Source organism: Chaetodon auriga, chromosome 4, assembly GCF_051107435.1.
Source record: "Chaetodon auriga isolate fChaAug3 chromosome 4, fChaAug3.hap1, whole genome shotgun sequence".
Taxonomy (NCBI): Eukaryota; Metazoa; Chordata; class Actinopteri; order Chaetodontiformes; family Chaetodontidae; genus Chaetodon; species Chaetodon auriga.
In genome coordinates, this window is record NC_135077.1 from 3,958,711 (window position 1) to 4,100,112 (window position 141,402).

Here is a 141,402-nt window from a genome sequence, read left to right on the forward strand (position 1 = left end):
TGCCACTTATGTTACCAATCATACATATTTTTGTAAATAACTATAATTTATCTGTTTACTATAATGTGATTTGTAGCTTAGGCCAACCTTTTTTGTGCCTGGTTTCACGTGAGGTAATAATTTGCCAGACTGGCATAGGAAGGAATAAAAACAAATTATTAAAACTACAAGTCACCATTAGGCTGTAGTTGTAATTAGTGGGAGCCCTGCGCTTGTTTCTCTCCATCGAGAAGGCTTCATTGCCTCATTTGCACACATGTCGCCACATATTACACTGAGCAGGCTTGGAGAATCACCTGAAGCGATAAACCCGTATTTTAGTTTATTCTTTAGTTTTTTCTAATAATTCTAGGAGTTTATTCTTTGGCCTGCAGACTGTTCCTCTTTGCGGCGAGACGGCTAAAAGTGAGCCCAGAACAGGGAAAGTTGTCAGGTTATGTGCATTATCTTGTAAGTATGATGATATTACCATCAGAACAGTGTCAGCGTAATAGGCACGTCACAATGTGTTGTTCAGTCAGGACAATGATCAGCAGCGATGATCCTGCAGGATGTTCCCTTAATCAGTAGATGAGTACAGTGTTATGGTCAGCAGATTAACACATACATACACCTAATCAAATAGTTAATCATTTGGCTTTAAGGTAGTGAATGCTTACGACTGAGTAAAGAGAAGATGAAATCATTTGGTTCACGATTTTGTGTGTGTGTGTGTGTGTGTGTGTGTGTGTGTGTGTGTGTGTGTGGTCTGGGTCTGATCCAGGGTCGGATCCCAGGTAAATTCCTGGACTTTGACTTCGACCCGGAACTTTATGGGTTGGATTCGTGTAGGTACCGGGTCGGGTCCCGGGTCGGATACTGAAGAACTGATTCATGCCTTTAATTCAAGCTGACAGCTGTTATCGTTATTATTATCATTAGTGTGTTTCGGATCCCGGGTACTGATCCGGCCCGGGTTGTTGTTGTTGTTGTTAATTATTATTAGTGTGTGTGTGTGTGTGTGTGTGTGTGTGTGTGTGTGTGTGTGTGTGTCAGCCCCGGGCACTGACCTCCAGAAGAAAAACCACTGATAGACTGATAGACTCTGCAGCTCGAGTATGAACCAGAACCTGGAGCAGAGAGTACATTAGTCTAGTTTAAGCTGCTCTGCACTGACTTCCTGTAACTGTTACTATTATTAATGTGTGCGTGTTTGACATGCGTACAGAGGCACAGGCGGATGTGCATGATAATCAAAATAAAACTTCTTTCAGACACTGATGATCGATAAAACATTTTTTGTTCAGTCTCTCTGTGCGGCCCGGTAACAAGTGGCCCACGGACCCGGTGTATTGGGACCGCTGGCGTAGGCTACAGATTACATAACTCAAGAGTTAATTACCCAATAGCACGCTGCTAAAGTCTATTATTCGAGTATTATCCAATCGGCTTTCGCTGTGTTATCAATTCAACCAATGGCATCGCGTCAGGAAAGGACAACAGGAAGTAAACACCCTCTGCTGTTAAAGGGAGATGCTAAAGCGGTGGCTGGTCAGGGAAGCAAAACCCGCTATGTGTTGGATTATCTTCGCAACAGTATGTACAAATTAGCTCGTTTGTTGAATGAATGGAGAAACGCTTACCGTCCTGACATCAGCTCTGTTTACTGAAAGGTGATTGAAATATTTCGTCCTTGGTCCGAGTCCGGCTTGAATGCTAGGTAGTACAGCTAAGCCGGGGACTAGCGTCTAAAAATGCTAACGTTAGCTAGCTTTAGCAAGCTAGTACACTGAATTTATCCGTGAAGACTCCAGTCGTGAGTGAAGCGAGACGAAACCAGTGAAATGATTCAACCCACTACAAAATACCGACCAGCTTAACCGGCTTTTACAGCAGGTACGTAGTTGTTAGCTAGTGACTCTTCACTTGTAGGTGAATTAAATACGTTTGAAAGGGGCACGGCTACGGCGGTCGCTTGATTATCAGGCTTGGATTTTATGTTACACGAAAAAATATCTGGTTTATTTAGCGACATTGACTTCGTGAGAACAGACGAATGCATAGAAATGCCTTTGGGGATGTTAGTAAAAAAGTATGGCTTTTATTTCACCGTACGAAGTGTTTAACAGCTTGACAACTGCTGAATAATAACAGCCACCATAATCAGATGACTTTCACAGACGCTGAAAAAGCTCGACATGCCGGTTGTCAAATGTTAATCACATGATGGCTTTTTTTTCCCCACACACAGCAATGTTCCCATCAGTGCAGCCGGTGGCTTCACCCCGAGCTGCTGTTCCCTGTTGAAAGTGCAGACCATCAGTTTCAGGGCAGGGTGGAAAAGTCATTGGTACTTTCCTTTGTGATGTGTGTGTGTGTGGTGAAGGCAGATGATTTAAGTTTACACTGACGTTGTTGTAGTTATTTATACTATTTCAGGAAGTGAGACTGGTTATAGTGCTGGACTCCTTTACAGTATAATAGAACCGTGTGATTTTAAGAGTGTGAAACTTCATTCATGGCCTTGGAAATGCACTTTGACGAAATAATCTTGACTTAAGGTCTACTTATAAGCTTTTTTGTGGGCTTCCAGCCAGGGCTGCAAGTAAGAATTGCCGCCTACGAATAAATTGATCATGTAGTCTCTGCAATATCAGAAAATTGTGAAAAATGCAATTCACAAAAGGGATTTTGCATTGTTTTTTGTCTGGCCAATAGTCCAGTAAAATCAGTTTAATGTGACAAACTACTATTTCCAAGGGCCAGGATCAACATTTCATACTCATTACAATCTGGTTCGTCTCAAAGAAAGCATGAAAAAGTGGCAAATCTTTTCAGATTCATCAGCAGATGGAGCGTGCTCAGTTGTCATGAGATTTGATGGTTTTGTGCAGCATGCACATCAGCATTTTAGCAGCTTCTACTAAAACCACACAGCCAAGAAACCAGCTTCTCTGCAAGTTAATCTGTAACGTCAGTCTTTAACTTGGTCAGTCACCATCTTCATAACAACTAAAAAATGAATGAAAAGGTGCAAGCATGAATGCTAGTGAACTGGATCAACCTTATATTTTATTAATTAAATGTTCTTTGCCTTCTGGAGAGCATGAGATTAAACGATATACACAGAATTGCCCCAAAACAACATCATCTAACACAAAATTTGCTGGAGAAGCCACTTGATCGTAGCCAGTCATGTGAAGTCAGACCTTGGTTCAGATAAGCAGTGACTCCACAAAAAACCTTTTAACGGGAAAAACGCTTTAGGAAGAGCAACAGAGGAGGATAATGCTTCCAGCAACGCAATATATGTCCTATACAGGAGACAGAAGTACAAATAGTAAAATAATGATATGGAGAAGCAGAAATGTTAGCAAATATTTGACAAGAAAGTACACACATATGGTATTGAGTAAATAGTAAGTGAAATGCGGAAAGTTAAAGAGTTTCAAACAGTGTCAAAAGTGTTTAGAGTGAAGGATGTCAATAATTGACCTTGTCTCTGCTGTCTCTTCTTTCCTCCGTCAGTTCTGTGTTGCAATGAGGAGCGGCAGAGTCCAGCTCTGAGGCCTCAGAGGCATGAACTCTGTTTCCCCCAGCGCAGCGCAGTACGTGGGGGGAGTGATGCAGGATGAGCTGGGGGAGAGCCGGAGGCAGCAGCCCCTGGAGCGGCAGGCCAGCTTTGGCCTCAGGCTGCCGCAGACAGCAGATCCCAGCAGAGACACGACCGGGGAGCCTGATGAGATGGACAAGCTGAAAGCCAAACTGATGTCAGCGTGGAACAACGTCAAATATGGTTTGTGCTCAGTCTGAAGGAAGAGTGTGCGGGCGCCTCTGTGTTGAATATATGTTTTAGAAAGTCTGGCAAGATTCAGTTTTTCATGATCAACGTGCTGCAAAACTGTGTGACAAACGTCTGACAAAGCATCAGTTATTCTTCTGTAGCTGCTACTATGCCAACTTCCATTCTCCCGGCTCCTCTTTCTGTAGGTTGGACTGTCAAATCGAAAACCTCCTTCAACAAGACATCGCCGGTCACCGTCATGGGCCACTCGTATCTGCTCAACAGTGAAGGTAACCTCTGAATACATGCGCGTATCTTAAAAATGAAACATGCATATCAGTTGTTTGTGTGTTTCCGTTCTTGAAAGCGAGATCCCATGAGAAGCAGGCTGCAGGTGTTGTAGTGATGTGTGTTTTGGTGAACCACAGCGGTGTGAACCCTCATCCTTTTTGACATCAGAGAACAAAACTCCCCCCTCTTTCATTTCACAGACACATAAAGAGATCTTTCTCATGTCTGATAAACGTGTGGTGAAATTCAGAGACGGTTGTTTATTTGAATGAACAGAGTGGGAAAACTCTCCCTCATGTTCTCTTTCTTTCTCATCTGTCTTGTCCTGCACCCCTTCGCCTCCCCTCAGATGAGGTCGAGCGTTTCCGTCTGGCTTTCATGTCCAGGATTTGGCTGACGTACAGGAGGGAGTTCCCTCAGCTGGAGGGCTCCACCTGGACCACAGACTGCGGCTGGGGCTGCATGCTGCGCAGTGGGCAGATGCTGCTGGCACAGGGGCTGCTCGTCCATCTGATGCCCAGAGGTTTGTCTCTCTGCCAGTCACACATACAGTTTTACTTTCACCAGCAGAAAATCTAGGTCAGTTTTCACTGAAGTAGCCCTGTGTGTCAGCCAATCTGGGCTTTTTTTCAACGATGAATCGATCTTGTCTTTCTTAATTAATGAAACACTAACACTCAGTTATCTCTCAGTAGTGTGATGCATATTTCAGTCTCTTCATAAAGCAAGTACTGTTTTAAATTGAACAGATTTAAGTGAATAAGTTGTCTCATGATGGATATTTGGACCGATCTGATCTCTTTTCATTCATCTCTCTGCCTAATTCCTGTTTTCTTCCCACTTTTTATATCTCACTCCAAGTTTTTAATTACTCTGTTTAGCTCAGATCGTTTCTGCTCTTCATCTCTTTCCTTTTGTCTTCCTTTTTTTTTGTAACTGTTTTTTATGCCTTCCTAATCCTCTTTTATCCTGTCCCAGTTTCATTTCACTGCAGATAGTGTTTATCTCAAGGCTCCTCATGTGCTGCTTCCTCTTCTACTGTCTCATTCGGTCTTTTTGTAACATTTTTGTCATTGTGTGTTCATGCTGATTAGTCTGGTATTCAGAAGATGTCAACTCTCTGATTGTTTAAAGCTTAAGACTAAACACTTTCTATAGTAAATTCCTCAGATATTTAGCCTCGCTGTACTTAAGTGCTGAGTCCGGCTCATTTTGTATTCTGTAGACTGGGCTTGGCCAGATGCTCAGCAGCTCACCGATGTGGACTTTGAGGTGTTCAGACCACGCTCCCCAGCCCGGGCTGGAGGGGTCCCCATCCCATCCTTTGGCTCTCCACGAGGATCCAACACCCCTGAAAAGCCCCTGCCACGTGATCAGGCACCCAAATGCAGCCAGAAAAAGAGACCCGAGTGTGCGAGGGACAGGCAGGCAGAGCCCATCCACCGCAGGCTGGTCACCTGGTTCGGGGATCAGCCCTCAGCACCTTTTGGGATTCACCAGCTGGTGGAAATCAGTAAAAGTTCAGGGAAGAAGGCTGGCGACTGGTATGGCCCCTCGATAGTGGCACACATACTACGGTAAGCACACCTGAAGAGGCAAGGCGCTACCATTTCCTTAAATGCTTCCCATAGTTGCCACCCTTCAGCATTGACTGGAGTTATGAATACGTTTCTTTCAGGAAAGCAGTTGCCAAAACATCTGCAGTCCACAACCTGGTTGTGTATGTGGCCCAGGATTGTACAGGTGAGATTCATAGACATAGATACTCTTTCAATTTAATGTACTCTTTGGAAATACCTCCCCTGTCGAGGTTCTGGCATGTGTTTCTATGCGTGCATGTTTTGTCTCATCATGTTTCTGTGCACTGCAGTGTACAAGGAGGATGTGGTGCATCTGTGTGACCTGTCGCTGAGCCAGACTGCCCCTGATCCGTCCAGCCAAGCCTGGAAGTCTGTCATCATTCTGGTGCCTGTGCGGCTGGGAGGGGAGGCTCTCAACCCATCCTACATCGAATGTGTCAAGGTCTGAATATTCTGCTCACATCCATAGACCCTTCTGTGTTTCCTAAACAATTGTGGTGCCTAACTTAAGCTCGCTCTCATATTTCCAGAACATCCTAAAGCTGGATTGTTGTATTGGAATCATCGGAGGCAAACCGAAGCATTCACTTTACTTCATTGGCTTCCAAGGTGAGAACCAGATGCAAGCGAATGAGAAACTTGTTGATTCAGAACAAGGTGGTCGTAGTAGCCACTTTTTTGGGCCTATCTGCCTGACACAGGAACTTGTAGTATTATTAAGACAGATTATTAGATTATTAGCCCACGGCAGAACATGTTGCACTCCTACTGCCTCTCTTTTAATCTTGTTGCTCCTGTTTGTGTCATGCATGATTCACCTGTCAAGGGTCGGTTAACTGAAAACTTAGGCTAGGTAAACATCATCAGAGAGACGCTGCTGTGCTTACAGCTGGGTGATAATCAGGAGTCTGCTGCTGCGGGGCTGAGTCAAGCCGAGGTGGAGCAACCTGAAACCACCACAAATAGCAGCAGCTCTGTTTATCATGTAGAGTCTTTTTAGTCACAATAATGGCTAATGATAACAGGCAGATTAAACCCTTAACAATCCTTTCAACAGATAATGAGTCCTGTATGGTTTTTCAGATGTAAGTTTTTGTTTCTGTGAGTGATCCCCCACTTGATTGTAGACAAATAGAAATGCACCCTCCTTCTCCTGATACATGGAACGAGAAGTAAGACACCTGATTATTGTATATGGGTGATGTGTGTAAAGCTGTCCTCTTCAAAGCTGTGTAAATTGTAGTGTGACAGAAAATACACTTGACCCTTTAACTTGTCATCCAAGCAATCAACAGCCAGCACTTCCAAAATATACTTGCTGCTAATCATTGATTTCCCTTTACTGGAACAATGTTCATCAACAAAACCCAGAAGTGAAATTTGTTTTGGAAACCAAACCTTGTTACACAAAAACACTTTTTCTTTGGTGCCAGAATCTGGTGATTGTTACAGGAAGCTGCAGTTTATGGCACTTGGCACGAGCATCAGTACTCAGCGGTGCCAGCTGCTGCTGGGTCAGTGGGAGTAAGATCTAAGAAGAGGAAGGCAGCAAATATACGACATTCATCTGCCACCTGAGGTTGGCAGGTGGTGATTTTATGCTTTAATGCTGAGTTTTAATTCCTCTTTCTGACTTTTCCTTCTTGTGCCTTAGACGAGCAGCTGCTGTATCTGGACCCTCACTACTGCCAGCCTGTGGTGGATGTGTCCCAAGTCAACTTCTCACTGGAGGTTGGTTTCTCTCTCTCTCTCTCTCTCTCTCTCTCTCTCTCTCTCTCTCTCTCTCTCTCTCACTGCAGTCTTTTTTATCTCTTTTCCTCAGATCACATTGGAGTTTCACCATGTGACGTTCATGCTCGATAGTGTTTTGGCTATACAGACCATTAAAGATAACAGATGTCCTGTCATTACCTTTTATTGACCTCCGTCTCCTTCTGTCACAGTCGTTCCACTGTAGCTCTCCCAAAAAGATGCCCTTCAGCCGCATGGATCCCAGCTGTACCATCGGCTTTTATGCCAAGAACAAGAAGGACTTTGAGTCTCTGTGTTCTGCTGTTAGTGAGGTGAGTTTTTACAACCTCAGCCTACTATCAAACTTTAAAAAACCAGTGAAAAAATGCATTCTGCAGTTGATCTGTAGCTTATGAGACTTGAGTTCCACAGATCAAGTGGGTATCTTCCAAAGTTGCAGTGTTTTCAGTCCAAATCGGCTCAGTAAATACTGTCTAATACTGTAATGTAAAGGAGGTATTTTGTGCTAAAAGCACTCACTTTGAAAGATATCCACTTCATTTCATTATCTCCGTCTGCTGAAGCTTCATATTGAGCTCAGATAAACTTTTGAATGCATTTTTGCACAAACTGTGGATTTTGTCCTCATCACTTCAACCTCACGTAATGCTCAGCATGAACAAGAGGAATAATTAAAGGAAGCTAACGTCATTACACCGCAGCCTCAGAGAAGCAAAGGCATAACATGAAAATGAGACTCTCCTCTTCCCAGCTCGAACGGCCACCAGCAACAAAGTTTACAGCCCTCAAAGTGGTGGGCCAAAAGAACAATAACAGTAACAATAATGATAAATTTCTGAGCTCATGTTCCAAAGTGATTCACACAAAGCAACAACTTGGTAACATGTTGATCATAAAAACAATGTCAGTAGAGTAGTAAACAGATAAAACAAAAGCAGCAAAAGGACAGTCAATAAAAATCAAGTGAAAGCAGGATACTTTCTGATAAAAGTATGTTTTAAGAGGAGATTTAAAAGAGGTCAATGAGTCTGATTTCCTCAGGCAGCTCATCCATAGCTTCAGAGCTCTGACTGCGGACGCTCTGTCGCCTCTAGTTTTCAGCTGCGCCTCACAAACAGATAAGAGACGCCTGCCCGAGGATCTCAGGCTGCATTCTCGCTCGTGGAGGTCAGATATGTGGCGTGGAGAGAGGCCACAGAGAGCTTTAAAAGTCAACAGTAAGATCTTCACATCTGCTCTAAAACATACTGGGAGCCAGTGCAGGGAGGCTAAAATAGGCATGAAGTGGTCATTTCTCTGAACAGCCTAGAGATGAGTAATAGATTTTCATTTGAAGGAGAAGAAACTGTTGCAGAAGTGGAGGCATGAGGAAATGAAAAGCTTAAATTACCATCAAACCACAGCTTCTTTGCAGCAGGGCTGATGTGTTCCAACAGGGAACCAGCAGATGGCATGATTTGTTCTGCCATGTGCTGGAAGCCAGTTATAACGATCCCTGATTTGCTTGAGTTAAGCTAATTTTAAAGTACAGCTTAATTAAACAACAGACAGTTAGCTATCCAAAAAGGAGGTAAGAAGGCAGCTTTCTTAAGCAGGCTTCTAAGAACAAGAGAAAAAGGAGAAGACAAGACAAGAACATAAACGGGTCACCTGATTATTGTTTTAAGATGTGAACTCTTACTTCTTTAAGTTGTATTTGCTGTTTTTCTTTCCCTTTCCATCTTATAAATTGAATATCTTTGTTGCACTGAGGGTTGAACTTAAAACAAGAAATTTGAAGACTAATTGTGAAAATAGCAGACAGATTCATTAATAATGGAAATAATTATTGGTTACAGATCTGTTTTAATTTTGGCTCACAAACTGTGCAAAAAGATATTATTGAGTGTTGTAGGTCAGTTTGTGTTGACCGGGTGTGTTTATGTCCTCTCAGGCCCTTGCATCATCGAAGGAGAAGTACCCCATCTTTACCTTCGTAGATGGCCAGGGTCAGGATTATGGACTTGAGGGTCACAGCAGTAATAACAGTGGACCCGCAGCCCACATCCTTCCCCCGGGCCGACTGGGCAGGAGTAACAACAGAAGAAACAGTGACGAGTTTGTCTTCTTGTAGGCAGGATGCTCTCTCAGTTGTCAGCTGCAGGGGGCAGGAGAGGACATCTCATTTCCTGTCAAAGGGAAGGACTTTGATTCTGTTGTTGGTGCAGCTGTAAGGTGAACACGACGCTTCTGTGTTTCAGTGCGTGCACAGGTCAAGGGAAATAAAAGCTGCGCGGCTTCTGTCATCACCTTTGTGTGGCTGGGGATTGTAAGCTACCAGGCGTGAATGGGTTCTGGCCGGAGTGTTGTTTTACTGGACAAAGACGTGATTTCAAAATGCATCATGATCAAGAATGTTTCAAGCACTTGAAGTATTCTTGATTCTCTTTATCGTACACCTAAAAAGCCTCAAAGTCAAACATGTATGAGTAAAATCGAGTACTGCGATTACACTGAAGTACTGTGTCTTTGTCCTGGTGTCAGCTGGACACGCTGAAAGTGATGTGTGGTTGACATGATATTTAATTAGCTCACTGGTCAGGTGGGGGGTTTGCCTGATGTTGTTCTTGACTTGTATTCTGTACCATCTGCTGTATATCTTATTTTTCATTCTTAACATTTATTTATCAGGTTTACGAACGTGTGTTTGTGTGCGAGCGAGTGTGGCGGTCAGTGTAGTTTTTTGTTTGTCTTTGATGAGTGTGATGATGTCTTTTAGACTCTGTGTTTCACTGAGATTTCAGATTCTTCCAGGAGCATCTGGAACAGCTGTAAATTCACTCTTGTGTTGCAGTCTGGCCCAAATATCACACAGATGACTGAGGCCTTGATCTCCAACATTCTTTGTCTCTGTATTACAGAAAGGTAAGAATGTGAAACAGTCCCAAACATCTGTGGTTTCACTGCTCCTTTAAAGCTACCAAAGCTCCACAGTTGGGCTTGAAGACAAATGTCTCATTCAGTTTGTGTGTATCTTTACATGGTAAAATGTGGTTTGCCCCATAAAGCAGAATTAGGAAGTTATGTCATGTTGGTCTACTTTTCTTAAGTAACACCCAGAACAGCTCTTTTTGCTGAAGTTCAGGTTCTGGGTTTTGCTTGATAAAGTCATACAGTCGATGCAACCATCCCAAGCTGAATGGAGTTTTTGCCTGAATCTTCATGAGTTTTTGTTTGTTTGTACATGAAGGCTACTACTGCAAGTTGCACTACTACTGTTAGGTTTATTGTCCTGATTAAACTTCAAACACTGGAATCACATGTTACTCGTGTCTCATGCTTATTAGATTTGTATTTTTTGAAGGGATGTCTTTTCTTGTCTGCTCACTGTAAACTGCAGAAGAGGGACAGTCTGTCTCATGTCACTGCATAATCAGGCAATGCAATATTCTTTGGAATGTAGCTCCCACAGAAGGAGGAGTGTCTTTACCATTTCATTTTGGCATTCATGCCAATAGTAAATTACATAGTATGTCATGTTTGATTACTTTGACCTGGACGATGAACCCTTTCTCTCTCCTTCCAGTCAGATTAAAAGTGTTGTTCTTCAGAATTCACTGCAAATGACTTCTGAAAAGGCTTCCAAACTTCCCCAAGTGCACCAGACTTCAAAAGGGCTTGATTGTCATCATGTTGTGATGTTACAGGATGAGTCAAATCAGCGGCGTACGGTAAATGTTAGTAGTTTAGCTTCAGTTTATAAGATGTTTTACAAGTCTAAAGAGGATGAAGTACTGCAGCTGAACATTGCAGTGCAGAACTCTGAGATAGATGCAGATCTTTAGGGCAACATGTTTATGTGTCTATTTCATAAAAATCGTCCTGCACAGAAAAGGCCTCATTGTATAAGAAGTTTTGAGAAATCTTAAATACTTAATAATCTTAAATAATGAAATGCTTAAATTGCGAAAACAAACCTTCAAACAAAAAAGCCAGTTAACTGTAAAAATGTTTTGTCTTGATTCTTTTGCTCAAAATGAGCTGATGATTTGATTAATGATTTTATTTTATTGATGATTTTAGTCATTTAGTGTTATTACTTTTTTTCTGGATTTTTTTTTTTTTTTTTTGTGCTTACATCAATTTAGCACCATTATTACCATTTCTCAGTTCCTAAACCCCAGTTCATCGTGATCTATCAGCCACACGCATTTCAATTAATGACACAAATTATGGGATAAAACGGGAAAAGATAACGATTTGATCATGTTAGCATTTAAAGGTTTTCTTAAAAAAAAAAAAAAAAAATCTTGCATACTCGTTTTCTTCTATTCCTTCAGGTGTGTAATGAAGGTAACCTTTGAGAATACCTCTAAAGGACTGTTTACAAACTCTGTATAAGTCAAACAATCCACAGTTGATGTACAGTGTGAGTGGAGCCTGGCTGGCGCTGCGCACGCATGCGCACTGCCGGCCAGCCGTGACTAGACATTCGGTCATAGGAGCGGTGGAGGGGGCGCGCGAGCCACGTCGGTGAAACAAATCAACGCTTGAAGGCAGATTACAAAGAGGGTGAGTGGACTAATTGCGACAACTGCTGCGGTTGCTTTTATCTCCCACATATACAAACACGGGAGCGCAGAAATTGAGCCAGGACTGCCTGTCCTGTTGATGCGGGTAGGTCAGTCGCACAAGCAGTCCGCCATTCCCCTTTTTATATTTAACGAGACACCCTTTCATGGTCTGAGTGAGGAAATTCTCAGTAGCATGGGCTCATGTGCATAATTGACAGTGTTCGCCTGTGTCCAGTGCAATTGCATTGATAGACCCTGCAGCTGTGATTGCATATGCGTGCAACGGGTGATTTGGTGCAGCGCAGCAGGAGAATGTCTTCATCCGAAAGGCGTTTGACAAAATTCACTCATGTCCTGCAAAGATTGTGCACCCACTTTGCTTAGCAGAAATGCAGAGTTGAAGGAAGATGTGCACCTTCACTATCAAAACATTTTTATAAGCTTTGTGTACTGAAACCACTAAATTCATGCGTATTTACATCAGTAACCTTTGCATAGTGCATTGCCACACTTTTGCAAATTTCCTCCTGGCTGTCACTCCCTCCCACCTTCTCTCTGTCATGTCTCCGTTCTGTCAGGTCCCTGCTGCTCATTTGGGAGCAGGAGATCCAGGGCGATGTCAACACCTGATCCCCCAATGGGAGGCACCCCTCGCCCAGGTCCTTCCCCTGGCCCGGGTCCCTCCCCTGGGGCCATGCTGGGCCCCAGCCCGGGGCCCTCCCCTGGCTCCTCTCACAGTATGATGGGCCCCAGCCCTGGCCCTCCCTCCTCTGGGCACTCCCAGCCAGGGCCCTCTGGATACGGCCAGGACAGCATGCACCCTCTGCACAAAGTAAGGGCGTCCAAACACCCAGCTTCCCACTGAGACACACCACCACTCTTAATTCTACTCCTTTAGGAAACAGAGTTGCTGTTGCTTTTGAATCCATATCCCACAATTGGTGTGTTATTTATGCATATCAAGGAATTTAAACATCACATTCATACAGAAAGGGGGTGATCTGTAGACTGCACCATGCAGCTGGAGGGCATGGAGTAAAATATAAAACTTCATCAACTGTGGACTTTCAAGGCAGATTTGCATATTATATCTATATTTATGACTGCACATTCACTTTAATCTGTTTTCAATTCATTATTAGTTTATTCTGAGTACAGGAAAGTTAAGGACATTTTCTTTATGGCTTCACTTTTTCGTAATCAGGACATGCTTCCACTAGCATTGTAACATGTGCACATTTTAATAAATGCAGCTGCTTATTAATCCACACATGATGAGAAGTGTAACTGACATGTGCTTAAACTGTCACTGTCATCTCTATCAACTCCTGATGTTTTCTATGATATTATTAAGTTATGTATTTTCTCTTTTTTTTCCCTCGCTGCTTTACATTTGCCACACGGGGGTTGACAGTTTAATTTTAACACATGTGAATTCCTCCCGCAGCCCTTGGAGAGCATGCATGAGAAGGGCATGAGCGAGGAGAGCCGCTTCAGTCAGATGAAGGGACTGCCTATGAGACAGGGCGGGCACAGTGGAATGGGCCCCCCACCCAGTCCTCTAGACCAGCACTCGCAAGGTAGGCATCCTACATAGAGGTCTCTTACACAATTTCATCCTTTCTAGCATTGTGCAACATAAGTTGTGTTCTTATTAGTGTGACACGCCTGCAGTGGTGTAGTCATGTGGTGTAGTCATGCGATGGAATGAGCTGGAATGAAACTCTTTCTTTTAAATCCGAAAATCCTGAAAATCATACGGCACAGCAGCTCAGTCACAAAGGCAGTGTTAACAGTCAGGTACCAACTTTGTAGCGTGGCCTCTGCATGCAGCCAGTTGTAAGGAGGGGACAGAGGGAATAACACGAGACAGTCAGACAGGCTTAGTATTGTGAATCAGAGATAAAAACAAATGATGCAATAACGGTCTGGTGGGATTTGAATAGTGTAAGAGAATAACTCATTGTTTATCTGGCTATGCTGTAGGCTTTTGTTAAAGGAACAGTTTTGAAGGAAGTCAGCTTATTTGTGTTCTTGCTATGAGTAAGATGAGAAGATCCAAACTACTTTCATGCCTGTATGGTAAATACGAAGCTACAGCCAGTTAGTTTAGCTTAGCATAAAGACTGGAAACGGGGGGAACAGCTAGTGAGGGTCTGTCCAAAGGGAGCAAAATCCACCTGCTAGCATCTGCAAAGCTCACGTATTTTGTTTGCTTAAATGAATTGACTTGAAGCGTAATAAGTGTTTTTACGGGAGTTAGTGTGTTGGAATATTTCTTGGTCACGTGCAGTATAACCTTCTGGAGTCTGGCCAGTTGTCTGGCAACTTCACAGTGACGACAGAACTCCTGGAAGACAACTGTGCCAGCCATGAAAGCAAACGCATATTTCGCAAAATGTCAAATTACTCACCCAGGTGAGTAAGCGTCTGCTGTATCCACCCAGTGCCCTGTCATCGACCTGTCTGTCTTTCTCTCTGTGTCCTCCAGGTTACCATTCTCCCTTAGGGGGCTCTGACCACTCCAGCCCTGTCCCTTCAAATGGTCCTCCGTCTGGGCCTCTCATGCCATCATCCTCTTCTTCCTCCTCCTCTGGTGGTCCCGGTTCTGCCTCTGCATCTTTAGATGGCCCCAGTGGAGATCAACACACTCTAGGTTCCAATAACCGGTCTGGCCCTCCAGTTAGCTCCGGCCCAGGCCCCAGCCCTGGACCCAGTCTTGGCTCCAGTGTCCCCACCCTCGCATCTGGTCTTGAATCTGGAGGTCCGACAGGCCCTACTCCCTTCAATCAGAACCAGCTACATCAACTCAGAGCCCAGATCATGGCTTATAAGATGCTGGCCCGGGGGCAACCCCTGCCGGACCACCTACAGATGGCTGTCCAGGGGAAGAGGCCAATGCCTGGGATGCAGCAGCAGCAGCCCATGCCCAGCCTGGCTCCTGTAGCTGGAGGTGGACCAGGGGGTGGACCAGTAGGACCAGGGCCTGGACCACTGGGCTCAGGCTACAGTCGAGCTCATGGTGAGCATGCATGGGGAATGTCTGGAATTCCAATCTATATCCTACGCTCTGATGGGGAATTGATAGGAGACTCATTTATACCTGTATGTTACATTGAACCTTCATAGTGTAGTTAACTGCAGATTTTAGACATAAGAGAACTTGTACCTATTGTTTCAGTAGGAATGATGGGTCCCAACATGCCTCCTCCAGGGCCATCTGGTACTCCAGCTGGGATGCAGGGACAAAACCCAAATGGACCTCCCAAGTCCTGGCCTGAAGGTATGTGGTGCTGCTGAAGGCCTTGTGAACCTGTCAGCCTCTTTTGCTGTTGAACTATTCCTTGGTTCCTTGGTGGAGACCCAGCATTGTTATTAGAAAATTCCAGTTATTGTCCCTCGTTCAGGAAAGAAAAGTAATAGTTTGAGAGGATTAGAACAGCATATGCTGATATATGAAGCTGATTCTGACCTTTTATTACATCTTTAATTTAAGAATTTAAGAGTTAACAGCTTTCATATGATGTTCACACCGTAGGCCCTGGCCCAATACACTGTAATAACAAAGACACTCATTGCCAACTGATTCTTACATTCATCCTGTGGTCCATTACTTATCCTGTAATTAATTCCAAGCAAACTATTAAAGGTGCCCTGTGGAGTTTTCTTGGAAACAAGTTGTTTCATACACAATGCGTTCATTTCTCACCAAAATGTGTTGGGTTTCTCCTTGACGACTAACAAACTTGCAGACTACATTTCCTTTCTTATAAAACTTTCGAAAGATTTTTCATATTTTTAAAATACATTGTTTACATCCGTGTTTATTTGCTAGCAGTCTTCTTCTTCTTCCCTCCCTCTCTCCCTTGCCGGTGCTTGGCGTCTTTCTACCATCGATTGTTGATAAACAGAAAAGCACGAAACCAACATCATGTGTATCTCAGTGCCTGCGTGTGCGTCCACACAGGTGTGCACCATACAAACAATTTGAGGATCCACTTTTAATAGCATCGCTCCATAGCGCTGTTAGCGGTCATAAACTCCACAGGTTACCTTCAAACATAAAATGTCTAACTTCCTGCACAACAGAAGATTTTAAGTTTTAGTGTCCCGTGGTTTCAAAGTAGCTTGAGAAGCCTTGAGAGGAGAAACATTTACATATAAACATTTACAGATTTTTGATGACATTCAACATATTCTGCCACTTCACTTCCCTCCAGGCCCCATGGTGAATGCAGCAGCCCCCTCCAATGCACCCCAAAAGCTCATTCCCCCTCAGCCCACCGGCAGGCCCTCTCCTGCCCCCCCTTCAGTGCCCCCCGCTGCCTCCCCAGTAATGCCTCCACAGACCCAGTCCCCCGGACAGCCGGCACAGCCTACTCCCATGATGCCTTACCACGCCAAGCAGAACCGCATTACCCCCATCCAGAAACCCTGCGGCCTCGATCCTGTGGAGATACTGCAGGAGAGGGAGTACAGGTGTGCCTGGGATGCACGCTTTCCACCATCTCATGTACTTTTTTTGAATTTAACTTAAGCTATGAATCTGCAGGATTAAGGTTACCATACATTGTGCTGGAGACTGTTCATTGTGTTCAAAAAGTAGATAATTACCACAAACCTTTCCTTGTATACATAGAAAGAATAATACATAAAGAAATGACTGCAGCTCAGTACTGTTCGCTCCCTCAGGTTACAGGCTCGTATCACTCATCGTATCGCTGAACTGGAGAACCTGCCGGGCTCTCTGGCCGGTGATCTTCGTACCAAAGCTACAATAGAGCTCAAAGCCCTCCGCCTGCTTAACTTCCAGAGACAGGTATGTAATTCACATTTTCACCTTCATGTGTAAGCCTCACAACTTTGATGGTGTTAATGATGAGTCCATGTTTCCATATTTGTCTCTTCTCTCCGCTGTCCACAGCTGCGTCAGGAGGTGGTGGTGTGTATGCGCCGTGACACAGCTCTAGAGACGGCCCTTGATGCCAAGGCCTACAAGCGAAGCAAGCGTCAGTCTCTGCGAGAGGCCCGCATCACAGAGAAACTGGAGAAACAGCAGAAGATTGAGCAAGAGCGCAAACGCAGGCAGAAACATCAGGTAGAGGACAGTTGTTACCTGCCATAACATTAAAAGTTGTGTTTTCTGCTCTGTTTTGTCTTATCTGTCCTTCACCTGCACTGCACTCTAATCTTAGGAGTACCTCAACAGCATCCTGCAGCACGCCAAAGACTTCAAAGAGTACCACCGCTCCATCACAGGCAAAATGCAGAAACTGACCAAAGCCGTGGCGACTTACCACGCTAACACTGAACGGGAGCAGAAGAAAGAGAATGAGCGTATCGAGAAAGAGAGGATGAGGAGGCTTATGGTATGAAGACACAGTTACACCAACATACACAAGCACACTTACCAGTATACCCACTCCTCTACACACTGTGTATGTGTCCGTCCTCCCAGGCTGAGGATGAGGAGGGCTATCGTAAACTGATTGACCAGAAGAAGGATAAGCGTCTGGCTTACCTGCTGCAGCAAACTGACGAGTATGTCGCCAACCTCACTGAGCTGGTCAGAGCTCACAAAGCGGCACAGGCTCTCAAGGAGAAGAAGAAGAAGAAGAAGAAAAAGAAGAAGGTATGGAAAACAGCCGGAGAGGGATACGCACGCACAGTCTGCACCGCCGATATTAGGAAGTGTAATCATTGTCACTCGTATGCGATCTGCGTTTGCATTAGTCAACATCTTCTTGTCTTGCAGTTGGAGATTGCTGAGGGTCAGACTCCGTCCATGGGCCCTGATGGAGAGGTGAGCAGATGTAGCAGCTGCAGCGATGGCAGAACTTTAAAGACATTAAAAAGTGTTGTTTACATTGCTGTATATTTTCCAGTAAGGAGGAAGTAGTTAAAACAGATATTGAAGGTCACTGATTCTGCTTATTAAAATACACACGCGTCTGTTGACAATGGAAACCTGATTCTTTGTTTTGCAGCTCTCTGTGGTCTCTATAGAGACCTTCTTTAAAACACAGCATAGATCAAATTTCACACAAAGCTTCAGGGGGTTATGTTTTGCTTTTTAGTGCAGTCATGGCAAAAAGCAAAATCTGCATCTGCTCTTTGTTTCCACGATGATTTTCTGTTCACAGTTACTGTACAACATTTTCATTAAACATCATATTATATACACACACGTTTCAAAGCCTATTGATGCAACAGGTGTGAATCTGTCACAGGTGACGACCTTTGGGATGACAAACTTAACAGTCAAACAAAACCCCTGAGAGAGAATTAAATGTGCGTAAAAGGTGTTGTAGAAGTAATATCCGTGCAGCATGCTCTGTGCTAAATCATAATTCAACATTTGCTTGATACTTATTGGTTGATAAATTGGCCAGAAGGCAGCAACATTATCATCACTGATGTGAATTGCACTTAAACACACGGCCTCACCATCTGATCCTTTGTCTCATTTAATTTAAACCCAGTCAAACAAAACCAGTCTCACTTACTAACTAACTAAGCAACCATCTGTCCTACCCTGCAGCCTCTGGATGAGACGAGTCAGATGAGTGACCTGCCTGTGAAGGTCATCCATGTAGACAGTGGGAACATCCTGACAGGAGTGGATGCTCCTAAAGCTGGACAGCTGGAGACCTGGCTGGAGATGAACCCTGGGTGAGACTGACTGGAGAGAGGAGGAGTGAATTGTGTCTATGAACATGTGTGGAAAAGAGGTGTATCTTTAGCCATGGAAGATCTTTTATTGAAGTAAAAGCAACAGTACAGCAAAGTAGAAACACTCTCTTAAAAGTCCTGCATTCAAAATCCTGCTCGAATAAAGGTAGAGAAGTATTAGCTATCAAATACAGATACGGGGGCTGTTCATTTAATTTCAGCATGTATTTTGTGCAGTTATGAGGTGGCTCCCCGCTCAGACAGTGAAGACAGCGAGGAGGAGGAAGAGGAGGAGGTGGGTTGTTTTAAAAGACATGTTTGAAGCCAGTTTCACATTCACTGCTCTGATCACTGACCAGTCTGTTTGGCAGGAGGAAGAAGACGAGCCTCAACCATCTTCTACTCCGGTGGAAGAAAAGAAGAAGATTACAGACCCTGACAGCGAAGACGTGTCAGAGGTGGACGTCCGACACATCATCGAGTGAGTACATATATCGAATACTCTGCTTGAATATAGTTCTAGTATCATTTATGTTCACAGGACCACCCAAACAAAAATGCATGTGCTCATAAGGTATTAAAAAAGGTGCCCAACAAATTATTTCACACCATTTTTAAGATAACACTTTTAGCATCATGCTCTAACCAGCTGAGCTAACCGGCCATTTTGAATGATTCTCTTGTGTCTTTGCTCTGCAGAAATGCTAAACAGGATGTGGATGATGAATATAGTGGTGCAGCATTCGCCCGAGGGCTGCAGTCTTATTATTCTGTGGCTCACGCTGTCACAGAGAAGGTGGAGAAACAGTCCAGTTTGTTAATAAATGGACAACTCAAACAGTATCAGGTGAACAAGCACAATCAGATCAATCACATGATACTGTCTTGCCATGCACGAAGACACGTTTGACATGGGATGTAAATACTTTGTCATGTTCGACAGACTTGCTTGCTTCTCCTGTCTTCATCTGTCAGATTAAAGGTCTGGAGTGGCTGGTTTCCCTCTACAACAATAACCTGAATGGGATCCTGGCGGACGAGATGGGTCTGGGAAAAACCATCCAGACTATCGCCCTCATCACGTACCTCATGGAGCACAAACGGCTCAATGGACCCTACCTCATTATTGTACCCCTCTCGTGAGTTAATGCTCATTGTTTGTTTATGTTTGAATCCTCGTTCAACAGTGAAGCCGTTTACACAAACATGACTAAATTGTTCAAAGCCAACTGAGCTGTCTGTCATTGACAGAACTCTCTCTAACTGGGTGTATGAGTTTGACAAGTGGGCACCGACAGTCGTCAAAGTGTCCTACAAGGTGAGTTTTTTGCAGCTGCACGACCCAAATCCACTTGTTAATTGTCTTGTTTTCTCGCTTGTATCATATAATGTTGTGTTAAGGAAGATGATTTTTATGTTTAAGATGTTCACGTTGCTTTACCTTTATGTTTTCGTTTTGTCTTATATTCATAACTTCATTTTTTTTTTGTCTGTCAGGGGTCTCCTGCTGCCAGAAGAGCCTTCGTCCCTCAGCTGCGCAGTGGAAAGTTTAACGTTTTACTCACCACTTACGAGTACATCATCAAGGATAAACAAGTGCTGGCCAAGGTGAGACGGGATGGACAAGTAAACACAAGCAGAAGGACACACAGCAGCACACCCAGGCAGCCACAGTGTAATGCTTCCCCTCTGAACATGCACACAACAACATTCTGTTTCTTTTTATGTGTTGTTTGTTAATCATTTGATTTTGCTTGCGGTTTCAGTGTGTTTTTGTGTGTCGGCTTCCACTTCCCGAATCCCCAAAGTCCTTTAAAAGTATCTGATCCTAGCCAATCTGACCTCCCCCTGTGCTGCGTCTCAGTGCTTTCTCCTAGGTGCTGCTGCACACTGACACTGCCTGTATACCGAGTCTCCCACTGTCCTCTGTGGCCGTCATGCTGCTATGCACTCATGTAGTCATGTAGGCTTCCTGACTGTGCTGACAGGTGGGTGTTGTAGTTCAAGTTCTTTCTCCATGTGGAGGCTCAAGGCTTCGGCTTGGGACTGAGCCAGCGTGAGTCGTGAGGACAAATTGGACAAGAGATCCTCCTTATGACCACTTCCTGTCTTTCGTTGGGTTGGATGCAGTGAGACAGCATAGCGGTAGCCTTGTCCAAAAGTACTCCCCTCCTCTCTTCTCTCCAGATTCGTTGGAAGTACATGATTGTGGACGAAGGCCACCGTATGAAGAATCATCACTGTAAGCTGACCCAGGTCCTGAACACCCACTACCTGGCCCCACGGCGAGTCCTGCTGACAGGAACGCCGCTGCAGAACAAACTACCTGAGCTCTGGGCGCTCCTAAACTTCCTCCTGCCCACCATCTTCAAGAGCTGCAGCACCTTCGAGCAGTGGTTCAACGCTCCTTTTGCCATGACTGGAGAGAAGGTGGAGAGAAGGCTCGGGTTGTAGCCACATCACAAAGAAGTGCTGGCATCAATCAGGACGTCCACTGCCTTTTTTGAAGTTTCTCTTTCTTTTACACGGCAGGTGGACCTTAACGAAGAGGAGACCATCCTCATCATCCGTCGTCTCCACAAAGTGCTTCGCCCCTTCCTGTTACGCAGATTAAAGAAGGAAGTGGAGGCACAGCTTCCAGAGAAGGTACGTTTCACTGCTTTCAGCACACACAGCAGATGAACTGACACACACACACACAAACACACTCACACACACACACACACAGCACAGAACAATCCAGACGAACTGACGCGTTGCATCTGTTTCCAGCCTTGAATCAGCTGATGTCTTTGAACCTTTGTTCGTCTCCGTCTGTCCACTTCTTTCATTCCTTCAGGTGGAATACGTGATCAAGTGTGACATGTCGTCTCTTCAGAGGGTGCTGTACAGGCACATGCAGGCCAAGGGGGTCCTGCTCACTGATGGATCAGAGAAAGACAAGAAGGTGGGAGGATGAACACTGGAACGCTGGGGGGTTTTAGGTTTCAGTGTCATTTTAGGTCGACAACACCGAAATACAATAATCCGTCTGTCTGGTTTATGTTTTAGGAAATGCATGTGCTCCCCTTCTGTCTCTTTTCTTTCCAACGCTCTCAAAGAAGTCACAGTTATCTGAAAAGAAGTGTGATCAGACTACACTAGTGCACGTGTCTGCATACAAAAAAACTATGACAAAACAGTTTTATACTTCGATCAAACAGATTTACAGTTCTGGAAGCTCCAGTTTCAAGCATTACGTTACTCAGACTCAGTAAAAAATGCTTGAAACAAGTGAAATGCTCCATAAAAACTCCCTGGTGAGAAGATATAATTTGGCAGACAAAAGAGCATATATCAAGCATATATTGGTTTGATGTAAGATGTTTCATCGTTTGCACTGTAGATGTTTTAGAACAGATGGCAGGTCTAGAATATAAACTGTGATCTGTGCCAGAAGTTTTGCTTTCAGTGTCAGAAGAGATTTGAACTGCTAATTTGACGTTCATGAGGCACTTTTGGGGAAATGTTGTGTATACTGTAATTAACACAGTTTCACAGAACAGGAAAACAAGCTGCCTCACAAGATGACAGGCATGAAATACGAGCATGAAATTGGATCTTGTGAGGTCCTCGGCTCTCATTAAATCCTTATTGCTTTAATTGATGTCGAGTCTAGAGAGTGACTGTCCTTGAATGGCGCTTTATGAATAAATGTTGACTGAAAGAATAAAACTGTGCTAATTGTGTTTATCAGGGTAAAGGAGGCACAAAGACGTTGATGAACACCATCATGCAGCTGAGGAAGATCTGCAACCACCCTTATATGTTCCAGCAAATAGAGGTACTCAATGTGAGGTTCTGTGTTTCACTGTGTGGCAGATAGCATTGTGTTGTTAGCATTATTCATTCATTCATTCATCTTCTTTACCCGCGCATCCCATTTCGGGGCTGGAGCCTATCCCAGCTAGCAATGGGCGAGAGGCAGGGTACACCCTGAACCGGTCGCCAGCCGATCGCAGGGCAACATACACAGACACACAGACAGACAACTCACACACTCACACTCACACCTACGGACAATTTAGAGACCAATTAACCTAACGAGCATGTTTTTGGTCTGTGGGAGGAAGCCGGAGTGCCCGGAGAGAACCCACGCATGCACGGGAAGAACATGCAAACTTCACAGAAAGGCCCTGCCCGACCCAGGGTTCGAACCAGCAACCTTCTTGCTGTGAGGCACGCGCACTACCTGCTGCGCCACCGTGCCGCCCTTGTTAGCATTACAGACAAGTTAAAATCTTAAAAGCAAATAGACTTTGAAGCAGAAAATCTCTCCTTTTTTTCTCTTTTCAGATGAGGTTGACTTAGACTTAATGCCACAGATGTGTTTGACTGTATGTGACTAAATTACAGAAGAGATTTTTGATCATTTTCACAGGAATCATTCTCTGAACATTTAGGATTCTCTGGTGGGATAGTCCAGGGGTAAGTGCTAATTCTACGTTAGGTCAAGATGATGACACGCACACATTCACACAAACTTGTACCCTTTGTCACCCGATCCATCTTTCTTGCTGTTAGCCCTGACCTGTATCGGGCATCAGGAAAGTTTGAGGTGTTGGATCGAATCCTTCCAAAGCTCAGAGCCACAAACCACAAAGTGCTGCTCTTCTGTCAGATGACTTCACTCATGACAATCATGGAGGACTACTTTGCCTATCGCAGCTTCAAGTATCTGCGTCTGGATGGTGAGACCGTTTACTTCTGCAAGTGTCTGTGAATTTGTCCTTTATTCTTGTATTTCATTCATTCTTTTGTCTCTTTAACAACACTTCTGTTGCTTACCTTCTGTCTGTCTTGCTTTGTTTTTTTCCTTTATTTCCATCCTCTTCTTCTTTTTTCCCACCTGTCTTACATCTCAGGCACTACGAAGGCTGAGGATAGAGGGATGTTACTGAAGACATTCAATGACCCAGAGTCGGAGTACTTTATCTTCCTCCTGAGCACAAGAGCCGGAGGCCTCGGTCTCAACTTGCAGTCTGCTGACACTGTGGTTATTTTTGACTCTGACTGGAACCCACATCAGGTGTGATTTGTTTTAATTTACAATAGACACCACCAGTGTCTGCAGAACACTTAACCATACACATAACAATAGGCATAAACACAGTGTACACACCCAGCAGCCCAGCCATCAGAATGAAATGACCTGAGAATGCAAAGTTTAGGCCAAGACAGTAATTCACTATTAGTAGTCGTTTTGTTGAGTTCAGCCAGAGACTGTTTGAGAATGATGTTTGGATGAAAATGAATGTCTCACAGAATTATACAACGCATAAACAAATGCAGCGGTCAGTGTGTCATTCTCATTAGCTGGACCCGTTCACACTATCAGTGAAAGCAGAAAACAAATGAATGTGGCCTGTGTGAACGTGGAAATGAGTTATTCTCAATGACGTGTCTGAAATTAATAATGACGCATTAATCTGCCGCTCCTGTCCGACATCCACAGTGTGGATGTGAAGGTGCTGTAGCTAATTAAACCTTTGTTAGCTTGTGATTTCAATCGCAAAACTCCATTATTTTTTGCATTGTACTTAAAAGAAATGCATGATTTCATAAAAAGTTCAAGCAGACGATACTGAATGCCATACATGCACATTTGCATCTTTTTGACTTCTGCCTCCTTGTGTGAAAGCAACAGGAAACTCACTCTACTAACATTTGAACCTGATGCTAATTCTCCTCCCCTTCCCGACCTTACAGGACCTGCAGGCTCAGGACCGAGCCCACCGTATCGGTCAGCAGAATGAGGTGCGTGTATTGCGTCTCTGTACTGTCAACAGTGTGGAAGAGAAAATCTTGGCCGCTGCCAAGTACAAACTAAACGTGGACCAGAAGGTCATCCAGGCCGGCATGTTTGACCAGAAGTCTTCCAGCCACGAGCGCCGAGCCTTCCTGCAGGCCATCCTGGAACACGAGGAGCAAGACGAGGTCTGGGGTCAGGAAGTGTGTCTACGCATGAATGTGTGTGCGAGCACCAGCAACACACAGTTTTAAAGAGTGAACTGTCTTATGCGCTGCTTGCCAATGTATGTTTGCTGTATTCAGGAGGAGGACGAGGTGCCAGATGATGAGACGGTCAACCAGATGATTGCCAGGAGTGAGGAGGAGTTCGACCAGTTCATGGTCAGTGTTTCGAAGATCATTTATAGCTTATACAAGTCCTCCCCGACAGCCTAACTCAGCCAAAATCCTCTCCGGACATGCTTGTCTCTTCGCCCTTTGTTCTTCCTCTCCCTCCCTCAGCGAATGGATCTAGACCGGCGTCGTGAGGAGGCCCGCAACCCGCGGCGAAAACCTCGTCTGATGGAGGAGGATGAGCTGCCCACCTGGATCATGAAGGACGACGCTGAGGTTGAACGTCTGACCTGCGAGGAAGAGGAGGAGAAAATGTTTGGACGAGGCTCTCGGCAGCGAAAGGAGGTGGACTACAGCGATTCACTGACAGAGAAGCAGTGGCTCAAGGTCGTTCACCTCATGGGGAAAGGGCAGGGCTGAGACGCAGATGTCAAATTGAAATACAAAATAAGACTTCTTTGCTTTCTGGAAAGAAGTGTTGATTCTTGTTTTGTGATTTAAATACCTTCATTTAATGTCACAGTCTGTCTTTCCCGCGCAGGCGATAGAGGAGGGCACACTGGAGGAGGTGGAGGAAGAGGTAAGGCACAAAAAAACAACCCGCAAGAGGAAGCGGGACCGCGACCTGGATCTCCCCGGTCCCTCCTCTTCCTCGGGGGGACGAGGGCGGGGGGACAAAGATGAAGATGGGAAGCGGCAGAGGAAGAGGGGACGACCGCCCGCTGAGAAACTCTCCCCCAACCCCCCGGCCCTCACGAAGAAGATGAAGAAGATTGTAGACGCTGTCATCAAGTATAAAGACAGGTAGCAGAAACGAGCTTTGGCTGTGACTCGTACCGTCCTTACCAGATTTCTCTGTGGGGTCTCTGCACTAACCCTGTATCATCCAGCCAACAACAAACAGGAGACACGCCACCACTGACAGGACTGTAATGCTGTTTGAGAGCTTTAACTCCTACGAAATTTTAATTGTAGTATGAATATGAGATATTGGCTGACAGTTTTATATCTGAAAGCATGAGCCTGTGATTAGAGGGTAGAGGGTCTGAACTCCGAGGCTGATTATTCATAGGTAAGAGTGATTAGCTTTCAGCTATAGTGTTTAAATACAATCAAATAACACAGAATTTTCAAACGATGAAGTCGGTCACTAATGGGGAGCTTTCAGATGTTTTTCTCTCCTGATGATGTCACTTCCTGCAGCACCAGCGGGCGTCAGCTGAGCGAGGTGTTCATCCAGCTGCCATCTCGGAAAGAGCTGCCAGAGTACTACGAACTGATCCGCAAGCCTGTGGACTTCAGGAAGATCAAGGCGAGATCAGAGAGATGGTCACTTCAACGATTATTGACAGATTTAAAGGTTAACAGGCGCATAACTTGTTACTGTGTCTTCACTGTAGGAGAGGATTCGAGGCCATCGTTACCGCAGTCTGGGTGACCTGGAGAGAGACGTCATGCTGCTCTTCCAGAACGCTCAGACCTTCAACCTGGAGGGGTCACTGGTGAGACTCACTGTGTGCAGTATTCACTCATGAACACAGGAAACACCTGCTGTCCTCGTCTCTACCAGAGGCTGTTCAGTCAAAGTCGTGGACACGCCATTTCTGATTTTTAGAAATTAAAACTGGGTCTGTCTTTTTTCATTGCAAAAAATGATGAACACGGTTGGGACGTGCTAAGTACAACTTAGTTCATTTTCCAACACTTTGGGATAGCCGACCTCAGTAACTTTGAGTCAGAGACCATGGCAACAACTTTGAGTCACAAACCATGGCAACGACAAGCATGACCCAGCTGTGTGCACCACTTTTTAGTGTCCTCTGGAAACAGCCTCTGTTGATGTCTGTGCTGCTCGCAGCATTTCTCTGTTTGCTTGTATTTTCTCACGCTGCAGCATCTTTCTAAATGCTCTGCATGTTTGTCAAATTAGAAGACAAAGATGTTTCTCCGTGTTGAGCTCTCAGGGCCACCATACCTATATCATGCATGGCAGACGACTTTTCACTGAAACATCTCGAATCATGCATGAAGTGTGGAGCGTTACCTGCATGTACACAGTTTGATAATAATGGTTTGTTTTCTCCCGTGTTTCTCTCATGTGAGCAGATATATGAAGACTCCATCGTCCTCCAGTCAGTGTTTACCAGTTTGAGGCAAAAGATCGAGAAGGAGGAGGAAAGTGAAGGAGAGGAGAGTGAGGAAGAGGAGGAGGAGCTGGAGGAAGGATCAGAGTCTGAAAGTATGCATGTCTGCAGCAGAGGAGCAACTGTTTAGTCATTTTTTATTTCTGTGTTTGGTTTGAAATAGTTTTGAGTGTTAATTTGTTGTTTTTTGTTAAGTTACTTTTAGTTAATCGGTGTTTTACTGTGTTGGTGGTAAGAAAGCAGAGTGATGTCTTATTTCTCTCTGAGAAAAACACTTAAGTTACACTGTCTTAATAATACTAAAAGGTCTGTTCATGCTTTAGATTAATCTTAGGTTTTTTTAAAGCCATAAACGTGTGTGTGTGTGTGTGTGTGTGTGTGTGTGTGTGTGTGTGTGTGTGTGTGTGCGCGCGCTTGTCTCCAGCTCGCTCAGTGAAAGTGAAAATCCGACTTGGAAGGAAGGATAAAGGTGGAGATCGAGGGAAGGGACGCAGCAGACGAACAGGACGCACCAGAGCAAAGCCTGTGGTCAGTGATGATGACTCTGAGGACGAGCAGGAAGAGGTAACTACGCAAACACCCAGACAACATGCCCTCCATGTCCATGTACACGCTTTGTACTGACATGTGGGCTGTATTTTGTATTTTTGCTATTAAAAGAAGCGTTTTAAGGCTGTGATGCTTGGCTGAATTAAAAAATGTTCTGTTCTTTCAGAGACGGAGGATTTTTTTTTTTTACACCTTTTAAAAATGTGTTTTAGAGGAGGGAAGGGATGATGGATACAGACAGCTGAACTCACTTTGTTTCTACCTGCTTGATCTTAGCAGACAGCATGCCGAGATTCAGACGTGCAGAACGTTTTAAAATCACAGCCCGTTTTCTCTTCATTATATTCGCCGAGGAGGTTTTGGTTTGCTTGTTTCTTTGATTGTTTGTTGGTTTGCAGGATTGCTTAAAAACCTTTTGACAGCTGGTGGAAAGTAACTAAGTACATTTACGCAAGTACTTAAGTATAATGTTGAGGTATTTCACTTCATTATTTCAATTTTATGTTATTTTGTTCTTCTACTACACATTTCAGAGAGAATTCTGATTATGATTTCAGTTAAACGTTGTGGAAAGTGAGAACAAATGACTAGTTTTTGTTGTCTATCAGGAATTTTAAAGCGGCTTCTTCACATTTTGAGATTTTTAAATGTTTTCATAATTTTCTCATTCTCCAGCACTTGCTTGAATAAGAATGAGACACGCCGACGCTAAAAATATTGCAGACATGTTCTACTTTTCTCTTTGATCTCTTTTCCAGGAGCGCTCCCCCAGTGCCACTGATGAGGAGTCCTGAGCTGTGCTGTAACGTTGGAGAGAAGAGGGCAAAGAGCACTGAAACATGCCACCTGTCAACTCCATCCACCCTCAGTCAGATGTCAGAGGACTGAAATAGAAGGGAGGTTTGCAATACTGTAAATACAGGAACAGATACATAATATTATTTGACACATGCAATATAAAATACACACATTAATTGGATCGTGCACATTGACGCTTTAAACCTTTTCTGTTTGTCTGCTGAGGCTCAGTTTGGAAAAGTCTCGACACATCAGGATCAGATGAGCTTTTTCTCTTTGTTTGCAGCTTTAGGAGAGTTTTTGAAAAGTGTTCCCGAGAGTGTCGTCTGACTTCAGTTAACCTCAGTTAACCACACTGCAGTTAAGTTTCATTTTGGTACTTTTCAGTGCTGTTTGAAGAGATTTCTAATCCCATTTCAGTAATTAGCTAAATATATTAAGATAATTTCAACCAAGAGATTAAATCTGAATTAAAGCCTTTAGTTTTTCAGTCTTCTTCAGTTCAACTTGCAAACAACACTGCAAACACGTCTAAAGTAACTGCAACACCTGCAACAATAATGCTTTACTTCAAGTCCCAATATTTAGCATTTATAATCTATATGTAGTAATACACAGCTGTAAGGACTTTTTTCTTATTTATTAATGTAAATTAATAATGTTCTCCTGTGAGGACGTGTTTTATATTATTAGGCCTTTAGCACATTGTCACTTGTTATCTGTTTATGGACCAGCCAACAGGAGGACAAACACACTAATACATGCTCATATTTGCTTACAACTACATTGTAGTGTGTGATAAGTAATTTATTAAATGCTTATATACTGCTAATAAATGCTAAATAGTTGGACTAAAAGTGAAGTTTTGCCATTACAACTAACGTAGTCTTTAAGAAGTGCTGTTGAAACAAGTCACAAGATTTCCTGTGAAGCCTGTTTTTATCCAGATTTTCTGTTTTTGTTTTTTTTTGATCAGTCATAATCAAAAATGAGCCCTGAGCTAGCCTGAGGAGGCAGAACTGGCTGTGAATCGAAGTAAACATTGAATGTAAACAGAAAATGTTTTCGGACAGAGCTGTGCTTTCACCCAGCGTGAAGCTTCTGCCGTACCTTCGCCTGCCTTCCCTCTGGACATACATGTAAACAAACCTGATGTTTCACCTCTGCTTCACCGTGGCGACGTGTTGCAACAGCAGTCAGCCACTTTGGAGCCTCTGTGATTACCGAGGTGTGTGTACATCACATATTTGTGAGCGGGGCTTGCTGTTTGAGTTGGAAACCCCGGCTGCTGTGGCTGCTGGGTGTTTCCAGACTTCTCAGAAGCTCTTTAGCCTCTCACCGCGGGTATTTGACTGAGGTTTAATGGAGTTGAGTCCGGGTCACTCTCCAAATATTGTATATATGGTACGGCATACAAACAACCTGCTCCACCTTGCTGCTGCTTTCCCATCACACTTCTAATATAAGCACTTCTAACTGTTGATTGTAGACTTAAAGAATTATGAGCTGGTAATTCATCGACAAGTACTGTAACTTTAATTGCTTCTCCTTCAGTTGTTGTGTAGTGATTTTAGGATTTCAGAACATGTTCAATGTACTTTGCACTTTTTATGTTTTTGATTTCAAGACAAAGGACCAGAGGGACAGTGGCTCCTCTCTGCTTGTGAATGCCTCATGGCTGTATGGTGTTGGATATACTGTATAGGGTATTTTTTAGAGTATAATGTCAGTGCACGTGTGTACAGCTCGCAAAGTTCAGTGCTGTGGTGGGTAACTAGAGTGAAGAACATACAACCAAAGCATCGACGTTTTCTCCACTAAATTATTGGGATCTGTCTGTGTTGTTGCTGTTGTGTCATTGTTGCTGGAACTCAAAACGTAAAAATAAATCACAGCGAAAGTGGATGTTGTCATTTGTGTGATGGAATGCTGAAACGAGATTGATCGCTCAGTCGACAGGTAATTAAGTGGCAGCGATTTTGATAAATGATTTGAGTCACTTTTTCCATAAAAACGCCATAAATGTTGGAGTTTGCCGCTTTTCTTTGTCTTATATGATAGTAAACTGAATATATTTGAGTTTTAGACACTTAAACTAAAAGCTCTTTTCTGACAATCATAAGCCAGTTAATCAATAATGAAAATAACTGTCAGTTACAGCCCTCATGTGACGTATTTTATTAGTACAGATGAATTTACATGCATTTGTTATAATCCTAGTTGCTGGAGGTGACTGAGGAAGAATCCAAACCTGGTAGTTCAGGTCAAAGGTCATATAAAGTTCTACTGCAGTGACTTTCACTTTACTCTCATCAGATTTGATCTGAATTTTTTACGGACAATAAAAGCCTTTAAGCTTTGTTTTAAAATTTCTTCTATCATTAAATCTGTGAGATGTAATGCCTCTGTTTGACCAATAGGAGGAGGTCTCATACAAACAGGTCAGTCAGTCTTGACACTGCTGCCCATGCAGCAGGACAACCTTTAAACATCTCATAATTATAAACAGTATTCCTCAAAAGTGAATTAAAAACTCAATTTGACCTAATTCCCACCTTCCCAATGCCTCCAACATAACACGAAATATAAAATCAACATCTCCTTCGACTCGCGTCTCAGTTAGTTCATATGAATAAACAAATACAGAAACTCTTCATCCAGATGATATGAACAACCTCACTGTACTATTTGTGTTTATTTTGTAAGGAGGTTGGCTGGCACAGAGAGAGATACGTTGAATGGACAGTGTTTTGGAGGAGCGAACGTGTTTGGATATGTGACTGTGTGTGGTTTTCAACAGAACCTCGACAGAGAGGTCTGTGTTGAGGGTAGAAGTGTTTGCTCCTTACAGGGAAGTCGGGAAAGAAGGGAAGCGGACTCGACTTCTAGGAACTCCTGCATCTTTTCAGTAACTGAAAACCAGATGTTAACATGTGTCGGGTGGGCAATGCAGCTGCTCCCGACGTCCCTAAAACTGCACACACTGAGGTAGCAGCACCAGCAGAAGACTCAGGCTTTGTGGAAGAAGGTCCGGCTGTAGTTTTTCATTCACAGCTACTACAAATAAAAAGAGAAAATACAGCAAGCACATGTCCCGTTCACATGATGGATCACTGTTCACTGAAGTGCATCTGAAGTCAGTGTGGTTATTTTCAGGCTTTGTTCGGACAACCGATTTTTTCTTAACCGAAACTGAATGTAAAGGAGTAACAACGACCTTGACCTGTGAAAGTAACAGACAACATACGCCATTAAAAAGTGCATTTTTTTTTGGTGTGTGTGTCAATACACAATACAGTTCTGATGTTTTGACTTTAATCTATGCCTGTTAGAATGTAGGTACCATTATCATTACTATCATCACAACTGTCCTTCAGGCTCGTGTGATTCATGTTGTACAGGGACATAAATCTGTTTATACAGTCACAGTGTGAGGACTCGCCTTCCTCATGGGAAAAAAAACACACGTCCCCATAATGCAAGTCATACTATTTTAGGACGAAGACTTGGGTTAAGAGTTTGGTAAGAGTTAGGTTGACTTTCACATGGCTGAGCACATGTTGTGAAGGGCAGAAAACACACACAGACTGCAGGCACACAGTCAGTATTAGATAAAGCAGTATACGCAGTGACGCTTGTTCTCTGTTTGACATAAAGAGAGAGAAGTGGTGAGATGAAGTGAACGATAAGGACGCAACGCTCTGAAGGTCTGCCTTTGTAACGGGATGAATGTGTGTAAAATGACTGATCGGTTAATCTCCGCTCATAAAACCCCAACATATTCTTTTCTTCAGCAGCTGAAAGTGTAATAGTGATGTATAAGAATGAGGTGAAACTAAATTCAACTCCGTGTGATTACCAGGCCACTGCTTTATTAGGAGAGAATGTTGGTGGATAAGCATAAGCTGTCCCACATGCTTTAAATGGTACCACGTGCGTCAAAGAGTAAGATTAAGATTACTATGATTTTTGCAAAGCCATTGTTAATGTCATTAGTAACACACGCTTTTCCTACTACAAGCTGCTGTAAGTGTGAAAAAGTCATGATGTCTCTTTTCATGAGTCTCAAAGTGAGATGATTCCCATCAATTTATTTGAAAGTGTCAAATTTACAAAACGTATAGGTACGTGATTCTCAGGCCTTCGATCATTAACAGAATGTAAAAGAGGATCTGAGTCACATACGACTCAGATCCTCTTCGGCGACTGCCCTCTTCAAAAGTCACTGAAGTTGAGATTTAACTCATGGATGGTAAGTGTAGTTAAAACACGCACACGCACGCACACACACAGCACTTTCTGCATGCCTCTTTGTGCATGTGTTCACAGTGTGTGTAGTGATGGTGGGTGTAGCAGAATATGTAATCCAGCCGCTATTTCAACATTCCAGGAATACCTCCCACAGCTCCTTCAATGCTTCCAACAAGAGCCAGGCAAGGTCCTCCCCCTCTTTACACACACTCACACACACACACACACACACACACACACACACACACACGCACACACACACAAACAGGATCCTCTTGTGGAAACAGCTCCTCTATCTGACTCACCTCTTAAATATTACCGTGGCCATCAACCAAAACTCTTTCCGCTTCACAGTCACTGTAACTCCATCACTCTTCCCATCTATGAAGTCATAACATCCGAATGTTTTCATCGTGGTCCAAACAGAACAGAAAAGCAGTCTGATTGTTTAGGAAAGTTAGGAAATCTCTGAATCGCTTTCCTGAGATAAAATACTGAGGAACTGGATTCTCCAATTATCTTACTGGAACTTTGTAACTCCGGGATAAGAAGAACACTTCTCTTCCTACTGATGATGATATTTTGTTTTGCAAATTTTTTTGCTTTCTACTGCAGCGATTTTACAGCCTGGCTGCAGGGAGTTGTTCCCATCTGTTTGCTTTTGTGGACTGTGGGCACAGATTAACCTAATGTTTTACATTTGAATACTCTGGTTCAGTGATAGTGTGTGACGCTGGAGCAGCAGCTCTCTGACTGTCAGATATCCAGACTTGTTAAAAGTAATTCGGATTCAGCATCAGTAAATTCTGCTGTGTCACAGTCCAGTGAAAAGAGCCGAGGACATTTTGACTGGTTTTAATTAGGAAGGAGTCATCCTTGTCAGTACCCGCAAGTGTAAGCGCTGTGTTTGGCTTTTCCTTTGAAAGGGTTGATTCGTCTGAGTCTGAGTCAGTCAAATTAAATAATTCAATACACACTCTTACTGTTGCCTCTTTTGGTGTCCCTGGATGTGTTACGATTACTGGCTACACTACAACTTTACCATCAACTAAAGAGGGACACAGAGAGAGAGGTGCAACCTGAGTTATACATGCCATCATAAAAAATATATTTGTGTGTCATTTTGGCCGGAATTGATGTGTTAATAGCTGTTCAAATATTAATGATAGTAATACCTCGGTTGTTACCAGGCCAGGTTTTGTCTTCAGGCTAAGATAGCATTAATTAAATTATGTGTGTATTCTTCCCACAGAGCTTTTCTATTTGTACATTGCACACATACTTTTCATTGAAATTTTACCACACAGGCTCTATTAACCGAAATCAAAAGTGCTCCATCTCTCCATCCAAGAGGCGTACAAACAAATCTAGTAGAAGTGATCTGTGCATGTGAGTCTGGCAGCTGTTGGGAAGGATTTGCTTCCACCTCACCCTTGTGGGAAACAAAGCTAGAGTATGCATCACCCTTTGGTTTACCCACAAACCCCTGCTGCTGCAGAGGGCCTTCCATGTGTGAGCACATGCTCACGCATGGTTTTATGTTCACAAAGGGTTTCTCCCTTTGCCCTCTGCAGTGTAAAATTGTGACGTTGATTCTGACTGTAAGGCGTGACTGGGGTTTTTGAAGACGTGATCCAGCTGTGGCATCAATACCAAAGCTACTCCTTCCTACACAGACTGCATCAGCAGTAGTCATGTAAGGAATGAAGTGCCTTTGTTAATTGTGTTCAGTTTTTCCACACACACACACACACACACACACACACAGGAAAACACACCGGTTTGGGAGGAAGAACTGGGTGGATGGAGGGATGATGAAAGGACGACACACACACACACACACACACACACACACACACACACACTCTCTCTCTCTCTCTCTCTCTCTCTCTCTCTCTCTCTCTCTCTCTCTCTCTCTTAGTGATACAGCAACACTGTGGCTCCTCCCTTCACGTCCACTTTCAAACATCACACCACTGCTCTAGCACCGCCCCGCTGTCATCCTCTTTGAAAATCGTCAGATGCGACTCGGACCCGATAATATTTTGCCGGGCGCTCGCCTATTACGCACAGCCGCAGCGTGACTCTGCTGTCTGCCTCCTCCGTCTCATCCACAGGCTGTTAGGCGCGGATCCTGCGGTGAACTCCCTCCATACCTGCGCTCATAGCTGACTTTTCTTTGGCTGTCAAAAAGGAGGGCAGGACATGCTTTGTACGTGGAGGGGATTCGCCGGACTGTCCACATGTTGGTGTCTGCTGATGCTGATTCATCTTTCGCCCCAAGCAGGTAAGAAATGTGATTTCCCCCGTTTCTCATATGTCCTCACAGAGGGATGCTCCAGTGTTTAGAAGTTTACGAGGTTGATGAGCCACACATACAGATATCAAGGATATTGCCTGTGTCAATATTTAAGCCTCACATTAAATGAGAGTAGCACGTTTGTTTTGGCAGCATTTGGGTTTTTTCGCTTTTTTGCAGGGAGGGTTGTCTGTACATTATAAATGTAAAGGTTTCCATGAGCGGTGAAAATGACCAGTGAATCATGAGAGTCACTTTGAGAGGAGAAACATTTGGTTAATTCTCAATTTTACTTCATGTTCTGCTGTAAATTCAATAATTACAGTAACTACGATAAGGAAATAAATAATAAAGTAACAAAAGCGATAACGCGACACAGTTTCCATATATAATAAATGAGGTTTTCGCACCGCGCTTTGATTGGTTCATTTCGCTGTATAATATAGCCGAACAGCCAATCACGTTTGGTCGAGCAGGCCGTTTCAAGTATCAGGTGGGCGGGACAATCGCGGAAACGGGCCGTTGTCAGCGAGGAAGGGTGCGGCTAAAACATCAACGATTTCTCATACCCCTCTGTGCGGCGCGCCGGAGGAAATGAGATGCAGGGATGACTGCATCTGGAAGAAGTAAAGGAAAGGGGAAAGAGTGAGATGAAAGACACATAGAAGACACTGTAAAAACAACCGTACAAGGCTGTTGGAGAGAGAAAACACAAGATACAGAGTCAAGAGAAAACCGAATCAAAAAAGGGTTTCACGATGCTTTTTTTAAAGATGTGTACTTTTTGACTTCTCTGAGATAAATACAGTAAGTTGTGGTTAGTTATACATATTCAGTGTTTATGCTTCATAGAGAGGCACTAACTATGAAACAGATAATAATATCCATTGACTTTCACACGACTAACACGACTGGTGAAGGAGTGAACCTCGTGCCCTGTAAGGCCAACAGTGTGCTGAGAATTAGGCTTCAGCCCCTGCCAGCTGCTCCACTAATCCCCCACGCTCTCCTACAAGAGCTTTCCAGATTAAAACTTCAGTGTTTTTTTTGTTTTTTTTTTCCAAGTTCTTGGCACTCGCTGCCACTCATCAGATCTGCTGGTGTGTGTGTTAAAATAGTCATGTGCGCTTTCTCACTTTTTTTTTTAAAGGTCTGGCTCTGGTTTGTTTTACGGTAACAAAACAAAAAAAAAAAGCCACAGGTGTTTTTAGTATACCGTAGACTAAACTTTTAGACTGTGGTGACTCAAAGGCATCAGTCATCTTGAAATACCTCTGAACAGTGGTGCAAGAAGTATTCAGATCCTTTACTTCAGTAAAAGTACCAGTACAATGGTGTGAAAATAGTCCCTTACAAATAAAAAGTTCTGCAAGTACGAAGGTATCAACAGGTAACTATCACCCCTGTGATATAATATTGTATATTATATTATCAGATGATTACTGATGCATTCCTGTATACTGTGTGTATACTTTTGCTGTTAGCTGGTTGTGGCAGAGATAATTTCAATGACATCAAAATGGTTATGTTTTTTTTTAAGAATAAAGAGAAATTGCGTATGATTTTGGTACATGAGCTATTTTTTTCTCATTTATTGTTTCCCCAAATGCAAAGTAAATAACCAAAACAACACTCCGAACAAAGTCGTGAGACAAAAAGAAAGAAAGAGATTTACCGTCAGGAGCTGACAAATTCAGGCCCATTTCTACTGTCAAAGAAAGAAACTCATTTAAATCAGCATACTTCAACTGGCTCAGAACAGACAGGCTGACAAACATCAAGATGTTTGTACTGATCACAGATCAGCAGCAGTCTTTCCATTAAAAAATGATTCAGTCACTCTTGTTTTAAGACAGAAAGAATAAAACAAAATGCTATGCACGTCTTTTGCATGTCAAATCTTAACTTGTAAAGTAACTAGTAACTAAAAGTAAAGTATAAGTGCCTCAAACTTGTACTTAAGTACAGTATTGGAGTATGTGTACATGGTTATTTGGTGTCACTCATAATTCTGTTACACACTTCACTCGACATGCCTGCAGAGGTTAAGATACTGACATGGAGTAAGAGGAAATGTGCAGCAGTTAGACTCATCTTTATTTATCCACATTGCTGTACAGAAGTATGAAGGTATGACCCAGTGCCCCCAGGGAACTCATCTAAAATAAATAAATGAATAAATACAGCTACAGGAGATGACTGAACCGGCACAAACCCAGATCCAAAGCAGAAGTGAGCTGCTGTTGGTCCTTGAGATGCACATGCATGCCGGTTATTTATTAACTGCTGGATCTATGTTTGAGTCAATAAACACACCTCTTTGTGAAGGTTGTTGGTGTGTTTGCACGGCATGCGTGTGCCACGAAAAGACAGCAATGCATTGTTACCGAACAAAGTCACATGTGGTGACAAAGGAGAATTGTTGTAACATCTCAAGAGCGTCTGCCGTTCATTCCCCTCGCTGCTGTCACAATCAGTTTCCATGCATTCTGAAGGGAATCAGCAGTGTATGTGTTTTAGGTAGTACTCAAACTGTCTGGTGGTTTTATGGCTGGATGGTTTGTTGGTTGTCAGTTTCATACTGTGGCTATAAATAGCATCAGAATGATGCATTTCTTTGATAGAGGTACTGCTCAAAGCTTTCATCTGAAGTTTGCAGGCTTGTGTCTGGAGGTGTAAATGTCTGCAGCATGTAGATTGTTCCACTGTTCAAATTAGGATGCAGTACTACCAGTTTTTGAGTTCTGCTTTCACATCTGTGCCTGAAAGGTTTGCATGTTTTTTGATATGAGAAGAAACTGTGGCATGGGTGACCCAATTGAATTTTAGGAGTAGCTTTAGGGACAAAAAACATGCTCAACAAGACTTCTGAAGTGCTACAAGGGATTACAAAGCAGCCTGTTTGGTTTTGCTTGTTTCCAGTGAAGATTTGAAGTAGATCTTAAATATTGAGGATTTTGAAATACTTATGGCTAATGCTCAGGACAAAACTGAGAATATCTTCTTCAGTAGGCTAACTAAACCTGAACTTTCCACCACAGAGAAGACTTACTGTAAAGAAAGAAATGAAAACTCTTTTTGCCGAACAATATTCTTGGGAGGCCCGTGACCCATATATGGAAGAGGCATGGAAGATTAGCAGTGGAAAATGGAAACATTGGAGGGTCAGGAAGTGCTCATGTTTGACCTACTTTTGCTTCTTCTTCTGCAGATGGAATGAATGAACGGTTCTCAAAAAGGGAAAGTGAGTGAGAGTCGAAGGGAAACTCCAGTTCCTGAGTTGCGTTGTAAATTTGTCTTTGCGTATCATCAGGGGCAGTTGGAGTGTGCTTTGGAAACTTTATTCCTGGAATCTGCGCCGGCCTCCCACGTCATGCGCATGTTTGTGGTTTCCCTAAAAGCACGAGCGTATGGGGTACGCAGGATGATCCTCTCTTGATCAGCCAAAGCTTCTCCCTAATCAGTGAAACCCAGACTTGAATGAGAATAACTGAGGGTGAGATTGAGTCAACCTCTCACTTGTTTCTGGTTCTACATTTTCAGAGCAGGAGGGAGGTGACTCTCGGTGGCAAGCCCAGTATTGAGAAAGCATCCTGTCCTTCTTTTTCATAATCGGTTGGACCTGCACTGCTCATTTTTCAGCTGTCATCACTCCTTGACAGACTACTGTTGACAGACTTCCTTGTGTTTAGAGTCTCCGCCTCGGCCTGTGGGTCACTGTGGTGATGCTGTTATGAGGAATGGCACTCTGGGGCCAATCAGCTCCGGGTGGTGTGATTGTTCAACTCCTCCCATGCTATTGTCTTAAAGGCATAGTCTGTCATGTCCCCAGCCTCCTGGTCACAGGAGGGACCGACAGTGCAGAAGGTGACGGAGGATGACACACACACACCCACACACACACACACACACACACACACACACACACACACACACACACACACACTTGCTCTGCAGTGTGAATGGCCTGTGTTGGTTTCACATGTGCCTTGATGTTGATCCTCTGAATGGCATGTTCACTGAGGTGTGATCATCTCTGGGCGAGACCCCCGGCCTCAAAGTAACCCAGGGTCAATCTCAGGTCGTACCTCTTCATACTTTTAAAGCTCAAGCTGAGTGGTGAAGCTGTTGACACTTATTTGACAGAGAAATGTGTGTGAGTCCTGTTCCGTACCTGAAATGTGTCAAACCAGTGAGAAACAGGTGTGTGTGGTTGGGTTAAACCTGCGTCTTTTCATTTAATGTTAATGGCGGCTACTCTTCATCTTACAACCTTACATGTAATGATGAATGAGAAATAAAGAGAGGTTTGATTGATTTGTGGTTTTGGGTGTAACTGCATGTTTGTGCCATGAGGAGAAAGACAGGACTTTTTATTATGTGTTCTCACAAAGGAAGACTTTTGTCTGCATACTTCACAAGACACACAAGTCTTTTATTACACCATGTCTCATTTTAACAGGAGTTCGGGAACCCCACAGTGTTGTTATCTTAATTTGGTAATCTCCCCTGAGTTAGGCAACGAGTAAAAGGTGTGGTATTCACACTGCCAGTTATCTGAATGTCAGTGGCCTTCGATTGTGATTCTTTGTGTAATTTTGAGTTGAATATTAACCTCACAAGGATATCAGTTCTTTGTGTTGACACAAGCTCGCGTCACTACATGGTGATCACGAGCCGCAAAGCGTATATTGTGCTGTAAATGTCAGCAGTTTGTCCTCATATCACGCTGAACTCTGTAATTTTCATTGTTTGCAGATGCAGCCTTCACATGCAGCTCCACTCAGTTTAAGTGTGGAAATGGGCGGTGCATCACCCGCAAGTGGGTCTGTGATGGAACAGTGGACTGTGGCGACGGAACTGATGAACTGCCTGCAACCTGCGGTATGGTATTTTATCACTGAGCACCTATGATTTTGATCAACCTTGATAATAAAAAAAATGACACAGAAAAGTGTCATATCTTCAAATTTGAGAAGCTGGAACCAGGAAAAAATTGGAAATTTATGCTTCAGAAATCAAGTATACGATTAATCAACTATCAGCATAGCTAATATTTAGAAAATATATTATCTCAATTTACTATTAATCAACTCATTGCCACAGATCTACAGGTGAATGTACATAAATATTAACTGCAATCATAATAATGCAAGATACGAAAGTAATTAAGCCCATCATCATTACCTGAATGTTTAACCTGCAGACCTGCTCATAACATAAAATCAACAACAGCAGTTACAACAGGAACTCAGTGACGCCACTGTTCAACAGTAGTTTCCACAAGTGAATGATTGTAGTGCAGTGTAAGGTAGTCACAGGACTTATCTCTCTGTTAATACATGAAATAATTTGAGTCATCCTTCCTGCTTCTGTCCTTAGCAACCAAAACCTGCCTGCCATCAGAGTACAGCTGCGGCCCTCCCATGAACCAGTGTATACCAGAAGGCTGGCACTGTGACGGCAAAGCTCACTGTACCAACGGGGCAGATGAGAAAAACTGCAGTAAGTACTACAGTTTGACACGTGTCTCGACATGCTGAAACATCACAAACAATGAAAGATCAATTAAGAAAAAACAGTCAGGGTTATACAGGAAGACACAGTATCCTATATTTTGTTTAAGATAAGACAAACTTAATTGGTGCCATACAGGGACATGGGTGCAGATGCATGGTGTAGATAAGAAACATGACAAAACATATAGCTAATGAACATTTACTATGCAATATGCATGTTGATCAGTCATACACTTGACCCAAAGTAGCATTTTAAGGACTGGAATCAGGTGTTGTGTGCATATAATTATTATTTCACTTGTAGCAGCAAAAAACAAGAAAGTGAAAAAATACAGATCCTGATTCCCCGAGAGTAAATACTATGCTTTTATTAGAACCATAAATAACTCCACTGTTGTGTTGTCTCGGCGTGAAATCCACATTTGAACAATTTCCAGCCTTAACATCACATTAACTGTCCTCTTTTCCCTCTCCTGCCTCACCACAGCGGCCAAACAATGCAAGCCTGATGAATTTAAGTGCGCCAATGGCCAGTGTATATCCACCACCTTCGTTTGCGACAAGGACAACGACTGCTCAGACGGCTCAGATGAGGTTTCCTGCCCCAAACCCACCTGCAGCTCTCGTTCCTTCCAGTGCAACAACTTGGTGTGTGTTCCAGCAGTGTGGCGCTGCGATGGAGACAAGGACTGTGCAGATGGGTCTGACGAGTGGCCGGAGAACTGTGTGGGCCAGAAGCCGGACAGGCCAGCAGCGCGTTGTGGCATCCATGAGTTCCAGTGTGCAAATGGGGAGTGCATCCCCAGCAGCTGGAAGTGTGATGGAGGCATGGACTGCAGGGATCAATCTGACGAGGTCAACTGCAGTAAGTTGGCTTTCTTGGAGTGTTTATTCCTTGGTGTTTCATTGCATCCTCTTCTGCAAACCTATTTCTCTCTGACAAATCTCTGACTCTTCTTCAGTGCTCACTCAATAGAAAACTGAACCTAACAGATATAGCCCATTCACGCTTGAGCATATACATAATATACTGTTGCTATCCAGGGCTGCCTGCACATACTCAGTATCATCAATAGTGACACAAGATGCACAGCAAATCATATCAGCGGAGATTTTCTCCTCCGTCTGTGCCATCTCATTCCTCTTCCCATTTCTCACTGTCTCCTTTTCTTCTTTTCAACCATTTGTCTTATTTTCTAGGTCGTCCTACTTGCCGCCCAGACGAGTTCCGGTGTAATGACGGCACCTGTATCCATGGCAGCCGCCAGTGCAACAAAGCGTTTGACTGCAGGGATCTCAGTGATGAGATTGGCTGCCACATAGGTAACTCTCACAGACATCCAATCATGTTTCACCGACACTTAACTGTCTACAGATGTTGATAATGTCTTTCCTAAACCAGTGGAAAAGTCTTAAGGTCTTAAAAAAGTAGTCTTATAGTCTTATTAGATCACAATTCATACTCGCCTGTTCCTCTCCACAGAAAATGCATGTGAAGGCCCGACCATGTTCAAGTGTAGCAGCGGAGAGTGTATCAGCATGGAGAAAGTGTGCAACAAACAGTCAGACTGCAGGGACGGGTCTGATGAGCCTCCCAAAGAGTGTGGTGAGTGAAGTTTTATTTAACTGTCAGTCCAACAGCCAAAAATCATCAGACAAGGAAGTGTATAGGTTTATACTCATATATAGAAAAAGGAAAAATGAAACCGCATCAGGGCCAGGAAAATATGATCAGAGCAGCGGGTCGTGCAGCCTCGGCTGATTGGCCTGGATAGTCTGTGGTTTGAATGAGTGAGTTCACCAATGATTTGAGCTACCATTAGGAAAAATGGTTGCCATGAACACTGTGTGAAAGCTCTGCGTATCTGTGTCTCCACAGACAACAACGAGTGTTTGACTGAAAACGGCGGCTGCTCCCATGACTGCAATGATCTGAAGGTTGGCTTCAACTGCTCCTGCCCTGCTGGATACAGCCTGAAGATGGACAAGAAAACCTGTGAAGGTGAGAGAGGAGGGAGTCTGGCATTTGAAATGTATTTATTAAAATCGAATTGGGTAATGGACACGCACTTTAAGAAACTCAGCTTTGCAAGAAAAGTTCCCAATTTGCCAGCCCTTAGTTTGTCCCTCTACCCTCTGTTCCTCCACCTGCAGACATCGATGAATGTGTTGAGCCGGACACTTGCGGTCAGATCTGCATCAACCTGCCTGGCACCTACAAGTGTGTTTGTGAGGAGGGCTATGAGATCGACCCTGTGAGCAAGACATGCAAGGCTGAATCAGGTAATGCTGAGAGAGGCTGTCCTTACTCAGGACTTCTTCTCAAGAGACACTGCCTCATCTGACAATTGATGGATTGCTTATGGACTTGTAGGTTGGTAGTGCTGTCTGAAAAATGGTTTCTTCTATTCTCTTCTGCCTCGTCCAGGAACTATACCCACCCTCTACTTCACCAATAGACACGAGGTGAGGAAGTTGACAGTGGACCGCAGAGAGTACGTCCGTCTGATCTCCCAGCTGAAGAATGCGGTGGGTCTGGACATGGACATGCCTAACAAGATGATCTTCTGGTCTGACCTGTCTCTGAAGAAAATCTACAGGTTAGAAAGACTCTGAAACTTTATCTGTCTACGTCCAGTCAAGGATGATTTAGTAGAGGTGTTTAAGTGCAATCTTACCATTAGGTATGTGCTGCACCAGAAAGCTTTTATCTACAACTCTGTTTTGACTAGATACCAGTCAAGAAAAATAAGGTTACGCTGTCATGTGTGAGAGACTACAGCAAAGGCTGGATTGCAGATGAAGTGATAGTTGTCTCTTACGTGAACATCTCCACCCTCTTATACCTCCCGATAGCTCCAAGATAGATGTGGCCGGTAACTCCTCTCACCACACTGTGGTGATTGGCAGTGGGATTGACTCCCCTGAGGGCATCGCGGTGGATTGGATCCACGGCAACATCTACTGGACTGACAGCACTTTTAAGACTATCTCTGTGGCAACGACAGATGGCAGCAAGAGGAAGACCCTGATCACAGAAAACCTGGGGAAGCCACGAGCCATTGCAGTGGACCCCATAAACAAGTAAGGGGACACTTCAGACAGGTTGCAAATGTGGGACAGACTTGTGAAAATTGCTGAAATATATTTTTTCCGTTTGGGATCAGTTGGAGCTTTTTGTTGACTGTCCTCAGGCTTGTGATTTGCGTTTTTAAAAGTTTGTCTGTGTCGTCTTTAGTTTCATGTACTGGACAGACTGGGGTGAGGAGGCCAAGATCGAGAAGAGTGGGTTGAATGGAGTGGATCGTGTTGCCTTGGTAACAGATAACATCATGTGGCCCAATGGCATCACGCTGGGTAAGCAAAACATCATGAATGCACTAAATGCCAATAAATAACTTCCGTTCAAAGTGTGTAATGAGCACACAATTATGACCAGTCATTTACTTCTGCTTTATGTGCCTTTCCGGACAGACATGGTTAACCATCGTCTCTACTGGGTGGACTCCAAGATGCACACTCTGTCCAGCATTGACGTGAACGGAGGGACACGACACACTGTCATTTTCAGCGAGGAATTCCTCTCCCACCCACTTTCCCTGACTGTGTTTGAGGTTAGTGATGAAGACAGTGTATCCGCAGATGAAAATGAAGTCACTGTCACAGTTGTGCAGTTTTAGAATTATAATCAATGTGTTTCAAGTTGGTTAGTAATCCAGTTCATGCATGGTGGGCCTCATCTGGCTGAAATGGTTTAGAGGCATTAAGTCAGAGCTGAGCATGCACTTTATCCGCAATAAGTTTGGATCAGTGGTGCTAATTCTTAATCAGCCTTTGTAATTAACCCATTTGTGTTTGAGGAAACGTCAACAAATAATTAATTAATTAAGCAAAGTAATCATGTTATTCAAGCAGCGTTTCTCTTTTGAACAGGAGAAAGTGTTCTGGACAGACATGAACAACAACGCTGTTTTTAGTGCCAACCGCTTGACAGGAAAAGACATCACCAAGCTGGCAATGGACCTGGACCAGCCAGAGGACATCATAGTGTATCACAACCTCAAGCAGTCAATCGGTACAGAGACATCTCTCGATCTGGCATAGCTTAAAAAACAATCAGCTATTATGGCCACATCATGATTTCTAATGCTCACTGTGCCCACTTTTTTGTGTCGTAGGTACAAACTGGTGCAGAGAGAGTGTCGATGTGAATGGAGGTTGCGAGTTTCTGTGCCTCCCTGCCCCCGTGATCAACCAGCAGTCTCCTAAATTCACCTGTGCCTGCCCTGACAACATGATCATGGCACCTGACATGAGGAAATGTGTGACAGGTAAGTGTCCCCTTCAAGTGGCACCACAAAGAAACTGAAATTTAACGTTGAATCATGACAGTTAGTAACCATAATTTACTTTCCCTGCAGCCTCAGTTGCCCCTTCTGCCGAAAACAAAACTGATGCACCGCTCCTGCCCAAAGCTCCCACCAAGCCTACCACACCCAGGCAGCCTGTCCCTACCACAACTACAACCACCACTAGAGCTACCGAAACAACCACAACTACCTCAGCTAACCAGCCCATACAGGGTACACAGCAGCCTGCCGCCACTGCTCAAGGTACAGGGAGAGGTTCTGGATAACTGCTGGAAAATTAAGTGTTTGATGAAGTGATAACCTGCACCAGTAAAGACACAGCTGACAGAGCTATTTGTTGTCTTTAGTGCTAATTAGCAAATATTAGCATGCTGACAAGCTAGATTATGATGGTAAAGGAGGTAAAGATTGTGATGTTAGCATTGTGAACATGTTAGTATGCTTTCTTGCAGAGATATTTGAAGATCGATGTCACTCTCATGTCTCCACAGTAAATATTAAGCTATAGCCAAGCGCTGGTTATCTTAGCTTAGCATAAAGACGACGCTGGAAAATAACAAAATCAGGCACCTCTAAAGTTCACAAATTAACATGTAATACCTCATTTGTTTAATCCAAACAAGAGTGTAAAAATGACAAGTTGTGGCTTTACAGAGGTTATGTGTGTTTCTTGACTAGTGCTCCACTTGTTACTAAGCTAAGCTAACCACAGCTTTGCTGTAGCTTCACACAGTACTTACCATATAGACAAGAGTGGAATTGATCTCGTCATCTTGTATTTTCTGTGTTTGCAGGAAACAGATTGGCTGCCATGCCTGAAGAAGCTCCCTCGTCCCACCCTGTCGCTCTCTACATCGTGCTGCCAATAAGTAAGTGCCTCATTTTAGCTCTGACCCACTCAGACATACAGTTTAAAGGGCTGTTTAATCTGCACTCGTTCTCACTACTTTGCCTGATCTCACCAAATGACACTCACTTGTCTGGTGCTCTGCAGTGGTCATGGCCCTGCTGGTCTTTGGAGCAGCCCTGCTATGGAGACACTGGCGCCTCAAGAACACCAACACCATCCACTTTGACAATCCCGTGTACCAGAAAACTACCGAAGATGAGCTCCACATCTGCAGGAACAGCTCTGAAGGCTATGTTTATCCAGAGGTATCTTCACTTTGACACCAAGTTACTTTATCATGAATTAAATAAAAATGGTCTCCATCAAAAATGGTCTGTAACGTGCAACTTTGCTTATTCAGTGTTACCTTTTCTTTTTCAGAGACAAATGCTGAGCATGGAGGACATGGATATTGCATGACCCAAAGATGAAGACTAGGCCATTTTTTTCTTCTGCTGCTGTTTAACATCCCTTTCCCTCTCCCCGGTGAGCTCATTTTGTGGCGTATGTTTCTGACCACAGCACTGTGCCGTCCAAGTCTGAAGTAAGAACTGAAAAAAGAAAAAAAAAAAAGATCTTTCAAACTTTACTATGACAAAATAGAGCATGATTGCAGGAAGCCATTTAGTCAGACCACAAAATGGTTTCAAAATGAAGGACTAATGCACGGTTTCAGAAGATGATGTTCTTAATCCCAGAGCCTTTAGTTTTTGGAAGCAATGTGAAAACTGTCTATCTCAACATTTTGTTATTTAACGTGATGCAGATGCTTATTTACTTTGCCACCAATGCATCCTGTCTTGTTGATTGCCTAAATGCATTTAACACAAGTCACAAGTTCTGCAAGTTTGACCTGAAAAGTCTGACATGTACTGTCTTAAGAGTCATGGGAGCCTCGCATCCACACTCTGGCTATTTAGTAAAGTTTATTGGATGTACATAAATGCCTTACTGACCCCTCTACTCTCCAAAGCAGTTTCTGGTACGTAATGCCATCGTGCTTTAGCCTGGGCAGCGACGGCCTTCGTGATTATACTGTGGCCTTCTCTTCTCCTGCACACAGACTTGCACATTTGTTGGCTCCCATATCAGAAGCATTGTCTTTACTGTCCATCATGGTCTGGAAATCACATTTCCATCATGCTTTTGTTTTTTTTTCCTTTTGTGATACATGTTCAAACAAGGTCATCTGAGTGTGGAGAGTCACAGATGGTTTACATTGTAAAAGGAAAAGCTGCTGAGTTCTCTGAAGTCAACCAAAATGAAGAATTTTTTTTTTTTTAATGAAGAAAGTGAAGCAAAAGTGATTGTAGGTGATTACTTATCATAAGAATGTAAATAGTTCCTGTAAATACTTTGTAAAACACTCTTAAGTTTACTCTGATGCTGCCTTTTTACATTTGTAAATTTTAATCAAGAAATATTGTAAATATGTAAGAGATTCTTTTATTTATTTATGAAATTATATAAGAGAAGGTTTTTGATTGTTGGCATGTGGCTGTAAATGCAGTAACACTATATGGTGGCGCCTACAATGGTGAATTGTTTTTGTTCCAGCAAAGCCAGTCTAACCATTACATGGTACAGCTTTTATTTAACCTTTGGACACCTCTGCAGTTTTGCATGTGCAACGTCCTGTATGAAACACTGCTGCAGGTAGCGCTTTCCATTTCCGACAGTGTGCTACATGTTACAGAGAAATACTGAAGAGGCTTTCCTCCACCACTGTTCGTTTCCTTTTCAGTGGTAAACCACATAATTTATTTTTCTTCCGCCTTTCTGTTACTTCGACTTTTTGTTTTCACTGTGAGATTAAGGCACATAGTGTAGTGTGCAAAGCCAGAAGTTCTCCTTCACAGCAACATGTATGTATGGACCAGGATTGAGGCACGATGGCCTGCTTGTTAGTGCACATTGTTTTGTTCATTTTTTTGGTTGTGTTGGTCTTTTTTAAATAAAAGAATAATTCTTAACCTGTCTTTCACTTGAGTGAGGGTCTGTTCTACAACTTGAAAAAGTGGTGTTAAGACCCAGATCATAATAGAACATGAGATATGGCCTTGATGTCCATCTTCCACACACTTCCAACACTGAACAAATGATTGCATTCTGTTTTTGTATATGTTTCACATGGTGTCCCAACTTTTATGGACCAGGGTTGTATGAACTGATCTCAGCACTAGATGTTTTTCAGAGCTCTCCACTGACAAATCTAATTATTTTAAGACTTGCCGCAATGGATGTCCGTGAAACCTGTTCATGTTGGAAACATGAGAACGTTGCCATCGCATCTACACCACAATACAAACATGCACACAGAGTGAATGAGTGCTTTAACTGATCACCATCAGATTCTTGTCCTTCCTCTGTACTTTTGCCTAAGGAGCAGATTTGTTATCACTTCACCTGATGGGGAACTGCATGTTCTTGTGCTGAAGGCATCAAAAACAAATGTGTTTCATCTCATGCGTTGAATAGTCCTAAGTTTCATAATATAAGAGTCTTGACTTTTACATGAACTCTAACTGAATAGACTCCCCATTCTCCTCCATTCATTACATACACACTATAATGTTCACTAACCCTATCCCTAACCCTAACTGGAGAAGTGGTGTTTTCACCCAAACCTAACCCTGTAGGTAAAATGGTAAATATTTTACTTTTACTAACATTTACTAATATTAACATGAGTCGGTGGTTTGATTCTAGCCATCCCCCATTTTAAATGACTAAAACTGATTTGGCATTGGAAAGGATGTCACGAAGAGTTCCCTTTATATCTCACAATTCCCATAGCAGAAGGAGACATGAAACAGTAACATATTATTCAGCGCAAGTAATTTAAAAAGGAGAGATATCAGCTCATAAAAGGGTCCTGTTTGAATAGGCCAAAGTGGCCGCCAATAAAAGCAAACAAGCAGCAGACATCCTCTCACTAATCTAATAAACCTCCTCCATAAACCATGCCTCTTAATAGTTCCTCTCTGTAATATAAAAGCCGCAGCAGCGCTCTGTCTGCCACGGTGCGTCATGATGCTCAGTGAGGAAGCAGTGTTGCAGCATCAGTGTCAAACTGGGAAGTGATTTATCAACAAGATACAGCCCCACTAACAGAAAGGGAAGGTGTTTTGGTTTTATGGGGTTCAAAATGTAGCAACCAGTAACATCACAAAGAGTTGTAGAGAAATGATCATATAAAACAGGACGTGCATGGGGGAGTACGTGCAGGACCCAGACTAGACAAATGGGATTTTCATGCCAGAGGTCAGTAAGTTGCAAATGTGTCACCTCAAAGCTGGTTGACCTCTTTCTCAAAGCTCCACTCTGATGACCGAAAGGAGTAATATTTATGTTTTTCAGTTAGGTCCACATTGGATTTTATTGCTGTGTTGCAGCAATAAATCTGTAGATGAGATCTTACAGAATAAAAAGATAAAAGAAGGTACAGAAAGAAAATGTTTCATTGATGACAGTTTAAAAATAACCCCTGTAATTCAAAATATCTCATGACGCACACTTGAGTTTGAAAACGCTTTAGAGGAATAAAAAGGCCTGAAATACACTTGTGTGTGTGCGTGTGTGTGAGTGTGTGTGTGATGTGAGAGAAAGCAAGGGACAGGCTGCGTTCAGGAACACGCTGCACTACCTTCAGCTTATTTCACCCTGTGGTATGTTGTCTGTCAGGAACTGGGATCCACATTCCAGCGTTAAGGTCTCCATGTCCAACAGCATCTCATCAGATGAGCGCTGAATGGTATCTGCAGTGTCGTGATCACTTTTCATCTGATCGTGTTTGGCTTTGTTAACAAAATGGTCATTTCAGCCACTGATGGGGATAATTGCATCAAAGCATCACCAGCAACATCACTGCTGATGGTTTGCTATTCTTAACAAATTAGAGTATCATAGTGTTTTACACCCAGGAGGCATTACAGGAGGCAGATACACCTGAGGCTCAGGTGACAAATGACACTAGCTTGCTGTCTTCCTGTTGGCAAGCTGCTGGTTAAAGGGTGGAGCTGCATGTCACACCACTGCCTCGTAAGTGAAGGGGAGTGTCCTCAAAAATTGACACCGGATAGTCGAGTGGGGGTGGGTTGATATTCCCCTGTCAGGTTACCAGTGAGGATGCCAACTGTCCTGATGATAAGGTAACAACAAGCTCTCTGCCTGACAACCTGAGGGCCAAACAAGCTGAGCCACAGCATCCCTGCCTGCCGCAGGCAAGAGGATGCAACTGATACTTGTACTGGAAAAAAATTAAGCTGTTTGTTTTAATCCGCTGTACACTGAGGGTGCATCTACTGTATCAGAGAAAGGTGGTGAAAGTCATGAGCATCTCTGCTGGGTATCATGTCTCAGTTCCACCACAAGCACTCGCAGCGTTTATCAAGGCACGTTTCATAGAGAAGTCTCACCAGTATCTCTTTCACTCCGAGCCACCATGCTGAGCTCTGACCCACACGAGGCTACAGGATACAGTTCAAAGTCTTTCCCATGATGTCACAATCTTGGTCTATGATGAATTTAATGGGATCTTTGTGTTAAGATGTTTAAGAAACCCAGTTCAGCAGAGTCACTGAGGGATATAATGGAGTAGACATGTTGAGTGGGTTGTGAAAATTTGTGTTAGCTTTTGTACCCTTTTAGCAGTTTTCACTAATGAAACTTAGCTGTGTTTCGATGAATCAGTTGTTGTTTTGCTAATACAAGAGTAGCAATATTTTCTCTAGCAAGCGGTTGAATTAGCCTGGATATGGATGAACTTCCGTCAGCCTAATATCAGATTACAATCAACCATTCGACAGGGTTAGAAAGATGAGAGAAAGGGCCATAGATACACTTGGCAGCCTTTATTATTATTGAATTCAACTTCCAAAGGGATGCATGTTAAAATAATGATGTTGCCTAACCCTCTTTACAGTAAGGAAACAATAGGTCTAACATTAGAGTAGGTCAAATACAGTGCACGTTTTTTGGAGCTGCAGCAGTAAAGGAAAGAAAAGTCACGTTTTTTTCATCTTGACCTCACCGTTAATTGTTACCATATGTATGTAATGGACCTCAGCCACTATAGGGGGATTCTGCATAATCCAGATCACATGAACCAATGAGGGAGAGTAAAACACATACTGCACATAGTCAAAGCTGAAGAGAATACGATGTTGATGATGGTAAACATCATCAAAAATATACTTTTCCTTTCACTTCAGACTGATTTGGACCATGAGGTTGACATAACTCAAATATTTGTAGATACTAAGCTTGAGTGGAAAAAGTGAGAAAATGCTGACAAACTGGGAAGTGGGTCAGATGTCCTGGATTCTATAAAATGGCTTAAATTAAGTGACTGATCTGATTTCATGCTGAACAAGCGCATTTCGACTAATCCTTTAACAAACTCTTTATGATAGTCTTCCCGTAGCTCCTGTCCCGTGTGAAGACAGCATGTTTAAGGTGTGGTTATCTCATTTATCGCTCAGATATGGTCATGTCTCATTAGATCAACAGACTGAACCAACCCTATGTGGACAAAAGGAGTGGGATACTGGAAAAGATCTCCATCTGGCCTTTAAAGGCACACATTCACATGTCTCTGTTATGGCTGTGTTATTCTTAGTCACTGCCTTCCTGCACAGGAAGCAGACATAGGAATACGAATCGGGATCTGGGGCATAATACCACACAAAGAGGCCTGGAGGGTGGTGGGGGGAGGGCGGCGGGGGGCTTGGAGATCTTGTAGAACAAGCTTTATGGCTTAAGAAGCTCCCCGAGCATGTGATCGCTTAGTGTTTCTGCAACCCTGAGGCCAGAGGCTGCAGGTCACACAGTCTCAGATATAAGTAGAGCCGACCTTTCAGAGCATAAAAACCCTTCACAAACACACGAAGACACCCTTTCGTCCTTACATGTCAGTTTTTGTTGCTCTACTGTTTGAGGCTACAGAAACACAACTATGCACCCTACTTTAAGACTGGTGTACTTCTAAAAAAATGGCTTAATTCATATTCAGAAAAACTTTATTGATCCCTGCAGGGAAATTGCCTTGTTACAGCACAAGTTGCTCAAAAAAAAAAAAAAGTTACAAGCTACTATACTACTACTACAACTACTACTACTACTACTACTACTACTACTAATAATAATAATAATAATAAGAAGAAGAAGAAGAAGAAGAAGAAGAAGAAGGAAAATATAGTAAAAAGTGCAAATGCAAATGTGTATGTGCTAAGAGTAATGTACAATCAGTAAGTAATACTGAAAGGACACTGAAGTTTTCATTAATGCAACATTTTGACCTACAAGGTTTTTGTCAGACAAACATTCATGTCAACAAAGAACAAACGACAACATCATATGATACAAAACACCCCAATCAATTTGCTGTATAAAGAGAAATACATAATACATATATATAATACCATAAAAGTAGTACTACACTTTTTTTTACTTTTTTTTTGGTGCACAATGTTTATCTTTTGGATATTGTTTGTTAAATTGCGGTCACATGGCTTTCATATCACCATGGTGTCACCAGACTCATCAGTGTGGTTGAAAGTTGCTTTTGTTCTGATTTCTGAACTCATTTTCTATACAGCCACACATCCATGACCTGTGAAAGACACATTTCATCCTGAGGTCCCCACTTTTTGCTGTTCCATGCAGTTGAAAAATTAACGTGTTGAGATGAAGAATTACAGAAGCATCCAGTGTTCTTCTGTTGGAGAGAAGCTGTGCGACATGATGTGACATGATTTTATTTTGATTGACCCTGAATCCGAGGCAGCGGAGTGGAGTTAACCAGTTTCAGTATTTCCAGCTGTGCTTTTCCCTTTGTGACATAACAAATGTCTGCGGTGAAAACAGTCTGTTGCAGTGTCCTGTATTCTGACAGAAACCCCATATTACCATGGCAACATGATGACAAAAACTGTGCCTAATTTTTCTACAGAGCTCTTTAAAAAACATTTCATTCTTTTCTTTTTTGTCAAATCAAGTCTACAAACACATGCGAGAAACAACAAAACACAGGTCAAACCCTCCACCCACAGAGAGAAAGAACAGGATCATCACTTTCAGTCAAACCTCCTACATCTTGTTTATGAGCACAGATCAAGCACACAGGAGTGCACAACAATAAACAGAAAGTAAAGCCAGGGGAAGGGTGACACAGCATGAATAAAAATAAATAAATAAATAAATAAAATAAATAAAATAAATAAAATAAATAAATGAATAAAAAGAAACATTGCTGGACATACTGGTACCACGCTTTTTGACAGCTGTTCTGTTTGCAGATGTGTTTTTTACTTTTATTGACCACAGCAGGGACAAACGATCTGCTGGAGGATGATAAGATTTGTCAGCTAAAATGTCTGCTTATTATTCCTGCTGTGAGCCAAAAACCCAAACCAAACATCTTCCCATGGAAGAGACAATGGATCAACTCAAAGGTCATGCAGTCGCTCGTTGGCCCGGCTCTGATTTATGGGCCTGCAGCGCCCTCTGGTGTATAAAGCGAGCAGCACGCCGTCCTTCACCCCCCTCTCTCCTCAGGTGAGCTGGTGAATGTTTCACCTGCGTGCGGTGACGTCACGGCACCTTCAGGAAAAAGACACGGTGGAATCCATGATCACCTCAGGCCGATGAAAGTGTCCACTTTGGATGAAATGAAACCAAACTGAAGCCCGTGAAGACTCGAGTTGGACTTTGAACTTTGTCTGCTTTGTTGAGTCGCATGTTGCGCTCCTGTGGCTCCAAACACGATGTCTGCCTCCGCTGTGTTTGTGCTGGATCTGAAGGGGAAGGTAAGATTAATCCTGGAACTCACCGTGGACACCCCACGATTGCTTATTTTGCTTTGCGCGACAGGTGTAAAATGACGAACACCCACGCTTACTCATCATTTTTGCTGTTTTTAACTACGTTTTTAAACAGTTGCTTTAACTGTTAAACATTAATGCGTCGTTAAAAATTAATGTAGAGCTTGCGACACACTCATTCATTGGCCTTTTTCCTCTTTACTTCCGGATACATGTCTGCCAGTGGAAAATGCACGCTTCAGCCTGAAATAACGTCAGTGGAAGTAACCAATTGTGCTGCAACACCTGTCCTCCAGCAGCTTTCAGCCATGACATTTTTGTCACCTGGTTTTTGTTGTCACAGTGCCTGGCTCAAACATCCCTCTCCCTCCAGACAGGAAGTGTAACCTGACACACAGACCAGTGTAACAGAGAAACGGGGATGGATGCACACATGGTTTCAGATGTTCACTGTGTGATACTCCCACAACAACATGTGTGACGTTTCATTTGATCTGATCCCAGCAAGCTGCTGCTTTTCTGACCTGCACTGATCCGTGACCTGCATTGACCCATAACCTGCACTGGTCTGTAGCCTGCAGTGGTCTGTGACCTTATGTTGTTACATCTTGAGCAGGTTTGACCTGTTTTGCGTCCATCTAATCTTAAATCATTACTCTACTTACAGTTGAAAGTGTCTGCAGACTTACAGCAGGCACTGACAGAACTGGTCTGTACTGGTATGTAGCAGTTTGCTGTACTAATGTCATGTATGTAGAGCTGCAACCAGTGGTGGAGGATGTATTCAGATCCTTTACTTAAGTAAAAGTGCTAATACCTTACAGTAAAAAAAGTCCTGCTTTGAAAATGTTGCTCAAGTAAAAGTATGCAATTATAATAAGGAAAATGTACTTCACGTATTAGAAGTAAAAGTATTCAAAGCTACTTTTTTTGTTGTAAAAATTCTGAAAATAGAGAGAAATACCTTCACAATTACTCAGAGCCCAAAGTGACAGAGTTTGTTTTGTCCAACCAAAGATACAAACCCCCAAATGAATAAAAACAAATGAAAATAATTAAAAGGAAATGCAACAAATCCTCACTTTTATGAGGCTGGAGCCCAACTTTTTAAATTAAAAACTTGCAAAAGTCTTAAATTACAAAGTTACTGAGGCTGTCAAATAATTGTAGCAAATTAAAAAGTACAATGTTTCCCTGTGAATTGTAGTGGAGTAGAGGGAAGAAAAAGTGGCATGTAGTATTAAAGTACAGTACTAGCAGTAAATGTACTTAGTTGCCACCATGGCTGCAGCTAATGATATTTTTAATTTTTGAGTGATCTGCTGATTGTTTCCTCAATTAATCATTTGGTCTATTGAATGTCAGAAAATAGTAAAAAACCAAGGTGATGTCATCAAATTACTTGTTTTGTCCCACAAACAGACAGACACCCAAATATATTTAATTTACTGTCACATTAGAGAAAGAAAAGCAGCAAATGCTCATAACTGAGAAGCTAAAACTAGGAAACTTTTACTGTTACTGGGTAATAAAATTAGATTGACAATTGTTCCGTCTTCACTGGTAACGGCTTTTCCCTTTAGATCTGCGGTTCTGGTCCAGCAGCAGGTCACACGTCAAACTGTTTGTTGTGACAGAGTTAATTCTACATTTGCCACATCGTTTCTTGTCATTTCTGGAGGAAGCGGAACATTTCTTAGTTTCTTATTTCTCAGCTCTAATAATGAGTAAAACTTTCTATTCTGTAACTACTAACTGCCATATTCAGTTGAACATGCAGGTGTCTGATAACCATGTCATTTACTTCCCCGCACAGGTGTTGATTTGTCGGAACTACAAAGGCGATGTGGACATGGCCGAGATCGACCACTTCATGCCTTTACTCATGCAGCATGAAGAGGAGGGCCTTCTCTGCCCTGTGCTGTCACACGGCAGCGTTCACTTCATGTGGATCAAACACAGCAACCTCTACCGTATCCTTGTCCTAGATGTTACCACCGTTTCATTCATAGTATCACTTACTTTGACTGTAACAAAACATTCTTGTGTGAAATAGTCCTTGACCTGGTCTCTGTGCAGTGGTGGCTACTACAAACAAGAACTCCAATGCCTCCCTCGTGTACTCATTTCTATACAAACTAGTCGAGGTGAGTCCCACATGCAGATTTATACTTGAAATGTTCGTTGTGAACATTTGTTGAACGTTTTCCGAGGATCTAATTGTATTTTATGTGAAGAACCAGTGGAAGAGTGGCAGTCAAAGACAGTAATAGTGAAAGTAACTCGGAGCATCACAGAAAAAAAAATTCTGCATACTATACAGGTGTTCACAGAGTACTTCAAAGAGCTGGAGGAGGAGAGCATTCAGGACAATTTTGTTGTTGTCTACGAGCTGCTGGATGAGCTGATGGACTTTGGGTTCCCTCAGACTACTGACAGCAAGATCCTACAGGAGTGAGACCCTGCAAGACACACACAGACATGGCACATGTAGACATGGGAATATGCTGTGTATTTGGTAAAGAGTGTGTTTAATCACAGCTGGTAATCTCTTCTCATCTACGGCAGATACATCACTCAGGAAGGTGCCAAGCTCGAGGTGGCGAAGTCCAAGGTGCCGACCACCGTCACCAATGCTGTGTCCTGGAGATCAGAGGGGATCAAATACAAGAAGAACGAGGTCTTCATCGATGTCATCGAGTCCATCAATGTCCTGGTAAGAAGGAGTGTAGGGCTGATTTGTTATCACTCAGAGCTGTGAGTACCATGTTAAAAATCTGATGATTCATTTAATTGATTTATTACCAAAGTGTATTGTTTGTTCAGGTGAATGCCAATGGCAGTGTGATGAGCAGTGACATCGTGGGCAGCATCAAGCTGAAGACCATGCTCTCTGGGATGCCCGAACTGCGGCTGGGCCTGAACGATCGAGTGCTTTTTGCTCTCACTGGACGTATGTATACAGCCTCCGTCCAGCCACATCCATCCGTCATATGTAGCTCATCTATCTGCTTCAGTTATGTTTAAGTGATAGCACTGATTGTATGGTTTTGTGTTCAGGTGACAAGGGAAAGACGGTGGTGATGGAAGATGTGAAGTTCCACCAATGCGTCCGTCTCTCTCGCTTTGAGAGCGATCGAACGATCTCTTTCATTCCTCCGGACGGGGAGTCTGAGCTCATGTCCTACCGCATCAACACCCACGTTAGTCCAGTCCAGTACCTTTACAACTTACACCATGTGCCATATTTATGGCTGGCACAGTGCATTAGTTACATGCTTTAAACCTAAAGTCCTGTAAATACATGTATGTTTAGAAGGTCAGAGTTCAAAAATTGGTGTTCTGATGCTGCTAATATCATGTTCTACCTGTTAGACATGGCAGGATATAAAGAGAGATAAAGAAACATGGCTTCATTGATCCCTGGAAGGGGAATTCAAGACACACAAACACAAACTTATTGAAATTACTTTCAAAAGCACTTGCAGTACTTAAGGCCATATACAGTACATGAATTGTTCACTGTGCAAATGTAATACAGAATGTGGAGAAATAATGAGTCTAGTAGTGCAACTTGAATAGCACTATGCATGATAATCATTAATTGATATGTCTGTTGAATAATGTGCATATTAAGAAAAGCATTTTTATGTTCTTTTAATTGTAAAAAATGTTTGTATGATGACACCCTCTCCTTCATTTTTTTTTTTACAGGTGAAGCCTCTGATATGGATCGAGTCCGTCATAGAGAAGTTCTCTCACAGTAGAGTGGAAATCATGGTGAAGGTACTGAACATCTGTGTTTTTGACTTGACTGGCAACAAGAAAGCTTTTTATTATGATCATTTTGTGCCACTGGAGATGTGTCTGCCAAGAAAAGCCTTAAAGCACAAGAATCAGTCTGATACTTGTGTCTCCAATTGTTGTTCACTGTTTACACAATACCATGAACTACATTTAAAATAACAGCCGACGGTGCATTTGAGCACCAGCAAGAAAGAGGCTTACACATTATAACATCCTGTTATATGGTGTTGTGTTTTTAGGCAAAGGGACAATTTAAAAAACAGTCTGTGGCAAATAATGTGGAAGTGAGGGTCCCTGTCCCCAGTGATGCTGACTCCCCCAAGTTCAAAACCAGCACAGGCAGTGCCAAATATGTGCCTGAGAAGAACCTGGTGGTGTGGACCATCAAGTCTTTCCCTGTAAGTAATTCACAGCTGCATTTACGTCAGATTATATGACTTTCTTTAATGTATACTGCATTATGTCTTACATTTTCATCCAAAATTTGAATATATATATATATATATATATATATATGTGTGTTCTGTTATGTCCTTCTGCTTATTTGTCTAATCCTTTCGTCTGTGTGTGTGTGTGTGTGTGTGTGTGTGTGTGTGTGTCCATCCATCCAGGGAGGCAAAGAGTTTCTAATGAGAGCTCATTTTGGTCTGCCCAGTGTGGAGAACGATGAGCTCGAGGGCAAACCTCCCATCACTGTCAAATTTGAAATCCCATACTTCACAGTCTCAGGAATACAGGTGTGTGTGCTTGCAGGTCTGTGTGTTTATGCTGAGGCGCCCCTTTAATGCCAAAGAACTGAAGAATATGGCCTGTGGTGGTATGAGTCAAGTCCACATGAGAGAAAAACATATGATTCTGGATCTGAAGCGTGTGATGTCTTATTTATATCAATATGGACATTTTTAAAGCTCTGAACATCACCTGAGAAGCTCCCTGCTTTGCAGAGGGCGTTTCCAGCCCGTGGATAGTCATGTCAGGTCCTGTGAGAGCTGATACTGTGTGCTCAGACTGGCAAGATAGATTTAATTTTAATTGGCGATGCGCATTAATGGTTCTTGCCTCAACACGCTGTGCTTCTCTGTCTCACTCACTCTTTTTCACCAGGTGCGATATATGAAGATCATTGAAAAAAGTGGTTACCAGGCGTTACCGTGGGTCCGGTACATTACACAGAGTGGAGGTACACTGACATTGTTCCACTAGACTTCCATATAATGTGACACACTGTTGTCAGAACATATTGTACTATTTAAGCAAGTGATCAGATACACATGGATGTAGAAATGTATCCTCACATTTGTTCTCTTTTTATTTAGACTACCAGCTGAGGACCAATGTGTAAAGCCTGAGGGATCACCGTTACTTAATCACCTCCAGAGGAGCATCAATGATCACTCTGACTGGACTCAAAGAATGTCTTTAAATTTCACCTCCTCTGTTTAATGTCACTAATCTTGTTTTATCAAATGTGTGTGCGACTTGATTTTAATGTGTTTAAGGTTTCCATAGTTGGGCCACTGCAAATAATTTAAATGCTTAATGACATTTTTCCTGTAAAACAATTTGTCATTAATAACCTTTGTATTTTTGTTGTGCCCCTTTGTTTTTCTAATGAGTTTGCAACACGACATAGGGCAGATTTTGTCCTCATATTGTAGAAATGCATTGTGCAATCACAGTCACTAAATTCCGCCTAAAATTAAAAAGTTACACCCGCCTTTTTTCAACACTTGATTCTGGAGAAATTCAACCAAAGATCAGAAATGTGAATGAACTGCCTTTGAAGACCTCAACGTATACAAATCGCCCGCTTTCTTCGATGCGGGCTCTGATTGGTCGATTGTCGCTGTTACCACAGTGATAGTGTAGTAACGGAGTTGTAACCCCGCCTCTTTTACCATCTATGGAAGAGCAACACCCTATGGGCGAGCTGTGATTGGCCAGCGCGTGTTCTCTCCAATGTTTGTAAATTGTAGTCAGGAGACACCGCTGTGTGGATCTCAGCGCGCAAATGTATTATCTAATGTTGATAAATCTTCCTTGTTTGGATTGTATTTAAAATTTACTGGTCTTTAGAAACAGCGGGATTTGACTCTTGGCGACGTTGTGGACCTTAAGGAAACGAACACGGTATGCAATGCAGCTCCTCGGTTTGCTCTCTTTTTTATGCTAGCGGTTAGCCGGATGCTAATTGTTTGTAAGATTCAGTTGACGTGACGCGTCCCTGTCGACAGACCGTTTTCACTCAGCTTTGTTTTTCAGTGTGGTTAAACGACCTGGTTCAACATTACATGTAACACTACGCTAGCGCAGTCCGATAACATGGCGTCAACAGGGAACTGAAGCTTACGTTAGCCCGACGTTGTAGTAGCTAGCTGTAGCCGTCTTCCTGAATCCTGGTGTTACCGTTGTGCTGTTCATTACGCTGTTATCACCATCACAAAGAGCCCGTGGCTGAGTTTCGGTATAACTGTGGTTGTACATCTCTCACTGACCAGGCAGAGAGAGACTATAATGGTCCTTAGTCAGATGGATGCCGGTAAAGCTTTGACGGGGGCAGCAGCCAGAGGGAATACAAGCGAGGTGCGGAGGATCCTGGAGGAATGCAGAGTGCATCCTGATACTCTCAATGAATTTGGCAGGACTGCGCTTCAGGTGAGCAGCGATCTCCAGGAATGTGGATAAATGATCACATTGACCCATGTGTTGACTGCAGACATGCACTAGCGGTAGACTCATCACTTTTCCTCTTGACGTAACAGGACATAAGGCTGTGTTGAATTTCCTCTCGAACAGTTTCCTGTTATGAATATGTCACAGCACCGTGTATGAAGACCTAGTGGTTTTTTTGTTTGTTTTTTTTCCATGTTAGAATCTAGTAGTACCAGATCACAGTACCTGAGATGGCCTGGATACCAGGTCAACTCCAGTAAGATGTGGAGTATTTGATGATTTGTTTAAAATAGAGGATACACACTCACTTGCCAATTTAAGCGATATAAATAAAGTTCTGATGTTTTCTAGTCAGCCTTCTGGTCATTTTGGAGGCTGTACTCTTTACTCTGGTGCTGTGGAGCAGTGTTTTTATGCTGAGAGGTGTTTCTGATATTTTGTCCGCACTATTTATACAAATGAGGGAAGACTAAATGGCGAGCCTGCACTTAACATTTGTTTTCTCTGTCAATTAAGCAGCTGATTGTCTTTTAAAAGTCTGAAATGTCAGAAATGGAGAAAAATTCCCTCAGACCTCAAAAAGTGTTCATTTTGTGCAACTAACAGCCCAAAAACCAAAGATATTTCATTAACTGGTAAATAACAACAATAGAGACACACATTTGAAAGGCTTGATCCGGTGAATGTTTGGAAGTTTTGCCTGATAATTGATTTTATACTTAAAGTTTATTATCCTGTCTGTCACCAGTTAATTTTGCTAGGTAGTTACTTGACGAGTCGTTTCAGCTCCACCAAACAGAGACACCTCTCACTGTGTTAAAATAGACCAGCTTCTCTCATAATCACCTTAATGAAGACACTGTCTGCTAAACTGCATTTGTTTCACTTTGATGTGATAAATGAAAACTAACTGATAACCTGTGGAGGCTGTTAAAGTCTCGTTATTTGAGAGAATCTAGAGTCACACAGGTATTGAGCTCTCTTCCACCCTCCTCTAATATCCTCCAGGTGATGATGATGGGGAACTCCAAGATCGCCAGGTTGCTGTTGGAAAAAGGAGCAGACCCCAACGTGCAGGACAAATATGGGATAGCGCCTGTGCATGACGCAGCCCGGACAGGGTTCCTGGACACGCTGCGGGTTCTGGTGGAGTACGGCGCCTCAGTAAACGTCCCAGACAAGAGCGGCGCCCTGCCTATCCACATCGCCATCCGGCAAGGCCACCGGGATGTGGTGGAGTTCTTGGCACCGCAGTCCGACCTGAAGCATGCCAACGTCAGCGGTCAGACAGCGATAGACGTGGCCCGAGCTTCATGTGTGCCTGATATGATTGACTTGCTTTTCGCTCACATTCATATTTAGTCAGATGTCTGGGTGCTGTTTTTTTGTTTTTTTTTGTTTTTTTTTTGGCTTCAAACCTGGTGACTTGAATTCATTGCTGTGTAAAGGATTCTATTTTTTGTTAACAGTGGCTCAGCATTAATATGTGTCACAGGACATGTTGTCTTGGCAGCTTATTTTCAGTTGATGGGTGGCTACATACACTAGACACCCCTTTTGCACAGTGCAATTTAGGCACCTTATATATCTGTTTTCCCTATTAATTGGGAGTGCACATTTGTAGATAGTTTCCCCAGTGTTTTCTAATTATTGCATTATTTACATTGTGTAAGAATTTTAACAGTTGTATGTGTTTTTAAACATTTTTACAAAAACTTGATATGGTGCACCCTGATTGCTTTTCATAGTTTTGTTTCTCTTAATTAGATGTCCTTAGGCTTTGAATTTACTCTTATTTATTGTTGGAATTGGACTGAATATTCCTGTGACTCTGTAAATAGCAACATTTATTGTGATTTGTTGAAATGTTATTTATATAAATACTTTTAAAACAAAAGTGAGATTATTCACTTTAATATTTGAAGAAGAAAGCACAAAATAAAGTGTTGAACTTGAAGCGTTGAAGTCATGGTCCTTATTTTAGACTCTAAAATGATTTAGCTCTCATAAAGCTCACAGACTTCTGGGCTGTAGGGACAGTTCAAGTCATACTTGGTTCATCTGTGTATTTTTCTGGGATTTGGGGGCTTTAATAACCTGAATTTACACAAGAGTACATATTATTTTTTATTATTGGAACCTTTAGCCTGTTAAAAAGTATTTCATTAGGCTAAAATAAAGTGATAGTTTGTGCTTTTTTTTTTTTTTTTTTTTTCAAGAAATACTGGAATTTGTTTTACCTCTTCTGGTCTATAAGAATGATCTAAATGTGGATAATCACCAATGAAACAAGGGGTCCCGAGTAGACATTGCTTAATTTTTTGAGGGGTCATAAGGTCATTTGGAACATTTTTTCATTTTTCAGATTTTAAAGTCTTTATAAACTCTGTGGTTGTCCTATAAGAACTTGCAATGAGAACCAAACAGACAAAAATAGTACAGTTGAAGCATAAATTACATCAATTCATGATAGTTTGGTTTGTGCAAGCTCAGCTGAAGCTGAAGGGGCGTTTGCTTAACCACATCACTGTCATTTCCTTTCCATTCATAACTATCGATGCATTCTGCCTTGGGACACAAAACAGCGTGCTTCATGTGCTTCGTTAACTGTGCCACATGTATCCTCAAGTGTTCAGCGCTTCCTCAAGGTGATTCATCAAGGGCATTTATAATAACTCCACTCTGGAATGTGGAAACCCTCTCAAAGGTCGCACAGATAGCTGGATTGCAACTGAAAATGAATGAGGGCCCTGTTTTGTTGAGGCTAGGTAAGGGTGGCACAGTTTGCTGATGTTTGTGCTCAGGGCTCTTACAGTACAATGGGTATTTTGTTTTGCTTGTGTGCCATGGGCAGCGGCCGAGAAAGCAGATACAGCTCAACTGCTATGCTGCTGGGCGGCTGTGCACAGAGCCTCATCATGTCGCAGAAAGACCACACATTGTTTACATGTGCTTTATGTGCATTTCTCACTATATTAGCACATCTAGCCTGAAATATTTAAACTGAAACTCAGTTTTCTAAATTGATTGGACAGCAAAGTCGCAGAAACTTGCAGTGAACTTTCTTTGTTCATCAGTGGCAGAAAGTAACCTAAAAGTACAAATTTGAGGTAAATCTACTGGAGTATTTCCATTTTCTGCCACTTAACACTTCAGTTTCAGAAGGAAATATTGTACTTTGTACTCCACTACATTTATCTGTGAGCTAAAGTCACTAATTACTTTACTGATAGAGTTTACACATAAACTATATTATAAAATCTGATTTGTTTTTATACATTTTTTACAGTGTCCTACAAAATATAATTAGCTTAAATTAGCCCCACCTGGACCAGCACTGAACAATAAAATGCCACTTGTATGATTACAAAAAAACATAGCATTCACAGTTCTATGAGTACATATTGCTGATAATACTTCTGTACTTTTACTCAAATAAATTTTTTAATGCAGGACTTCTACTTCTGTAAGAGCTTCAAATACTTCCTCTACCCCTGGAGTTAATATCCTGAAGCCTGCTTTCACCTTCCTGACTCGGTTTTCCATAGTCTCACGCACAGACACCTGCTGGGAGCTGCACAGGCCAAGCACAGCATTCGACTTCTGAACAGCTCTATTGCAGCAGCCTGAGGCTAAACGCCTCCCTTGAGGGTTCTTCAGCAGTAGTTGCTGGAGGAACAAAAAAAAAAAAGGAGTCACTTGTTATCCCCACCCATATTTCAGTTAGTTTTGGATTTTGAAACAGCAACCTTCCGGTCAGACGTCCCTCTTTTGTGCTACCACTCCCTCATTCTTGTGTAACAAAGACACCCTACTACCAATAATATTTGCATATGTTTTCACACCCAATCAACTCAACCTGTTTACAAGACAGACCTGCCTCCAGCCACTAGGTAGAGCCCCCTGACTTCGTTGAGCACAAGTGTGGGTGTGTTGTTGGATGTGCAAATACCCCCTGTGCACTATAAACACTGCTGTGGTTTGTTTGTTCTGCAGGCTGAGGGAGGTACAGTTACACTGAGTCGAAGGAGTAGGAGTGGACAAGAAAAACCAGTATCAGCTTACTCCCTCACTCACGAGTGCAAACATACACAGACAGACGTGTAGGAATACATGATGATAAGGCTGAGGGAGCGCCTGATAGGAGAACTTTTGTTCCTATTAGAGATGAGAGAATATGAGCAAAGGATGAAACACACATGTCTGACTGAGTGCACACAAGTAGTGACAGTTTCTGGCAGCATGGCGAATCAGTGTAAACCTTCAACACATCAGAACCAAAACATGCTATGCAACCCTACAAACTGTCTATACTTCACCTCCCTTCATCAAGCTGCAGGGAATCACAGCCAGCAGGAACTGCATGCTGACATTTTAGATGTCGGAACAACAGAAACTCACAGGCCAGGAAGAAGCTTCCCAATCTGATTTTCCTACTCAAATGTAAATGCTGCATGCAGGCCTGAGGCCACACCCCACAGGTATGCAGTTGTAGCATTCTCACTCAAGATAGCATACCACCTCTAACTGAAGGTATTGCCCCTAACAACTCAAACAACAATGCTCTTGGAGACATAACATGATGTCATTTCCAGCTGAGACACACTTGACTGCCATCCTCAGAGCTGAAAAGATATGGGTAAAAGACTAACAAAGCATTATGCTATTTGATATTCACTGTCTACTGTGCAGCTGTACAACCATCAGTACCAAAATCTGCTCAAATTCATTGAAATGATAAAATATGAAAGAAAACAGCCTTGGAGGTGTGTGGCAGTGTGGGCAGATCAATGTGTGCTCCAGTATTACTGAGGTATGTCCCAAACTTGTAGCCATGCAGGCCAGGACATGACTGTGCTGCAGTTCTGGCTGGAAAGTGGAAGCCCTAGCTTAGACATAAAAATGTGCTCATGTGTGTCTTGACTCAGTGAGGGAGCGCTGGGGGAAGAAAGAACGAAAGAATTCAGCAAGATAGAAAGTGTGTGTTTGTTTGTATGAGACCCAGCCGAAGAATTTAAAATAAAAATGTATTCAATTTACACTGACTGTAACCTTCATGCTAAAACCAAGCACGGGCAACTGCAATGACCTCCCCTTTAACAACAGAGGCTTTTAACTCATTTATTTCCTTGTTTCAGTGTGTTCAAAAGGCACTCAAAATGTATCTGCACCAGCATATGATGCGCAACATTTGCAAACTAACAAACATTTTTAGGTCATTTCGCAATTTACTACTCAAATTCCACTCGCTTGACAGTGTTGTCTGAAAATCACATCCTGCTTTCTCCATATTTTACTGTAAAAGTTCAATTGCGGTACAGAAATTGTAAACAAATAAACCAGAGAAGCAAAATTTCCACTCTGGGGAAGCCATCACGTTACACATAATGTGGTGAAAGAATGTGTACATGTACAATGTATCACTCATTCCCAACGACATCACTACACTCAATATGTTAATCATCCCCAAGGTATCTTGAAGAAAGTAGTTCTCTCTGTAAATGATTAATTCTTGTACCCTGTGCACACTGAATATCAGTCTGAGGACTTTCATCTGATTCATAACCTCATGTATGATTTCAGCCTGTTCTCCGTTTCACTTGGTACGTAAACAGAGAGATGAATACCTTTTATTGTGCCCCTGAAAGGCTTTCTCTCCCTCCACTTGTTTAGTGTCTGAAAGGGAGCAACATGAGTCACCACAGTGTGGGAAACACTTCTTCATGCTGGCCAAACCTGTCCAACAGGACAGAGAGCAGTTAGAAATCCCTTGACTTGTGCTCTGAATAATCCACAAAATAATCAGCAATCAAAACTTGTTGGTCCAAAGCAATTTGAGGGTCAAGCCTTGTTTCATCTACGCAACATGTCTGGCTGTTATTTCTGTTCACCTTCAAATTACTGAGTGTTCAACACCAGTAAAACCAGCTACCAAAAAATCCAGTTGTTTAAAATAAATGCATTTCCAGGACACCTATAAACTTAGTACAATTTTTATTTAAAAAAGTTATTTTTAAGAAAATGTAAAAAAAATTCAAAAACACGTGCAAGTTGATTTTTCACTCATTGACACAGATTTGAACCCACATTTCATGATGACTGATTTTATAAATAAGTTTTTTTAGTGTTTAGTCATCTTTTTGTGGTCAGTTATGTTTCGCTTGTTGTCCTGTTTTATATGAAAGATCCCACCTGGTTCCATGGGTTCATTCTCCGTCGATACTCAGATTGCTTCATGCAAATCAGACCTCCGTCGACCACCATGCTACACTGTGAAGAGATGAGTCAGTGACAGCACTTTCTTCTAAAACCTCAGCCATTAGTCAACCTGCTTCGTACATCTGACGGCAACAGATCCAGCAGGTTGTCCTCGACCACCAGTCCACTGACAGTGAGCAGGGGACAGTCCCCTATCTCCAGAGGTAGAGACTCCAGACGGTTTCCTTTAATCTCCAGCCGGACCAGCTGTGCCAGGTTGGCCACTCTGGAACTAAGAGAGGGCAGGCAGTTATTTCCAAGAACCAACATCTTGAGCCTTTTACAGGAGAACAGCTCCTCTGGCACTGTCTCTAAAGAGTTGAAAGCAGCAGAGAAGAACTGGAGGCCCTGCAGGATGCCCACCTCAGGAGGAAGAGAGGTGAGCTGGTTGTGGGAGACATCTAGGTGTCTGAGTTTGGTGCAATAAAACAGCCTAGAGGGAAGCTTTCGTAGCTTGTTCCAGCTGACGTCCAGCGTCTCCAGGGAGTGCAGCTTACTGATATGATCGGGAATGTAAGAGATTTTGTTGTGCCACAGTCGGAGGGTCACTAAACGCCGGCAGTGCTGTAAACTCATAATCTCCTCCACAGTGGTAAGTTTGTTTTCCTTCAGGTCCAACTCCTGCAGATTGTTCAGGCTGAAGACAGCACTTGGGATGCGCTCCAACTCGCAGCCCACTAACTCCAGTGAAACTATGTTGGTTAATTTCTTCAAGCTGCTAAAAGCCTGGAGCTTGACACCTTCATTATAGATGCACAACCGCTGCAGTTGCAGTGCAACATCCACTATGCTGGGTGGGATCTTACTAAGGTTGGAGTGGAGAGAGAGTTCTCTCAGGGCTCTAAGCTCTCGAAGGGAGTCCAGAGTGGCACCTCTGGACACCTCATTGGTTAAAGGACCATTCAGCTGTAGCTCCTCCAGGCCATGCAGAGTGTACATCCACATAGGTACCTCTTCTAAACTTTCAAAAGCTAGATGTAGGACCTTTAAATTTGCCTTGAAGTGGTTCAGGGCAGGCAGCTGGAGCTTGGCGGGGCAGTAGATCAGTGATAACTCCTGAAGAGAGTCTAGCTTTGCCACACCAGCTGGGATGGTGACGTTTTTAACTTGCTCCAGTTTGAGTGATTCCAGTTCAGGAATCTCAAAAACTGTGTCAGGGAGCCCCGGCAACATTAACAGGTGCAGCTCCAACCGGTTACTGGTGTTTCTGGCGAGACGGGTTCGCAGCTTTTTGGCTGTCCACTCATAGTTGAGATTGAGCTGATGGAGGTGGCTCTCACTGACCTCAGAGAGAAAGACAGCAAATCTTTTAGAGTAAAGAGCATCATATTGGTCCACAAGGTGCAGCAGGAACGCAAAGTCATTCTTCACATCCGGGATATCATTAATACCTGTCTCCAGTCTGACCTGCTCAAAGGAGTACTCCTTCAGAGGTCTGTGAAACAGCCAGTAGAGGCTGTAGATGCACAGAAGTCCATACACTCCCACAAAGCAGATATAGCAGTAGGCAAGCTTTGAGAAAAGATTGGCTTTGTTGTGGTTACAGCAATAGATATCAAAACCAGTCAGCTCAGGAGGAACATAACAGCGAACCACTATCTCAATGTTTGGTACCAACACTGCGGTGTAGATAATGATTAAAAGGAACTTGAAGACTTTCAGTGATGTTTGTAGCACATACATGAGATACAAGAGGTCTGCTTCCTCGACATGAGTTCTGAACTTCTTCACTTTTTCAAACAGAGCTTTGGCCTGTTCTCCTTCCTTCTTGTCCAAGACGGACAGGGTCGACTGAGGCTCTGGACTTTTCTTCTCTGGATTAGACTTAACAGAAGAGGAGCGAAGAAGTAGACCTGTAGTCTCCTCATCTTCTGCTCGTCGATCTGTGGGCTCCTTTGATATGGTGTTCCTCCTCCAACTCACCAGTTTCTCCTCTCCTCTTTCCTCAGAAACCTCGCTCAGGGCCCTCGTGGTCCAGGGTGAGTCAAAGCACTTCCCGAGGATCGTAACAAAGAGGTCAATTTTAGAAGACGTCCCAGGGAACTTGAACCAGAAGCTGCTCGCTACCATGAAGATCATAGTGTGGATCACAACGAGGTACGGGAAGAACTTTGCATACCAGTGGACAAACCTCTCATAGCAATAGTGGTTGACAAACACATACTGGTGGATGTCCAGATTGTTCTTGCGACCAGACACCTCCCAGATGATGGGGTCCACAGGTTTGACCAGCGTGTGCTGCGACGTCTCATTCTGCCTGTAGGTCCGAATGTGGCTGCAGTCGATCGCTTCAGGAGTTGGGCTGGTGAAGTGGCTGGGCAGGCAAGCAATCTTGTCTTGGGTGAGCTGTGGAAAATAGATGAATGAAAGAATAAATGATGTGTGGAAAGAGGAAGACAAGAAAAATAACAGGAACTTTGCAAAAACCATGACAAGGCGGCTTAATTGTACCATTCAAGTAAAAGCGTATCTGAATGACGACAATAAGATCTCCTTGTATTCGCTATTAAGGGTTGCAATATGGCCCTAAAATAATACACAATATATGACAATATGACAACACGCGGTGTAGAACTTGCCAAAGATTTGGCGATGCTCTGCTAAGCCAACGTAGGTTGTCTGCTTGGTTTAGACCTCACAATAGCTGTTGAGCTCTCCTTGTACACAATTGGGTACTTCTGCTTGAGGTGGTGAAATAAGTCTTTTGTATTGTCTCCTTTTGTTGTTTGTTCTTGCACTTCTTACATATTACCATGGTTTGTTGTACATCTGACCCTCTGCAACCAAAACAATTCCACACTTCCGAAGTCGACTGTGGAGCCGGAAGCAATGTCACTTTCACTTTCAGCTGTGTTTGTTGTTGTTGTATTTAACAGTATGACGTCATTATCTAAAGAAGTTTGAATACTGCCATGATATGATTTCTTTTGCATATTAAAAGTCATACCCATATTATCATGAATAATATGATATGGCATTCCTATTCACTATCTTTAAAAAAAACTTTGTTAAAGAAACAGTTTCTCAATAAATATAAGGAAATGTACAGAAAATCTAGTATCAGTAATGTATCTTTAAAACATTTGACTCTATATTTAAACTGATATACTATCAGGTGACAAGTTAAACTTGATTTGAAAAAAAAAAATTGAAAGGAACAGACTGTAGATGCCCCCATACAGGGCTTGACAGGACTGCTGAGTATGATGTGATATATGAGGACACCAAGTGAGTGAATATCATTTGAAAGAGTGGGTCAGTGGGGGCCTCACCTCACACTTTACTTTGGTTTTTCCATTCATTTGTCACCCATCTGTACCTTGGATCTAAATTGCAGTGCCCATGTTCATTATAATGAAGGAATATGTCACCCAGTGCAGCACTGTGGCTTGTTGATGTGTGTTTAATATTTTTTTACACAACAATGAAAGTCTGTGTCACAGAGGAATAAGATATATCAGGCTTTGGTTGCTTCTTATATGACAAATGTATTGTGTTTTTAGGGGAGTTGCTGACAAGAAAAATGTTCCTTCAAAAGCAGTTTTGTGATATTTTGATAATATTATTATTTATATTGCAATATAAACTTTAAACCTAGATAGAACATTTTAACCATATTGCCCACACTTACTAATCAGACGTGTCAGTTCATTAAGACTATTTAATCTTTCTCTCATACACACTAACTGCCTATTGGTAAAGTCACCTCACTCCAGCCTTACTTCACTGTAGCCTCTGTGCTTTCTATGAGCCAGAGTTAAACCTCTTATCCTGTAGATGATGCGGTGGTTTAGACAAGATACCTCTGGGTCCAATTTACTGGTCTTGTCTAGGATGTTTCCTCTGTGCTGTTTCTGCTGTCAGTGTGTCTGTCTCACTAAAGGTGCAGCCCATCTCTGTTTTTGCTCTTCAGTAAAGCAACACAGACACCTTTCTCACCGTCTACACCGTGTTAATAAAACAAGGAAATAAGTGGTTGAACTTGTAAGCTATCATCACTGATTACATATTAATTCCTTTTCTTTCCTTCTGTGCTATTTTAACATGACACAGAAATGATAATCAGGTGCTGAGAGACACATTAAGCAGCAAGTTAGTGATCTGAATCTGCAGTAAGTGGGTCAGGAGAGACAAGTTACTTCGGTTACACTGTCTGTGTTTCTGCCTGACACGGAGGTCTGATGATACAGGAGTTGCTGTGGCATGTGCCATTAGACAGAGATAGAACAAAACACTACAGTTATTCTGATATTCCACAATAGATACAAATGATGCAGATGTTTTCACCTCATTAGGCAGATTAGGGTACATTAGGTTAGTAATAATTATGTTTCTACATCTGTTTCCACCCATAGGCTAACATTCAAGGATTTAAGAGCTTATGATCACAAAGCGGCTGGTTTGTTGGTGCCTCACCTGTAAGGTGCACCCAAAGACTCCAATCATAAGCATAGCAATGCACAGGTACTCTGAGAAAACATCCCACCACGGTTTGAGGACCCGAAACTTTGAGTTTTGCTCTGAGCCGAGGTTCCTGAATTCACCCACTGGGATCATCCTGGCTGCTGCTCCACACTGATGAAAGAGAAGAGTGACTGTGAACACGGAGGCTAAAATGGGCTTTCAACACAGCGCAGACTCTGGAGAACATCTTGTGAAAGGTTTTAAAGTTATATGACACAAAAGAAGACAGAATATACAGTGCTGTTTGCTTTCCTCATGCAGAGGCTGACTACAAGCTTTAGGTATCTATGGCCTTGAATGAATGGATGAACAGTCCTCTCCTTTCCTGTAGGTGGATTCTAAGTGGATAAACTAGTCTGACAACATCTTAGAAAAACAAATAGTGACTGTGCTTCTGTGAGGGTTGAGGTATTTTTCTGGATAGTAAGTTATAAGGTAAAAAACTAATCTAACCAGCGCCCCGTCCCTATAATAGCACCACTACATCCACATTTAGCAATTATCCTCTCTAATGTATGAACTGTTAAAAGGTGACAATTAATAATAATAAACACTGTAGCAGGCCAAGACGAACTTTTTGTTGATGTTTTTGATTCAAAGCGGCGTTTGAATAACTCATCATCAAGGGTCAGTGACTCCATAATTGCAAAATCGCACAAACCAGAAGTGTCACATGTTCATAAAAAACATTCCATCAACTTTTATCTCTTTTTTAAAGTTTCAGTTTGTCACTGAAGTATCCGCATACACTGCGCAGTAACCAACGAGTCGAATTCAGCTTTAACCAGGTGAGTTTCGCTTACCTGCGCCCGAAGACGATCCACTGGTGTCCGCCGGGACTCAGGAGCCCTTTTTCATCGCCAAAGGCGAGCGCACCGGTGTCAAGTTAACAACACAACACAACACGTCCGGGCAAGTTTTTCAAAATAAACCCATCACCAACAAGCCAATTCAACACTTTTGAGCGCTAACTTTACAAACGATAAACACAGAAGTGTCCTACTGTAGGCTGTGGGGACATCTGTGGTACATTAATAAATATTCAATCACCTAATCTTCTCACAGAATATACCTCAGTGCAACACTGCCAGTTAACTCTTGTACTCTGCTACCTGGGCATCCTGTAATATTACTGATGAGTCACATGGATAATGCTGCCTCCTGAATCAAGGACTCTATGTCTGTAACATTTATTGACTTGTGTAAAATATTTAATGAAAAGCATCCATCTGAAATATATTGAAGGGCACATTTTCCTATTGAGGACAGTTACAGCAAAAGCTCAAACATTTTATCTTTTTTACCGAAAAGACCCTCGCTTTGTTGAGGGCGGCTGTGGTCTATGTTTGACAGGATTGTCTTGATCCACCTGGAAGCCCACATAATCAGGTGTGTTTTCCTCTTGGATAATATAATAATGGTCCATCTCATCCACCTGCCAGGTTTAGCAAGGAAATGAGACACGTTAGCAACAATCATGGGTGGTCGATTAATGGCCACAAGTTTAGACTGACTGGAAGACAAAATAAAAGCCACAGAAAAATGTGACTTGGCCTATAGTGAAACACAAATTGATAATATTGTGTTAAATATGATGGTAACATATGAAACAGTGAACAGGTAAAGTTTTTGTTCTGTATAAAAGACCTTTAGCTCCCTCTGGTGGCCTCTGCTGCCGCTGCTGCTACATGACCAGAATGTCTTGATGGGGACTACAGATCAGAACTAAGAAAACATTACATGACTCCAGGAGTACAATAAACATATATTTTACTTTACAATGTATTATTGTACAGGCTGGAAAAAAATAAAAACCTTAAATATTTTTCCATTCCGACGACTGACGGACTGGAAAAAAAAGTCCCTTTCGAAGTGAAGCAAATTTTTACAAACATTCAAAATGAGCATGAACAGGCATTCCTACTTAGTTACAATGCATGCTAGTTATTCAAAAACACAACACCAGAGTCCAATTCAATACAAAGGTGATGTCAGTTTAGAGGAACGAGAAAACCAAAAGGATCTGAACAAATAAATAAAAAAAGTGAGCTCTGAAATTCTGTACAAGACTTCTTAGAATATCAATGTACAAAACGTCACTTAAAAACCTTTGTAGCTTAAATTGCTGTTACAAATACACTTCTTTAAGCAAGTTTCTGTCATTAGCATACAATATCTGAACACTAATGCACAAACATGGTCTCTTCTGTTTCTGAGGTCTGGTGGAAGTGAAAGCCACAAAGTCAAGGGGAGGTTCTCAACCGGGGTCAGTAATTAGTGTTTTTCCAAAAACACATTCAGTGAGATGTTTGAATGCACGTTTCTAAATGCTACAGTATTCCCTTTCCTCTGAAACCAGCTAAACTTGTGTCTTCATTCTCTTGGCACTCCACATACCGATCACACTGGAGCCTCACAGGAGGCAACATTCAATGTGCCTCCACCTTTTCCAAACATTTCACATTTAATGAGCCTACAAGTGGCTATTAGTAAAAGACACATCTGTTACTATGCCGTTACTGTAAAGTTACGCTTCTCTTATTCCAGCACTTGAATGTGAGACTTTGGGTCTCATGCAAAAAACCAATCATCTGAACAGTTTAAATCTCATGTGTTGATTTAAGAGAATTTGTGGCTGCTGCTTTTCTCTACAGGGGAGAATGAATGAATGCAAAATGAATAGTCTGTACACTGTATTAGTGTGATTCGCATCATGGCATGCCAATTGAGATTTTATGGCCATATTCTGGAAGACAGTTTCTAGAAATCAGCAGTCTGTTGGAAAACACACATCAGGGTCTTCATGCAGGTGAACAGCCTCTGTTGTAAAGCCCAGCAGTGTAAAATTCACTAGCATATAGTCTCATGTCCATCTCCCCGAGTGTGGTGCTCCATTGACTGCAGCGTCTCATTTCAGCCATGGACTACTCTGCTTTTAGAGTCTGACTCCATATCAAACCATTTCTGCCACAGCACAGCTCCATAGTAATCTAATTTTTTTCGACTTCACTAATTATGACTAGAGACATAAATTTGTTATTTGATCATTTGCTAATTTCCAATGTCAGGGCTTTAAGCTCCACAGTGTGAAATTCTTTGTTTTAGTCTTGGGTGATGATTTTCTGAATAAAAGTCGCCGACAAACCGAGTTTTCTGAACGTGACTTGGAACATGCACAAGGTTTTGGATGAGAACGCAGAAACTGCTCTTGCATGAGGCCCACTGTCATTTAAGCTTCATCTTGTGGCTGTCTGGGTTCACTCATCATTTCTGCACACCACGGTGCCTCTCCATCAAAGCACCTCAAAAGACAATATACTGATGACAGTAATGCCCACAGGCATTGTTAATGGCACTTTGAACTCTACTGCCTATGCTGACAAAAGCTACTTTTTGTCTTTTTTTATACAAAATTAGTTACTTTCATTTTTTCTTCTCCCCTCAGATTCAATTTTTGCACAGGCTGCTCTTGAAGTACAAAGAGCCCCTGATGACTCTTTGAGCTAGTAAATGGCCCTTGTTTTGCAGCCCTTTCTCCCATGGCTCAAACCTGGGAGCTGATGACTTCGTATATCAAATCTGAGCACAATTTTCCATCAATGAATGAATCAAATTTCAGGTCTAGAAAACCTGACTGTAGGATCTGGGGTCATACTCGATTTGGATAGTTCAATGCAGATACTCAGATGAGTAGCAACACTGCACTTTCAAAATATAGTGTCACTGGTACTGTTTTTATTTCATTCATATCAAGTATGACGTCTAGAATCAGTGACGCAGCGCGTGGTGTTTCAGCTTGCCTGTCTCTAATCAGATGTGAGGGTCTTTATTTCGATTTGGGAAGACAGAATGGAGTTCCGGGTGCTTGTCTGTGTATGTGCGTGTGTGACAGGGTCTAGCGATGAGCCTCATGTGCCTTTGCCGAAGGGCCCACCGTGTCGCTGATTGTGGTGACAGCCAAAGCCAGAGCTGGCTGACTGATAGGCCGGTGACGCAGCGCCATTCTCCCTCTCAGACTTCTGACACTGTGGCAGTTCTTTCTGGCATGGCTCCATGGTAACGGCCACACCCACGCCGCTCCGCCCTGACGTCATGTGTGTCACCTCCGCCCAGGTGTCCTTCTCTGGGTCATAGCATTCCACACTGTCCAGGAAGGTGTTGCCATCGTAGCCTCCTGAAAACATAACATTTTGTTCTATGAATATAGTTTTGTCAAAAACAGGTGCCTTCATTACCCAAACTCAAACACCAGCAGTTGGGTTGGAGATTCTAATGTGCTAAGCTAGTAGCACTAATGTAGCCTTGAGCTGCTAGCCTAAAGCAGAGATGAGGAGCAAGCTACAGAAGTCTGGTAAGCTCACTTCTTTCTAACTTCACACCCTGAGACATTATTCATTTTTAAAGATATAGCCCCAAAATGCTGACTAATTGCATGAAGGTAACATACTGACATTAGTTAACTGGCCAATGTGGTCAATCTATAAGACTAAAATGTGACTGCAGCACAGACAAAGCAATCACGTTCCAGTGGCCATGATCGTAAATGAAATAAGATGGAGTGCAATTTCTAAATTACTTTGGTTTGGTGCTTTTCCTGTCAATAGGCAGTTTCCAGTTACACTACTACTCACCCATTACATAGATGCGTCCATGTAACGCCGTGACTCCCAGAGCACTGCGTCGGTGCCTCATGGAGGCAGCAAAGCTCCATGTATCGGTCTCCACATCATAACGCTCCACTGTGTTCAGCTGGTTGGTGCCATCGTAGCCGCCCATCACAAAGATGTGATTCCCCAGTGAGCACACACCTAAAAAGGCTCAACGGTTAGCTTATGTAAGTGTTAGGTTACTTCACCTAGATATTAGGTAGATACATGCCATCACCAGCATTATCAGATCATGGTACGACCATGCTGCATCCTTACTGGCTCACTGGGTATCAAAAGGTGGTGGTGAACGACACAGCATTTTTTGATACTCGCTAGTATCGAAGCAATTCAGTCGGTACCATAAATGCATTGAACTTTGGTACCCAGTCGTGATATAACTATACTGATCATAGACATGCTGACACATGCTGACAAACAGTTGTATGTAAATATCATAACACCAACTCATACATAACTGACACGTGAAGACTCTGTTGGCACTACACCTGCATACACACTACAGATAATGCTTCTATGATCAAGGCAGGATTTTTTTTCAGTAGAATGGCTAATATGTTTCATAATTGTGACTCAGTAAGAGATGAATTTTGCTTGGTATTGCGGGCTTCGTATGATCAATACAACTGTTTTTCTTCCTGGCTGAAACTTATTGGACAGCTTTGTACAAAGTTTCAAGTGACTAAGTTTTCCAGGTGGAGTCAAACCAGTGACAGAAGACAAACCTTCATGTATCTTTTAAAAACACAAATGGAAACTTGCATGGCCAATTGGGAGTTGTTAACTTTCCAAGCTGACAAGGTTTTCATTAGAAAGCAGCTTTCTCCCCCGTTCTTACCTGCTCCAGAGCGCACAGTGTTCATGGGGGCCATGGTCTTCCACTCATCCCTCTCAGGGTTGTAGCACTCGCAGGAGCTGAGCCGATTGGCCCCGTCGAACCCGCCCACTGCGTAAAGCAGCCGGTTGATGACCGCAACACCCACGCCGATACGCCGTGTCAACATGGGGGCGACCAGCTGCCACTGGTCCCTTTCTGGATCATACCTGCAGAGCAGGAAACATGCATGTCGATTTGTTTTATTGTTATTTCTAAGAATTCCTGTCAGCCCAGTGTGGGCTGCAGACAGATGCGTCTGTGATTCTACTTCAGTAGAGTCATTGCACTCAGGCAGGTTAAGCATGTTCCTTTTTCACAGTAATCGTGATGTGCCTGGTTAAAAAATGTCTCTGTCTGAGCCATGAGGACCAAAGCCAGAGTTTGGGTAAATCTTCAACCGTGACTTACGTCAACGTACATAATTCACTGTATTACAGACAATCTGTCAGGTTAAAGACTGTGTGAGGTGAGGTCCCTGCCTGGGATTGAGACATGCCTACACAGCAGAACACATACATTCAACACTTGGTGCTTGATGTCCTCCAACCTTTCATGGCTAACACAAGGCTTTCTTTTGCATATGACAGCTAAAGGATTTTTTCAGCAAACAACTTTGTTATGTTAGTTGTAGCCATGACAAAACTTTCTTTGGAGTTTTATACCCCCCCCCCCCCACACACAAATTTTCCAGTGAATTAAAGCTTCCTCATTGAAGCTTTTTGGGAACTAAAAATGTGTTACGGGAAGAAGAACAAAACCAGTTCATTTCCAGGAAGTTACCTGATTCCTGCTCTCAGGGCATTCATTGACTACAATAAACATACCAGAGCATGAGCTGGACTTTAGTCACACATTATATTGCTTATTTCTTACTGAACCAATACACTAAGCCAAACCACAGCAACACAGACATAATGATGGTCAAATAAATCTGAATTCAATGGGCTCTTAAAACAGCCTGGCTGAAATAAAAGCACACCTGCAGCACACTGACAGTAGTTGAACCTGATGCTAGTTAAATGATAAGGCTGGTGTTGTATATTTCTATTACTGTCAACAATAAAAAAGGCTGTAGCTATACTGACTATACTTGTTGGCAGAATAAATTCAGCATTGGCTTCGGGCTCTTCAGGGGAATTATTCAAGAAAACAAAGAATATAGTACAGCCCAAGCCTATTCCATTAAAAGCTCCATTCTCTTACCTTTCAACACTATTGTGATGAATGCACCCGTGAGACCCACCAACTGCATATATCATTCCATCGATGACACCAACTCCGATTCGGTTCCTGGGCACGCTCATTGGTGCACACGGCAGCCAGCAGTTGTTCATGGGATTGTAGCAGTCCAATGCGTTTGAGTCCATGTTGCCATCAGGCGCGTTGTTTCTTCCACCAACAGCGTAGAAAAGTCCGCTGATCACACAGGCTGCGAGGCCGCTGCGGGGTACCTGCAGGTCAGCCAGCCTCAGCCAGGCTCCCGTACAGGGATTATACGCCTCCAGGTAGCTGAGAGACTGACGGAAATAACCCCCAGCTGTATAGATGAGCTGCGGCACCTTGGGTGTTCGGCAAGAGATGACTTTGGTGGGTTTGTGGAGGGTGAGGTCCTGGAAGATCTGGGCCAGGTAGTCTTTACACTGGGGGTCCCAGTCCAGAGACTGGAGCTGGGCCTGCAGGAAGTTGGGGGTGAGGGAATGGCAGCGGACAGCCTGCAGTAAGGCCTGGACGTACGGCCGCCGGTTCTCCCGGTCGTAGCGAACCCAGGCCACACACGCCTGGAAGACTTCAGACTCACAGCGCACATTGAGCTCATCGCGGCTGATGAGGGTGACCAGCTGGCAGTGGGACAAGTTGAAGAACTCCTCCTGGGTCGCCACCTGGGGACAAGAGTAAGGCCGAAAACTTTTTATAATACGAGCGCTGAGCTCGGACCGGTTCAATATAGAGAAGGAATCCAAAGAAAAGCAAACTCAAGTGTCTATTAGTTGTGAAAAAGTGGGACATTTTTGCTTAGAAAAGTTGTGGCATTATGCAAGAAAGAAAGTGAGTGTTTTGTGTGAAACAGTCACGTCAAATGTCAAGATTATTTCGGAGACAATACAGCAACAAGATAAGGCGTACTTAGTCTAGCAAACAGACTGAATACCCAGGAAATCTGGCTTCCTGCCGTGAGAGGTGTAGCACATTTGAAACCAAACTGACCAAACTGACAATTAAAAAAAGGGAAATGGAACTCACTTGATTTCTTTTTGTAAAAGAAAACGCACAAAATATGTGAAAGACTGAACCACTGACAGATTTCCATCTGTAACATCTGTGAGCTGCCTAACTTGCCTCTGGCTCATCTAACTTATCGGCTTATCAGGGATCAAAATTGTGTACCGCTTCCTTTCTTTTGTGTTGCATTGTACTGCTATCTTTTGCAGTTAGGTACTGTACGCTCCAACCACAGACAAACCCTTATCCTGACTCATAGCTTGCATTCTTGACATTATATTTGCATGTCTGAAGTGCAGACGTGAACCAGCAGAAACCACGGTGGAACAAGTGAAACAGCATTTGCTGGCACCATGAAGCCCTTCACCTGGTACAAAAATGACTATAAACAGGAAAGCTCTGGCTCTTTTTGCAGTTATGAGCTGTGCAGATGCATCTATAACACATCTATGTTTTATAAGTAAAGATATGATCACTTTATATCACTTTTAAATGACATGAGCATTACTTAAACTGCATAAGCTTTTGAAAAGAGCACGTAACTGCCCTCAAATTAAGTAAACCCAATAATTGACTGGACTCTCACAGTAAGGAAAAGCCACTAAATGGTGTCATTAAAAATCAGAAACAACTCACTTGCAGCAAAGTAACAGTTAAACAGCACCTGGTAAAGCTCCACTGATGCAACCACTGTTCATAACAACAGGCAGGTTTACAGCACAGAGTTTATGGAGCATCCTGGTTAACTAATGGTTCAGACACATACCACAAACCCACCATGTCCCCCAGCTGGGGACCTCTCTTGCAAATCAAGCCTCTCTCTCCGACCACTTTTCTTTCCATTTCCTTTTTCCTACACTGACAACTATCAAATATGGCAAAATCTAATCTTAAAACAAAGAAAAAATGTCTGATAACAAAGAAAACAGTGGAGGTTTAATCAGAAATTCTGCTCCAGCTTTACCTGGCTGAAGTTCATGTAGATGTATTCGCGGGCCTTCTGGTGCAGCTCTGTGCAGCCAATCTGCTCAGCAAAGTTGGCGATGCCGATGGCGTTGCTTGGGTCGAGCTGCTGGACGAGGAAATCGCAGCAGGCCTTGACCACGCTGTCGATCTGGTACATGACAGCGCCGTTCATCACATGAATCACACACTTCTCCCCTACGGAGATGCTGGCCGTGTAGGCAAACTCTATCAGTCGGTCCATAACCTGAATGAGTGAGGAAGAAAATATAAAGGAAAGGGTGAGGTAGAGAAGAGGGAGGGAAAAGAAGAATTTGGTGCTATTTATTTGTGTGTCTATTCATTTCTAACTGGGACAGACAGATTGGCATCTCGCAAGATAACAAGAGGCTGATCTGTGTGTATCTGCACACGCTTAGCAAACATCCAGGGTAAGGAAAAGAGGTCAAACTAAGCAGACTCTATTCACTGTGTATACTTCAACACACTTCAACTGCTCAGAGTGACACATGCGATAATTTTTTCTCATAGATGTAAAATGTATTCATATATTTACACTGAGGTATAATCAATAACAAACCTTGATCGCACACAAACCCACTGTGATAATTCAAATGTTTTTAGGACGTCGCCAATAAAACCCACTTCTGTCGCTGCCATGGCAAGACGCCGAAGCCTTGACCTTAAGCAGTGGTTTATGCGAGAACAGATGCTCTCAGAAAAAGTCTTGTTTCTAATCTAATGTCAGGCAAGTAGAAATGCATCATTATTCTAATGTCTTAAAATAAATAGACATGTCCAATCATCTTTATTGTGATGACACGCTGGGTCATGTCTCGTGCTCTGTGAGTGTCTCAAATCAAACAAAGCAAACATTCGTGAGGAAAAGATGACATGTGACTCACCCTGGGATGGATCCCCTCGATGGGCACCAACTCCATACCACACTCCTTCAGGCCGTTGGTGAACATGGCCCTGAACACCGGGGACGAGGAGGCCAACACCACCTTGTGAGCCACGAAGTCCACCGCCTCCAGGTCTTTGTAGCGCACACGCAGCGTGACGTCGCACAGCTGGCGCTCCAGACGCAGCTCGTTCATGATGGCGAAGGCGGCTGCCGTGTGGCTCTCTAGTGTGTAGCTGAAGACGCGGTGGCCGTTGCGCGTGGACGGAGTCACCAGCGCTTTGCATTCTGTCAGGCACTCTGTCATTTCCTACCCGTTCTCCTCCTCCTTACTCGCTTTCTCAAGAACTGTGAGCAGTGTTGTGGGGCATCCTCGCACCAGGCGCTGGCATGGGTAAAATAAAAGCAGAGTTTGAAGAGTAACTTGCCGGTCGGCTTAGCAGAGAGATGCAGGCTCCCCTGGGTTTTGTTTGTGTGGAGAAGCTCTCGTTTAAGTCTGATTTATGACGACGTGAGGATTTCCTTGCTCCGTTCAATGCTTGAGTCCAGCCATACCGCTCATTATGGCATTACTAGAGACTTCTATATGAGCTGCCAGTCATGGCTGGTTGCACTTTTACATCTTGCAGTTCCAACATAATCAAAATATCTTGAGTTTGGGATTCCGCTGACTTTGTCGCAGGGTTAACTTTGAAGAACAGAAAGCTTTTAAGACAGGACAAACCGAAGAAGCGAAAGACTCTCAGAAATCTTAGTTCAACTGTTTGTGTTGTCAACAGAAGTATCAGGGGACCTTCAGAGGCAGTCAATCAGGCCTGACAAAGAAAACTGTCTCTTCTCTGAGGGATCCCTCTGAGGTTTTCTAAACTAACCTAAATGCTTGTGAGATTCACCGCTGACACGGGTCAGTCATGCATACTGATTACTCTACAGAGGAAAAGTCAGATTTACTGCTTCAATTTCAAGAGGTAATAATTAAAGCTCCTTTCAGAGGGCTACACGAGTGCTGGGAGCTGCAGAGTCAGACAGACGAGGCAGTCGAAGGCTTGTTGACTCTGAAAGGGGGGGTGGGGGGGAGGGGGGGACCAGGGTCGAGCGCCAAAAGTGTCATAAGTGTAACCTGAAGCCCTTGGGAATGGGGGGCTGGTGGGGTGGTTCGGTGGCTTTCTCCGAAGACGCCTTCCTCGAGGTTGCCTGGCTCAGGAATTTGTTTGTGCGGCTGTGTTTACTCGGAAGCTGTTGGCTCAGCTGACAACTGGGGGAAAAAAGAGGGAGAGAGACAGTGAACACATATACACAGTGGACACATACTTCACTGAGCAGGGCTGCTAATTATGCTTATTTCGATTAATCTGCCAGTGAATTTTTTAGTTAGCAATTAATCATTTTGTCTAAAAAATGCCATAAAATTGTGAGAAATGCTAATCACAGTTTGTCAGAGCTCAAAGTGACATCTTCAAATTGTCTAACCAGCAGTCCAAAGCCCAAAGACTCTTCATGTACCATCACAAATGACAAGAAAAGCAGCAAATCCTTACATTTAAGAAGCGGGACCCAGCAAATGTTTGACCCTTTTGCTTGAAAATGACAGAAACGATTCACCGATTATAAAAACAGTTGATTAACTTTCTTCCTTAATTAATGGACTGATCATTGCAGCTCTATGACTAAGTGACTGGAAGTATTTATAACACACAGTTTATAACTCCTGCTGACAGATACATTGTCTTATGTAACAAGTGACTCAGTACCAGTCACTTATCAACCTACACAGCAGAAGTTCAGCTGTGCAAAGAGACTCCGTCATCATGCCTTTGGCACCCACGGGGACTCTTCCTGGTGCCGTTCAGTGGGGTCAAGACTTTGTCCTTGTCATGATGAGTATCATCACAGCTTTCATCTTTGGTTATAAGTGTCTCTGATAAGAAGATTCAATCTCACCTTCCCCAGCATGTGACAAGAAGCTAAACAAACATGTTACCTGCACACCTGAAGATAAGACTGAATTTAAAAGTGCTGCACCACTAAAGACACTTCCAATATTTGCAAAAATGGACAAATAAGAAAACATGTGAATACAAGTGAGAGCGCAAGGAACGGTGAGGGAGTCGTTCCCATTTTGGAGGACGATGGAGTAACTTAAATGAGGCTTGAATTCACCTGGCCAGTATGACTGAGTGTTTTTACTCTGTCCTGTGACCAGTCCAGCTGAGGCCTGGAACAGAGGGGGGCGGTTTGTGCAACGGCCAACAACATCCAAGCTCACTCTTACTGATTCTTCCTCACAACACAGCGAACATGTGCGCGCACAAGCATGAAGCAATTTAAGGTCTAAAAATCTTTCAGTGAGAATCAAAGACAACTTTCGTTTCGAAGATTTAAGAAACCCACGCAATCGACGATAAAACAAGCAGGGGGTAGCCACGCAGACTGGTTTTGGGATTGAATAAGCGGGCTCTGGTCCACACCGGCTCTGTTGCACACCATTAAAATGACCTCCAGGGATGCTGCAAGAAAATAATGCCTCTCTTTTCTGCCAGTCGAACGTCTTCTCTTCAGAATATGAACTGCTTGTAACAGCGGCGTACAGTACCAAGAGCAGTCAGCAGTCACTAATTAGCGACAGAAGAGTCAGAGTTACTCAGCAACAATTTGAGTTCAGACTTACATAACAAAGCACACACACAGACACGCGCACGCAGCAATCATTACCTGAGGTGATGATAGGAGGACACAGTGCACAGGCCAGGTTATGAGACCTTGATGCTTCTAATTACGCAACTAGGCTATTATGTCCTCTTTAATCAGTTAAGGCGAAGCTAACAACATATTTATCACGTCTGGGTGCTTTTCTTTATCAACAGATGGTGACACACGAGTCGTAAGGTCAGACCGTCAGCAGTGAATCCCACTGTAACATGAAACACACCACGATTCCCATTTACTGCTGTGCTTTTCTCCCTCCAGCTTTCTGGGTGAAATAGTTTCACTGGAGAACATATTGCTCAACTGGCTCGCAGACAGAAAGTGCTCGCTGACAAACAGGCTCCCTGAGTCTACATCTGGGCCTGCTCCATGTCTCTGAGCGCTCCTGCGCTCCGTGTGTACAGCAGCAGCAGTTCCAGGTTTGACATTAACTGCTGATGCTCTGCAGAGACAAGAGCAGGTGTCCCCTCTTTTAGCTTGAATATAGCCCCATTAGAAATTTAATGATTTGGTGATTTAGCGACCAGCAGAAAATTTGTTTACATGACTTTGCAAGCAAAATCTGCTGGTTTCAGGGCGGCAAATGTGATAGCGCGCTACCTTTCTTTGTCTTTTTTTTGAAGATTTGGATGTTGTTTTTTGGACAAAATAAGATAGCTGAAAGCATCGTCACCCTAAGTTCTGCTGCGACAAACCACAGTTTTCATGGTTGATTTATCTGCAGATTAGTTTCCTCTATCAGTCGAAAAATGTCCATCACAATTTCCTAAACTCCAGGGTGACATCTTCAGTTGTCTTCTCCTGTCTGATCAACAGCCCAAAACCCCAGTACAACTTACAATTCTATGCAATGATATAGAAAAGAGAAAAGCAGCAAATCTTCACAACTGCTTAGCTGTATAGGAAAAAGACAGTATTTTGCATTTTCACTCCAAACATGACTGGATATAGTTGCCAGTTCTTTTCCTTTTGTCAATCAACTCGCTGTTTTAAGATGAACGAAGAGAAATTGATCAGCAGATGATGAATAATTCTCCATTACAAATCCAAACTTAAGACAGATGGAATGAGTTCAGTAGCAACATCAGTGGGGTCTCAGTGTTCAGGGATACTGAACCACTCATCAGTATTCGGGCACTTTCTGTAACATCTCCAAGGACCCCTGGTAGATCCCTGCACCCCACCACGGCTCAGGCCTGCTGTCCTTCAATGCCATCCAGCAGGGATTGCACAACAACTTGTGCCATTCACACTTTCAAAGTTGATAAGGCGAAGTTTAAATGAGCGTCACGAACAAACACGGCTGCGTAACGTGCTCCATGGGCATGTTGGCTGAGGAGCTTTCCTCGGTGACTCATCCTGAACTCTTCACCGAGCAAACAGTGGAACTGGCTGTACCAAAACATGACCCAGAAGTGAAACCAGTCCTTACATAAAACCAAATGGAGTTAGATTTCCCCGCAATCTCCTCAACACTGAACAGCTTTGACACAAAGCGTCGCTTCCCCGCCGGTGCGATCACGAACGTCCATCGTTTCTGCGCTAGTTTTGATCAAAATACTCCACCGCGCTGACATACAGCGAAAATACGGCAGGTGAAGCAGAAACGACGAAAACCCTGTTTGGTTACAGACGAAAGTGAACTCAGCACAGCCATGACAAACAACCGAAGACACCATGTATTACAAGTGAAACGATTCGGACACAGAGCTGACAGCAAAACAGGCTCCTAATAATAGACAGCAGCGTAACGGTTGTGAGCCGACCCGAGCACAAAGATGCTAACAAAGCGGCAACTTACCGTGTCCATTTTCCTTCAGCTAGCCCCTTCCTCCCTCTCCAATCGACCCACGTTACAGTTCGTATTAATCCCAGCTAATAACGCATATATGTAATAAAAGAAACTCACGTAGTCTAGTTCAATTCCTCCATCGCGGGTCTGCCGAGCTGTACGCCACATAGGAAGGAGGGAGGGGGGGGGAGCTGTAACTCACCGTGACTAAGCATTGTACCGGCCTCCTCTCGCTTTCACAATAAGAGCCCGCCGCCACAGCGCCCGACCCGCCTCCATCGACGAGCAATGGCGGTGACATACACAGCTTTTATTTCGAAAGAGTCCTCTCAGTGAAAGAAAAGCGAGGCCAATTGATGGCAAGGTGCCAAAAACTGTGGCTTTAATGTCAATCAAATGTGTGATAAAGAATACAAATAGCGCCTACATGATAAACTTGTCTCCATGTGTTCGCTGCACTTCTTATTTGAAAGGGATATCCTGTTTTGGTTAGTTTAAGTGAACCTTGGTATAAGTAAAACATAGAGGAAAATTCGTAAAGCAAATTCAGAAACATTGCTTAAAGCAGCGTGGCTACATTTTAAAATTCCAGCTGGAAATTGCTGAAATTCTATTAACTCGAAACGAAACAGTAATAGTGCTCGAGAGACATGGCTTTAATGTCCCCTGATTGCCCCATAACCCTAATTGTTTCCTCATATCTATGTGTAACTCACCTTGCTTATGCAGCTTCCTTCTCAAGGTAAAAAAAAAAAAAAAAAAAAAAAATCCATGTTAGCGAATACCCCTACGGCGCATAGCAGCTTTGGGGAACTAAGCTTGCTCCAGGCAGGTGCTGACACACCACTAAGTTTTCCTCCCCTCTTGGAAAATACGTAATTCAGGTCAGTACAGTATACGGCATGCTGTCTTCTGGCCATCAACCACAAGGTGGCACTAAATCCCACTGTGATTGCAGGCGCAAAGACCCACATCGAGTTACTACCTCAAAATATATTCCATGTTGTCAAATTAGTTTTGATCGTTTGGAAATGAGCTGCCAGGAATTACATATTTGGAAAATATTAAAGATTTGTTGAGCCCCATGGCTAGAATTCAGAGCTGATTGAACTGCATATTTCATGCTGAGATTGAATATGTGCTCCCTCAGGGTCACTGAAGTGCATGACAAAGCATCAGCAGTCATGAAAAGCCCTTGATATGATTTGACAAGCCTTGAATGCAGCTTTCATCAATAATTCCACAGCTGAGCGATGACTCTGCTCCTCACTATGTGCACAGTTCCAGTCAGAGGACTTAGGCAAGGTTAGCCTTGGGGCACCAAATGGACACTCACTCGAGCGTCATTGTTGTCAGTCTGCTTCTCATGCAGCTGATATTAAAGCTGCACCCACAGACTGCACCAGGATCCATTTTATAATTTACTTTCAGATGCTTGACCATGTCTTCTGTTTATCAGCTACACATGTTACTACTGTGAATTCTCCCAGCGCTCTGCTGGAGTAAGGAACAGAACATCTGTAATACAAGCCTGCGGGTGGGACTGTCCTTGGTGATCATGACATATGACTTATGACTTCTACCTGTCTACTTTGTTATATGATTTCAGCAGCAGAAAGGAAGCTGGGGGGCAGGAAAGATTCCCTGACTTGCTGACCTTTGTCAGCAGGCACAGTGCTGATGGATACAGGAAACATCTGGAGGAACACCTGCACCCATACAAATCATATCAAAGGTATCCCATTGCCATGTGGTACCTTTTATTGCTGCTAAGCATGTATTTGGGTCACTGAGGGTTAAATCAAAAATGAAACAACTACATAGTTTGTCAGGCTGCCTGTTTGCCACCACCAGACTTTGCTCTGCTGTACGTGAAGCTATTCAATGTGTGTTGCTTTGCACCAGTTTCAAAAGTGTCGAAGGTGTCAAAAGTTAGTCTATGTCTTTAAATAGGTTACTACACATACCTTTCCTGCACAAGCTAAAATTACTTGCCCAGTCATACCACACCACACTCACACTTCACTCCCCACTTCTTTAGAGTCAGAGGATTTTGTAATACTAATAATGTTTTAGAGCTGAACGAGGTCCAACAAGCAGCAACAATTACTCCAGCACTTGTGGTTTCCAAATAATTAATCAGCTCAAGTCTTCATTGCAAATTTGTCAACCTTGGAATTTGTTGCATTCACTAATCACTCTACAGAGCTTAAATGTACGAGCCAAAACACCAAATAAAACCACACAATATTTCCCTTTAACTACGCCCCGCAGTTGAACAATAACGCCTCTTTCATTCCTGGGTTATGTTGGGAAATAGACAAACTGTAGTTGAAGTAACAGTCTGTTGAGTTTGTCCTGACGACAGAATGTACAGCTTCCAGGGAACATTAAAGCCAGCTGCATATGATCTTTCTCTGTTTCGGCCATGCCAAGTGTGAACAGCAGGTCACAGTGAGGTGATGGCCAATCGTACCCACAGGTTGACAGAATAAGGAAAAAGAAAAATTGAGAGTGCAATGTTTGAAATAAAAGGTGCATTGTGTGGTGCTGGAGGCGTCCTCAGACATGCAGAACATAGAAGAACACTGTATCTAGGCCAATGTCATTACCAGATGTGAGACAAGGGGACTGACTTCCTGTGGTGTTTCTTCATGAGCTGTTCTTCCACACACACAACCTCAGGCACGTTTAGTGTATATGAATGCATGTTCCAGTGCACACACAGTGAAAATAAACCCCAAACTCTCTAGAATTATTTAAGAAAACATTTTATTTCTTTTATGAAAAGAAAGATACGCCTTTTCTTGATATGAAATAGATATAATTTACACTACAGATGATATGAAAAGTAATCAGGAATACAAAAAGTTCACTACATGAATTACAGTACAAAAAAAGCACATTGCCTCGTTCATCAATTAAGGCCCAAAAGAAGACTGCACTAAAAAAAACATCTGTATAAAAAGACTGGTGTCAACCTCATTTTATAATAAGAAAAAAATTCAGTACCTTATACTCTTACCAGAAATATTCTGTTATCGTGATGGATAGTGAAGGGACGTACTGGAATAATTGCACCGATTCTGCATGATTTAGCTTACAAGTGCAGGCACATTCTTGTCCCTAAAAATCCTCATGCATCTGCATGATGATTAATACACCCACAACTTTATTAGCAAGCTGACATTTAAATCTTTGAAGAAATAACTTACTGGGCCTATGCTTTCAAGTAGTGCAAACTATCAGCATGTCATGATGGAAAGATTTGAATCACATTATATGATGACATCTCATTGCAGTTTTTTCCTGTAGCAGTTTTCCTACAGATGCCAGACTGACATTTAAAAAAACTGACGCAAAACCCAAAACCTTTCCACTCGGCATCAGATAGGTTAACCATCTGTCTTTTCAAAACAATGGGGGATTTCAATGCTGTGCTTGCAGCCCACATCTATGCCTCAGCATTCTTCACTGAGCTGTGTTTGTAAGAGCAGCTGAAAGTGGGTGCCACCTCTTTCTTTCCTAGTATGTTTTTGTCTCCCTGTGCATCTCCCTGCGCCACGTACGCACATATATGCAGGAGTGCTCTACACTGTTTTATCTGAACAAATCTAGCACACCGTGGGGTTCTCGAACCAGCGAAATCCTGGTGTCTGCAGATACACACTGCATATATTAGAAGAGTTTAAGGCTCTTCAGTAACAAATCCAGCCACGATTAACACAACAGGTCTGGGAGAGAAAGTTACATTTTTTCAGTCACAAGAGTCTTTGACTTTACACGAATCTCCTTCCAGACTTCAACACAAACTACAGACCCACAGGAAAATGGAATCCAAGGCTGCTCCATTCATTCATTGTGATATATCAGTGCAAATTAGTTGGTGAGACTCATCACTAGCAAGTCTGCTTGTTCACATTTGAGTGGCATCCTTGTGGCATTTTGTTTTGTAGCCATCTCACAATGAAGTTCTTTCATGTGGTTATATTGCTATAACTGCACCACATCTTCTTTGTCAAGGTGAGACAGTCTAAATTTGAGTCTCTTGTGCCTCCATGATATTTCATTCACCTTCTGTTTCTGGCTATGCTCCAAATGTGAGAATACCACAACTGCTCCTTGTCTATAGATGATGTGCTACATGTCCTCTGTTCAGTGGAAAACCCATTCAGTATTAATCTTTATGACTTGAAGAGTTTGGGGTAAAGGGCCTTGATGGGAGATGGGGTGGTGATAACGTTCCCAGAGGAAATGGTCGTCTCCGCTCCCCCCTCTAGCTTCTGGGATGCCACCTCAGTTTTACTGAAACTGCACTCCAGGAATGGCATCCCAATCTTCTTCACCTGGCCATCTCTGGTCATCAGACACGGCCGACAGAGAAGCCTCAGAATAGCTCTCCTCATGTCCTTACTGGTCAGAGTGTAGATGATGGGGTTAAGGAGTGAGTTGACCATCGCTACTCCCAGGAAGTAATCAGCCTTGTAGAGTAGGCCACAACTGCGGGTGGGACAGAAAAAATCCAAGAGGAGGAGCAGGAAGAGGGGCAGCCAACAGGCGATGAAGACACCCAGCACAATGGTGACTGTCTTGAGCAGGGCAATGTACTTCTGCGACTTCCTAGCTAAGCCCTTCCTCATGCTGCCTGACAGGCCCAGCCGCTGGCGCTGCGTGTTGGTTCGGACAATGCGAAAAACTCTGGCGTAAAGGACCACAATGGCCAGGAGCACTGCACTGAACACAGATACACAGAAGAGAATGTAGCTCTTGGCATACAGCGGGAGGACTGTTGAGCACTGGTCCAGTCTGTGGATGCAATTCCATCCCAAAATTGGTAGGACCCCCAAAAACACTGCGAGGGCCCAACTTGCACCAATCAGTGCCAACATCCGTCCCCGCTTTGCCCCATGATATGGCCTCATAGTCACCATAGTAACATGCCGTTCAATTGCAATGGCCAGCAGACTAATTACCGAGGCAGCCAGAGTGATGAAGACCCCTCCTTCCCTGAGGAACCATAGCAATGGCGTCAGTTTCAAAGTGTTAGGCCCGGACATGATGATGTTGGCCATATATGTAATCCCAGCCAGCAGATCAGACAGAGTCAGATTACCAAGCAGGTAATACATAGGCAGGTGGAACTTCTTGTTCCTCCAAATGGCAATGAGAACTACAGCGTTCTCCAGGACGATGAGGAGACACACCACCAGGAACGCAATGCCCTCAGGTTTAAGCCCCTCACGGTAGCGGTCTTTCTGCAGCTTGCCGGTGTAGTTGTAATGCTCCACAAGGACAGAGTTATCCTGGTACTCCCAGAAGAATTGCAAGTAGCCATGAGGTGGGGGGGTAGGGGAGGTGGGGAATGTGGGCGTAGAGCGGAGAGTCCCTGCATGAGCAAAACTTGAAGCCTCCATGCTTTATGTTGCTTTTCTTCTATTCTGCCTGCAGTCAGTGGCTATAAAGTCATTTTTCTTGACATGCTTTTGGCAGTAGGAGCTGTGAAGAATTTGTCCAAGTACAAAAAGATACACAAAGAAATGTCTGAGGTCCTTCAAAAAATGGAGGGACTACATGAAACTGCAGATGCAGCGTAATCCACCAGAATCCCAAGATGTTTTCTTTTTGTCCAGAAGACGGTGCTCTTGAGCTCTGTTTGCCCTGCAGGGTCCAGACACTGCAGACAGAAAAGAGGAAAACGGAAAAAATGATGGAAAGAATGGATGAAGAGCTACTGACAGCTGAAGCCATAACTCACTTCAGAACATCATATTAAATTAATGTAGTGGTGGAAAGTAACTAATACATTTACTTATGTGCTGAACTTAAGCGCAATTTTGAGCTTCTTAAATTTCTGTGACTTTACACTTCACAGCCTACCCAGCAAATAGACTACATAAAGTGGTTAAACTACCTTTACCAGCTTCAGCATTAAAGTGATGAAAAATGATATATATTACTCTGAAATATGCCATTCTGCATAACAAGTACTTTTACTTTCTGTACTTTAATTGTATTTTGATGCTAAACCTTTTTTCTTCTACTTAAGTGAATGCATGCCTTTCACTTGTAACAGAGTATTTCTATCGCTTCTTTTACTTAAGTACAAGAAAGTACAATTCTTCGACTCTGAATTAAAGTAAGTGACACATGCATGCATTCTGAAAGAGTTTAGGATGAAGTTATGTGAGGCTGACATTTAGTCACATTAAATGCAATGAGTCAAACTTCATAAACCAAAATTCCACTGAAAAGCGAAGTGTAGGCTGGTGGGGCGAATATTCAAACTGAAAATCTGAAGCATACTGTGGTAGATAAGTTCAATGCATCAATGCTTTCCTTTGAGTGTAAGTTGTGATAATGAAACTTAAATTACAGTCACGACCTCGAGACTTGAGGTGAAAATGAATGAATGTGATACCGAGGGCTGAAAGGACAGACGGACCATTTTACTGTCAAACAAACATTTAGTCTTTCCAACTGTGTTTAAAGTGTGTGTCAGTCATCGTGAGGTTGTTAGACAAGAACCATCACAACATGTGCACTTAATTTGGCACACATGCAGCTGCTTTTCACAGCATAGATGAGGTGTTTTCTGAAGTGTCCCACACACACAAATACACTTAAACAGCACGCGTGCAGTTTTTGGCTTTTGCAAATTCTAATCAGAAATACGTTGAAAGTTGTGGTTCAGTTATTTAGCTGAATGTTGAAAACAATCAGAGGTGATTAGGGCTGCATTCCTCTCAGCCTCTGTCGCGTGAGTCATATGTTAACATTTAACAAATGGTCTGGAGACTTTAACCCATTCAATGTGTTGCCAAGAACTCGGGAGATGAAGATAATTTGTCCATATTGGTTCAAACAGATGTGTGTCGGGATCATGAGATCATGAATGAAAATCAGTATCTGCAGTGTCAGTTACACATGATGAGATTTGATCCAGAGAATATGTTACAATCACGACAAAAACACCTGCATTTGTGTTACGAGTTTTCTTTTAAAAAAAAAAAAACAGACTAATATTTAATTCAAATATCAGAATTTGATAAAGTTGATTTTCAATTTTTTTTTTTTCCTGTTACATATTGTTTTCAATGCAATCTCCTATAAAGATTAGTTGCAATGTTTCAGCAGCCTTTCTTATTCTCAGGTGTAAACATAACAGTAAATTATCCAGACTAGCACAAATCACAAAAATCCCCAAACTATAAGAGGTAGTGATTCTCCTAACATTCTGTTCTGTGTAACAACACAACCATATGAAAATGATCTGAAGCAGTATTTACCAATAATAAAATCATATATCACAAACTACAATCACACACACACACACACACACACACACACACACACACACACACACACACACACACACACAAACTACCTTGGAATTGTTGCAGCGTTGCTCTTATCCTGCACTTCATCAGCTTCTCAGTGAGGAGAATCCAAACAAGAGCTCCAAGTGACTCACAGTCAAACTGACAAGGCAGAGGGAGTGAAGGAAGACCTTAGTTCAAACATGCAACTGCTAAAAAGGGGGTTGGTCTTAACCCGAACTCTCTCTCCCCCTCTCTTCCTCTCTCTCTCTCTCTCTCTCTCTCTCACTCATACATTTGTGTGCATTCTACAGGCTGCAAACTGTAAGTTCATAAAATGTGTTCTTGATGACTGACAGATGAGAGGGAGCTGGAGTGATCATCACATTAGCATGTCATTGATGCCCGTCGGTGTAATCAGTGGCTCAGATTGCACAGCTGCAACAGTTGTAACCGTGACACTTCTTTGTATTTCAAAGTTCATTGACATGCTAACACAGATGGGTGATTAAAACTAAATCTTCCTGATGACATCATGGAGACTCTCCTGTTCTATGTGCAATGATAACAATGACAGCAAGAGAAAAGTAGTTAACTTTGCTTACACTGGCCCCCTTCTCCATTTATCCTCACATCTAAGGTGCATGTGATATCGACATGCCATATACAAAGTGTTGGCTACAAAAAGACTACAGATGTTGCCATTGTCATCAGCTTGGGAACAGAAAACATTTGCAAGATTGCGAAAACGTTGCTAACGTCAGAAAGTGCACTGAGAACAGTATAGAAAATAGTAATTTACGAGGAAGTTCATTTCCAGGTGTTCCTGTGTTCCAGATAAACTTTCCAACTTTCCTAAGAAATAAACTGCGTCAGTTTTGTATCCCATTTCACTGGACGAACCAGTTTTGAAAGGACACGGCCCAGTAACAATTCCCCAAACTCAGTTGAAATATATGCACTGAGCTTCCTTGTTTCTCAAGTACCTTCGTATCTAGATTTATTATTCCCATGATTATCTATTCTACAACCCCCACTTATGCAGACAGTGAAGTAAAATGATTCACATGGTTCATGTGGTAGTGATGGCATCCCAGTTCCCAGAGCCTGTCAGTGAGATTGCAGCATGCTTTGACATGCTTCAGCGGCTCACCTGCGAAGCCTCCCCTGCAGGGCCTGCACAAAACAATGCAGGGGGAGGTGAGAGGGATGCTGTATGAGCCTCAAGTAAAACTTTTATGTGTTTGTTGTGTCTTTCAGAGCCAGTGCTTGGTGTGATGCACGCCTTGTCCTGATTGTTCATAGTGCACATACAGAAAAACAAACTCATTGTCCCCTGAACGCATCTGACACAGCTGTGACTTTGCATTTACTGTTACATCTCCTTTACTCAGGAGAGCTACTCCAGCAACTTTCTTAAGCCACAGTTTTGGCAGTTGGAAATCCTGCTCTTTATCCGGTTGTTCCTCTGATCTGTGACGCTACAGTGTTTGACTATTCAAACAGAGGTTTCCTTCAACTAAACCTGCTTGTTGTAGGATTACCTGGTTTAGCTGAAGACTCCTCTGGCTCCCTTGTGTCAGTCTCTGTGTGTGCACCCTTTTTGTTTGTTTGTGTCTTTCTTTCTTTCTTTTCATTCTTTCTTTCTTTCCTTTGCTGTCGTATATTTTACTCTGACTTTCTGTCTTCATTAAACTTGGTGTTCTTGTGTGACAGGTGTCAGTCATAATGTCAGTGAAGTGTGGCTGCTGACATACTAACACACATCACTGAATCAGCAGATCAAATAGTCACAACACCCTGAGCCAGCTTACTGGAAACATGCTCAGGGCCTTGCACAAAAAATGGGATCGTCTGAGCCGTTGGCTTCAATAAAAACATGAACTTCTGCAATCACAAAAAATGACTATGGCTTATTTGTGTCACCTGGAAACGAGAGGGTTGAGGTGTTATTTACTGTATTGTGTCCACTAATTAATTTTCCTTTTTTTTCCCAGCACACCCTTAATGTGTACGGATAGTCTTATAATATTTGCACGTGTGTGCATGCACATGCATCTGTTTGTGTGTTTGAGTGTGTGTATAAATGTTACATGTTTCACCCACACTCCCTGCTGTCTGCACCGCTGTGTGTAGGAGGGAGCCCTGTCAGGAGATCATTAAAGAGTAATATCCTGTCGAGGTGAATGCAGAAGCCTCACATCAAAGCCTCAGAGAGAAACAGGGGTCTGACACTGAGGATGAGCGGTCTAACAGACGGACAGGGCTCACAAAACTCTGCACAGGAAGGAAGAGCTGTCCCCTTTCATCTCTTCTTCTTGATCATTTACATGATTCGTGACCAAGTGTGTTTTCCTGTTGCTGTATAATCTCTCTTTACTGATGTTTTTCATGCGTCACTCTAATTTTCATCATGTCTTTTTTAAGCTCCACTTTGTGTACAGCATCATTGGAAACACTCCCCGCATGGATTTCCCTCTCCAGCACTCTTAATGTATGTTTTCGGCCACACACACTGCTGCCTTTCAGCTGAGCCAGCTCCTCTTGGGTGTGGAGGTAATGTTGACCTTGATGGACCAGTTATGTGACCAACAGGACCTGTTTGTGGTGCACAAGGGGTTTATTTTTGTGGTCAACCCACAGCAGCCCTGCTGATTTGATTCTACCTGTGTAGTGATGTTATGATGGCTTCTCTAAGTCATGGCTGCTCATTTCAGCTGTTGTGTTTTTCCAGCCTTGATATTTCACAGGTTGTGTGGAGGGACATGTGATGGACATGGCTGTCAAAAGTCTGAAACTCAGGACCACCTATGGTTTGAGTGTTGGAAACATAACTCTTGTGTCACTTTTGAGGGGTAATTTTGGCCTGTGTATGAACCTGACCCATATTTCGTCTCAGTGCAATAAAACTTTAAAATATCCCAGATGCTATTTCACAGCTTCAACTTCTGCCTGTCAGACATTCATAAGAGTTGAGTTTTTGATTAGCTAAGAGGCCAAAGATATGAGTTTGGCATACTGGGCTTTAAAGCACCATCTAAATAGGCTTTGCTTGCCAAGTTCTCTGTAGTCCTCTTCCTCATCACCTAAACACTTCAGACTGGGGTCTTTCTAAGGCTATCACACTGCTGACCCCTCCTGCAATCTATCACCACTCAGTCTTCAGGCCCAATCCACTGATAAGTCCTCAAAATCAGACTAGCCAGACCAGCTCTGTGACGATAAGAAAACATTCCTCACTGCTGCAATTCTATCTCTTTTTTGGTCATTTATTCTGTCCCAGCAGTAGATTGTCCCTCTCTTCTTCAATTTTATCCTCCCCTCTCCATATTTCCATATAGCCTCACTGAAGCATGATGTTTACTTTCCAGTATCCAATCACTCGATGGGCTCAGGGGGCTGCATTGCATTGCTAAGACAGTCCAACCCCCTCATCAGCGTATTGTTTGTTTGGATTTTCCAGCCAACTTGCTGTGGTTTGGGGGCCACTCAAGGGCGATTTATGAGGATCTGTGTTCTTTTGAAGTGCTCGCAGGACACGGTGGCTTCAGAAGGAGGGATGGGTTGAGGAATGAGTTCAGAGGAGAAGTTGAGGGAGGGAGGGAGGGAGGGATTGTGGGAAAGGGGTGAATTGGTCTTCTGACGGTGGTTGAGCGGTTGCAGGGAGCTGCATCGAGGAGGAATGAGTCATCACAATTAAGCTCCGTTCTCGCAGGAAATGACCCCCTATTGCTCCAATTGCAGTGATAACAGCAGATAACACCTTGGACAGAGAAACACCAATGATCTGTGTGTGTGCATGTGTGTGTTCACGTGTGTGTGTGTGTGTTCATGCATGTGACTTTATGTTTACATCTGCAGTTTTCACCCAGAGGTTTCCATCTGCTGCAGGGGTGTTTCAGGTCAGTGGGCACTCGACTGGTGACCCAGTCTATTTCTCTTGGCTTGGCTGCATCTTCGTGCTGAAGCTTTGTTGGGTGAGTGTGGCTGCAGTCAGGATGTGTTCACTCCTGCACTGGCAGACTACAGGCCTAATGAGAACCAGATTTGAGAACTTGGTTTGGAGTGTGATCCTGACACCCCTCTCGACTGCATGGGGCTGTAACCGTCTCATTCAACCCTCCGGATGATGTGTTCACTCTGTGCGATGCCAGAATTAACACACAATGTCAACCAAGGCTTGGCCCCTGAAGGCATCTGTGCATGTGTCTGAGCGTTTGTCAGTTAGAGGCTTTGCATACCCTCACACTTTCACACACGTACACACACATCTCTCTCCACTTGAGAGGATAATGAGGCTGAACTGCAGTTTTCTGGGGTTTGTCCATTTTTCCTGCAATGTATAGTTATTGTGCATCTATCATGGAAGATTTGTCCTAACAGCATTTGTATGCAAGAGTGACTGTGAAAAGGTTTTGACATGTACAAAAGTTAACCAGGTAGATGCTTAAAACTAAATGATGTGAGACTACCTTTAAACATTTATAGATACACTTAATCAGAAATATCAAAGCTGCACTAATGAATATTTTTGTATTAAGAATGGAAACAATGACAACATGTAATGCCAGAGGTGTCTGACCCACATACAATTGTCATCCACCTCTGTAGTGTTGCTCGGTTGCCAGTGAATAAAATGGTGGTAGAGACCAAAACAGAGCAAAAAGAAGTGAATATTGGATTTCTATTGATCTGCTAGGTATATAATTTCATCTTAAAGTTATATGACACTTTTTTTCTCCACATTACATCAGAAATGCTGTGGTATTATCTTTCAGACATACTTTTACAAACACACTCATTGACATTTATGCAAACACATGAACACACACGAATTCTGCCCTCATGCACCTCTCTAGAGACATGATGGTAATCAGAGGAGATGGGCGGACAAAGACATTACAACCACACGGCAGCCACACGGATCCCTGTGGGACGCTCACTCAGGGATTTTGTTGCTTGACTGATTCCTGCTCTGTTTCTTTTTGGCCCCTTGAAATTCCATCTCACTCTCTGTTCTTGATGGAAAAAAAAGAGCAAAAGAAGCACAAACCAGTAAGAATGTAAATGAATGCCAGATCTCCAAGTTTTGGCCCCGTTCTGCATCCTGGAATAATTTGTTAAAAAACGTGCTGCCAGGACGTTGATAAGGTGAGATTGAGGAGAAGGGCACGGGACAAGCTTGGACCTGAAACGTGCCATCTACTTTTCACTTGTGTTCCTTCTTCTTTTTAGTCCTCCTTCTCATTTTCCACGTTTGACCTTAACTCACTTTCTCTCTCAGTAACTGTCTTATACTTCCAGTCAGACAGTGTTTTACAAAGAGAAAGACTCAGACGAAATAGGCAGAGTACCAGCTCAGTCAACCAGACAGTAGGGCTAGCGTGACTGGAAGTGATTTGAAACAAAGTCTGGCTTCCTCTTTTTTTTATTATTCCTTACAGTGTTTATTCTTAAAGAGCATACCACTCAAGAAATGCTGAGCTCATAAGAACAATTAGTCCCTCACATCTGATTCAAACCAAACCAAATGATGGCATTAACGGTTCAAAGTGTCTTTCCTTTTAGCGGTACAGTCAGCTCAATGTTGTCATGAACGTAAAAGAGCAAGTTGGAGCAACGTTAACTGGCACTGGTGCATGCAGATGACAATCATTTAAAGGAATAGTTTGACTTTTTGGAAATATGGATTATAAGGATGAAGCTAAAACCGGGAGGTGAACGACTTCAGGTTCAGCAACCAGGCTTCATTTGGCCTGCTTCAGCTCCACCCATGCTCCATCGCTTTAGCCATTTTTGGATTAGCCGGCAGTTAGGCTGAATCAGGCACTGCCAAGATGGTGACAGCCAGAGCTACGTCACCGAGCTTCACAGTGGTTCTTCAGAAACCTATGGGTAATGTTCCAGAGACGACATCCATGTTGTGTAAGGTCTAAGTTGTTTCCTGGCTCTTGTCCCGTTGTCTTGTCCTGGTGTCTTATTCGGCCAACTTCAAAAAACAAAACAAAACAAAACAAAACAAAAACATTTTGACTTTTTTTTTAAAGTGAATTGCTGATTGGATTTGTGTAACAGACTCCCTGTTAAATCCTGTTAACACAAACCTATTCCTGTTTAGCACATCTTGTAAAGTGTAAATCTTTGACTGCACTCACAAAAAAACGTTAATTCAAAGCATTGCTGTAGCACATACTCGCCAGAATCAAAGCAGCTGGATTTAGCAACAAGCCAAGCATGTTTCTTAGATCTGAGCTGTGTTGTTAATGCATTTGGCGTTCTGCCATCTAATGTTTATTATCCATAAATCATCTCAGCTGCTCTGCCGTTCGAGCTGGCTTGTTCAGTTTTACAATGGGACGCAGTAGCACATACTTCAACCTCTGACTGTTCCCGCAATGTCTGTCACACCTTACACCGCAGCCCCAACAGATGCCTGAGATCCCAACAGATTAAGATGCACAGTGACGATAAGAATACTCATTATGAAAGCATAATCATAATGCTTTTTCATTTAGATTTCTATCTTACAAGTTCGTGCTGTATTGTGTGTAAAGCTCCATGTATGATCTCTATTCTGTTTTGAACAACACTCTGGATCTTTCAGTAAGGCCACGAGTGGAAGTCAACGCTCTGATGTCACTCAAGCTCTGCAACCAATTATGTGCGGTTCGGAGAAATTCAAATGCAGAAACTTAATGTCTTCCTCGGTTTCTGAGCTTCCATGTCTATGTGTCAGTCATCCATCTCTTTTCCCCAATCCTACCCCCGCCACCACCACCTCTGCCACCTCCCCTCCTCCAGAAACCACATTTCCAAGCTGCTTGTTCCATTGCAAGCAATTAAATGTCAGGTCACAAGCGCACCAGCAGCTGGATCCTGTTTCAGTGTGCCGTGGTGCAAGTTCAGAGCAGGTTTCAGTAAATGGGGTATCATGAGTGCATCAGCAGACTGTGCACAGATACAAACCAGCTGGCCCCTTCAGCTTATTTGCTCCATGGTGAAAAGTCAAAGAAACGAAGGGAATTTTAATTTTATTTGAAAAGTGTTCTAAATGAGAACTGCAGGGTTTCCCCTTCCACCTTGAGGGATTGCAGTGGCAGAATAATCACATTGGCCTACGTACTTACATGTATAGGCATGTGCACACACCCTCACTCACACACCCGCTGGGGAGTGGGATAAATTCCTCCAAAGCCATGTTTGACTCCTCATTTTTCAGGCAACCCCTCTCTTTGCCCTCACAGCTTAGTAGATCAGAAATAGACCCAGCTGACAGCCAGAGGGGACAGAAGAAATCTCCAGAGTCACAAAGTTCCCAGTCAGACATCCTTCTGGTCAAAGTCAGTCGCTTTCTCATGTTTTCATCGGCGTCCCGATGAGGCTCGACTTCTGATTAAACAGTTTTCATTTGATTGCGACCCAGAACCGCTTAAGGCATCAAGTTACTTTGCAGTTTATGTCCAGACAGATCCAGATGGGACAGTTGTTTCGTTTGTCAGAAATGTGCAGTTGTAATCAAAGCTGTCTCAGCAGAGGGGTTTCAAATCAAGCGCTCACTCGCCTTGACCAAATACCCTCGCTGTGAGGAGATCGCTCGTCAGTCCCACAAACCCTTTGGCAGGTCAGATGTAAGCTTTGCTCAAACCCACAGAACTTGTAAATTCTAGTGAAGATGCCAAAGTTTCCAAAGACATCAAAAGCGCCAGGATGAATTACAGGGGAATGTGTATAAAATGATGCAAAATTCTTTCCATTTTACGAAAGAATATTTCAATCAACATAATTGTAACTTCAGCAATGTGTTGAAACAAGCAGATCCAGTATGTGTATGCAATATCATGAAGCTCTAGTTGTAGCTCGTTTTGAAACTAGTTTTGAGAAATTTGTAGAGAATGAGAATAATGCCGCCGGTGTGTCTGTACATAGTTGTGTGTCAGTACCGATCAGCACTGTGGGACTCCAGAGATCAGCAGGTCACTGTGAGTTTCAGCTCCATGTCTTATTTTGGTGTTTTGTTTGGGTGCTTTTCAGGAGGGAGGGTATTTTAGTTTTCCCAGTGACTGATAGGCCTTGTTGTTTACGGAAGCACAATTATACGAGCGACTGGGCAGCATACAGGTCCCTCACGAGTCCCTACGGACCCCCTAATGGCCACGCTGTAACTGCTGAGGTTTGGTGAAAGGGCAGCTAGTGTCTTTGCTAGCTGCTATAAACCATTTTACTGTTTGCTAACACTCGAGACATTGTGCTGGGCTTCTGTTTGCAAGGTCTTCCATGTTTAATGTTAGGATTCAGAGGGATTGATACAGGCAGAGGTCTTTTTACGTGTGGTGGAATGCGAGAAAAGGAGCCAGTGGCGATGGATTTCACAAGCTTCCTGATGTGCCTGTGACATTCCCACTGGGATTTGTCTGCTGGGACCTTTCCCCTTTCCCCCCCTCTAAAAGGTGGGATGCCAGGAGCAATTAAGAGGGATAGATAGAGAGTTGAAGAAGGAAGAGGGAGGGCCAGTCATGGAAAAGTAAAGAGAAAGTCACTGTGAAGGACAGAGGAATAGAAAGCTGGACAGAGATAAAAAGGACAACACTGACAAAGACGACGATATATGGATTTAAACATTAGCCAGTTGTACATTTCTTCTCTCTTGCCTAAAACAGCTTTAATGAAAACATGGAAAATAGCTGTGAGTGCCTCTCGCAGTGAATAGCCAGGAATATGCCAGTGCCTGAAGAAAAATGGCACTCTTCTTTCAAGCTTGTTTAGACTAGTGAGCAAAAGATCGTCCATAATTCCTCACGCTGTCATCTAGTGTGTCTACTATAACCTAAATTTTTCTCCCTCCAGTGATTACCCTTTCTTCTCGTTTTTTACTCCCCGCATAGGGCTCTGAGGTTAGAGGCCTCCTCTCGCACATCTGTGCTTACGTTTAGACAGGAAAACATTAAATCCCTTGCAACACTGAGGTGATTGGTCAAGGAGGCCAATTTGCTGCATCAGCTGCGGTGCATCTTTTAGCATGGTGTTTGATTACCTAAGAAAAGACAGGCAGTGTACAGAAGTGACACTTACTGTGAGTCTGTGGGTTTGTGTGTTTGACTGTAAATCAGTTGGTTGTAGACTGTATTTACATGTTCTGCAGCAGAGTACAGTATGTGTCACTGCCAGCTGACGGGGATATCAAGACAGAGGGTTTAGAGGAGGAGGATGGGAATGGGCTGCGCTGCATCCTTGTGATGAAATACAGTATTCTGGTAGCGTTCATATGCATGTGTGAGCTCAGCTGGACATGCTGAAGGGATATTCCCCGACCAGAGTGGAAAGGGGGGTTGTTTGTTTACTGTACAGTCCACTATTCTCCACTTCCTTTCTCACCCATGGCTCCATCTCACTTTCCCTCTCTCTGTTGCCTCGACTTCAGCTCTGTACTTGAGTGTCTCTCTACTTTCGTCCAGCTTATTTCACCCATCAACTAATGACAACAGATGAAGGACACACAGGGTAGTCAGATAGTTCTGTCCCAGTCGTTTTGAAAAGAGGAAAGAGTTTATAGGCCGTTATTTTCCCATGATTAGTGCTTCCCTGTCCAGCTCAGTGCAAAACGCTGGCTGGTAATATTTGGACAAGTCTAGTGGAAACAGAATACAGATGGTGACCGAATCTCCCTCCAAGGCTATCGGCCGGGACAGCTGAAGATTTCATGCCCATTTGTGGACAACTCTATTCGTGTATCTATGTTCCACAGAAAAAAACAAGCAAACAGCAACATGGTCACCAAATTCGATCATCACATTTGTTTGTCTCCCTTCAAATGCTGCAGAAAGCAACTGTGAGAATCACATATTGAAACACATTTTACTCCTTATCGCTATCTCCTGTTACTCTTTCTAAGCACAGATGTCATGCCAGTGTGACATGGAAGAGTGATTAAGTGAACAAAACAGAATACATTTCTGGGTCACATATGCATATTTTTTCCAATTGGGACTAATTGTTTATTTTGATTCTTGTTCATGCACTCTGTGGTTGCAGATGTAATTAACTCGTTTATAAAGATATACACTTCATCATGTTTGACCTTAAAGTTTCTAAAGGAAATTGAAGCATGAGAGAGTTTTCTGTGACACCTTTGGTTTGTGTTTCGCCATGTTTTTCTGTGTGTGTGTGTGTGTGTGTGTGTGTGTGTGTGTGTGTGTGTGATGCTGCCCCAGGCCAGACAGACAGGTAGAGTCATGGTCTCCAAAACCAAAATATTCTCAGGAAACAAAGTTCAGCAACAGTATCGTTCAACTTTGACCTTCAGCTCTTAATGGTGATTCCTGAGAGCTTGTTTTCATTCTTTACATGTACCTCATTCCCTCTCGAGTGCCCCACCCACTCCTTGTTAAACCCTTCATCTGAGTCTCAGGTCTCGGCGTCAGACTTCTTGTTGTTAGATGTGACTACTTGTTTTCCTCTGTGACCCTCTGCCTTGGCTCTTAGGAGCTGCATTAACATCAATTCACACAATTACACGTGAATGCGTGAAGAGTTAGCACGTTGCTGCTCTCCAGCCAAATATGTAATTGAGCTAATAGCAGCTGTTCAGGCCGGATCTTATAACAAATTCACATGTTCCATTAGGAGCTGCTCTCATGAGCCAGTGGCGGAGTGACTGGCTCCAGATGTTCTCCGTGGCAGTGAAAAAAGCCTCACAGGATACAACAGGGGAGATGAGGAGATGTGTTTTCTGTCACAAGAGCAGGATGAGAATCGTCCCTGGTGATTTTAAATACCCAAAAAGGACCTCTGTTTTTACCAGCTCTGAAATTATTGGGCTGCGTTTAATCAGTCAGCCGTTCTGTGCCAAATCCTCCTGAGTAATCATGTCCAATGAGCTGCCCCAATGATAACACCTCAGTGATTCTGTTATAATGTTTTGGTTCTGGGAAACTGAGCACGCTGTGGTTGTGACTGAGTCACATTTGTGGTGGAGGGATGTAAACAGCTCTGGGTGGTGGTTCGAGAACAGAGCTGATCAAGGGAGACTCTTCTATCAATGTGATTTTCCTGCTCAAGCCTCACTGTTGAAAGAATATTTGTCTGGTAGTCTTTGTGTGTACTTGTCTCACAACCAAGCCCTCCTGTGATTTCATCAAATGTAAAAAAATAAAACAAATGTTTGTGCTGAGAGACTGGCTTCTGATTAGCAGTAAACTACTGTTGCAGATTCCACTGCTGGTAAACTTTGTCCAAGCAAGACAGCTGTGTTCTCAAGGGAAAGTTATTATCGTCACCGGTCTCCTTAGGCAGTTCATGTAGATTCAAGCTTTCAGACTTCTCTCTCATGACTCAAGATTTCTCTTTTCCAACTACTGAACGCTGTAAACTCACTGAATCTCCAGCCAAGGGGGAGATAATTATTCATGCACTTCACATCACATCACTTGATTGTTAACAAGTGATGCAGAATGCTGCTGCTGACCTGCCTGGAAGTACTAGTGATTAACCTTAACCATGGTCTGCCCTTAACCATAACAACTGAAGTGTTTTAGTTGCCAAACCAAACCAAACCTCGACCATGATCATATGTTATTTGCTCTCTTTGCCTAACCTTAACCATACAGTAGTTACCAAGTGTAAATATTGTACAAAGTGTGAATTTCTAAATATTGGCACTGAACATATTTTGGCATTTTGCAGAATTAGCTACTGACATTTTGGTTCTGGTGATGGCGTTGATTTATTATGGTGATGTTCTTTATGGCGTCTGCTCCTGAAAGGTACAATATTTAGAAATTTTGCTCACTTATTGTTAAAGCTGCAGTATACAATGTTATCATGCCATCATTTACAATCCAAGTCTGCTATAGGTTATGTTATGAGTCTCTGTGTTTGTGTCTCTCTGTCTTCATGTCTGTAATTGGCCTTTTGATGGTTTGAAGGATATTTCAGAGGCATTTCGTTTGCTGTGCGCAGTTAAACTAACGGTTAAACTGCGATGCAACTCTCCAGATGAGACTTAAGTAGTTGCAACACATGGAAGTACAGCAACAATGGTGGAGGAAAGCAATGAAAACACTGAAGCACATCAGACACACACATGTTCTTTACTGCATATCAAATCACCTCTCTGTTTTGCTTGTTCTTCAGTTTTGGTGGCATTAGTCACGCTGGTTAGCTTAGCATCAGGGATGGTGACAGCTCATCAAAATAAGACACAGGTGGTGAAATAGAAATTTCAGTAAGTGAGAGGTAGGAGAGTGTCAAACACTCATTGCTTTTAAAGCCAAATTAGATAAGACGGTCAACAAATCAAATGCTCTGACAGAAAATAAATAAAGAAGAGGGAAAGAAAAAAGAAAGAAAGGCTGTCACAGGTCTGTAATAACCCCATCCAATCATTTCGTTCAGGCTGAATGAATTGCCTACCGGCATATACATCGCTCGTGCACTCATTGCCCATGACCAGAGTCTTCCACAAGGCTAAGTGCTAGTCGTACAAGCATGACAGTGAAAGTGTAGACTAAGTTTCCCATTGCTAACATGCTAGCTTGACAGCGTGTCAACAGCAGTCATGTTCGTTGTTTACCTTCATCGTGATAATGACTTGATGTAGTTGGATGCGGTTAGCGATGACAGTGATGCACTGCGCCCCATACACACACTCTGAGCTGACAGACTTGTTCAGCAGCTAACCCAGAAAAACAGTACACACACCCACAGCAACGAGCTGTAACTGCCAGGCTGGGAAGCCCATTCTGAATAAAAGACTGACGGCTACATTCCTGACAGCTATTCTGCTTGAGTTTATACGATTTTAGCATTTGACAGATGTGTTTATTTATCTATTTATGAAAAGAGCGCCTCGTCATCCAGCCGCTGTCAGGATGCGTGCGTTCGTGTGTTTTTGGGGAGTAGCTTTGGAGGGAGGCCTGAAGGGGAGTCTTTGGTTGGATACTTTCAAAGTCCAGCTTACTCTTCCTGGTTTCTCCATTGATATCAACTCCAGCTTTAAGATAACAAAAGCAGCCCTACGAGATCATACAAATGATTTAGCAAACTTTAGCCAATGTGTGTTAACTACAAATCGTGTACATGTATCATTTATATTACCGTTATGTTTCCTTCCATCCAGAGAAGCATGATTTCTACTCATTTTTGTGTGCCAAAAATAAACCGACAGAACCTCCATATTTTACAGAAGTGAATGGCAAAACAAAAGCCTGAAAGGGAGGAAGAATACAATAAAAACCTGCCACTCAAGACCTGAACTTCCAAAACAGTGTTAACAGTGAACTCTCTGTTACCTAAATGACTACGCTATAGTCATTTATCACCCATCTCTGAGGGAAGATGACAGCGTAAAACCAGTGGATGATGAAAATTATTTACTTAAGTAAAAGTAGTAAAACAGCACTATTCATATTCAGTTAAGTATGTAACTACAAACTATAGCTGTCAGATAGATGTAGTGGAGTAAAAAGCATAGTATTAAGTAGCAGAAAATGAAAATGCTCGAGTAAAGTACAATTTCTTCAAATCTATACTCAAGTAAATGACTCAACTATTTTCCATGACAGAAAAACCAAAAAGCAGCACCTCAGAACAGTTTGAAAGTCAACCTTAATGTCCCCGAAATCCTTTAGGCGTTGAATAAATCTTTGACAAACTCAAAGGAAGCACACATGCTCCGATTTCAAGTCCAAACTGCCACTGGATCACTTTTGTGCAGAATGACAGTGTGGAGGTTTCTCCTGTGTCAGGCGATGTGGTTTTTATGAGACCATCTTCTCATCTGTGCTTAGTTAACACTGGTTGTGTTCTCTTGTGGTATTGGTTTATGTGTCTCTGATCTCTGGAGCTAACTGCTCCTTAAGCAGTCAACTCAGCTATAAATCTTAATCTTAAGCAGATCTCGAATCTAGAGGAGAGTTGTGCCACATCATAGCTTAAGTAGTGGGTAATTGGAAGAATTGGCGTCTGGAGAGTTTTTTAATGATGCAGTCATTGGGGTGGCTTATATGCTTAACGATGCTAATGTGGCTCACATCTGCTCACTCACAGTAAAACACGTCCAATTTGATGAAAAACGGAATGCAGCGTATTTCATGTAAAAAACAACTCTAACAAAGGAAGAGCTGTGGCCTCTGCGACCGTCCCTTCTCTATCTCATCGTCTCTCAAAGCGCCAAAACACTTTTTATCTGCTTCGACGAACAGCCTGCAGCTTTTTCTCAGACTTTCTGTAAACACAGTTAAAGACCATCAGTTAACATATGTGGGGCAAACGGCAAGTTAGCAGCAAAAAAAAGAAGAAGCCAACGAAACAAAAGGCTTTAGCTGCCCAGAGAGACTTTATAAGCTGATATCCAATAGTGCAGACAGCAGCTGATTTAGAATGATGACAAGCCTCATTCCCAACTTCAACTCCCTCAAAATGCTTTCTTTTCACTCCCCGCAAGAGTAAGCACATTTTGAAGACAAAGTATGTGTGAGGAGTGACACTGGTCACTAATAACGTTTGAACATGAGTGACATTAAACAAGGGAATGACACTGTAATGGTGTCACAAGATCCTTGGTTTACATTGGCAGCACTCTAATCCCAATCTGTTTGGTGCCGCTTTAATGCCATGGAATTAATGTCAAATATATAACATGCTGGTTGACAGATGAGTGACTACACAGCTCTTTAGCTGATGTCACATCCTCAGCTAATGACCTCTTCAGAGACACATTAGAAAGGGGGGGTGGGGGTAGACAGAGAGATTCCCTACATTCTTCCTGCAGAGTAAGTTACTGTTGAGGCTGTGGTCATGGTTAAGTTCCTCACTGCTATGTCTTATCATTGGCAAACTAACAGATCTTTGCTTGAAAACTCTGTTATAAATCTTGCTGAATAGCGGCTGTTTTTCCCACCATGACCCACTCTTGACCACAGACCCCCATCTGTTAAGGTTTTTGTCTAAGACACCATATTGAGTTTTCTCGTCACACTGTTGATGGGAAAGTAAGAGACAGAATAAAATCTTTGACCAGAAAAGTTATATACTCTCCTAGTGCTGAACTCACTTTATTGTGAGGACACAGAAAGTCGATCTTAACACAGTTCTCAGAAGCTAAATATACTGTATCTTATAAAAAGGTTATCGGTTGCTGTATGTATATCATTCTTCTTGTTCATACTGGGTGTCAAGCGATACCTTCCCATTGCAACTCCACTGTTAGAACTGATGAAAGTTCATCTGAAGTTAATATGAGGCTTATTATAGTTATCCTCTTCAAGTGGGTTTAATTTCCCCGGATTTTTAATCTCTCTTTGTATTTCCCCTGACTGTGTTTCTGTGTTGACACGTCTGGAAGGTTTTCTTCCTGGTAGCTGCATGTAGATTTGTTGCTGGGATGAAACACTGACACTAAAACCTACGCATGACTGCCAGGATAGGCCTGATTCACACCAAGCATGAAAGACTTTTTCATGCAGCGCGATTACACACAAAGTCAATGCAAACAGAAAATAAAATAGAAGAATTGCTTATTAGCTTTGGTGCACCATGAGCTTTTATTAAACCCCCCTCTGGCCAAGTGTAGTCTCTTTAATCAACTACATGAAATCCCATTAGTGGGTGGTCTAGCTAACTGACAGTAAGCATACTAGCTGCAGCTTTTGTGACTATTGAGCTGGAGCTATGTGACTGACTAGTGCTAGCATTTTCCGGCTGGCTGTTGTTAGCAGTTAGCATGCCAACCACAGAAGTTCACCAGCGCTGTGAGCCGACGTTACGACACCAATCTTCGAGCACCACAACTGTGCTGTGCTGTACTTTCTGGTGTGACCGGACCAGTAAAAATGCATCTACACACAGAGCAAGGAATGCGAAATTTGTCCCCCATCTCGTCTTACTGACAATTTTGGAACCACAAGTTCACATTGCTCAGAATCTGTGCGGTGGATAATTGACTGCTGCTGTGAGGAAAGCAAAAAAATCAACTGACCAGTTCGCCAATCCATGCTGTCATCATAGATGCTAATGGTGGAAGCTGTAAAGCTAGCAAGCCCCACTACTCTGGATAAACATGGTGTGTTGTTCAGCCCTCCTCCTAGACAACTGGAGCCATTACCACCGCAGAAACCCAAGGCTCTCTCCTTATTAAAGATTGCCTTCATCCATGGTCGTTTTCCTAAGCCCCTCTACTCCCTCCCACGTCCTCTCCATGCCGTCCTCGCTTTCTCCTCCAATCTCATTCTTTGTGGGTTCGGGGTTGGCGAGTGCTCGGCGTCACAGAATCTGAGGCCCACTCTTTCTCTCTCCTTCTCTCAGTTTTTCTTTTTCTAGCACTCCCCCTCTTCTTTCTCTCCACTGTGTTCCTTCACTCCCTTTCTCAGGATTGGGCGTTCATGTTTTGAAGGGTGGGTGGCTGGGTGGGTGGGGTCCTTGCCAAAGCACATGTCAGAGAGAAACAATGAGGGAAGGTTAGTTTGAGAGAAAACACAGGAAGCCAACATGTATGGACTCCAACTGGCCTGTACCCTGTTAAGAGTGTGAGCCAGCCAGAGGAGAGTGTGGTCTGTGGGTGCGGCCCACCATGCTTTCTACCCGCGAATAGTGATTTACCTCACGTTGACAGAACCCGCTGAACTGAACACACACAAAAAACCTTCACTCAGATACTTGCCAAAACAAAAATACACACACATTGATATTCTAAATTCTCCATTTCCTTTTATTCTCAGACTAAATTTGAAAGCAACTCAACATTAATGGTCCAGAAAATTCCTCCCTGTTTCCAAGTGTCTCCTTGAGTTCGACATGAGATCTGCAGATAGTTAATGGAAACTGTGTGGATAGATAAGGAGCAAGCATGCTTCTGAGGGTGGAGGGGACACACACACAACACTTTACATGTGGGAGGACAGATGGACCCCTGCTGATGTCGATGAAGGAGGTCTGAAAAGGCCTTTGTTGATAACAGTGATGGATGATGTTCTTATGGAGTTGTAGATGGTATCTAGTACAGCACTAAAGATGGGTCTGGGGGAGATGGGCACAGCGCCACACTCTATTCATCACGTGAGGAAAAGAAGAAGGAAGGACAGGGAGAGAAAGAGATACCAGTGTTTGAACAGAACTTGTTTATGGTGAGTCCTGCTCCTTACATGGGGCTTTCCACTGAAGGCCTTTCAACATAGCAACATGAAACACATGCTGGAAATGGGAGTTGGGAAGAGAACAAGAGTAATTATTGGCACGGTGGGAGTCAGAGAGTCATGTGGGAGTGCAGTCTGTGTAACTGGCATATCCTCCCGTTCTGCGGTTTCATGTGAATCATTAAGAAGAGTTTACAGAAGAATTTCACCTCCATTTCTCACACATGGACTTTTTATTGTAGCCGTTGTAGAAGCTTACAGAATGAACCTGCTAAACAGAGACATCGGTGTTTTTCATCTGCCTGCTGGTTCTGCTTGCTTTCCCGGTATTGTGGCTCCTCATCAAGCATCTCTGCATATTGTACACAGATGGCAAAGCTGACCTCTCTGGTAGAGGCAACCCAAACCAAAAGGCACAAACTATTCATTTTCTGTGGGGGGAAAAATTTACATGAGCGAAAAAGCTGCATGTAAAATGCAGCTTTCCAAGAAAACATCTGCTTGTGTCTCTTCGCACTGCACTAGATGAGTTTGATTGACAGTCCACCACCTCTGTGTGCTGCTGACATGCAGCATTTGTAACACAGGAAAGTCAGGAGAGAGAGTTTAAAGTGGCAAAGTGCCAACAAGCAGGAACCACGATCCAAGACAGCACACCGCTGGACCAAATGTCTCGCCTGCCTGTAGTTATGACCTGTATGGCTGAAACAAAGTCACATTTACACCAAAAGTGGACTGTGTGGAGTACCTCAACTGACAAAATGTTGTAAAAAGCAATCAAACAAGTCAAAAATATAATAGAGTACATCAATAAATAATAATAATGAACGTGTTTTATTGTGTGTATTTTGGAATTCTTTTACCTTTTGCACCTTTACTGATACTCTGTGTTTGCACTCTTCCCTACTTTGAACTGCAGCTTAGGTGAACTTCCAAGTTTCACTAGCTAGCTAAGTTTGCTCTTGTTAGCTGGCCAGCTATCAGTAGTTAGCTAAGTTTGTTCATGTTAGTTGGCCATCTATGCTTTTGTTATTGAGTTACAGTGACCCTACATTGGTATACAATACAATATTGTCGCCTTCTTAAAATAATCATCATTAATGAAGTCATTTTTTTTAAGTTTTTCAGAAAACTTTTACCAGAGGTAAAGAGACTGGTCCTCAGTGAGTTTAACTTCCAGTTTTTTCAGTTATGCTCGCTAGCCACACACATTCCTCTGGATTACTCCACTGATGTAACACAGACAAACCCCTGGAACAATCAATACCCAGGACATGCACGGACACGCTGTTTCATTATCGTATAACCTTGGAAATTGGAAACGTACTGAGGAAAATAGAAATTAGATGACTGGATGTGTGCCAAGATTTAAAAAAAAAGGAAAAGTTTGGCAATGAGTTGAAAAATGACACAGTTGAAAGACAGAGTAAAATGAATAAATGAAAATGATCTTTTGGACTTGTTTGGTATCCTTTTACTCCATAAACCTGTAGCTAGCCAATTAAGAGAAACTCTGGCGCTTAAGGTGAGGAAGTGCCTTGAGGAAAGTGAAAGAGTCATTTGTAATGAATTCTTTCCATCCAGGGAGTTTCCACATGCTGTTGGCTTACTATCACACCGGTCTAAATTGTATATGTTTCATGTCAGTGGAATGTGTAGCGTCCCCCGATCCCCTTTCATCCATAGAGCCCTGACTATGAGGAATAAAACCCCCATCATGCAGCGACTTCAATTAAAAACCAGATCACAAAATGGATTTTGGTTTAATGAGTGTGCAACCACAGATCTGGCAGACGCTCTTTGCGGCTAAACTTCCAGTAAAGATACAGTCATCCTCTTCATTCACTGAATCTTCTCCTTGGCTGTCTGTCTTTACAACATTGTCTATTCTCTATTTACTTATCTATTTCTTTTCATTCAAACTGTCTTTGCTTGTTGTATTTTTTAATGTCTCTGTATTCTCAGCAACTGACGTTTTTAAAAGTGATCTATAAATACTATAAATAAACTGACATGGCGTGACGAAGAGTCTGACTGTGTATGTGCAGATTTATTTTAGTCTCTCTGAAGTGATGTGACCAGGTGCCGCCCTCTAAACTTGAGAGAAAAGATGAGGTAAGTGTATCAGGATAATTAAAGGACCCTGTATATGTGTACTTATGTGTGTGTGTGGCAGGGGTTTGTGTGCTCAGCTCTCTGTCTGTCTACGTCCTACAGACTTGTTTAGATGCTTGCTGCGTGGGTGAGTGTACATGTCTTGGAATGCGTATGACTAAACCTGCATTATGCAGTGGCTCAGTGTTACAGTGCTAGACGCAAGAGTCTGACACACCTGTTCACACCACGTCACCTCCTGAAGTGTCTGGTTTTAGCTCTATTCTTTTGTGAGGGGACCCTAAAGACAGTTACACCGTCTGTCTGGATCCTCTTCACTATAAGGTGATAAAGAGGTGACTAAAAAGCACATGATTCCAAAACCCTGCTGGTTTCACGTCTTTACAGTGTACGTATATATCATAGGCTTGACAGCGTTATGTGTTGTGTGTGTCTGTGACCGTGCTACAGGAAACCCAAGGAAACCCAGGAAAACCAAGAGTAATAACTCACGCAGCACGGCGACAGGAGCTGCTGTGATGCCCAGTGCAGATACACCATCCGCTCACAGCTGCCCCATTTCCAGGAACAACCGCACCAGACCGTTCAACTGACACCTGCCAAGCCTTTATCATCACCTCCCTGTCTGGTGTAAAAGTGTGTGTGCACGCCTGTGTGTGAGTGGACATTGGTAGGAGATAACATGGAGTCAGTTTAAGGCAGTGTGTGTGTGTGTGTGTGTGTGTGTGTGTGTGTGTGTGTGTGTGTGTGCGCGCCATCCTTTCCATAATGAAAATCATGCAGACCATTTATCATTCCCACAAAGAGAACGCATTCTTACCAGTATGACAGCCTGTGTAATGTTCATTTACTTAACAAATTATCATCTCAAATGAATAAAAGCTTTGGCTGTTTTTTGCATCAGACCTCATGTAATATAATATCTTTTTCACTGGATATGTCTGGTCTAAAAGCGCAATGTAATGAGAGTTTTGTGCCAGCTTGAAAGAGATGACTTTTCCTGAGTTTGACTTGACCCACTTGGGCTTTCTCTCTTTTCTCTTGCACACTCACCGATCCATCTCCCCATAAATCTGTCCCGTCTTAATCCTCCTCTAGCCTGCTGCACAAACCCATGAGATGTAAGAAGAATGAAGTCTTTGTTTAAGTTTGCTTAAGCGTTGCTTAAATCTTAAATCATCGCAGCTCTCTTACAGCTTGGAGAGACTAATCTCCTCACATGTCTTCAACCACAGCAGAGCTTTCGGCACAAACGCCAACATCAGAGAGAGACCTAGATTAAATCTGAAGCGCAGAAGACAAAATCCTCTGCAGCTCGTTCAGGCTCTGTTGGAGCGGATTTCATTTCAAGACTGCAAAACGAATTGAGGAGGAGTTGTTTGTATGCAGAACTTCAAATGATTTCACACATGCTGGGGTTCTGCAAACCAATGCAAAACAGATCGGTCTACAGGAGGTGCTTTTAGTGTCTCTCAGTAGGTTTTTCAGACTTTAAAGCACATTATTTAAAATGAATCCACCACATTCAGCCGATACATTACATGAATTAGGTGCCAAGCAGCACATATGACTTGCTTATATATTTGAATTTCCCCACATTAGGCTGTCAGACATGATTTAACTTGAGATTTCACATAACCTTTTAATGAGTCAGTTTTGGTTCACCCAAATTACGCACCAAATTTCCTCACTTAACTCTAATGGTATAGTTTTGGATTCGTTTGTCCAGATTTTAAGATCTGCTTCCATGCTTTGTGCCAGTTTTTTTCTGCTCAGATGCATAGAATTGCATTTGTGGTGGTCACAGCATTGACGTTACATTTTAAAATTTCAGCAGCAACATATCTTTCCACACTCTGTCCCGCCTTTATTTTGGACACTTCACAGACAGTTGTCAACAGTTTTCAGCAGCCTTAGTAATAAGTAGTTTCAATGAAAACTGCTCACATATTGAAGATTTATATCACAAGGACATGCGTCATGCGTGTATTAGTTTATGCAGTGCCACATTTGGGGGTGAGATTGAACTCTAAACCAGTTATTTCAGGAGTGCTTGTGTGTGTGGTCATGTGTGTAGTGATGTGTGTATTATGGATGGAGACATATCCAAGACTGGCCCACACCACTGGCCTCCTGAGTTGTCTCTTATCATCTCTGCTGTTCAGTGATAAAGCCCCAAGCTCCAGATAATAACAGCACCCAGACAGGAGAAGACAACCCCCAACATGTGCAACACACACACACACACACACACACACACACACTCACACACACACACACACACACACAAACTGAACACATACACACACAAACCGCACACTTACAAAGAAAAACATAAGATCCACATGCCACATCATACCCTTTGGATAACAAAATAAACCATTTACCATGCATTGCTATAAGCTATGAGCTCACCATTCGGAAATGAGCAGATGCAGATTTAATCAATGAAACATTGTTTTCTTCCTCAGTGGATTTTTAAATGTGTTCCAGAAGACTGCGTTGCTTTTGAAGAGACAAATAATGAATAATTTCAAAACCTCCAAAACTGCCGTCTTTGAAAGTCTTCTTGGAAAACTAAGGACACACAGTTTTATGCACGTACACTGTTGGCTGCTGTCAAGTCATGAAACAATAAAGCGAGATTTGAGCCACACACAAAATAGGTTTCTGTTTTGGGCAGTTTCAGTCTGCAGGCAGCACTGATAACACTGTTTAGACTGGCTGTTCTGTAGACACGTTTGTCTAATTCATTAAAAAAAAGTTGTGCTTTTGTTTTGTTTTTGGTCACGAAGTGGATAAGGGATGGGGGATCATTGGAGAACCTGCAGGATGTAAAAAGAGAGACAGACGTGAAGTGAGCCAGGACAAGCAAAAATGATGTATTCTCTGAGCCTGACGTGTCTGATACCAGAGTGTAAAGGCAACAACAAGACGATAAGACTTCCAATGCAGCTAACAAATTGAAATAATCAGAAAGTCGTAAGCCTGTCCACCCTGATGCCATACATGGAATATAGTTTGGTCTCCTTGCAAGTCTCATTATTGTTTTGATGTGGAATTGTACTCCTTTAAAGGCAGGAAAGCAAAGCACGTCATTTAAAGGAAAGTGAGTAAACTTCTCACCCTCTTAGAGTCCAAATTCCTCCAGGAAATAGTTTTATTACATATTCCGTTTCTCTGTCTTCCTTTTTGGAGCCCACAGTGGAAAATGTACATAACTGTAGCATGAAGTGGACGAAGCTATTAAAGATTGTGACCTGTGTTTAAAGACAGAAGAAGAAAAATTCAAATGGACCCACAAAACCACACGGCTGCTAATAAGAGACTCTGGGAAACATAGATGCTCACGAAGCAAGTACCAGATCCCAGCTAGATTCTGCATTAGATTGAGTGAGGTAGTGTATATGTGCACATTGGCATGTACCCATACTTAACTTTCTCAATTAAAAGAAAAATGGCCTGCAAAAGTAAAAGCAAACCACTGTGACCACAGACATGACATCTCCTAAAGGCCAATCATTCATTTTGAAATATACTGTTGAAATAAAGACAATTTATTGCCGCAGTGAAAAGTTGGATCACGTGGAGTGAAACAGAGTCCAGTTTGTCATGGAGTTAACACCTCTCAGTCCCCAGAGAGACATTGTACCGGACTAAATGTCTCACAGAGGCCAGGTCTAGATCATGGAGGGTCAATTACAGTCACTGCTACAGCCATAATTCAATAACAACACATAGAACCCCATGAACAGACACACACACACACACACGCACACACACACACACGTGCAGGCAGTCAGTCTCTCATTTGCATGCAGACACATAAATACACATTCACGCAGGCATGCATACGCTTGCAGATGTTTCATTTACATAATGTAATGCTTTGTCTCACCTTCTGTTGCTCTCTGCCTCAAACACACATAAACAGGCTAGTAAAAGTGATCTTTACCTGCTGTCAGCACAACAGAGAGGAGGCCTGGAGTCGCTTTCCCTCCCCAAGGAGCCCATCAATCATTCTGCTGCCATGAGAACAGATGAAGGCCTGCGATTGGCTCAGAGTATGATGTTCCAAGTCCCAGAATGCAGATTTTTCCCTGGTAACCACAAAGCGATTGAGTGTTTAATTGGAAAGCTTTGATAGAGATTGAGAGGGAAGGGGAGACAATATATTTCTCTTCAAATTTATGTAAAGGCAGAGGTGTTCAAATCTGACCCACATTCCACAAACCTCCGAGCAAACTTAACAAAAAAAAAGCCTAATTGGAATGAACCGATGTCTTCCTTGGTGTGTTTGGATTTGTTGACATGATTGGTTGCGCCTCCATGACCTCCCAAGTCTTTGACCTCTCTCTGCAGCCTTTCTTTATCGGGTGTCAAAGGTCAGCAGTCAGTGGTCAGTGCTGTCGATCACAGGCCAGACGGTAGTCACTCAGACCACAGACTGAAACCATGAGACCACATCCAAACCTCAAGCTAAAACAAACACTATCACTGCTGGCCGCTGTGCACTTTTTAGTGTTCTGTGTGAAAAAGGTCATTAATTACTAACAACTCAACACAACCTTGAGCCCCGGGGAGACTCTTAAAACGTTTAAATGTGTGACACATGATAGAGAAAGTGTCCCAGACGCATAAACGTCACAACAGTTTGACTAAAGAGCTGTTTACCCTGCAGGAGTGGCAGCTCCCAGGCTGCGGTGTTTACTCACATTGATGGTAAGTTTCCCTTTTGTCTGGCTGAGAAACAAACGTTCCCACACACATGAAGCATGACAAGGCACAGGGACACTTTTTGCTTACCGCATTTATAATAGTTACTGTCAGAGGTTTGTGTGAGTCATCTGAGAGAGGGGAGTCATGACACTGCTTGTGCAATGCTGCTCATATGCGCACACACACACACACACACACACACACACACACACACACACACACACACACGCACACACGCACACACACAGTGGATTCAAGCAGTAAGACAGAGATGATGATAAGATTAAATGGAGCTCAATTAGTTCAGACATGTTCTGGTGTCTGTACGTTCTCTTTAAGGTCAAACTCAGCAGCTGTAGAGTTTCTCTCACTGTTTCTGAAGCTAAAAGCTCAAAATGTTGCAACATTTTAAGAAGGCCTGTTGTCCTGTTAAGCTGGGCACCAAAACAACAACAAATACCTAGATCTAGGTTTGGGCTGTCCATGCTTGCTGGCGCTTGGCTGCAAAGCAGCTTCCCAGAGGCCTAATATAGGTCATCTTATAGGTGATGATGCACTTACTGTAAAGCCAGAAATACCTTGAAATAGGGCAAGTAAAATCTGCATGCAGACATTAAGTGAGCGTGCAATACTTTAATGTTTAACTTTATCTTAATTGATCAATTTCTACAGATTCTACAAACCTCTTGGCCTTATTAACCCTGTCAAACACAAGGAAATGGATAAAATCAGTGAATAAGGTTGGTTTTATTGTAGATTTTTCTTACTGTTAATAAAGCCAAATAAAATATCAACCTAATTATAGATAGACATAGATTGTTCTCCCCTCAATACTTTCTGAATTCCCTATCTGGTCTGCAACCAAAGCTCATTTGCACTTTTATTAACTGGTCCCAAATATATAGTTCCATTTTTAAGAAGGCAAAGTAATTACCTCAAACTGCTGGGCACTGCAGTTTTCACACAAAAGTTACTCAAACACGAATGAATGGTGAATTTTCTGGAAACTATTTTCAGCTGCAGATTCATTTGCATGAGTGTTTAGAGCAGCGGGACTGCGTGTATGTGGGTTTGACTCAAAATAAACTGCAGTGTCGATGCTCATGGTAATGAAGGAGCACATCATTCAGTGCAGCAGTGTGGCTCAGTGATGTATTGTTAATAGCTTCCATGTTACAGAGACATAAGCTGTATCAGGTGTAGGCTGCACGGACAATGCTTGTTAGCGGAATACATTCATTGTTGGTTTTGATCTTTTCATGGGATTTGTGGTTAATGAGTAAATTGTGAAATATCAACAGGCTTATGCTTTAAAAGAAAGAAACCTGTTTTCCATGCTCCAAATGGCAACTTTTTTTAAGTATAAGGCTCAGTTCTGTTGTGATTGACAAGGTGGGAAAAGTTCAATAAATGAAAAACAATAATGGGAGCGATTGTACGGCTCCCAGAGGAATGCTGGGAAATGTGTTTTTCTATGCTTTATCTGTCCTTGAAAAGCTGCGCACATGCACATGGTGCACTCTGGGGAGATCAGTATATCACTGCTAAAATGTCCACACATGCTGTCACTGCTGGGCCCTGGGTGTGTCTGTTAACTCTGTGTGTGCGCGTGTGTGTGTTGCATGTGCAGGTCTTTCTTCAGAAGTGTCTTGTTTTAAGTATTGCGGTGTGACTGGCTTGAAAGTTTGTGTGCATGCTGGGGTTTCTGAGTTATTACACCGCATAGTCATCAGGGAGTGAGCTGAATGTAATCTGAAGGAACATCTAGGGGCCACTTCATACCCAAGTCAAGTGTAACAACCTCCACCCACCACACCTCTGCACACACACACACACACACACACACCTGCAGGACCCGAGGACAACCGGGCCCAGTGATATACTAAGTGCAGTAAAATCACAGACTTCACAGACATACAGGTAAATTGTCCCCGGACACTAATCCTGTGCAGGTGTGTGTGAGAGAGAGTGCATACATCAAAGTGTAATGGTGTTTCATTATGTGGATTTAGAGTCTATAAAGTGCAATAATCTATATGCCAGTTGAGCTGACTCCCAGCAGACATGAGAATGCCCCATTTACTTTTTATGGCCATGGAATGAACCTCTACAGCCTGATCCAGATGGGAGGTTAGTATATATCTTAGAACTCACTTTAAGAGAGGATTTCCCCAGATCATTATGAGACGCTGGAGGAAAGATAAAAAAGGAAACAAACATTATATGGCTGTCCCAGTGGATGAGTTCATCAGTCATTATAGAGTCACTAAAGCCTATAAATCACATCTCAAATATCAACACAATGCTCCTCTGTGGGAGTTTTTTTACTCTTTAAAGTGATTATATGTTCAATGGATCAGTTTTTTAAAGATAATTTCCTTTCTCTGCGAGCAGATGCCAGGCAGGTAAAGACAGAGAGGGAAAACAGCACGCCTGAGCACCTCACCCGTCTCTAGTCATAACATCACTTCTCTGTCTTCACACACAAGTGGTCTCAGTTTTCTGCTGCCAGCCTGCATCAGATTTCTTATCTAGGTTTGTCTTCCTCTGCAGCACACATAAACAAGGCAAAACATGCATTTGCCTTTGTGTGATACTAGCAAATATTACAGCTTAAAACTGCATGGGACAGTGTAGAAATATTGTATTTTGATTGTTTTGAACCGTGGGCAGACCTTCTTCCTAATATTGGCAAAACTAGGTAAGAAGTACTAATTATGTAGAATGGCCTCTTTCATATGGGAATGGAGAATGGCCCCATATCATATCATATCTGATGATGTGTTGTTATATATTTTACTTTATTTTTAGAATTATTATTGATGCATTAAGCAGCATTTTAGACTTGCATTTGGTCATAATCGAGCCAGTTACAAATACTGTGCACAAACCTCATTCCAAAAAGTTGGGACGCTGTGTAAAACATAAATAAAACAGAATGTGATAACTTTCTTTTCCTTTTTTGTCAAACTCAAATGAACAGTACAAAGACAATGCATTTAATGTTCTACCTCAACTTGATTTTTCAATTACAAGTACCTCAAAATTGTACTTTATATTTTATATTTTTTCTTATTCATGTATAGTCATTCTGGCAGGGGTTATTCTGTAGAATGAGTACTTTTACTTTTAATACTTTAAATACATTTTGTTGCTATTCTGTACCTAAACCATTTATAGACAGCATATCTGAATACTTCTTCCACGGCTGCCAATCTACCAACCGTGTGAAGCAGCAGCGCCCTCTGCTGTCGGAGATGTACGTCACAGCAGAGACGTCATCTCTCCAGCCTATTGGCCGTTTTGGGCCATGTGACCAAAACAGAATCATGGCGGCGTCCGCTGCTGTCCGGTCGAGCATGGGGCTGACTTTCAAACTTTCTCGAGTTATACCAGATTGTAGCAAATGTCCTCTCAACAGGTTAAAGAGCTGTGTGAGCAGCGCGGCTCAGTCTCAAAGGAGGGCTTCTTTTGAGAGCTTCCGGACGATAAATCGACACCTGCAGACGAGTATAGGTCAGTAGTGCATCTTGCTAGCATATTTAGCTTCAATGAGAAGCTGGTTCGTCTCTTGGAGCAATTCGTTTATGATAAGTGGCAGCAAGTTATCTTTTCGTTGCACAGCTTATGTCATTGTTGATGCCAGCAACGTTTGGTTCGCAGGTGGTTTAAGGATATGAGGAACTAATGGAGGTCTAAATTCCGCTCAGTAACACTTGTGTAACTTCACTTGGACATTCCAAGATTGGGTTGTGAAACTTTGTGCAACAAGTCAAACATTCTCCACATCCGGTACCGTCAGGAGGTGCTGATATCATCACTGACAGCAGGAGCACTCGCAGTTCAGTTGTCCGTGCTTCTCTTTTTCAAAGGTCTTCACCACAGTGAGGAGGGGGGCTCCAGTGCGGAGGACGCAGAGGACGTGTAAGTTTAAGAGGGGCTTTTATTTTGAATTGATAGCGGTGTTGTCACATCATGGTAACCAATAAGCACCTTGTTCTTTTAGTAACACTTGTACTGCTACTATCAAACATTGTAACTGCATAATCCAAGTCAGCGGAGGCTTCCTTTAACCACGAGAGGAAGATAAAGCACTTTCTTTTTTTGCCCAGTCATGCTGAACTTGCATTTTTTTTGCACACGTGAACGCAACATGGACACAGACTGGACCAGTGTTTGAATGTAAATATAAAATAAAGACGGCTGCATACACTGACTGACCAATGGGATCCAAAACAACAGCTCTGCCATGAAGGCGACCTTGATGAAGCCTCTAATTTTTTATTTATTTATTTATTTTGTCGTTGTTGACACTGTCAGAAAGTTTGTAAATCCAAATTTTTATGTGTATTATTGAGGTCATAGTGGGTGGTGATGTTGGACTGGAGAGGATTGTATTGATATGTTTTTCTAATGTTCTGCCCCTCTAATGTGCGTTAATGGGGTGTGCATAATATTAAGAACACCTCACTATAATGCAGTTTAGCTAATTTGCATATGTGGCATTTGAGAGACTTTATCTTTAAAAACCAGAGTTGTAGTTTGCGCTTGTCAGGAAATACAGTGTGTAGCCAAGGTAAACACGTCAGATAAGAAAAAAATGACCCACACACTGACAAAAAAAACTTGACAAGCTCTCCAGATTCGAAGAAAAAGTGCTAATGAGATGGAAAAACTGATCATTTATCACGTATTCAAAAGGTGACAATGTGTGAAAATGTTTTTGTCATAGGAGCATTATGTCCTCTCAGTCACAATCTTTAACAGCAGCATTTATTACACTTTCACACTGTCAAATTATCAAACGTAACGTTCACAGACATTTCACTAGAGCAGCAGGTAGCGGCTAAATCATATTACCTTGCCAAATGGGATGCTGTATATGCATATGATGAGTATGATGCCCATGGGCATCAGCTGATGGGCTCCTTTTAAATAGATAAATGGTGAATGAAATGTTTTGCTATATGATGATGTAAATAAAGCTAAGTTATTTTTAACTGACTACTGTTTAGGGTGAATGTGGTGTATATAGATCGGTCTGGCCAGAGGATCCCAGTGAAGGCCAAAGTGGGAGATAATGTCCTGTATCTGGCTCACAAGCATGGAATTGACTTGGAAGGTGAGCATTTCCACAGTTAAAGCTGTTTCTTAGCGATTTTATTGAGTCATGGTTTTGAGACAATTGTCCCTCATTATTTGTGTTTGTCTTTCGTTTAGGAGCCTGTGAGGCATCACTGGCCTGCTCAACATGTCAGGTCTACGTGAGTGATGCCCATTTTAACAAACTGCCAGAACCTGAGGAGAGGTAGGTCTGCTGCAAATCATCTCTTCCTTTAACTGTTTGAATTTCAACAAGTGAGTGCAGTGAGATGAAGGGAGATCGCTGTAAATGCTGACGGACATCTTGGCACTCTAGGGAGGATGACATGCTGGACATGGCGCCCATGCTTCAGGAGAACTCCCGGCTGGGTTGCCAGATCATTCTCACTGCAGAACTTGATGGCATTGAACTCACCTTGCCCAAAGTCACCAGGAACTTCTACGTGGACGGGCATGTCCCCAAACCTCACTGAGAAGAGGCGCAGAGGATGAAGAAGAGCGGGATTGGAGGCAAAAGAGAGGGTGTCTCTGCACTGCCCCTTCAGTGAGGGGGTGCGACTGCGAAGAGATGCGCGGCAAGGATAGCAAAGTCCGCAGCAACTCCCAAGATGACTTGCAGAATGAGAAATTCCACAGTTAACCAATGACAGGACAGGCCTGCAGATGAGATCAGGCAGCCAGGCACGATATGTGTGAAGGTGAAATTATTGGTTACCTCCAAAAAAAAAAAAAAAAAAACCTAAAAACCGATGGTTTAACTGACAACGTATTTATTTACGTGGAGGGTTCTCAGACCAGCACTTCGAAACCATTTAATCACATACTGTTCTTTGCTAAAACACCTGACAATCTCATGTTTGTTTTATACATCGCAGAGCAAGTTTTAACAAAGTTCATCTTTGTGCTGTTAAATGGAACATTCCTTGTTACAGCTCGCATACGCACAAGTATCACAAGATGATGTTCTTAAGTAATTTCTGCCAGTCCATCATTTCCATCCTGATTCCCTTGTCAGACATTGTATGCATACTTTCTTTTTTATGTACCAGGCTCAGCTGAAAGTGTCGTGACGTCTTATCATAAAGTTCTCACTGACTATAGTTTACCCGAAATCACAAACCTCAAAATAATTTCCTTCTAGACGGCACTGAGGCGAGACACAAGAAGCAACGCTATAATGAAGTGTATTTGAAAGACAATTTGCCTGCAGCTTAATAAGCGAGCTGAGTATTGAAACTTAGATTTTATTCACTATTAACATTTCAGAACACAGTCAGGTGAATTATGTTGTTAGTGTCAAATGTAAAATGCATTTTAAAGTACTTCCTATCTGCTGCCAGGGACAAACACTTGATTAGCTGATGGGGTTCAGATGTGCACTGATCCAGAGGGGGATGGAGGTGGAGACCAGTAGGTTTTAAAGATGGTGCGCTTCATGTTACCATGGAATGAGTTCACCACAGCTATGTCCTTTATTCGTTAAGTCTACTGTACTTGTTCAATTTACGCACAAATATAAGTGAATTGTGTAATGTGTTAAAAATGATATTTCAAGTGCAATAAAAGCTGTTTAAAAAAGTTATTTGTGAACACATCTCAAGTTTCTATTGTTTTGGCCAAACTTAAACTGACGCAGCTGACTGTGAGATGAACACAGAGCGACTGTCGGTAAAATCGCCACCTTTACGCAGTCGCAAAAAACGCTTTGCAGTTGCTACCGAGTCAAACTGGAGCACTGTGGTGAGTTTTATTCGTCAACACATGTAATCTAGCAAACCAAAAACACCCGCGCAATCCCTGCTGGTCCAAAACACGATCGAGTCACAGCAACGGGCTGTTTCCTAGTAATTTGACACACATCCGCAGTGTGGATGATCCATTTGGAGATCTAAGGTGAGCATCGAGAGTACCGTCCAGCGATGGCACTGCACATCTTGAACTTGATTTAGATCGTGTTTTGAACTGTTCTCTTCAGGCACGAATGGTAAAGACGTGGTCAGCGTCAGAGGCCATGACAGGTGGAAAATGGGGGAAAAGAAAGACGGATCGGCGAACTTGATTCATGAGCTGGTTGTAAGAGTTAGAAGATCAAAATATGCCATCATTTAACTTAACATCCTGCCTGCACTGAGCTGTGATAGATCTAGAGAACACGATAAGCATATCAACTGGATGCTTCAGACTGTCCATAGAGAGAAATCATAACAACAAAACAAGAAATCCACAGCTAAAAATGTGTCCTGACATCGGCAGGCCTTTCGACTATTAAACTGACAAAAAAAAAGAGGCCCTTCTGAGTGCTCCAAAACATTAAGGCCTGTGTGAAGTCATAGCGTGGTGTACTATTGCAAATCGGAGAGCATAAAGATGGAGAGAAACGCATTTTTGGTGATAACCAGTGATTTCTCAGCACCGTTGTTGTGTCAGTGAATCCTCCATCTGCTCCTGCGCTCGCGACAAACTCAGACAACCGCGAAATGTTCAACATTCTAGAACTGGAACTCCATCAGGACTCGACGTGTTGTTACATTTCTGCCGGTGAGTTAAACAATTAGGCTACATTTGAATTCATGAGGCTTCTTTCCCGAAACAGGCGGCTTCCTGTCATCTGTTTTCAAGGAAACTGACAGCTCGACTTTGTCAGGCTCTGACATGAGTCCTGTTAGCTCTGTAGGCTAACATGACATAATGTTCATGTTTTCAGTAACCTTACATCGCAAAAACAAACAAAAAAACATGTTAAACAGTAGTTTATGCAGCTCAATTATTAGTACTATGGAGCACAAATTGTGTAATATTTTGTGTTTTTCTAATGTTTGGAATCCCTTAAGCTTCTAGAACAATGGTTCTCAACTTTTTTAGCTTGTGACCCCTTTATAGTCAACAATATTTACTCATCAGGACGAGTTGATGTCTGCGTTGTGAGCAGTGGAGGACAAGTTTTCCTGTTTTATTTGAAAAACATTTAGTAACCTGAAAAGGTAAAACTGTAAACCATTTTAGAAGAAAAAGCAAACTTTTGAGAAATGTTTGAAAATAAACAAGAGTTTGAGCAAGAGTTTGAATGTATTATTTCCTACCTTGGCAATCAGCCCGTGAAGGAGGCTTGACCCCCAGGTCAGGAACTACTGATCCAAAAGCTGTTTGTTTGTATTGCAGACACAGACTCAAGCTGCCTTCATCCAGGGAAACCAGAAGATGGAACACGATGTCTCCCACTCAGCACTCTTCTACCTTTTCCAAGAAGTGTCCAAGCTCGCCTCTCCCATCCACAACAGTTTCCCAGACACTAATTCACCCTCCACTTGGCTAAATGAGACTTCTAGACAAGGTCCATCCATAGTTAAAAAAGAGGAAGAGGATGTACATTTGTTTCAAATCTCTAATCGTTCCTGCCAGCGCAGTTTGTCTTGTATATCGCCTTATGATGAGATGAAAAAAGTGAAGGAGGAAGGTCACAGCAGTGAGCCCGTAACTGTAATTGAGCCACACCCTGACTGCAGCAGCCCCTGGAAAGTACTGAGTCTGATCAACCTGCAGTGTGAGAGGCTGCAGCATCACAGTGACGTAGAGGAGTCGGACCCAAGTTCAGTATCATATAACACAAAATTTGGCCATTCAATAGGTAAATCGTGGACTGCAACAGCAGATGTGACAGATCAGGGAGTGGAGACTTTGAGATCACCTCTTCTTATCTGTGAGAAACAAATGGCAGACTGTGCCAGTCCTGTGGAAGATGTGAGGAACTGCAGTGGAGGAGCCAGTAGTTATAAAGCACGGTGCTGCAAAGACTCAAAGGTGGGCTGTTGTGTTCAGTCACAGACTGCTGGAAAAACAGATGCTGTTAGACCAGAGCTGGTGGAGGAAAATGCAGGAGTGTCTTCACAACCTCACCAGGGAGATAAAAGGGAGGACAAGTTCAGCATTAACACACAACTTGAGTGGAAGCAGGAGTACAAGAAGGATTGTTTTTCTTCTGAACAGGATATTCTGAATGTACCCTTCTCTGAAAATGCTTCGTCACAAACACACATCCCCAATGCATCCCTTAATGCTCAGCTGACTTTTAATTCAAAAGAAGATGGCCGTGTAACTCTGTCAAAGCCAGCACTAACACTAGACCACAATGCAAACATTGCTTTGACTACAGAGCCCCCATCTGACACCCAGCTGCACCCGTCAACACAAACGTCAAAACAAAAGGGAAACATCAACCCATCTCAACCAGAGTGTACACATGCGCCTATAGAGGAAAAATCCCCTCCAGCTTCACAACTGAAGTCCTCAAACTGTAATGGAGAATCAAATCTTTCCCCTCCCGCAGCATCAAAACCAGAACCCAGGCCAGTCCAAAAGGAGGAAACCGCTCCCTCATCTACCCAGCAGTGGAGAACCAAGACTCCTCGAAAACAACCTCATCCCAGCCGGAGTCCTGATATCCAAGACCCAGACTTCCAGGGAGTGACGTTCAGGATGGACACAGAGCTGGACGACAGTAGGGAACAGTGTCGGCTCCTCATAACTTCGAAGTACAGGTAGTGACAGATCATTACATATGTGCATGGGAATTTAGACCTTGGTGATGACAACTTGAACTTATGGTATGTTAATTTTACACACACATACATTATGTCTGTTTGTCATCACAGCAAGGAGCTCTGCAAGAGTGTAAGGAAACCAAGGCTGAGGACACGGACATCCCAGAAATCCCTTAAAACTAGCAGCTCAGATGAAGAGAGTGACCCGATGGCCAGTGTTTCCAGTGAGTAACACTTGAGTACCTGCACTGCTCAGTGAAGCTGATTTTAGTTTGTGTTGTCATTTTCACAGGCTGTCTGAACAGCAGGCCCTGCTATTTAAACTGATAGCCTCATTAATAAAATATATATAAATCCTGTTAAGTCAATTGTATTTACAGGTTACAGCCCAAAAAGGAAAGGTTTGTCTAATGGAGGAAATGAAAGGAAAACTGAAGGAAGAGCAAATAAAGTACATAATATACAGGACCAGTCAAAAGTAAATACTATCAAATGTGCACCACCTGTCCTGAGTGATGCTGTCAAGTCATACATTTTTGATGTGGGTGCATCCTCTAATGGATAAACTGACATTTCATGCAAATGCATACTTCTCAACACTGTTATTTCAACTATAGCGTAATGCCTCTGATGCATTCATTTTAAACACATAACATGGTTGTGTTTCTTTTTGAACAAGCATCTGAAATCTGCTTAAGTTATCACAGTTGTTAAGTTCATACACAGTACCTGTCATAAGTGTGGTCACACATTCATATTCAATGGTTTTTCTTTATTCTTATTATTTTGTACATTGTAGTAATACTGAAGACATCGCAACTATGAAAGGACACATATGCTTTGTGTAGCAAGCAAGCAAGTGTTAAGCAAAGCAAAATATGTTTCTATGTTTTAGATTCTTTTAAGTAGCCACTGTTTGCCTTGATGACAGCTTTGCACACTGTTGGCATGATCTTAACCAGGAGGCAGTCACTTGGAATGGTTTTCACTTCACAAGTGTGCCTCGTCAAAAGTTAATTAGTGGAATGTCTTGTCTTCTTAATGCGTGTGAGACCATCATTTGTGCTGTGCGAAGGCTGGCATACAGGAAATAAATCTAATGGACGACTTCAGTAATCTATATTATGGCAATAACTGCACAGCTAAGTCAGCCAGGACAAGCATGCAATTTGTATTTTATCCACTAGAGGATGCCACCTCATCAAAACATGTGGCTTTACGGCATCACTCCGGACAGGTGGTGTGCATTTGATAGGATTTGTGGAACCTTTTGCATAAACATCATAAAACCATAATGTGTATCAATTAGTTCCCTTAAGCCCAAGAAACAATAAAAATGTCACATGTGATTTCACTTTCTGCTGTACAGTCAGTTCTTTGAGTTGCTGGGTTGCAGTGTCACTGCTAACAAAATGCTTTTCAAATCATTTTAAATTCATCGTAGTGATAGGCATCTCTCCTCGCTGATGCATTTTAACAAAATTTCATGCACACTCTTCTCCCTTTCTCAAGTGGAACATGAACGAGTTTTTACCTCCAACATGTAAGGACCAGATAGCTAAGACTCTCTTCTGTTAGCTATTAACAGCAGAGTGCAGCATAGATGACACAGTGAATTTCACTCAGTTCACAATGACTCGCACACAAACTAACAACATGTTTCTTTTCTGTTTCACAAGAGGGTAAAGTTTGTGCGTCATGCTGTACCAGGAAGACCCCCATGTGGAGGGACGCCGATGACGGGACCCCACTCTGTAATGCTTGTGGAATAAGGTAGCTCATACTCTTAAATGCTTAAAACACATGCATGAAGCATTACATCATGACAGGAGCGCTGAAGCCACCTTTCAGCGTAATGGAATTTAAACTTCATTTCTAAAATGATGTTCAGAAATAAACCTTTTCCTCCGAGTTTTACTTCCCGCTTTGGCTGTAACACTGAGGACCCTGATCATTGGTCCAGGAGATTGATTGTCCATGAAGTTAATTATTATGGTCAAATTCCATTTTGTGGAAAACCACTTCCAAAGTCTTAATACCTGTAACATTTAAAGTATTAGACTCCATTTGACTGTATATGATTTCATCCAGATGTTTAATTTGCCTACACAGACTCATGGACGGCCACATATGCCAAAATGGACTAAGGTTATACAGCATAGCATGTAAAAAACCGATTGGCTCATTGTCATCATTGGCTGTCATTAGTGAAAAGGTAAAAGTCAAATATTTGAGTATGACTAAATTAAGCACGTGGTGTTTGTGTGCTTGTGTTTTCTCTTTCATAATCTCAGCCTGCGGAAATAGACACCATTGTTTGGTCTTGAAAAGAGGGATGATATGGGATCAGTGGTGCAGTTGTCCTAAACTGAGACGTTTCAAATATACATGTCACAGATAAATATTATTTATGAGGACTGGAAAGAAACAGCATTCATCATGATACTCAAACGTTAAAATAAAGGTGTTTAATCACCGTTGTATTATTTTTCTGTCTTGACTTTTGAAGGTATAAGAAGTACAGAGTGCGCTGTGTCAACTGCTGGCATATCCCGAGGAAAGACGGCAACTCCAACTCATGCTGCCTTAAGTGTGGAAACTTTGTGAGGCTGACCTCAGCTCAGCGGAAACACACCACGTAGGGAACATACACAGAGCAAAGGTTTTTATGTCCACATGTGACGAAGCTCTTCACACACACTCGCACACAACAGTTCAACAAGACACTCTCGGCTCCTGCAACCTATAATTCACCACGTGTGTGAGTGCAGACATGTAGGAGCAGCTTCTTACATCTTACTTGACCCAGTATTTGACTTAGTTTTACCGAAGCCATGTTGTACCTCAGGCAGCTGCACTAATTCCCTTCATGCTGTTTACACCAGGCAAAAACAAACAGTTTGAAAGCCTAAGAAGAAGAAACTTTGTAAAACCTTGAAAAAATGATCTGTACTTCAGTCTTTACTGCACGGATCCAGTTTGTGCCCCCTGCTAACCTGCATGTAGCATGCGTGACAAAACTTAAACAGATGATGGGTTTGTTTTGGATATATTGATGAGGCACAGACAGTTTGGAGCAGAGGTAAGAGTTACTGAATGGCACACTGAAGGGCTACTACAAGAAGTAGATGCACTCAATGGAAAGTTTAGTCATAATTGGTGACACTTTTCATCTAAATAGCTTCAGTGTTGCCCGAGTATAATGGTCAGCAGTGCCAGATGGCTGCAATATAAAGTTATTTCTGTTCAGGACCAAATATGGCAACCTGAGCACAGTGCTGCGTTCACTGTTACTAACTGCAAAATAATTTACCTCTCTTGACCTTGACAGTTAGACTGTCTGCTGTGTTCAGTAGATGCACATTTAATAGCACAAGTTAAATGAAGCTATTTGTTTTGTTGTCTTTGTCATCACTTCTAATTGTGGTTTTGTGGGAGTTTGTTTGTTTGATTGATGCACTGATTTCGTTCTCATGCATGTTTTCCGTGAGAAGACGAAGATAGATTTTTGGGTGAGATTGAATGGGTTGTGGTCTGTATTAAATTCAGTTTAAACCATCCAATTTGTTTTCTTGGTCTTTTTAGGCGCATAAGTATGGTCTGTACTTGAAATAATCCCCCTATTAAAATGCATGACTATAAAATAGTATAATAGTTTCAGAAGGGTGCACATATTGCGTTAAACTATACGGAGAGGCACAAGGAAGAATTGTTCATTAATGAGACTTCCCACAGTTTCTTCAGCCCACCCTGCAGTACAGGCCCATTTGCCTGGTGGGTGGCCTCACACGAATTGATACAGTGCAGCTATTATTTCAAAATGGATTACGTCTTCCTCTTATTTGAAACAGCCAGCCAGCCAGCGAGAGAGAGAGAGAGAGAGAGAGAGAGAGAGAGAGAGAGAGAGAGAGAGAGAGAGAGAGAGGAGAGCTGCCTCTCTCACCATGTGCCAAACTATCCAGCAATGACGAACACCGTAGGAAATGAGTGTTGTTTAAGCCAAGAACATAAAAGATAGAAACAGACTCAATTAAATAAACGTGCTTGCTTCATTTTTGCATGAAGCATATTTCAACCCAAACTGTCTCACCTGCTTTGGTCATTTAAACATCAACATAATGAACATAATGAACAGCGATGGAGAGAAACTGAGTGCATTTACTGCAATTTACTGCAAATTTGTGATACTTGCACTCTATATCAGTATCATGATAGGCCACCTCATACTAATACTACACCACATTTCACAGGCAAACATTTGTTTTTCATAGAAAACATGATAATCTTGTAAATATAGATTAGGCTACCCAGTAGTATATAAAGTAGTTAAAAGTGGCTTCACACTGACCAAAGACACCATTAAGACGCTTCTCACAAGTTCATGCATGAACAATCCAATAATAGTATATATTATTGGAAACAGACTCTTGTATACTGTACTTCTATGTAGGATTTGTAATTTAAAGTTAGATGTTGAATGCAGGACTTAGTGAACACGAATATTTTTGCAAGAAAGGATAAAAACTCAATACACACTGGGAGTTATTTTTGAGACAGTAAACTACAATAGGCCTAGAATAAAACATTCAATGGATAAAATACAACAGAATGTGAACAGAGCGCTGTGAAGGCAGACATGTATGCAGCTGCAGTTTGTGTCTTTGCAGAGGAATCCAGACTTGTCCCACAGTGAAAACGTGCCTGTGGAATGAATGTCTCTCATTTAACAGCAGAGATGTTCGGAATGAGCAGATGATTGTCGCCATCATAACATCCGGCACCATTATCACAGTGTACCATTCATAACGTGGACGGTCGTTCAGAGCTCTTTGCTTCAGGTTTGCATCTGCTGCTGTTTTGATGAAGACAGGAGGAGGAGACAGTTCAGAATGGGAGGCTAAGAAGTCAAACATGCAGTCAGATGCGCAACTTTTTTTTTTTTTGTGAATGAAAGTGGAGAAGGGGGTCTGTTCTGTCCCAGACAGGCGCTGATCTCGCCTGCTGGGGCCGCCGTGCCACCGGGCACTCTGGACCATGACCCTGGACAGCAAACTCATGGACGAGACGGACATTGACGTGGATGGACAGACAGACTGTGGTGAAGACATGAAGAACACAGACTTCTCAGTGTGTAGTCAGAGTCATGCCGAGTTCGAGCAAAGCGCGTCTTCCTTCACCCCTGACGAGCGGGAGGAGGGAGACTTTGCAGTCCGGCTCCAGGATGGTCCAGGCGGGAGCACCGCCTCAGCGAAGCCTCCGTACTCTTACATCGCTCTCATCACCATGGCCATCCTCCAGAGCCCGAAAAAGAGACTTACTCTCAGTGAGATTTGTGATTTTATCAGCCAGCGCTTTGCGTATTATCGGGAGAAGTTCCCAGCGTGGCAAAACTCAATCCGTCACAATCTGTCTTTGAACGACTGCTTTGTCAAAATACCGCGGGAGCCTGGGAATCCTGGCAAGGGAAATTACTGGACCCTGGACCCCCTGTCCGCGGATATGTTCGAAAACGGGAGTTTTCTTCGGCGGAGGAAACGTTTCAAGAGGCAGCATTTCTATTTGGGAGCGCTGAAAGACTCCAGGGCGCCGGAGCGCAGCCTGATGCCCGTTTTCCCTCTGCTCGGAGCGCACAGGATGGCTTACTGTCTCCAGGGTCCTGATTTGTACCACGAGCCGGGCATAAGAAGTGGTTCAAACTCCCACACAAGTCCCAGCATCCCACCTGTGAGCAGCATCATACCTGCGCTCTCCTCGCTCCTCTCAAAGAATTTCCCTTCTTGTCTAACCTTTGAACATTTCGACCCGGGACGCTGCGCCGCCGTCCCGTGCTTGGCTCCAAACTCCTCTTTCATGCCTCCTGTGTCGCTGCACGGAATGATACCCAACTACGTTTCTCACTTGTCCACTTTCCCCACGGGGATCATAAAAGCTTCGTCTAATTCAATTTAATGGATTACGTCCATTAAAATGAACGCCCGCCTGTCTTGAACTTACGGGCAGCCGAATTTTCTTCCTCTCCTCTTCCTCCTGAGGACAAACCCGTTATGTTACAGATTTTTTAATGATGGCTTTCTTACAAACAGGCCACCATATTCAGCAATTTGTTTTAATTAAAGCAAATGTTTTGTCTGTTTTTTTTATAAAGAAAAACTGACATTTTACATTTCTTAAATATGTTTGGAATAAAATCGATTGCATTTACGCAGAGTCTTTGTAATTTGAATTAAATAGCACAGGATTTATCATCATTGTAGACACTATCAAATAATGCAGCCCTGTAGACCATTTTGTCTGTCACATTTTAACGTTTTAACGGTATTTTTCGTATTTTTATTTCTGTTTCTACGAAATTTAAGACGAGACATAAATGATGACATAAAAGATTTGTGCGAACTGAAGCGCACCAGCCAGAAAAAAAGTAAAAAAAAAAACAAAACAAAAATAAAACTAGCTTCTAATTATTCACTACATATTCTTACAATAATTTAACACAACTAATTATATATCAATAACAACAATTCTGATAATGATAATAGCAGAGCATTTCTGGCCAAAGGGAGCACTTCATTTTGTAAGATCAGATCGAAGAAAATAAAAATGGTATTATAATGAAAAGGCTGTGCCCATATGTGAAATCATTGGCCAATAATTCCTGAGAAAAATTAATAATTCACGCTCTAGGCAAAGTGTTCATCTTCTCTGAAACGTCTCTGCACAAACACTTACTGGCTTTAACAAGAAATGGAAATTGGTCAAATGTGACAACACGCGGTTTATTTTGGATTATGGGCTTTGTTATAAGTTTACAGTGGATGTAAACACAAGAGGTTACAAAAGATCCGATCATGTGCACATTTTGTCTCTCCCTCCCCTGTTTATTGACTGTGTGTGTGTGACTTCTTCCACATCATGTTTGCTTTAGTCAAAACAGGCCTTCATATTAAAAAGCACACAAATACATCTGATCATCTGGCCGTCAGGTATCAGGCTTTTACAAGTTAAAACTGTATAGCTGGCTTTAATCAGACGTTTGTTTTGATATGTGGAAATGTGAGTGACAGAAGGGCGCCTGCATTTAGGAAATTAAGGATTCAGGTCGTTTAATAAAAGCAGGAACAACACAACTCAAAAACACACAATCATAATCTTATTTAACTGCTGTAACTGTAGACACGTATGAGCAGTAAAATGTACTGAAACATCAAAGTTAAATTAGTCAATATGCAGAATGGCCTTTTTTCTGAGTGATGCATTCACTGTATGTATATCATCCCCATTTTAATGTAGCTTCAGGTGGAGTTAATCTGTCAATTCTTCTACATAAATGCACAAAGCTCATCACATGTATTTAAATGCAAAATGATATTAGATATCTAAATATGTATAGACATTTATATTTAATCTACATAAAAGTTTGTGTCTGTGCGTTTGTGTAAGAGCTTATGGGTACATATACGAGTGTGTACGTGGTTGCAACTCTAATTCCAAAAGAGGAAAGATGCGGACACAGATAAAAAGTAAAAAGAAGCATGCTTAAATGAGAGAAGAACAAATCTGCAGTGTGATGATTCCTGCACAAAAGCCAAACTTAACCTGAAATATCCAGAACTAACATACAATTTTTCCTTCCTCTTTTTTCAGTCTTAAAGTTTTACCCTTTGTTCAAAACTTAGAGAATTACTGAGACAAGTGAAGATGCATGGACATTTATTTCAGTCGGTCAACCTAAGTTGAACATGTTTACACTTTCATGTACAGTTTTACATGTTTTTACAGTCAATCTTGAACACGGGCTTGCTGAGGAGGTGGGAACAATTTCTGCACTGTAGTTACTTTTATCCAGAAGAACATTCAGTAAATGTGTGGAGGAAACGTCTCCCAGGATGTAGCTGCTGGTGTAAGTGTGATGTGACTCAGAGCAGGTCTTCTGCCGTCTGTAAACAGCTGCCTTCGACCCAAATACATCCTCAGGGAGCAGTTTGCTTTTCCTGGCACGCTCAGTCATATTTGAGTTTAATTCAATTATAGAGCACATGCACACCCACAGTGCTGTTCCCCCCTTTGAAAAACTAAAATGTCCATATATCTCCATGGAGTGTGGCCCATTAAAATTAGTCAGCGATGTGTGAGCCCGAATCAGACTGCAGCATGAGCTCTGTGACAGGAAATATGATGAAGTGTGTATATTTGAAGAAAGGGGGACCCCTCTGCAATCCCTTAAGACTGGAACAGACAAATGACAGAGACGTATAGTATAACAGCAGAGCCACCCATGAGCTCATATTGCACGTCTGTATAAAAAAAGAAAGACTTTACTGAAAGAGTGGAGTCCATTTCCAGTAGTGAAAGAAGCAAAATAGAATTGAATAACAGAACAAAAGTTAAACATGCTCATGTTAAGTCAAAATTGAGGGATCAAAGTCAAAATTTTACCTTACTATCACACCATTTTCAATTGTTATCACAATTTATTAAAATCATAACTATTTATTTCATCTTTTAACAGTAATGGGCTTCCACGCAAAGGACAAAAAGTGCGTGTAATATTTGTAGAGAAAATGGCAGAGAGGGAATGACAGATTGAACGCAAGGTTGACAATCCAGTTTGTTTCCACAGATAACTTTCCATACAAACAGCCACAATCAGATGAGCTTGATAGAGCCTCGGCTCTCTTTCAGAGGTGTTGATGTTTGTTAGGGACAAATGTGTCCCATTATAGCCATGGCTTGAGATAAAACCACAACAAAAGCAGAAAATGGGAATTTTTTTTTGTTGTTGTTGCAGAAATAGTCCTATTTTTTCCAGCTGTTTAGCCTCCAAACAAGCGGACACTGACAGCAGCCAAAGCAGAGAGCCGGAGACATGACGTAATCAGCTCAGCCTCAGTCACCCATTAACTGATGCAACACATTGGAGAAATTGTCTTTGCGTGTTTCCTGCAGGGAAGGGGCTTGCACACGTTTGCCCAATTTAACCACACATCTCCCAAAAAACTTTCTTGGTCAACAAAATGACACACAGAGACAGACCAGGAGCAAACACTCGGACCACTACAAGCTTGGTGACGTTCTTTGGTGAAGGGACGTTTGCTCTTAGTTTATCTTTTTCATTTTTTCTTGCAATGTGACCCTGGCATCTGTGCTCTTTTTGTTTTTCTTGGCATCTTTCCCAGCATGTACCACCTGAACTCATAAAATAAGCTGAAGGATAATTTTACCCACATTACAAAATACATGTTTGATCACTCACACAGAATTTAAAATTCATATGCAGTTTATATTCTGGATAATCCACCTACTCTGAGTACTGTTTTCCAGGGAATCCTGGCCACACATATGAGCAAGCCTATGGCCACGCTCACTGCTCTGTGAGGTTGCACTTCTGCACAGCTGTGCTTTGAGCTAAGTGCTACAGCTAGCTCGCCAGCGTGCTCAGACTGACTGACATTTACCATCGAACTGCAAGAAAAGCAGCAGCGTCCTCAGTCTGTCGATCAGGTGTGCTGGTGTCCAGATTTTAGTTTATATTTCAAAGCTTATAAATGAGTTTGTTCCAAATTAAGTAGACCTGATTAACTGAGACCATAATACTGGATGTTGCTCTTGAATGCAGTGTCTTTGGCTCTGAGTATTTCCTGGGGACATAGATCACACCTCTCCATCCTGTTTCTTAAAATGATATTACAGTGCAGTAGTTTTGTGAGATAGGACATTTGACATGTCTAAGTTTCAGTTTGATATGTTTAAATTTTGAGATATGCATTTCTCAGACTTCTGCCAACATGCCAATGGAGCATAACGTCAGTTCTGGCAGACCACTGAAGGTTTCCCCCAGAGTTCACATTTGGGACCTATTTTGTTTACTATTTTTATAAATGACTTGGCTAAGGACATTCAATTTAAAATAAACCCCTATGCTGATGATACTGTCATTTATATGCATGCTCCCTCCACAGTACAGGCGGTGGAAGCACTTCAGATTGCATTTCAGTCATTACAAACTGCTCTTACAAACTGAATTTAAAATTGGTTTTAAATGCTCAGAATGTTTATAGTTTTCTCAAAAACTCAAGACCCTTGTGCAAGTACTTTGGTGCATGGATAGACAACAAGCGTTCATTAAAGTATATTGTTAGTATATATTGCATATAGCTCTGGTAGTTACCAGCTACGCTCTTCCAAGCGGTTGCTTTTTTATGTAGCACAGAACTTGATAGATCTGGAGAAAACTGCACTTTCCTACTATACACCTTGGATGTGGGATAATCTGAAAAAAAGATCGAGACACATTTATATCCACTGGTGAATTTAAGGGCATCATAAAAAATGTGGTGAAGGAGGCATGTGGTTGTTTTTCTTGAGAGGCCACTGTGTTTGAATAGCTGTCACGTCAGAGAAAGTTTGCCTGCAACAAGGGCCAATTTGATAACAGTCATAGTTGTGTTTCCAAGCCAACCTGTTTATCCATTAAAACAGGAAACAGAAGTTTCCCACTACCACTGTTTTAATTGGTCAAACAACATTTTCCCTGACTGATAAGTAAAGCAGCTGTGAAGGGATTTTTTTTTTTTTTTTTTTTTTTTGTCATTTTGGAAACCCCATTCATTTTTCATGAGAAGACATTCTGGGAAACGTGCTTACTTGCTTTTTTCAGTTAGCTGAGAAGGTCAGTACCACTTTCATGTCTAGTAAAGTATGAAGTTAGAGCCAGGATACAGTTAGCTTAGCCTAGCAGAAATACTGGAATCAGGGCAGACACAGCTAGCTAAAAAGTCTACCAGCACAGCTAAAGCTCTGTAATTGTAGTTTGTAACAGACATTTAAAACCCAAAACTTATGATTTTACGGGGAGTTACATGCTGTAACTATTTCTTGGCACAGATGATGATTTAACCACTTACTGCTACAGAGCACCCAGACCAAAAAACATTTAACAATTCATTAATAATTACAGTGCAGACTTGTTACAGTGCAATTACAGTGCAAAAATGACTTAACTAACTTTAACTGTTGGCTTACTACAAATCCGACACCTGTTACCATTTACTTTATTAACATTTGTAACTACAGAATTGGGGGGTTAGAGTAAGGAGGTTTATCAGAAAGCTTGTAATCCTTTAATGGGTTCAATAATGGATTTAATAATTTCTTCCACATTAAAAAAACTTGATTAGAGTCAATGCTGTATTCCCAATGAAAACAGGAAGGAGAACTTTCCTGCTGCCTTTGTTTTTGGCAAAACAGCAGTTTCCTATGAGAGGAAATCTTTGTTACTATAGTACGGCCCCATTAATTTCTCATAAACATTTCATTCTTATACAAAGCAACGTTAAGCTTCCCATAAATATTGCATCTATTGAATTACATATCATCATATATTTTCAGGGCTGGTTATATAATCTAAGTCAGCATCTTAAAGTCAGGTGTTTTTATAATAATGTTAATTCTCCCATACAAGGAATAATACAAGAAGTCTTTAAAAATAGAGAAAAGGCTTCACATCAAATAGAAGCATTTGTTTTACTCCCCAAAGCCCTGCTTGACTTCATTGTAGCTCAAAGCTACAGAGGATATCTGCTGAGGTTCTGTCTGCCTCCCACACCTCATTAGACATGCAAACCAACCATCATCAATGTAAACCAGGTCTGAGCAACCACTGGGCCCGCTGTTGATGATCCACGGTTTGCTCCACATGTTTTAGATCCTGTGGAGATTTATTGAGATACACTCCTAAATGAATCCTTTTGGCATGATCACTTGGATGGATGAAGAGAAGCTACTTGTTTGGGTTCTGGCTTGTTTCACCATCTGCAGCTTCACTCTGAGCTGGAAAGGAGACCACACTTCCCTGACAGCCTGTACCCATCTCCACGCGCTTTTTAGCACTGTTTCGACTTGGAAATCTAATCTCTTTTGCTTCTTCTGACAGCTTCTTCTCAATAGCCTCCCTCTGCAGGCGTTATAGTAGATGATGCTATTGTCTTTTTCATGAACAAACTGTCATTTCACATTTAGTTGACTCATTTTGAAGCGTTTTGCTAAACTATCACTTTCTACCAAAATCCTCACTATACAGAGGGCATTCATATGGAGCAGCTTTCAGTTTTGATTTGAAACAGAAGAGACAACTGGAGCTGGACAAAGAAACATAAGCACAAGTTGGAACAATCAATGTTTGTCATGTGATTGAAGACCATGGCCTGGCTCAAGAGCAAATATGGCCCAGTTCTTGGTTTCACAAAGTGTGTCAGTCAAATCAGTCACGACACTCCAAGTTTGTCCAAGATTCTTGCTCGTGATGTAGCAGAGACGGGTCTTGTTGGCGACACGTTGCATCTGCGAGGCCTCTGTGTCCTCAACACAGATGAAAAACAGGAAAAGCGTTCTGCTGTTTTTCTCATACACTGGGTAGGGTTTATAGGACATGCCCATCAATATGTGCTCTGACCACTGAAAAGCATATTATTCAGAGTTGTGTACATAAAACACCACAGTTCTGTTGAAGTTAAAAGTCATACTGTATATTCAGTAATTTGAGGTGGAGAAGGATAATGTCCTTAATCGTCCTCATCTCAGAGCTTTCTTCCCTCTTCAGCTTTTCTGTTGTCATAACCAGATTTTATGTACTGGTGTCTTCAAGATTCAGCCTCTGCTCCTCAAAAGGTCGAAGAGTTTAATTTTCTCTCTCAAACGAAAGAGCAGCAATCCCGTAAACCCAGTGAGAATCAGATTAAAAGACTGGGTTGGTGAACAGGCTGGGTGGTGCACCGTCATGGAGGACTTTTTATTACAGAAATTTAAACTCATTGACCAAACACAAAAAACTTACCAAAAAATATCATTCTGGTGGTTGACGTCTTCCCCCCTTCTCTCTCTCTTAGTGATAAAACAAGAGCCAGTATTGACACCATGGTTGGGACACACTCATGCTTAATCCAAATTAGACTATTGTTTGATTGTATTTCACTATTCATTCTATTTGGGGAACAAACTGCCATCATATCTACCAGTAAAGTTAAAACTAAGGCACAAATCAGGGCACAAACAAACTACAGAAATGTTTGACAAATGACCAATGTTTGAGGAATGTCACAGTGACAATGTCACCGTCCTATAACAATCGATAAAACTGCCTATGTATGCGTGTCATTTTTATACATTCACAAGTGAATTTTGCATCAGAGACATGAGCTGTTCAAGCAAAAAATAAACCAGAAATTGGAGAAGGGAGTGAGGCCGGTGGACACACACACACACACACACACACACACACACACACACACACACACACACACACACACACTGGTTTGAATGGCAGCAGATGGCAGTGATGCAGCCTGACCAGTGTACATTTGTTGCATACTGGGCTGTAAAGGTTTAAGGTTACATGTATGTGAAGTGGGAAGTGACTTTTACATTCTGGAGGTGCGTTAAATTGAAGCTTTACCAATCAAATCAATTCGAAAACAGGACTGTGTGACCGAGCAGCAAGGGAAAACCCTGCATCAATGCATAAAATGTAAATGTCACTAAAATGAGAAAAAAGCGTCCTGGTTTCCTGAATTTTCTAATTCAGATGTTTTATGGCTTCACAAGATGTTTATTTGTTACATATTGGTTTAAAGGTCCAGTGTGTGGGATTCATTGGCATCTAGTGGTGAGGTTGCAGATTGCAACCAACTGAATATCCCTTGCCTCACCCTCCCCTGCAATGGCTGCTAAAAACATGAAAGCCAGTGTTTGGTTTGTCTGTTCTGGGCTACTGTAGAAACATGGCGGTGCAACATGGCAGACTCTGTGGAAGAGGACCTGCTCCCTCTGTGGATATAAAGAGCTCATTCTAAGGTAGCAAAAACACAATGATTCTCATTTTCAGGTGATTATACACCATAAAGAAAGCATAATCATGAATATTATTATCCATTTCTGCCAATAGATCCCACTAAATCCTACACACTGGTCCTTTAAAAGACAGTGTTGAATGGATTCCAAGCCGCACTGAAGTCCTTATGAATAGTAATTGTTTTTATCTTTTGATGGATGGTAACAGCCTCAAAGGCAGTTCTGATGGTCTTTACTGGATGAGAGAGAAGGTGAGATCTGTTGTAAGAGCTGCTTCCTACGATGCTGTGCTACACGCTCGACTGTATGCCACCCTGCAGCCCATAAATATCACAAATATTCCCCCTCTCCTCTCCTCCTCCCATGCCCCTGCTTCTCCTCCCTCCAACCCTGCTGCTTCGTATCCACTCCTGCCTCCAATGCTCATAAAAATGTGGAGCTGACAGGTGCTGGAGACCCAAGCCAGGATACAAGAGTTGCAGGGACCATTAATGAGCTCTGGCCTGATAACTGTTGAATATTTCTGGATCAAATAAATCTGTACTTTAGATTCTTTCCAAATATATACACATCAACAGCTGCCATTAAATTTTAACTGACTGGTTTGAGATGTTTTTTAGCGAACAAAAGTGGGAGACCTGAATCAGCAAAAACAAACAGCTGCAAAGTGTTTTGAAGACACCCGCTAGCCAGACCGAACTTGAGGTCTGGCTGGTTGGAAGGGGAGGTAACAGGGAAGGAGAAGTCAGACGGAGACAGAGGAAAGGTCGGTGTCAATAGCAGCTTTGTTATTTTAGTAAAAGACTTGAATCCTCCTCCTCCTCCTCCTCCATCCATCACTGAATTGGCCAGCCCTGGATGTGTCTGCCGCAGTTAGGACAAGTGGGATGACTTGGATGTTTTCTGCTGTTGTGTTGACAAGCCTCTCATCTGAGCATGCAGTTAAGGACCACCCAGACTGACTCTCATAAAAGCACACTCGCCTTCGCCCTCGCTCGCTCTTTCCTCCGCTCATATGTCAGCTTGTTATCTTCCATTTTCTTAGTTGGCTGCCTCGCTGTCTTTGTTCACTTTGTCCGTGTGCATCATGCTGGCAAGTTGTTAATAATGAATCAGATCTTCAGTACCTCGCCACCAAATTAGCAATCACCATCACCATTGTTCAGCCAGCCGTCTCATGTGGAATGGATTATGTGATTGTAAGAAATGTACAGGAAGTATCGAGCACAGCAGGGCATGAGCAGTGAAATACAGGTGGATGCTAGGGTGAAGGTGGGGTTTATAAAATGCAAGTGCAAGTAGGAGCAAGTGTCAACATTGCTTTTAGGTCAGTGGTCATGGAGTAAAAGAGCGAGAAGCGCACTGACAACTTACTTATGTATGTATATGTGCAATATAAGTGCATGAGTAATTAATATTACAGAGAAAAGATTTGAAGTCACAGTTTTAGGAGCTCCTGTCTTTTTAGTTTAGATTGTACTTCAGTGGTCCATACAGTGTTAAAGAAACACAATTGTAATTAAATAAATTTACAGAAACTAACTGCCAAATGGTAAACGTGGAGCCCTCCGGGCCACCACCATCTTTGAATGTTACTCGAATTACCTCAGTGCTCATATTTGCACTTTATCTGCCCTTAACTTCATGTCCAATAAAGTGACTGTGCTGTATCTGCTCTCTGTGCTTTTCAAAGTAATTGAGGATACAACTAAAGGTCAACATAAGATTAATGTCAGATCCAGGCAGCGACAATGTGGAACCAATCTACAATACATTTCCCAATCACTGACAACCTGTAACAGAAGATAAGTGACCATGCAGGCCGGGGTCGTCTGTACAAGCTCTGCGAAGCCCCTTTGAACCGTAATCCCCCAAACGTTCACTCACACAGCAGAAGGCCTCACTAAGTGGAGTGCTGTCAGCAACCACACAATGC

General features: G+C 42.6%; 10 protein-coding genes and 1 pseudogene across 25 annotated transcripts; 7 read left to right on the top strand and 4 right to left on the bottom strand.

Annotated features, from left to right (window-relative positions):
- Positions 1-1,477: 1,477 nt before the first annotated feature.
- atg4da (autophagy related 4D, cysteine peptidase a) lies at positions 1,478-10,690 on the top strand. Of its 3 annotated transcripts, none has more exons than XM_076729077.1 (11): positions 1,478-1,875; positions 3,508-3,775; positions 3,970-4,053; positions 4,404-4,577; positions 5,280-5,631; positions 5,733-5,797; positions 5,925-6,076; positions 6,165-6,243; positions 7,289-7,365; positions 7,578-7,697; positions 9,320-10,690. In XM_076729077.1, the coding sequence occupies exons 2-11, from the start codon at positions 3,559-3,561 to the stop codon at positions 9,497-9,499; spliced, it is 1,500 nt and encodes a 499-aa protein (XP_076585192.1). In that variant the 5' UTR covers positions 1,478-1,875; positions 3,508-3,558; the 3' UTR covers positions 9,500-10,690. The 3 variants fall into 3 exon arrangements, with proteins under 3 accessions (XP_076585192.1, XP_076585193.1, XP_076585194.1); XM_076729078.1 differs by having other exon boundaries at positions 1,483-1,652; XM_076729079.1 differs by having other exon boundaries at positions 1,485-1,575.
- Positions 10,691-11,789: 1,099 nt separating this feature from the next.
- Positions 11,790-30,128, top strand: smarca4b (SWI/SNF related BAF chromatin remodeling complex subunit ATPase 4b). Of its 12 annotated transcripts, none has more exons than XM_076727923.1 (34): positions 11,790-11,937; positions 12,518-12,771; positions 13,387-13,519; positions 14,431-14,961; positions 15,121-15,222; positions 16,160-16,418; positions 16,632-16,758; positions 16,864-17,037; positions 17,135-17,308; positions 17,398-17,571; positions 17,695-17,742; positions 18,481-18,611; positions 18,849-18,906; positions 18,983-19,092; positions 19,311-19,458; positions 19,587-19,750; positions 19,863-19,929; positions 20,109-20,219; positions 20,799-21,041; positions 21,144-21,257; positions 21,451-21,558; positions 22,348-22,434; positions 23,032-23,078; positions 23,175-23,341; positions 23,516-23,679; positions 24,360-24,620; positions 24,705-24,782; positions 24,903-25,121; positions 25,258-25,538; positions 25,938-26,046; positions 26,135-26,236; positions 26,841-26,973; positions 27,303-27,442; positions 28,186-30,128. In XM_076727923.1, exons 2-34 carry the CDS (start codon positions 12,556-12,558, stop codon positions 28,219-28,221), a joined length of 5,016 nt encoding a protein of 1,671 aa, XP_076584038.1. In that variant the 5' UTR covers positions 11,790-11,937; positions 12,518-12,555; the 3' UTR covers positions 28,222-30,128. The 12 variants fall into 12 exon arrangements, with proteins under 12 accessions (XP_076584038.1, XP_076584037.1, XP_076584041.1 ...); XM_076727922.1 differs by having other exon boundaries at positions 11,832-11,937; positions 25,276-25,538; XM_076727926.1 differs by having other exon boundaries at positions 11,832-11,937; positions 24,360-24,587; positions 25,276-25,538.
- A 4,384-nt stretch (positions 30,129-34,512) lies between these two features.
- On the top strand, positions 34,513-47,526 carry ldlrb (low density lipoprotein receptor b). Its single transcript, XM_076728603.1, has 18 exons — positions 34,513-34,763; positions 39,534-39,659; positions 40,158-40,280; positions 40,782-41,159; positions 41,495-41,617; positions 41,778-41,900; positions 42,174-42,296; positions 42,449-42,577; positions 42,723-42,894; positions 43,151-43,378; positions 43,533-43,651; positions 43,769-43,908; positions 44,228-44,369; positions 44,473-44,625; positions 44,716-44,907; positions 45,459-45,533; positions 45,659-45,819; positions 45,935-47,526. The coding sequence occupies exons 1-18, from the start codon at positions 34,682-34,684 to the stop codon at positions 45,971-45,973; spliced, it is 2,628 nt and encodes an 875-aa protein (XP_076584718.1). The 5' UTR covers positions 34,513-34,681; the 3' UTR covers positions 45,974-47,526.
- A 5,653-nt stretch (positions 47,527-53,179) lies between these two features.
- On the top strand, positions 53,180-58,784 carry ap1m2 (adaptor related protein complex 1 subunit mu 2). The gene is made up of 12 exons (XM_076728761.1): positions 53,180-53,361; positions 55,193-55,349; positions 55,456-55,523; positions 55,700-55,830; positions 55,945-56,092; positions 56,203-56,329; positions 56,437-56,579; positions 57,091-57,162; positions 57,423-57,581; positions 57,795-57,920; positions 58,288-58,363; positions 58,500-58,784. The coding sequence occupies exons 1-12, from the start codon at positions 53,320-53,322 to the stop codon at positions 58,523-58,525; spliced, it is 1,275 nt and encodes a 424-aa protein (XP_076584876.1). The 5' UTR covers positions 53,180-53,319; the 3' UTR covers positions 58,526-58,784.
- Positions 58,785-59,144: 360 nt separating this feature from the next.
- cdkn2d (cyclin-dependent kinase inhibitor 2D (p19, inhibits CDK4)) lies at positions 59,145-61,811 on the top strand. 2 transcript variants are annotated; one of them, XM_076727466.1, is made up of 3 exons: positions 59,145-59,313; positions 59,682-59,838; positions 60,865-61,811. In XM_076727466.1, the coding sequence occupies exons 2-3, from the start codon at positions 59,698-59,700 to the stop codon at positions 61,216-61,218; spliced, it is 495 nt and encodes a 164-aa protein (XP_076583581.1). In that variant the 5' UTR covers positions 59,145-59,313; positions 59,682-59,697; the 3' UTR covers positions 61,219-61,811. The 2 variants fall into 2 exon arrangements, with proteins under 2 accessions (XP_076583581.1, XP_076583583.1); XM_076727468.1 differs by having other exon boundaries at positions 59,181-59,313; positions 59,686-59,838.
- Positions 61,812-65,999: 4,188 nt separating this feature from the next.
- LOC143319607 (volume-regulated anion channel subunit LRRC8C) lies at positions 66,000-71,421 on the bottom strand. The gene is made up of 3 exons (XM_076728707.1): positions 71,382-71,421; positions 70,531-70,689; positions 66,000-68,460 (listed from the first exon to the last, which is right to left on the bottom strand). The coding sequence occupies exons 2-3, from the start codon at positions 70,669-70,671 to the stop codon at positions 66,169-66,171; spliced, it is 2,433 nt and encodes an 810-aa protein (XP_076584822.1). The 5' UTR covers positions 70,672-70,689; positions 71,382-71,421; the 3' UTR covers positions 66,000-66,168.
- Positions 71,422-72,324: 903 nt separating this feature from the next.
- On the bottom strand, positions 72,325-84,900 carry keap1b (kelch-like ECH-associated protein 1b). Of its 2 annotated transcripts, none has more exons than XM_076728203.1 (7): positions 84,717-84,900; positions 80,211-81,464; positions 79,307-79,552; positions 77,326-78,002; positions 76,084-76,289; positions 75,210-75,386; positions 72,325-74,752 (listed from the first exon to the last, which is right to left on the bottom strand). In XM_076728203.1, the coding sequence occupies exons 2-7, from the start codon at positions 80,514-80,516 to the stop codon at positions 74,487-74,489; spliced, it is 1,878 nt and encodes a 625-aa protein (XP_076584318.1). In that variant the 5' UTR covers positions 80,517-81,464; positions 84,717-84,900; the 3' UTR covers positions 72,325-74,486. The 2 variants fall into 2 exon arrangements, with proteins under 2 accessions (XP_076584318.1, XP_076584317.1); XM_076728202.1 differs by having other exon boundaries at positions 84,825-84,891.
- Positions 84,901-88,756: 3,856 nt separating this feature from the next.
- Positions 88,757-90,201, bottom strand: s1pr5b (sphingosine-1-phosphate receptor 5b). The gene has a single exon (XM_076728204.1). The coding sequence runs from the start codon at positions 90,119-90,121 to the stop codon at positions 88,892-88,894; it is 1,230 nt and encodes a 409-aa protein (XP_076584319.1). The 5' UTR covers positions 90,122-90,201; the 3' UTR covers positions 88,757-88,891.
- Positions 90,202-119,305: 29,104 nt separating this feature from the next.
- Positions 119,306-121,833, top strand: fdx2 (ferredoxin 2). Its single transcript, XM_076727361.1, has 5 exons — positions 119,306-119,499; positions 119,856-119,907; positions 120,999-121,105; positions 121,204-121,291; positions 121,403-121,833. Exons 1-5 carry the CDS (start codon positions 119,313-119,315, stop codon positions 121,557-121,559), a joined length of 591 nt encoding a protein of 196 aa, XP_076583476.1. The 5' UTR covers positions 119,306-119,312; the 3' UTR covers positions 121,560-121,833.
- An 8,812-nt stretch (positions 121,834-130,645) lies between these two features.
- LOC143319882 (forkhead box protein D2-like) lies at positions 130,646-131,596 on the top strand. Its single transcript, XM_076729130.1, has one exon. It carries the CDS (start codon positions 130,659-130,661, stop codon positions 131,571-131,573), a length of 915 nt encoding a protein of 304 aa, XP_076585245.1. The 5' UTR covers positions 130,646-130,658; the 3' UTR covers positions 131,574-131,596.
- Positions 131,597-137,144: 5,548 nt separating this feature from the next.
- On the bottom strand, positions 137,145-138,050 carry LOC143318990 (sialidase-3-like; annotated as a pseudogene).
- Positions 138,051-141,402: the final 3,352 nt, after the last annotated feature.

Coding starts and splice junctions, on each gene's coding strand:
- fdx2 (XM_076727361.1), top strand. CDS start 119,313: ATGGCGGCGTCCGCTGCTGTCCGGTCGAGCATGGGGCTGACTTTCAAA. Junction 119,908..120,998: donor GCGGAGGACGCAGAGGACGT/GTAAGTTTAAGA, acceptor ACTACTGTTTAG/GGTGAATGTGGTGTATATAG. Junction 121,106..121,203: donor GCATGGAATTGACTTGGAAG/GTGAGCATTTCC, acceptor TCTTTCGTTTAG/GAGCCTGTGAGGCATCACTG.
- ldlrb (XM_076728603.1), top strand. CDS start 34,682: ATGCTTTGTACGTGGAGGGGATTCGCCGGACTGTCCACATGTTGGTGT. Junction 43,909..44,227: donor TTTCCCTGACTGTGTTTGAG/GTTAGTGATGAA, acceptor TCTTTTGAACAG/GAGAAAGTGTTCTGGACAGA. Junction 44,626..44,715: donor CATGAGGAAATGTGTGACAG/GTAAGTGTCCCC, acceptor CTTTCCCTGCAG/CCTCAGTTGCCCCTTCTGCC.
- keap1b (XM_076728203.1), bottom strand. CDS start 80,516: ATGACAGAGTGCCTGACAGAATGCAAAGCGCTGGTGACTCCGTCCACG. Junction 78,003..79,306: donor TCTACATGAACTTCAGCCAG/GTAAAGCTGGAG, acceptor TCTTGTCCCCAG/GTGGCGACCCAGGAGGAGTT. Junction 76,290..77,325: donor CATCACAATAGTGTTGAAAG/GTAAGAGAATGG, acceptor CCTGCTCTGCAG/GTATGATCCAGAAAGGGACC.
- LOC143319882 (XM_076729130.1), top strand. CDS start 130,659: ATGACCCTGGACAGCAAACTCATGGACGAGACGGACATTGACGTGGAT.
- cdkn2d (XM_076727466.1), top strand. CDS start 59,698: ATGGTCCTTAGTCAGATGGATGCCGGTAAAGCTTTGACGGGGGCAGCA. Junction 59,839..60,864: donor TTGGCAGGACTGCGCTTCAG/GTGAGCAGCGAT, acceptor AATATCCTCCAG/GTGATGATGATGGGGAACTC.
- ap1m2 (XM_076728761.1), top strand. CDS start 53,320: ATGTCTGCCTCCGCTGTGTTTGTGCTGGATCTGAAGGGGAAG. Junction 55,350..55,455: donor CAAACACAGCAACCTCTACC/GTATCCTTGTCC, acceptor GTCTCTGTGCAG/TGGTGGCTACTACAAACAAG. Junction 56,580..57,090: donor CCTACCGCATCAACACCCAC/GTTAGTCCAGTC, acceptor TTTTTTTTACAG/GTGAAGCCTCTGATATGGAT.
- s1pr5b (XM_076728204.1), bottom strand. CDS start 90,121: ATGGAGGCTTCAAGTTTTGCTCATGCAGGGACTCTCCGCTCTACGCCC.
- smarca4b (XM_076727918.1), top strand. CDS start 12,556: ATGTCAACACCTGATCCCCCAATGGGAGGCACCCCTCGCCCAGGTCCT. Junction 15,223..16,159: donor TCCCAAGTCCTGGCCTGAAG/GTATGTGGTGCT, acceptor ACTTCCCTCCAG/GCCCCATGGTGAATGCAGCA. Junction 22,435..23,031: donor ATATGTTCCAGCAAATAGAG/GTACTCAATGTG, acceptor TCATTTTCACAG/GAATCATTCTCTGAACATTT.
- LOC143319607 (XM_076728707.1), bottom strand. CDS start 70,671: ATGATCCCAGTGGGTGAATTCAGGAACCTCGGCTCAGAGCAAAACTCA. Junction 68,461..70,530: donor TCTTTGGGTGCACCTTACAG/GTGAGGCACCAA, acceptor TATTTTCCACAG/CTCACCCAAGACAAGATTGC.
- atg4da (XM_076729077.1), top strand. CDS start 3,559: ATGAACTCTGTTTCCCCCAGCGCAGCGCAGTACGTGGGGGGAGTGATG. Junction 5,798..5,924: donor TGTGGCCCAGGATTGTACAG/GTGAGATTCATA, acceptor TGTGCACTGCAG/TGTACAAGGAGGATGTGGTG. Junction 7,366..7,577: donor AAGTCAACTTCTCACTGGAG/GTTGGTTTCTCT, acceptor CTTCTGTCACAG/TCGTTCCACTGTAGCTCTCC.